Source organism: Pongo abelii, chromosome 1 (assembly GCF_028885655.2).
Source record: "Pongo abelii isolate AG06213 chromosome 1, NHGRI_mPonAbe1-v2.0_pri, whole genome shotgun sequence".
NCBI lineage: Eukaryota > Metazoa > Chordata > Mammalia > Primates > Hominidae > Pongo > Pongo abelii.
The window spans coordinates 211,040,886-211,185,064 of record NC_071985.2 but is presented as its reverse complement, the minus strand read 5'-3'; the positions used below and the strand labels follow the sequence as shown (position 1 = coordinate 211,185,064).

The window sequence follows — 144,179 nt, the reverse complement described above, 5'->3', positions numbered from 1 at the left end:
TGGCAGACTCATGAAAAGTAATGGGGCCTTGCCATTTACTGCCTTTTCACAAAGAAAATATATCAAGTGAGACATATTTTTCTTAGAGGCAACATAAATATTTATCAGTGTTGTGGCTTCCTGGGCCCCTGATTTATAGAGGACCTGGGCTATGGGGCAGGATTCCTCCCAGTGGCTGCTGAATCCCTAAGCCCAAGTGTTAACAGGTAGAGTTAGGTTTCTACCCCTCAGGACTTGGCAGGAGGTGCTGATGGAGCCAAAAGCAGAGATGGGAACTTCTACCAACTGGGAAGAAGGGAGACCCACCATCGGGTCTTGGTTCCTACCTCTGTATAAAAGTGTGGGGATTTGGAGCCAGGTGAATCTCAGTTTTAATCTCAGCTCTGGTACCTATAAATCAGTTACATTGTCTCCTTTAGCCTCAGTTTTCACACCTCTAGAAGTGGGACAATTCCTCCCTAATAGAGCTGTTGAGAGGATTTGTCCGACTCAAGGTCTGGCTTATAGAAAACACACAGGAAAGGTTTGCTGGCTCTTGTTTCTCAGTAGAGGTTGAGAGATCAGGCTCTGGAAGTCAGACAGACCTGGTTTACATCTTGGCTTTGTCACTCGTAATCTGGGGGGCCCTGAGCAAGTCACTTCACCTTTCTGAGCCTCAAATTCCTCAACTGTAAATGGGCCAAATAAGAGTATCTCCTATCTCATAGGGATGCATTGTTCAGAGTGAATGGTTGCAAGCAACAGAACCTGACTCTGTCTCTGACAAGTGCAAAAGGGAATTTAATGAAAGGATATCAGGAGCTCACAGAATCTATAAGAAACTGGAAGATCAGGCCTAGAAAGTAGATAGAATGCAAGGAGTGATGGAAGAATAGGCCAAAGAATGATTCATCAATCAAGGCAGCAGACTCTAGAGCAAGCGGGAGCAGCCCAGGGTGCAGGCTGCCACAGCCACAGTGATGGCCAGGACTGCAGAGGCCCCTGAGCCTCTGCATCATTTGCTCAATGTTCAAGGCCCAATCGAAGTTCTATGCTTATCTCCTGCCCATTTCTTTGGTCTCCAGGGTTGGGGTACCATGACCTCCCACCAGTCTATGTTCACTGAGGATGCCCCAGGAAAGACCAGGGTGCTCATGCAGTGGGGGTTTGGCACTCTCAACAAGGTCCATGACAGAGGTCTTTGAGAATGAAATAAGACCACACTCACTGATGCCCCTGTGCCTGGCACTGAGCGTCACTCCTCAAATGGCAGCCATTAGCTGTTGTGACGGCCTCCTCCAGTGCGAGCTGTGCCTGCAGTGGCCCCTGGACTAAAGGTGGCAGATATGGACAGAGTTGGAGATTGGCTCAGGAAGTGCCATCTGCTCATCAGGCAGCCTGACATGAGGGAGAGAGCACTGGACCAAGAGTCTGGCCCTGCTTCTTGTCCCATCTCCGCCACTAATTAGCAATGCCAGCCTGACAGCCCCTCCCTCCCCTCTGAGATTCCAGTTTCTCCGCTGGGAAACAGCATCAGTGCTACCTTCCCTGACTCTGTCACCAGAAGGCTGGGAGGTGCATATTTAATAACGCATAGGCCAGGTGCAGTGGCCATAACTATAATCCCAGCACTTTGAGAGGCCGAGGCAGGAGGATCACTTGACCCAGGAGTTTGAGACCAGCCTGGGCAACATGGTGAAGCTTCATCTTCAAAAAATACAGAAAACTAGCTGGGTGTGGTGGTGTCGTCCTGTAGTCCCAGCTACTCAGGAGGCTGAGGCGGTAGGGTCACCCGAGCATAGGAGGTCGAGGCGGCAATGAGCCATGATTGCACCACTGCACTCTAGCCTTGGTGACAGATACCCTATCTCAAATAATAATAATAATAACAACACATGGAAATATTATTTTTTCAATTTTTAATGTTTTTAATAACTTTAAAATCTTTCCAAAATAATTTATATTCCATACAGTTCACCCTTTTAAAGTATACAATCCAGTGATTTTTATTCACAACGTTGTGCAACCATCACTACTAATTCCAGAACATTTCATCATCTCCAAAAGAATCCTGTATCCTTTAGCAATCATCTCTCATTCTTTCCTCCCCTCAGCCCCTGGCAACCACTAATCTCCTTTCTGTCTCTATGGATTTGCCTGTTTTGACAAATGGAATCATGCAATGCGTGGTCTTTTGTGTCCGGTTTTTTTCACTTAGCATAGTGTTTGCAAGGTTCAGCCATGCTGAGGCATGTGTCAGTGCCTCATTACTTTTCACAGCTGTATACTATTTTGTTGCATGGGTATGCCACAGTTTGTTTACCCATTCATGTAGGATTTTTAGTTGACACAGGGCCAGGGCCGGGGCTTCAGGTGTTCTCACAGACAGAGAGGCTAGAGCAGAACCAAGAGAAAGGGCTGCATCTAAACAGGGGAGGTGTGTGCAGCCTGAATGGATCTGTCTCTGGCTCTGCTTACTCTCAAAGTGCCTGAAGGCATTTCAGAGAGTTCCTGGATTCTGAGAAACGGAAATTATTGCTACCTAGACTCTGAGCTTTCCATCACCTCTGCCTCAAACCCAAGGTGACTATGGGCATAGGGCCTTCTTGGAGGTTGGAGTCAGTGGACAGAGTTGAGCCAGGCACATAGAAGTGATTAATAAATACGTGGATGGATAAATGGATGGATTGAATAGACGGATGATTGCATGGAGGGATGCAAGGGTTCATGTGGAAAAATGGATGGATGGATGGATAGATGGATGGATGAATGGATGGATGGGAGGATGAATGGATGGATGGGTGGCTGAATGGCTGGGTGGATGCATGGATGGACAGAATGGATAGGTGGAAGATTGGATGAATAAATTGGCATACAGAGCTGGCAATACATTCTTGCCAAGACCCAATTTGTTTGTTTGTTCTGAGACGGTGTCTTGCTCTGTCACCTAGGCTGGAGTGCAGTGATGCAAACATGGCTCACTGCAGCCTCTACGTCCTGGGTTCAAGCAATCCTCCTGCCTCAGCCTACCATGTAGCTGAGACCACAGACATGCACCACCATGCCTGGCTAATTTTTTTGTTTGTTTGTTTGTTTTTAGAGATAGGGTCTCACCATGTTGACCAGGCTGGACTCAAACTCCTGGACTCAAGTGATCCTCCCACCTCAGCATCCCAAAGAGCTGGGGTTACAGGCATTAGCCATCGCACCTGGCCTGCCAAGGCCCACTTTATGCATGGGAGAAAGATAAATTTTTTACCTAGAGAGAAATCCTAGCACAAGGCATCCTTGAGTCAAAAGACCTATCATTTAAGTACTAACTCTTAAACAGGCGTAGGAAGGATCACATCTTAAATCTTTAGAGTTTCAAATCAAATGATCTAGCACACTGTGTTTAGCACACTGAAGGTGCTTACTACATAGTTGGAAGCGGATGGATGAATGAATGAATGCCTTGAACAAATGAACAAACCTACTTCACACCCAATTTGTGAATTAGGAAAGTGACGTCCATTTTAGAAATGAGGAGAGTGACACCTAAAGTCACCCAGCAGATCAGGGTCAGGCTGTGGTATGGAATCCAGGCCAACTGGAAGTCCAGCATTCTTTTCCCCATACCAGGCAGTTTCCCGGTTCCTGATCTCAGCGGGGACATGTCATGTAAACCAGACAAGTCATTTCCAGGCCTTGGATTTTGTATTCTCCTACCTAGGACAAGGAGGTCACTGAAGTGACCACATGTCTATTTGATGTTTGTTTGAGACTGGGGTGTGTGTGTGTGTGTGTGTGTGTGTGTGTGTGTGTCTTTGAATGAGAGAGAAAAAGAGAGAGAGAAAAAAAGAGACAGAGAGAGAGAGAATGCATACATTCTCATGAATGGAAAGGCAAATACATCTTGTCAGCAGCTTCCACCTTCCCGTGGTGCAGCTGTAACATGTCAGGTGTATTGGGGCACCCGAGATAAGCTGGTTTTGACATGCTGCAGATGCCTTCCTACCTCCCAGGGAGGCTGTGACCACCCCATGTGACAGAGACAATGACATTCAACATCTGGGTAGCAGCTTATGTGAGGTCATGACTCAGTGCCCGGCACATGGCAAGTACCCAGTGAGTGGTGGCTGCTTTCATTACTTAATAGCAATCTCCCTGGCCCAGACCTTCTTACCAGGCTCATACTTTCTAGCACACTGAACTGGGATCAGGAGGTCTAATTCTACTCCCAGCTCTGACATCCACTTTCTGTGGGACCCTGGATGTCTAACCTCCCCGGGCCTCCATCTCCTCATCTGTAGAATGGAGAAAATCATACCCTCCTCACAAGGCTGCTGGGAAGACAACCAGAGAGACAGGCTATGGGGGCACTTTGCATGCTATACACAAGGGGGAGCAAACTACCGGGGGCCAAATCCAGCATGCCACTTTGTAAATAAAGTTTTATTGGAACGCGTCCACCCTCATCCATGTACGTATTGTCTGTGGCTGCTTTCACACGACAGTAACAAAGCCATATAGTTGCAACAGAGACTAAAAGTCTGCAGCGTCTAAAATATTTACTATCTAGCCCTTTAAGGAAAAATTTAGCTGCTCCTGCTATTGAGCGATTATTCCCAGGTGTTAGCAGCCTTCCTCCTTCCTCTTCCCTGGGAGATGCTCACTCTCAGGCCCTCCCCAAAGGCTGGTGCAAGGCCTGGGTATCTCCTCTTTGACAAGGTTTCCTGGTGACTCTGATGAAGAAAGGCCCTTGGTCCAGACTGCAAAACACACCAGGGTAGTGGAATCAGACAGACCTGAGATCAAATCCCTGTTCTATCACTTCCCACCTGTGTGACTGCAGACAAGTTGCTTAACCTCTCTGAGCCTCAATGTACTTATCTACAAAATGGGGACAACAATGCCTATCCCTTAGAGCTCCTGGGAAAATTAAATGAGACAATGTCTATAAAGGGCTCAGCCAGGCCTGACGCAGGATGGGTGCCTGGTAATTGACAGGTTTTTCTTCCTGCATCCCTAAACTAATTTAGTCCCTGGGTATGCTGCATCTTCTCAGTTCTTCCAGAACCTTCCTAGCTTCTCCCTTTCTGCCCCACTGTGGCCTCTTAGGGGGACTCTGCCCCCCATCTTTGTTGAAGGTCCTTCTTCCCCAGCAGGGAGAGGTACATTTGCTGAGAGGCAGCGCTGGGGAGCTGGTCTGATAAAGCCTGGAGTCCTCAGCCCATTTCTGACACTGAAACACCAGCTCCATGTTTACACAAGGACTCTCATAATATTTGCTTTCCGTGGCCATTATTTGTCCAGGGGCTGACGTCAGATGAAGACAAGCAACTCCCCACTAGCACTTTCAAAGCACAAGGTCAGCACCTCCCTGTCCCCGCTCCACTGTCCCATCCCCTGGCTCCTTGTCTGAGTTTTCTAAACTAACCACACTCCAGGCTTTGGGTGACTTAGCAAATGTGTTGGCGTGGGACCAGCAGAAAGGCAGATTCTGGTCCCAGCCTGTCGCCAACTAGCTGGGCGACCTTGGGAGGGTCTGGTCCTCTCCTTGGGCCTCAGTTGCCTCCTCTGTGCCCTGGGAGGGTTGCTTCCAGCACCACAATTCCATGACTCTGGAACTTCAAGAACCCCCCAGGCTGGGAGATTCCAGCACCCGCTGTCACTCTCCTTCCCCACCCCTCCACCCTTCTCAAGCTGCCTAAGAGTGGGAGGAAAGTGAACAGAAATTGTGAAAACAAAGCCACACTTCGACTTAACTACAACCCTGCCGACGGCACAATCTTTCATCAAGATAGAAAATAAGAAGTGAAAAAAGCTACAAGCCTTCAACTGGGCATTTTAACATGGAGGTATGTCCTCCAGCACAGCAAATACCCCGCACCCTGACCAGGGTGGGGAGCCTGTGAATGGACATAAGTCCAGCTTCTTCCACCCATCTGCCACTCATATGAGAAGGTTGCCAGGTGCCATGGCTCACGCCTGTAATCCTAGCAATTTAGGAGGCCAAGGCGGCCAGATCGCCTGACAGAGGTCAGGAGTTCGAGACCAGCCTGGCCAACATGGTGAAACCCCATCTCTACTAAAAACACAAAAATTAGCCAGGTGTGGTGGTGTGCGCCTGTAGTCCCAGCTACTGGGAAGGCTGAGGCAGGAGAATCACTTGAACCTAGGAGGCAGAGGTTGCAGTGACCCGAGATCGTGCCACTGCACTCCGGCCTGGGCGACAGAGTGAGACTCCATCTCAAAAAAAAAAAAAAGAGGTAAAGAGGTCAAGTTGCAGGTAAAGCCACTTATGTCACAGGGCCAGCTCTGCTTCCCAGGGAGGAGGAAGAATCATGCGTATAAGTGTAAGGGGAGAAAAAAAAAAGGCAAAACCAATCCAGGGAGTTACTGACCCCATTGAAATGTGGATCCATACCAAAGACATACGGGTCCACACCTGCAAAGGACTAAATAAAGGACACTCATCTGAAACCTCAGCCCGAGGGACTTTAGTAGGTCACATCAAACCGTTTCCTGACTTGGCATGGGCCAGTGCAGGACAGTCCAGTAGTTTAAGCAAGTCTATGGAGCCGAACCGAACAGACCTGGGTCTGAATTCCGGTAAGGCCACCCAGTGGCTGGGTGACCCAGGGGGAGCTATGGCACCTCTCTGAGCCTGGGTTTTCCCAGCTATGAAATGGAGATGATAATAATTCATACCTCTTGGGGCTGTTGTGAGAATGTAAGGAACAGTTCAGTGCCTATGCCAGTTTGAAGGTCACACGGGGCCCTAGCCAAATGATCTTCTCCTTGGGTTACTGGATGATTCTTCAAGGGTGATAACCATCAAGACCCACTCTGGTGGATCAGGCACGGTGGCTCATGCCTGTAATCCCAGCACTTTGGGAAGCTGAGGTGGGCAGATCATTTGGGGTCAGGAGTTCGAAACCAGCCTGGTCAACATGGTGAAACCCTGTCTCTACTAACAATATAAAAATTAGCCAGGTGAGATAGCTCATGCCTGTAATTCCAGCACTTTTTGAGGCCTAGGCAGGTGGATCATTTGAGTTTAGGAGTTTGAGACCAGCCTGGCCAACATGGTGAAACCCCATCTTTACTAAAAATACAAAAATTAGCTGGGTGTGGTGGTGTGCCCCTGTAATCCCAGCTACTCGGCAAGGCTGAGGCAGGAGAATTGCTTGAACCCAGGAGGCGGAGGTTGCAGTGAGCTAAGATTGCACCACTGCACACTCCAGCCTGGGCAACAGAGTGAGACTCCATCAAAAAACAAATAAATAAATAAAACCCACTCTGGCATGGAAAACATCTGAGTTCTTTGAAGCACTCACATGTGCATTCTCATTTGCAGCACTTCTCACAACAGTGCCATAAGGTGGATCACTCTCCACAGTCTATAGATACAAAAACTGAGGATCGAACAGACAAAGCCATTTGTCCAGAGCTCACCACAAGCCCTCGCCCTGAAGCCCAGGGCTTTGACTCCTAGTCATTGCTCTGGCACCTCCTTCCACAGGCTCAGATCCTACTGGCCCCATGTGGCCTCGGTGGGTCCAGCTGTGTCCAGAGGCCTCCCAGACACTGGCTCCAGGCCTCTCAATTTCTCTCCAGCCTCAAAAGGAGGTTCAGACATCGGAGGCGAACTCAGCCAGAAGTGTGAGGAGACAGCGCCCTCCAGTGGCCTCTGCGCAGCAGCGGGGGAAGCCGAAGGAGGGGGTGGGGCACTTCGATGTCACAAGGGCTGCAGCCCCGAGGAGAGGGACAGAGATCAGGGGCACATTCGACTCCTGTCCTCACCGGTCCAGCCCCTTGACACCTCCAATACTCCTTCTGTCCCAGGACTCTTAGAATCACACCATTCCGATCTGGAAAGAAACTGAAACGCCATCTAAATGAACATTCTCTTTGCACAAAGATTATTGAATCCAGGGTGGAGACAGATCATCCAAGGTCACGTGAGGAGTCAGGGTGGGATGCATTCAGAGCTCAGGTCCCCCACCTGCCCCTTCAGCCCCAGCAGGAAGTTCGTGGAGGTTGGATTCACCAGCCCTGCACCTCCCCGCTCCCCATTTTTCTCCTCTGCCTTCGGGGCTGCCAGGCACACCTGGTAGAGTGGGAGGGGCTGAGGCAGAAGAGTGATGGTGATGGGCTCTCCAACTCTTGATGGCTGTGTGACCTTGTGCAGGTTACTTAACCTCTCTGTGCCCCAGTTTCCCCCTCTGTGAAATGAAATTGAATCCTCAATGCCACAGGATTACAGTAAGGACTAAATAATGCATAAAGTAAAAAGGGCCTGGTAGATGGTAAGCAGCCCCCAAACATGGCAGCCCCCGCTACTGCTTTTATTACTATTCATTTGGTGCCTCTAATTCATTGGTTCACTTCTGAGGGGCCACAAGCTCTCCCATGCACCTTTCTCTCCTCCCCTTCTCTCACTTCATTTCTTCTCACCAAACCCCAAAGTGGCAAATTAATCCCCAGTACCTGTATCTCTTGTCTGTCACATTCGAGGATCTGCAAGACGGTGTGGCCTGGCCAGGGACTGGGGAATCGGTGCCACGCACACAGCCCCTCTGTGGGTCAGCCTGCCACTCTGGCCCAGGGTAAGCTTAGCTAAGGCTGAGTCTCAGAGAAGGGCTGAAACTCCAAAGGGTTTTTCTGGGGCCAAGAGCAGACCAGGTTGAAGGGCGCGGTCAGTACATTCCTGGGATGATTCTAAGTGCCCAGCTCTAACAGCTGAACATCACCAGGCTCGAGTTTCAGGATGGGAACCTCGAAAACCCCTCTGTGATTTTCCTTTTCACACCAGGCTTGGGGCCAGGCAGACGTGGGTTCAAATCCTTCCTCTGCCACTCATGAGTTATGCGGTCTTGGGAAGAGACTGAATGTCTCTGGACCTCAGTTGCCTCATCTGTAAAGTGGGAGTGGTTACAGGAGTGTACGGAACTGTTGGGTTTGGATTAAGGTGTCTAGCCCACTGCCTGGAATGCAGCACTTTGACTTGCTTATTGACCATCAAAATTAATTTACCTCCTTTTTCCCTCAAATCCTGTTCTTCCTCTGGAATTCCCTGTCCTGGTAGGTGTCTATAATACTTACATCTAGGATGTCTATAATACTTACACATCCAAGGAGGGGTGGCCCATGTTCTCACACTTTCTATCAACTCCATCATAGCTGTCTTGCACGGGGGTGAATCCATCACAGCTGCCTTGTATGGCCATTCCTCTCCACTCACTTTGGCCATGGCTCTCCATCCAGGACAAGGTTATAGCAAATCCTTCATCACTGGTTTCCTCCTTCCAGCCTCCTTACTCCTGCTGGGGTGGTTACATCAGACCCTCTCCACGCCTCACTCTGAAACACATGTTCAGAGCACAAAGTCCGAACTGCTCAACCAAGCCAGGACGCCGAGGTCCCTTATGATCTGGGCCCCTCACTCCCACCTCCCCAGCATCATCTACTCCCACTCTGCCTCCCACACAAAACAACTCTCCCTCCCAAAGCTCTCGGTGTTCCCTGAGGATGAGGCTCCCTGCCGCTCTGTGCCTCTAAGCCTCTGCCCTCTGCCCCAACCACCCAGAACGCCCCTCTCTGACAACCTCCTCTGCAAGCCGTCTGTGACTGCCCCCACCTCCCCAGTTCTTCCCACGTGGAGCCAAGCACTCTCTCCTTCAGGCCCCACCAGTCTCTCTCAGACCCCCATGACGGCCCTTCCTACCTGTATGCGTCAGGTTTACCTGACTAGGCAATCCAGGAGGGAGGCGAGAGCACTGCCTCTGGGGTCCTGTCTCCTGGGATTTACTGAGAGGACGTGTGGAGTCCTAGCACCATGTCTGCTGCATATAGATGCTCCGCAAATGAAAGTGATTCTTTTTATTGCTATCTCCCCATGAGGCTGCAAATTCCTAGAGCAAGACTCATGTCTTAATTATCTTTGCATCCCCAGCAACTAGCCCTGTGATCTGGCCCACAGTAGAAGTTTAACAGATGTTTTCACATAGATGAATGGATGGATGGATACATGGATGGACGGATGGATAAATAGATGGATGGTGTGGCTGAAAGAGGAGGAAGAAATACGTAAGAGCTGCCATTTAGCTGGTAACTAGGCAGTGACAGAAACGTGCATAACACTTTACAAAGCAATGTCAGCCAAGCCCAACCACGGAGAGTGATTCTATTTTTATCCGTGTTTCATGGTGGGGAGAAACTGGCTCAGAGAGGTGAAGACACCTGCCAGAGTTCCATAGTGATGACATTGGTGACAGCCGATATTCAAAGTCACTTCTGCCTGGTTACAAACCCCATGCAATTTCCATTTCTCCACGCTGCTTCCTAAAAGGAAGCAGTTGGAATAGCAGCCGCATCTGAAGGAAATATGAACTAGAATTTATGTCGAGATTGCTAAAGTTCCAGCCTGGCCAACATGATGAAATCCTGTCTCCACTAAAAATACAAAAATCAGCTGGGAGTGATGGCGCTGCCTGTAATCTCAGGTACTTGGGAGGCTGAGGCAGGAAAATCACTTGAACCAGGGAAGCAGAGGTTGCAGTGAGCTGAGATCTTGCCATTGCACTCCAGCCTGAGGGACAGAGCGAGACTCTGTCTAAAAAAAAAAAAAAAAAAAAAAAGAAAGAAAAAGAAAAAAGATTGCTGAAGTTACCAGGTGCTTCACACTTATTTTATTTAATCTCATGAGAAGGGAGGCTGCTATCTACCATCCCCACTAAAGAAATGAGGAAACTGAGGCCCAGGGAGTTTAGGGAAGGGCCGGCAGATCCAGAGCCCTTTACTGCTGCCTGAGCCATTCTGGTTTCCAGATGCTGGAAGTATCTACAGCACAGAAGGGCTGGCCTGGAAGGAGGGTTTTGGGTCTAAAAGTTAGAGACAAACAGTGGAGGGAGGGAGGGAGGAAGGTATTGGCGTCTCCGGGTCATTGGTCAGAGCTGGGGTCTTAGGTGCCCAGGAAGTATCACTGTTATGACTGTTATGAATGATAAACTGCATTATTAGAGATGCTATGTAACCATATACGATAACATTACTTATGTTGTTAGGGAACTTTAGGGTGTCCAGAGCACTTTTGCATGTACCACCAATTTTTCCCCACAATTCCTTCAAGATGTGCAAGCTGGGGACTATCACAATCTTACAAAGAAATGGCTGCAGAGGAGTCCCATGGATTCCCCCAAGGGCATATAGTTAGCAAATAGTTTCCCTAGTCTCAACATAAACGTTTCCGATTCCTGGTTTGGTGCTGTTTCTCACACACCTGCAGCCTCTCCGAGCCCCTGGTGTGTTACGGGTGCTATTTAGTAAGCCGATACGAGCATCGATAGAGAGCAAGAGAAAACACAGATGGGTGGGAAAAGGAAAGCTGAACAATGGCCGGGAAATGGGGAAGGAAGCTCTGGGGGGTCCAGCAAGTGGACTGCAATCCAGGCTTCTCTGGGCCCCTCCTCAGGTCCTAGCCTTTGCTGGAGCCACACATACAGCTGGCAACCCTGATGCTGGCACGAGATGGCGCCCTTGGATGGGGAACAGACTGGAGTCAGCCTGGACAGACTGGTGATTGGCTGTGAGCACAGCTGAGTGGGCTGTCTGCAGTTTTTACACTGTCCCTGGACAGTGGGCACATCGGCTTGTGCTTCAGAAAGGCCCTTTCAAGACTCCTTTACTGAAATCCTAGGCCTGTCCACTCAAATGCACAGTCGCAGGATGAATCAGGGGTGTTCACAGTTATCCCCAGCCGGGTGAGTCCAAACAGGTGGATACAGATTTTTTTTTTTTTTTTTTGAGACGGCGTCTCGCTCTGTCACCAGGCTGCAGTGCAGTGGCACAATCTCAGCACATTGCAGCCTCCACCTCCCAGGTTCAAGTGCCTGCCTCAGCCTCCCAAGTAGCTGGGACTCCAAGCGCGCGCCACCACGCCCAGCTAATTTTTGTATTTTTAGAGACAGAGTTTCAGCATGTTGGCCAGGATGGTCTCGATCTCTTGACCTTGTGATCCACCAGCCTCGGCCTTCCAAAGTTCTGGGATTACAGGCATAAGCCACCACGCCCGGCTGTGAATGCAGATTTTACCCAGAGTCCAGGCCTCCCAACTGAGTCCCACGAAATCAAACTGTTGGGTTTCAACAGAGATCTTTCTAAAGTGTACTGATCCCTTCCAATGGGACAGGCATCACACTAAGTGCTTCCTCTGCATGTAAGGCTGTCAGATAAAATACAGGATGCCCAGTTACATTGGAACTACAGATCAACACGGAATAATTTACTAGCATGAGTATGTCTCAAATATTGCGTAGGACATACTTATGCTAAAAAGTTATTCCTTGATCTGGAATTCAAGGTTAACTGAGCACCCTGTATTTCTATTTGCTAAATCTGGCAACTCTATCTGTATTATTTCATCTTCACAGCCATAGAGGGAGAAGATCCCATCTCCACTTTACAGGCATTGTAGCTAAAGCTCCAAGAGGTAAAGGAATTGGTCTGTGTTTTACATGCGGGTGAGTGGTGGGGCTGCGATGCCAATCCAGGCCTGCCCAGTTCCCAAGTCTGCACCCTCACTGATTTCCTCTCTAACCAACACAAAGGGCAGAGGAAAAAAAAATGCTGAATGCCTCTGGCCTTTCAGGGAGATGGTCAGCTAAAAATAGGCTCTGAGGGCATCAGATGTAAATATCTTCAAAGTGAGAATAATAAAGGTTCTGTTGTAAAACAGGAACGAGTCTTACACATCATCCAACCAAGAGACTTTGGGGTTAACAGGTGGGCTCTGAAAACAGATTGTTGAGTAAAAGCCCCAACTCCATCCATGACTAGCTGTGTGACTTTGGGCAAGTTAATCAACCGTTCTGTGCCTCAGTTTCCCCATTAAGAAGATGGGGATAATAACAATACCCGTGTCATAAGGTTTTTGTAAGGATTAAATGAAGTACACATGTAAAATATTTAGAATGGTGCCTGGCACTTGTAAGCACCCCAAATTATGTATTCTAGCTCACGTCTGTAGACCAACTGCTTCGCTCCATGGAGAAGAACACTGAAGCCCAGAAGCCTCGCTCAGGGCCACACAGCAATAGGGTGGCTGAGCAGAGTCTCAATGCCAGGTCTCCAGGCTGATGTCTGTGATGCTGTCTTAAAAGAGCAAGAGAGAGGAATCGGCATCAGATGGCAGCAGGCACCCGGTTCCTGGTGTTCCCATCCTGATTTGTCTCATGCCTTTCAGTACAAAGGAGTCCTACCACTTCTGAGGTCATTAGCAGAATTTAAATCCTCCAGTTCTTTTGCACCAGTACAATGTTGTACATTTATTCCACTCCCTCCACAAACCATTATGGGGGCTAGCCACATGCCAAGCACTGTGTTAGGCACACAGGATATAAAGAACCTTGGCACACGGCCCCTGTCTCCGCCCTGTTGAGAGAGGGAGAAAAGCAAGTAGATGCCAAAAGACAGGCTAGGTGTGGTGGCTCACACCTGTAATCCCAGCACTTTGGGAGGCCCAGGTGGGAGAATCACTTGAGGTCAGGAGTTCGAGACCAGCCTGGCCAACATGATGAAACCCCATCTCGACTAAAAATACACAAAAAAAAATTAGCTGGGAGTGATGGCACATGCCTGTAATCCCAGCTACTTGGGATGCTGAGGCTGGAGAATCGCTTGAACTTGGGAGGTGGAGGTTGCAGTGAACTGAGATTGCACCACTGCACTCCAGCCTAGGTGACAGAGTGAGACTCCCATCTAAAAAAAAAAAAATGGCTGGGCATGGTGACTGATACCTGTAATCCCAGCACTTTGGGAGACAGAGGCGGGTGGATCACTTGAGGTCAGGAATTCAAAACCAGCCTGACCAACGTGGTGAAACCTCATCTCTACTAAAAATACAAAAAAAAAAAAAAAAATTAGCAGGGTGTAGTGGTACATGCCTGTAATCCCAGCTACTCGGGAAGCTGAGACAGGAGAATTGCTTGAACCCAGGAGGCAGAGGCTGCAGTGAGCCAAGATCGCACCATTGCACTCCAGCCTGAGCAACAAGAGAGAAACTCCATCTCAAAAAAATAAAAAAAGATACCAAAAGATAGCATGATTCGCACCAGGAGTAGGGAGCGCAGGGCCTGTGGGAGCCAGAAGACGGGCAGCTGGCAGAAGCGGGAATGATGGAGAGGCACTGCTAGGGGAAGTGATCTCATGGATCTGAGCCCATCAGGACAAAGAGGGTTGGCCAGGGAATGAAGGGGCAGGAAAGGCCTTCCAGGCTGAAGGAACAGCATGTGCTGAAGCCACAGCATGTGCTGAAGCCTAGAGGCCAGACAAGAAAGGACAGAGCATCCTCTGCTGGGCCCACCACAAGGAGACCAGGGTTCTATCCTAGTGAACCAAATGCTCCCCAAGATGCCCTTGACCTGTGTAGGGGAGCAAGCCCCCTCCAGTGTGATGGCTGTTGCCATGGTTAACAAGCAGTTGAGGAAAGAAGCTCTTTTGTCATAAAGAAACCACTGCTCACCAAAACTGCCAAGCAAGACCCAAATCAATCGCACATAAAGAAAGATTCTGTCTTAGAGACTGGCTTGGGTTTGGGCTGTATGCTGTTGTGGATATGAATTCCACCATTGGAGAACCGAACCTGGAATGTGGAAGCATCACATTGCACCCTGAAAGTCATCCGAATAAAAGCTGGTGTGCTGGCTGAAGGTAGATCTTCGGCAAATCTCCACCTGTTTCATCTTGGTATGCTTGATGCAGAAGAATTCTAATTGCTATCAGGCCAGAGAGGCAGGCAGTTGTGCCCTTTGAAATCTGTGGGGCTATGGCTCCTGGGTTGGAGAGTTTTCTCCAAACAGCTGTGTGCTTGCTTGGATTTTCTTCTGAAGGTTATTACCACCAAGGTCACTGGTGGTACTGCATCTCTGGGAGGCCAGGGGTATTTGCTGGTTATTGGATGATATTTCTTCCAGGGTCCTAAGGGAGCCTCAATTGTGCAAATGCCAGGAAGTCTGAAATGCCTGCATTGCTGAAACCATTGATATCATCTATGCCCAGCAGCCCCTCCCACCCCTGCCACAGCAGGTGCTCCCTACTTCTCCGATGGGGAGCCATTTCCCCCATGCTTTGCTTCCTAGGAAAAGATGGAGGTGAATTTAAAGGGGGCATGGGCCCTTAGTCCATGTCTTCTGGAGTCACCCAGTATGTTAGTCTGTTCTCATGCTGCCAATAAACACATACCCGAGACTGGGTAATTTATAAAGGAAAGAGATTTAATGGACTCACAGTTCCACATGGCTGGGGAGGTCTCACAATCATGGAGGAAGGCAAAGGAGAAGCCAAGTCACATCTTACATGACAGCAGGCAAGAGTGCACGTGCAGGGGAACTGCCCTTTATAAAACCATCAGATCTCGTGAGACTTATTCACTATCACAAGAACAGTATAGGGGAAACCACCTCCGTGATTCAATTATGTCCACCTTGGCCCGCCGTTGACACGAGGGGATGATCACAATTCAGAGTGAGATTTGGGTGGGGACACAGAACCAAACCATATCACCAGGCAATCCCAACATCATTCTCATGGGCTTCAGGTTTCATCTCTGGCTACAAGCAGGTCACAGTCACAAGCTGTCAATGGGACCCCAAGTGCCCAGTTGTCCAAGTCAAAACTATGGAGACCATCTTGGACTCCTGCTTCACCCCCAGTCACCAAGTCCTGGAGCTATTGCCCTCCCAAGCCTCTCTCAGCCACTTATTGACCATGAGTAAGTTTCTTAACCTCTCCAACCTTCCATTTCCTTGTCTCTAAAGTGTCTCCAAAGTCCTTTCTCATGAAGGAATAGTTCTATGTCATGAAAAAGGTGACAATATATAAACATGTTTGGTATCACACACAAATGTGTTTTAAATCCCTCATGGGCCGGGCATGGTGGCTCATGCCTGTAATCCCAGCACTTTGGGAGGCCACGGTGGGTGGATCACCTGAGATCAGGAGTTTGAAACCAGCCTGGCCAACCTTGTGAAACACTGTCTCTACTAAAAATACAAAAATTAGCCAGACATGGCAGCGGGTGCCTGTAATCCTGGCTACTTGGGAGGCTGAAGTATGAGAATCACTTGAACCTGGGAGGTGGAGGTTGCAGTGAGCTGACATCGCACCACGACACTCCACCTTGGGCAATGGAGTAAGACTCTGTCTCAAAAAAAAAAAAGGCCCTCATGACTGTGTGCGCCTGCATTTCTTCTGGATAAAAGCCTTGAGTGAGAAAATGGTCACTAAACAGATCTGTGAAGTTGAAGGCAAAGGTGTGTTTGGGGTGCAGAACATCAAATGCGCCTGGGGAGCAGGTGGAGTGGGGTGAAGGATCTTTGCAGGGGGCCTGCACCTGTTCACATGGCCGTGCCCTATATTCCTCTCTAGAAGCCTCTATCCAGTTTTGACAAGTCACGGGCTGAATTCTAAGAGATAATCCTGTTGTTTTATTTATTGCCAATAAACTGCATGCTTATAGGAAAGCATTTTGAGACACTCTAATAGCAACTTTATAGGATTGCTGTGAGGTTTGAAAAAGATAATGAATGGAATGAGATTGCCTCTGTGCTTGCTTGGCACAGAGAAAACTTATTAATAAGTATGTGCTGATTTTAGAAACGTGAGGTCACTGTCGTTGTTGACAGCAAAAACTAAAATTATGAAGCACGGCTTGTCTCATTTGTCCCAGAATCCCCCAGCACCTAGTACAATGTTGGCACATACCAGAAACTCAATAAATATTAGATGACTAAATATATAGACAGGGTGGGAAATTAACAGTGAAAGGGGGAAATGTCTATTGGGTTAATTATTAGAATGATGCTAACCTGAATAGGTGTATAATGAAGAGGTTTTCACAAAACTCTTCAAACAATGCATGATTTGTTCGGTCAACAGATATTTAGTGGGCTGGATGCAGTGGCTCATGCCTGTCATTCCAGCACTTTGGGAGGCCAAGGCAGGAAGATCATCTGAGGTCAGGAGTTCTGGACCAGCCTGGCCAATATGGTGAAACCCCGTCTCTACTAAAAATACAAAAATTAGCCAGGCGTGGTGGTGCATGCCTGTAATCCCAGCTACTCGGGAGGCTGAGGCAGAAGAATCACCTGACCTCGGGAGGTGGAGGTTGCAGTGAGTAGAGAGTGCGCCACTTCACTCCAGTCTGGGCAACAGAGCAAGACTTTGTCTCAAAAAAAAAAAGATATTTAGTGAGCACTTTCTCTGTTCCAGGCACTGTTCCTGACATGGGGACAGAACGGTGAACAAAGTAGACAAGGTCTGGTCTCATGCAGCTCACACAGCAGTGTAGGGAGACAGATAATAAACGAATAAACATATAATATTATATAAGAAGTGCCATGAAGAAAGATAAAGCACGGTAAAGGGGCAAAGGAGGCATGGATATGCTATTATAGACAGTGAAAAGCCTCTCTAAAAGATGACATTTGAGCAGAGACATGAAGGAAGCCATGTGGATATCTGAGGGAAGAGATTTCCACACTTGGAAACAGTTGAAAAGAGAACCAATGCATTTCATCTGGTACGAGGCCTCATTTTCAATCCACTGAAACAAAATACTCTTTGTAGCACAGCACCTGAAAGTTGAACAGAAATATACTCAATGTGAAAGGCAAGCCTTTAGTTAATCTGTTTTCGTTGTTATTGAAATCTTAAGTACCTCCTTTATCGCAGATGGCTCAAAACCTGCAGGGAAGGAGATGCTTTAGAAACATAATTCCAAATGAAAAAAAAAAAAACAACCACCACCACCCAGTGATGATAATGGCCTCACAAGAAATAACTTGAAATTGTATGTGCGATGCTTGATGAGATTAAGCCATTGGAGGCAAATGATGGAAGCCCCAAAGAGGAAAGTATTCTTATAAATCATTACACAAATCCTGTGCTATAGCACATCAGACTCAGCAATACTCAGTTTGGGGAGTAGTCATTCATTCACTCATGAAATATTATCAAGCACCCAATTATTTGTAAAGCTGGGTGCTTTGTGACTTGAATGAGATGAATTCAATCTGAGGTGAATTAAACTCAGATCTACCCTTAAGGAGCTTCAGTCTGGCCACAGGTTTATTACTTATTTTATTTTATTTCATTTCATTTCATTTCATTTTTTGAGATGGAGTCTCGCTCTGTCACTCAAGCTGGAGTACAGTGGCGCGATCTCGGCTCACTGCAACCTCCGCCTCCCGGGGTTCAAGCGATTCTTCTGCCTCAGCCTCCAGAGTAGCTGGGACTACAGGCGTGCGCCACCACGCCCAGCTAATTTCTGTATTTTTAGTAGAGACAGGGTTTCACCATACTAGCCAGGTGGCTCTTGAACTCCTGACCTCGTGATCGCCTGGCCTTGGCCTCCCAAAGTGCTGGGATTACAGGTGTGAGCCACTGTGCCTGGCCTACTTTATTTTTTAATTTAATTTTTTTCTTTTTATCTTCTATATCCAGTCCCATTCTCCTTGCCTCATAGACACTGTCCCAAGGTTCTCTGTCCATTTTATTTACATTTATAACTGTATTTGCATTTTAAATGCATACATGTGCATTTATATAAACAACATATGACATTGTTATGTGTGTATGTTTAATGTATATAGTGATACATGGCTAATAGCTCATTCTGCTTCTTTGACATCTATTGATCTTGATTAATATAGATTTAGTACTTTTTTACTGTTGTATTATATTCCACCATTTATACATATTGTATTTAATAATTATTTATTGAAGAACATCTAAGTTACTTCAAATTGTGTTATTATAAACCATGCTGTGCGCCTCTGCCCGGCTGCCCCATCTGGGAAGTGAGGAGCGCCTCTGCCCGGCCGCCACCCCATATGGGAAGTGAGGAGCGCCTCTGCCTGGCCACCCCGTCTGGGAGGAAGTGAGGAGCGCCTCTGCCCGGCCGCCCCGTCTGGGAGGAGGTGAGGAGCACCTCTGCCCGGCCGCCCTGTCTGGGAAGTGAGGAGCGCTTCTGCCCAGCCACCCGGTCTGGGAAGTGAGGAGCGCCTCTACCTGGCCGCCCATCGTCTGGGATGTGAGGAGCGCCTCTGCCCGGCCGCCCCATCTGGGAAGTGAGGAGCGCCTCTGCCCGGCCGCCCTGTCTGGGAGGTGAGGAGCGCCTCTGCCCGGCCGCCCTGTCTGGGAGGTGTACCCAACAGCTCCGAAGAGACAGCGACCATCGGGAGTGGGCCATGAGGACGATGGCGGTTTTGTTGAAAAGAAGGGGAGGAAGTGTGGGAAAAAGAAAGGGGAGATTAGATTGTTGCTGTGTCTGTGTAGAAAGAGGTGGGCATAGGAGACTCCATTTTGTTCTGACTAGGAGAAATTCTTCTGCCTTGGGATGCTGTTGATCTATGGCCTTGCCCCCAGCCCCGTGCTCTCTGAAATATGTGCTGTGTCAACTCAGGGTTAAATGGATTAAGGGCGGTGCAAGATGTGCTTTGTTAAACAGAAGCTTGAAGGCAGCATGCTCTTTAAGAGTCATCACCACTCCCTAATCTCAAGTACCCAGAGGCACAAACACTGCAGAAGGCCGCAGGGTCCTCTGCCTAGGAAAACCAGAGACCTTTGTTCATGTGTTTATCTGCTGACCTTCTCTCCACTATTATCCTATGACCCTGCCATATCCCCCTCTCCGAGAAACACCCAAGAGTGATCAATAAATACTTCATAAAAAAAAACCATGCTGCAGTAAACATCCCTGAATATATCTCTTTGTGTACTTAAGCAAGAATTTCTCTGGGGTTTATAGACAGGACAGGATTTACATTATAAAGTGATATGCACTTTGTCCATATCACTAAATACCTCCAAATTGCTCTCCAAAGTGGCTACATCAATTTTCACTCCCAAGGAGAGAGGGAGGGTCACAAAGGTTGAAAAATGACCTATTGGATACTGTGTTCACAGTCTGGGTAATGGGTTCACTAGAAGCCCAAACCACAGCATTACCCAATATAAGCATATAGCAAACCTGCACAGGTACCCACTGAATCTATAGTTTTTAAAAAGTGGAAAAAAAATTTTTTGCTCACCCCCGCAGTGCATAAGGGTTGCACTTTCCCCACATCCCTGGCTGTTTGATATTATCCTATATTTTATCATTGGATGTAAAATAGTAGCCATTTCTCACTTTATTTTGCATTTCTCTGATTATTAATAAGATGAAACATCTCTTCTTCTGTTTATTAGCCATTCTGGTCTCCTCGTCTATGAATTGCTTGCTCATATTCTTTCCACGTTTTTACATAGAGTTATCTCCCTACTTTTTTTGTTGTTTCTGATTTGCTGTTCATTTCAGATATTAATGTCAGTCATGTATATTGAAAATATATTCTCTCAGTCGAATTGGCATGAACTCCGTCTATGGTATTTCTTTGTTGTATAGCTACTAGCCAGTTCCAACAACTGCCCTCCCTTTATTTCCTAGTTAAAACAAATACAAACTCTGATTTGTAACTGGATCCAAGGCTTCCGGGTATAAAGACTACATTTCCCAGCATACCTTGCAGATGTTGCCATGTGACTGAGTTCTGGCCAATAGGATATAAGAGAAAATAGGTGGGAAATTTGTCGGCAATGTTCTTGAAAAGAAAGAGTTCCTTTCTTTCCAGTTTCCTCCTTCTTGCAGGTTGGAATACTGGATTGAAAGGTCAGAGCCATGTGCTGAGGTTGGGGAAACATCCCAGATGCCAGCCCCGGACTGCTAGTAAGCCTAAATCTAACTGATACAAGCAAAAGTCTTTCATTTTGAAGTAGTCAAATCCAGCTGTTTTCTTCTTTAAGAAATTCTTACTGATCGCAAAGTCACAAAGGCATTTGCCTACATTTTTTTTTCTAATAGTTTTATAACTTTGCTTTTTCACATTAGGTCCTTAATCCAGCTAGAAGTATGTTGACTTTCTTCCTCACCTTACCATCCAATTCTCCCATCAGCATTATTAAGTAATTCATTTTTCCTCCCTGAACTGTGATGTCACTATTATATACCGGGTTCCCAGTACCACATTAAACAGTAGTGGTATTGGAAAGTATACTGGGCTGGTTTCCATATTCATGGGAAATCTACATTTTTTTTCCACTAAGTGTGATGTCTGCTGGCCGGACGTGATGGCTCACGCCTGTAATCCCAGCACTTTGGGAGGCCGAGGCAGGTGGATCACCTAAGGTTGGGAGTTCGAGACCAGTCTGACCAACATGGTGAAGCCCCATCCCTACTAAAAATACAAAAAATTAGCTGGGCATGGTGGCGCACACCTGTAATCCCAGCTACTCAGGAGGCTGAGGCAGGAGAATTGCTTGAACCCCGGGAGGCGGAGGTTGCGGTGAGCTGAGATTGCGCCATTGCACTCCAGCCTGGGCAACAAGAGTGAAACTCCGTCTCAAAAAAATAAAAAAGTATGATGTCTGCTGTAAGTTTTTGATAAAGTACTTTTATCTAAGTATCTTTTATTTAAGAAAGCTACTATAATCACTAATAAGTGTTTTCTTGTATCTATTAAAACATTGTAATTTTTTCTTTAATCTGAAATACCTCAACAGATTTATCTGACTCTAAATCATCTGTACATTTCTAAAATAAATGCTACTTTGGTTTTTTAAGTTGGGAATTTTGCATCTGTAGTTATAAGTAAAACTGGCCTATAATAAACTTATCTCATACTGTCCATATCTGGTTATAATATCAATATTTAGGCCAGGTGTGGTCACTCACACCTGTAATACCAGCACTTTGGGAGGCTGAGGGCGCAGATCACTTGAGTTCAGGAGTTGGAGACCAGCCTAGGCAACATAGCAAGACCCTGTCTTTACAAAAAATTTTTAAAAATTAGCTGGGTGTGGTGGCACACGCCTGTAGTTTCAGCTACACTAGAGGCTGAAGTGGGAGGATTGCTTGAGCCTGGGAGGCCAAGGCTGCAGCAATCACGACTCACTGCAGCCTCAACCTCCCTGGCTTAGTCGATCCTCCCACTTTGGCCTCCCATGTGGCTGGAACTACAGGTGCATGCCACCACACCTGACTAATTTTTTTTGTGTGTGTATTTTTTGTAGCGACAGGGTCTCACTATGTTGCCCAGGCTGGTCTTGAACTCTTAGGCTGAAGCAATTTGCCCATCCCAGCCTCCGTGGTTGGCTCACCTGGGCTGTGAGCCACCACACCCAGCCAGTTTTTCTTATTATATATTGTCCTTACCCCAATGGGTTAATCAGAGATATAGTTTTTAGTTTTCAGACATATGAGCTTTTTTGTTATTAGTTCCCACTTCTACTGCATTTGATTTAGATAACTAGCCGATATGTTGCCAATTCTTAGTAATTTATTAATAATTCTTTTGTAGCTTAGCACATAATTCATTTGTACATGTTATATATGATTTTGAGACTAATTTGTATTCTGGGTTTGTGGATGAAGTTATATATATATTAACTTAAGCTCATTAATTGTTCAAATGTTCTATGTCCTTGCTTTTGTTCTCTCTTCTTTATCAGTTTCTGAGAGGGTTATGTTTATATCTTCAACTGCCATTGTAAATTCACCTGCTTTGCCTTGTAAAGACGGTAAAGTCTTTCAGTAGATTGTAAAGTCTATCAGCAGATTAATGTATGTATTTCTAAGTTATTAGGAGCATTTATATATAGTATGCATATATAATATTAGTATATATATTGAATATATACAATATATAGTATACATTTATATTGTATATATTATATATAGTGTATATATATATAGTGTGTGTGTGTGTGTGTGTGTATATATATATGTAGTAATTGTTATATGTCCTCAGTGTAAAGATCTTTTACTGGCCAGGTGCGGTGACCCACGCCTGTAATCCCAGCACTTTGGGAGGCCAAGTGGGGGTGGATCACCTAAGGTCAGGAGTTCGAAACCAGCCTCACCAATATGGTGAAACCCCTCTACTAAAAATACAAAAACTAGTTGGGCATGGTGGCAGGCACCTGTAATCCCAGCTACTCGGGAGGCTGAGGCAGGAGAATCTCTTGAACCCTGGAGGCAGAGGTTGCAGTGAGCTGAGATTGTGCCACTGCACTCCAGCCTGGGCGACAAGAGTGAAACGCCATCTCAAAAAAAAAAAAAAAATTTTTACTGATAAATGTGGCCCTTTTTCTTTGTATGGATGCTTTGTTGTCTTAGGTTTTTTCAAATTTGTATTTGATGGTTTTTTTATCTTCTTGTTTTTAATTTTGGGGTAAGTAATATGTTTACATGATTCAAACTCAAAATAATATGAAATGGTATACAATGAAAAGTTTTGCTCCCACCTGGTTTCCATTTGCCCTGTGCCAGTTTTCAATTTCTTGCTTTTCAGCTAAAAAAAAATATTGAAACAACAGATATTTATTCTTGCATAGTTCTGGAGTAAATTCACTCTTCTTTATGCTGCTTTGTGACTCTGGGGGTAGACTGAACATTTCTCCCATTTTGCAGATGGGAAAATGCTAGACTTTATATAGAGGGTACTGAGGGAAACTGCAAGAGGACGGGCTTCTCTTCCTGGTTCTGGGTGCTTTTCTTCTGGCTTGTATAGTGCAGCTACCAGTGGATGGCTTGTCTGCAAAAGGTGTGTAGGAAATACAGAGATATACACATTCCAGGATCTTGTGGGCTATAGCCACACACTCCCCAGTGAGGTCTGCATCTCAACCTTGGGGTGGGTTGAGGAAAGGACTCTCCTAACCTTGTCCCTTCCTTGGGTACACTCAGCCTTAGAGGCAGCAGCTACTCCCAACATCTGCTCTGTCTGTATTCTTTGGAGCTGCTCTATCTAATGTGGCGACCACTTGCCAAATGTGTCACTTCTATTTAAATATAAGTTAACATGAAGTAAAATTAAAAATTCAGTTTCTTAGTTGCACTAGCTACATTTCAAGTGTTTCATAGCCATACAAGTACATTGGATAGTAAAGTTATAGAACATGTCCTTCATTGCAGAAAGTCCTTTTGGAAAGTGTTGCTTTCGAGGTCTCTATTCAGATTCCGTGTTCAGATTTCCTGGTTTTTGTCTCCTGACTGATACATACTCCAGTTTTCTTATATTGTTCCAATGTTTTCAAACAAATACAAATGTATATTCTTATATCTGCCCCCCATCACCAGCATTAGCACAAAAATAGCAACTGTAATGTAAGTGCGGCAGTTTGACAAACTACTTCCAGTAGGACAAATCCAGAGCCAATTCTGGTCACATTCATTTGTTGAATGTATTGTCTAAGTGCTTTCATGCTACAATGGAAAAGCAAGTCATGTAGTTGCAACAGAGATTATATAGCAGACAAAGTTGAAAATATGTACTATCTAGCCCTTTACAGAAAAGGTTTGTTGATCCCTGTTCTATATCTTTGTAAAGTTAACCATGCAGTCAGCCTTCTGTATCCTTGGGTTCCACATCTATGGATTCAACCAACACCAGATCGAAAATATTTAGGGAAAAAATACAAAAGAACAACACAATCATAGAAAATAAGACAGCTAGGCTGGGTATGGTGGTTCACACCTGTAATCCCAGCACTTTGGGAGGCTGAGGCAGGCGGATCACGAGGTCAGGAGATCGAGACCATTCTGGCTAACACAGTGAAACCCCGTCTCTACTAAAAATACAAAAAATTAGCTAGGTGTGGTGGCAGGCGCCTTAGTCCCAGCTACTCGGGAGGCTGAGGCAGGAGAATGGCGTGAACCCAGGAGGCAGAGCTTGCAGTGAGCCAATATCGCGCCACTGCACTCCAGCCTGGGCGACAGAGCGAGACTCCCTCAAAAAAAAAAAAAAAAAAAAAAGACAGCTAAAAATACGGTATAACAACCATTTACCTAGCATTTACATTTTATTAAGTAGTATAAGTAATCTAGAGATGACTTAAAGTATACAGGAGGATGTGTGTAGGTTATATGCAAATATTAAGCCATTATAGATATCAGGGACTTGAGCATCCATGGATTTTGATATGCAGTGGGGGAGGGGTAGTCCTAGAACTAACCCTCCACAGATACGGACTGATTTTATGTATTGAAGTTATTTCCCTATAAAGATGCTTAGAGCTTCTTCACTTCTTTAAAACTACATAATACAGCCTGGGTGACAGAGTGAGACTCTGTCTCAAAAATTAATTCATTAATTATTTAATTAAACTGCATAATATGCCATTATATGGATGCATCACAATGTATTTAAGCTAGTTGTTTTTTTGTTTGAATTTTACTTTTCTCCTATTTCAGGAATCCTTTCAGTGAATAACTTTGTATATACATTCTTTAGTACACATGCAGGTATGTATAAAATCCCAGAAGTGCAATTATTGGGTCACTGGGAAAATGCATTTTAAAATGTTAGTATTATTAATCTGCATAGGGATCGTAGAGTGGAGTTCCATTTCAACCAGCAATGGATGGGAATGCCTGTTTACCATCACATTGTCAAACTTCCAGAATTTTTCCCAATGTGTAGGTGAAGAAAAGATATTTCAGGGTAGTTTTCATTTGCATAACAATACTATGAATTAATCGAGCATCTTTTTGAGTATTTATAAGTCATTTTTGTGCCTTTCGTATGTATTAACTGCTTCTTCGTGTCTCTGCTCATTTTTCTAAGATTTTGAAGATTTTTGGTCTTGTTCTTGTGAATTTCTAGAAGCTCTTCATATATTAGGAAAAGGAATCCTTTGTCTGTAATATGAGTTTCAAATGTATTTTCCCAGGTTGTTATTTGCATTTAGACTTTATTTACGGATTTTATAAAATGTGATAGAATTTATCAATCTTTTCTTTTATGGTTTTGGGAATTTGACTCAATTAGGTCTTTGCCACCTCAGGGTTATAAAGAAATTGCCCATTTTTTCCTAGTACTTTAATGTCTACAATTTTTTAGCTTTAAGTCTTTGATCTTTTTATAGTTTATCCTAGCATAAGATGTGAGGTATGGATAAAACTTCTTTTTCAAATTATTACCCAGTTATCCCCAACTTTTAATTATAAAGTTTATCTTTACTTCACATCTTTAGCATAAACTAAATTTCTGTATGTATCTTGGTGTATTTCTGGGCTTTATTTTTGCTCTATTGGTTTGTCTGTTGATGTGCTAATTATTCACTATTTTAACTGTTGAAGCTTTAAAGTATAGTTTAATATCTGGCAGGGCTGGCTCTCCATATTCTTTGTTGCTTGTTTTTCCATTTGAACTTGATAGTCAGCTTCTCCAGTTTCAGAAAAAAACTTGTTGGTATGTTTGCTGGGAGTTAACATTTTTATGATGTTTACCTTTCTTGCTTCAAGAAATGGTGTGTTTCCATTTGCTTGAGTTTTTTGTTTTATCTTTCATTAATTTTTTTTTTTTTTTTTTAGACAGCATCTCACTCTGTACAGTGGTGTGATGTCAGCTCACTGCAACCTCTACCTCCCAGGCTCAACTGATCCTCCCACCTTGGCCTCCTGAATAGCTGGGACTACAGGCACCCACCACCATGCCCAGCTAATTTTTGTATTTTTTATAGAGATTGGGTCTCGCTATATTGCCCAGGCTGGTTTTGAACTCCTGAGCTCAAGTGATCCTCCTGCCTTGGCCTCCCAAAGTGCTGGGATTACAGGCATGAGCCATTGTGTCCAGCTTATCCTTCACTAATATTTTGAAGCATATACATTGGTATTTTATCTTTCCTTGCTATTGTAAATGCAGTCTTTTATTCCATTTTTCTCTTCTAACTGGTTTCTGTATATTTGTTTAATATTCCATCTCCACCTTATCTTAGCACCTTTTACTCCTTTTTCCTTCCCCCACATCTCTCTCTCTCTCTTAATATATTAGGTTCTTCAGCTGATTCTTTAGGGCTTTCTAGTTATATAATCCTGTTATCTCTCATTTTTCTTGGATTGTACACAATAATACCTTCAATTTAATGTTCAAGAACAGTGGTGAGAGTGGGCATCCATGTGTTGCTCCTAATTTTAGGAGAAATGCACCAGGGTTTCCCAATGAAGCAGATATACTGTGACAATAATTTTCTTCCTAAAAGAAAAAAAGTGATAAATTAGATTTCATCACAGTTAAAAACTTCTGCTTTTGAATGATACCTTATGAAGATGAAAATATTCATAATACAGACTGAAATATTCATAATACATACATATGACAAAGGACTTGAATCCAAAATATATTTTGGATATCACCTGAGGTCAGGAGTTAGAGACGAGCCTGGCCAACATAGTGAAACCGCATCTTTACTAAAAAAAAAAAAAATACAAAATTAGCAGGGCGTGGTGGTGGGTGCCTATAATCCCAGCTACTTAGGAGGCTGAGGCAGGAGAATCATAACTGACAACACCAACTGTTGATGAGGATGTAGAGTAACTAGAACGCTCGCATATTGACGGTGGAAGTATAAATGATACAACCACTTTGGAAAACTGGTAATTTCTTATAAAGGTGCATAAACACCTCTGCCTCCTGGGTTCACATGACCTAGTCTTCACATTCCTAAGTGTTTAAACAAGAGAAATGAAAACATATGTTCACACAAAGACTTGCACATAGATAAATACTCATGCTGGGCATGGTGGCTCATGCCTGTAATCCAGCACTTTGGGAGGGCGAGGCAGGCAGATCACGAGGTCAGGAGATCGAGACCATCCTGGCTAACATGATGAAACCCCATCTCTACCAAAAATACAAAAAAATTAGCCGGATATGGTGGCACATGCCTGTAATCCCACCTACTCAGGAGGCTGAGGCAGGAGAATTGCTTGAACCCGAGAGGCGGAGGTTGCGGTGAGCCGAGATCATGCCATTGCACTCCAGCATGGGCAACAAGAGTGAAACTCCATCTCAAAAAAATAAAAAATAAAAAAATAAAAATAAATACTCATAAACTTTATTCATAATACCTGAAGCTGGAAATACACAAATTCATACTTTCACACAGGTGAATGAATACACAAATTGTGGTATATCCATATCAGTGGACCCAGTAATTAAAAGAAACAAAACTGATAAATGTAACAATATGAATACATCTCAACTACATTATGCTGAGTGAGAGAAGCCAGGCACAAAACATTACATATTATATAATTTCACTGATATGAAATTCTAGGATATGTTAGGATTCCATATATATTACATATATAATATGTAGTGTTATATAACATGTAACATATGTTAACATATTCTAAAATTTCATGTCTAGAAATTCTCAATATGAAATTCTAGCAAGTCATCTATAGGGACAGAAAGCAAATCAGTGGTTGTTGGGAGATGAGGATTGGAGTGATGGGAAGATAGGCAAGTCTAGAGGGGGAGGGAGTGTGTTGAACTGGGAAAGAGTACAAGGGAACGTTTGCAGGTGATGAAAATGTTCTAGGATGTCTAGTTTCCAAGCTGGCATGTAAGAAACTTGGAAGTTGCCACTCCATCCTAACAATAAGTAAAAGCTAGACAAACTAAACATCAACAACTCTTAGATTTGCAGAGAAGTGAAGTCATAGGGCAAACTGCTGCCCCAGAATTGGAGAAACAGACAGGTGGATACAGAAATCATAATTTACCAGAGTGTAATAAACCTCCATGGAAACTAGTGCTGGGTAAGGAAACCTGAACTGTGATTGATGAATTGCTAGAGGCTTGGTGTGGACAAGTTTGAGAGATAAAAACTCCAGGGGACCCAGTCATGTTGGAGGAGTGCACATACTTTTTTTTCAATTTTTTTATTATGGCAAAATAAAATACCATAAAATTTACCGTCTTTTTTTTTTTTTTTTTTTTTTTTGAGATGGAGTCTCACTCTGTTGCCCAGGCTGGAGTGCAGTGGCACAATCTCAGCTCACTGCAACCTCTGTCTCCCAAGTTCAAACAATTCTCCAGTCTCAGCCTCCCAAGTAGCTGAACTACAGGTGTACACCACTATGCCCGGCTAATTTTTTGTATTTTTAATAGAAACGGGGTTTTACCCGACTGGTCAGGCTGGTCTCGAACTCCTGACCTCAGGTGATTCGCCCATCTCAGCCTCCCAAAGTGCTGGGATTACAGGCGTGAGCCACTGTGTGCAGCCAAAATTTACCATCTTAACTACTTTTAAGCGTACAGTTAGTGTTATGAAATACAATCATAATGTTGTGCAACTATCGCCACCGTCCATCTCCACAACTCTTTTCGTCTTGTGAAACCAAAACTCTGGTCGGGTGTGGTGGCTCACGCCTGTAATCCCAGCACTTTGGGAGGCCGAGGCAGGCTGATCACCTGAGGTCGGGAGTTCAAGACCAGACTGACAAACATGGAGAAACCCTGTCTCTACTAAAAATACAAAATTAGTCGGGCATGGTGGTACATTCCTATAATCCCAGCTACTTGGGAGACTGAGGCAGGAGAATCGCTTGCACCCAGGAGGCGGAGGTTGTGGTGAGCTGAGATCACACCACTGGACTCCAGCCTGGGCAACAAGAGTGAAACTCCGTCTCAAAAAAAAAAAAAAGAAAATCCAAAAAACTCCGTACCCATTAAACAATAACTCCCCGTGTCCCTCTCCCTCCAGCCACTGGCAACCACCATTCCACCTTCTGTCTCTGTAAGTTTGACTATTCTAGGTATTTTATATTAGTAGAATCATATTTGTTTCTTTGTGATTGGCTTATTTCACTTAACATAATGTCTTCAAGGTTCATCCCCATTGTAGCATATTGCAGAATTTATTTCCTTTTTAATATTGAATATAGTCCATTGTATCTATATATGACATTTTGCTATCTATTCATCAGTCAATGGACAGAGTTGCTTTGATGCTTTATGTATTGTGAATAATGCTGTTATGAACATGGGTGTACAAATATCTCTTTGAGACCCTGCTTTAAATTTTGGAGTATACACCCAGAAGTGGAATTGCTGGATCATATGGTAATCCTATTTTTAACTTTTTGAGGAACCACCATACTGTTTTCCACAGCAAGTGTACTGTTTTACACTACCAACAACAGTGCACAAGGATTCCAGTTTCTCTACATCCTTGCCAACACTTACTAGATTCTGGTTTTTTGTTTTTTGCAGCTGTCCTAATGAGTGTTGACAGGGTATCTCATAGAAGTTTCGATTTGCATTTTCCTAATGATTATTAACGTTGAGCATCTTTTCAAAATGTGCTTATTGGCCATTTGTATATCTTCTTTAGAGAAATATTCAAGTCTTTTGCCCATTTTTATTTTATTTTATTTATTTATTTATTTTTTGAGACGAAGTCTTGCTCTGTCGCCCAAGCTGGAGTGCAGTGGCACGATCTTGGCTCGCTGCAACCTCTGCCTCCCAGGTTCAAGTGCTTCTCCTGCCTCAGCCTCCCGATTAGCTGGGACCACAGGTGCCCGCCACCATGTCCAGCTAATTTTTGTATTTTTAGTAGAGACAGGGTTTCACCATATTGGCCAGGCTGGTCTTGAACTCCTGACCTTGTGATCCACCTGCCTTGGCCTCCCAAAGTGTTGGGATTACAGGCGTGAGCCACCATGCCCGGCCTGTGTCTTTTGCCCATTTTTAAATTGGGACTTATTTTTGTTGTTGAGTTTTAAGAACTCTCTATATATTATAGATATTAAGCCTTTATCTGATATATGATTTATAAATGTTTTCTTTCGTTCCATGGATTTCCCTATTACTATGTTTATTTTTTTCATGCACAAAATTTTTAACATTTTGTGAAGTCCAATTTGTCTATTTTTTCTTTTATTGTCTGTGCCTTTGCCATCATATTCAAGAAACCATTACCAAAGCAATGTTGCAAAGCTTTTGCTTCATGTTTTCTTCTAAGAATCTTATAGTTTAGGTCTTACATTTATGTCTTCAATTCGTTTTGAATTAGTTTTTGTATGGTGTTAAATAAGGGTACAACTTTACTCTTTCGTATGTAGTTTTCCCAGCACCATTTGCTGAAAAGAAACTATTCTTTCCTCATTGAATGGCCTTGGTGTCTTTGTCAAAAACTATTTGACCATATATGGGGAACATTTATTTCTAAGCTCTTTATTCTACTCCATTAGTGTTTGTGTCTTTCTTTATGCCAGTACCACACTGTTTTGATTACTGTAGCTCTGTAGTAAGTTTTGAAATGAGGAAGCATGAGTCCTCCAGCATTGTTCTTTTTTAAGATTGTTTTAGCTATTTGGAGACCATTAATATTCCATATAAATGTTAGAATGTGTTTTTTTTCTATTTTTGCAAAAAATGTCATTGGAGTTTTGTATTGAATCCATAGACAGCTTTTGGTAATATTAACATCTTAGCAATACTAAGTCTTCCAATCCATGAACATGGGATGTGTTTCCATTTATTTGTGTCTTCTTTAATTTCTTTCAGTAATGTTTTATAGTATCCATTGTAAAGTCTTTCACCTCCTTGGTTAATTCCAAATTATTTTATTCTTTTTGACACTATTGTAAATGGAACTGTCTTTGTAATTTCCCTTTCAGATGTTCATTGTTAATATATAGAAATACAACTGATTTTTGTGTGTTGACTTTGTATCCTGCCACTTTGTTAAATTCATTTATTAGCTCTAACAGGTTTTTTTGGTGGAATCTTTATGGTTTTCTATATGTAAGATCATATCATCTGCAAATAGAGATAATTTTACTTCTTCCTTTCCAATTTGAATGCCTTTTTTTTTTTCTTCTTGCCTAATTGCTCTGGCTAAAACTTCTAATACTAAGCTGGATGAGGTGGCATGCCTGTAGTCCCAGCTATGTGGGAGGCTGAGGCAAGTGAATTGCTTGAGCCCAGGAGTTTGAGTCCAGCCTGGGAAAAATAGCAAGATCCTGGTCTCCAAAACACAAACAAAACAAGTAAAACTTCTAATACTATGTTGAACAAAAGTGGTAAAAGTGGAGATCCTTGTCTTGTTCCTGATCCTAAGGAAAAGCTTTCAGTCTTTCACCACTGAGTATGAGGTTTGCTGTGCATTTTTTATACATGGCTTTTATTGTGTTGAGGTAGTTCCTTTCATTCCTAGCTTGTTGTTTTTTTTTTTAATCATGAAAGGGTGTTATGTTTTGTCAAATGCTTTTTTAGATGATCAACTGAGATGATCATGCGGTTTTCTTTCCTTCATTCTATTAATGTGGTATATTACATTGAGCTTTGTATGTTGAACCGTCCTTGCATTCCAGGAGTAAATCTCACTTGGTCATTGTGTATAATCCTTTTACTATGCTGCTGAATTTGGTTTGCTAGTATTTTGAGAAATATTTTTATATTAATGTTCATAATGGATATTGGTCTATAGTTTTCTTTTTCTTGTAGTGCTCTTGTCTGGCTTTGGTATCAGGGTAATGCCAGCTTCATCGAATGAGTTGGGAAGTGTTTCCTCCTCCTCAATTTTTTGGAAAATTTTGAAAAGAATTGGTATTAGTTGTTCTTTTAATGTTTGGTAAATTCAACTGTAAAGCCATTTGGTCTAGGGCTTTTCTTTGTCAGGATATTTTTGATTACTGATTCAATCTCCTTACTGATTATAGGTGTGTTCAGATTTTCTATTTCTTTATGATTTCATCTTGGTAGGTTTCATGTTTCTGGGAATTTATACATTTCATCTAGGTTATCCAATTTGTTGGTATACAATTGTTTGTAGTACTCTCTTATACTCCATTTTATTTCTCTAGAATTGGTAGTAATGTCCCTATCTTCATTTCTGATTTTAGTAATTTGAGTCTCCTCTTTTATTCTTAGTCTGTCTAGCTAAAGATTTGTCAATTTTGTTCTTTTCAAAGAACCAAGTTTTGGTTTATTTTTTCCTATTGTTTTTCTGTTCTCTCTTGTTTATCTCTGCTTCAGTCTTTATTATTTGCTTTCTCTTTTTTTTGAGACAGAGTCTCCCTCTGTCACCCAGGCTGGAGTGCAGTGCAGTAGCATGATCTCAGCTCACTGCAACCTCCACCTCCTGGGTTCAAATGATTCTCCTACCTCAGCCTCCCAAGTAGCTGGGATTACAGGCCTAAACCACTGCACCTGGCTAGTTTTTATATTTTTGGTAGAGACAGGGTTTCACCATGTTGGCCAGGCTGGTCTGAAACTCCTGACCTCAGATGATCTACCCACCTCAGCCTCCCAAAATGCTGGCATTACAGACATGAGCCACTGTGCCTGGCCATTATTATTTGCTTTCTTTGCTAGCTTTGAGTTTAGTTTGTTCTTCTTTTTCTAGTTCCTAAAGTTGTGAAGGTAAGTTGTTGATTTTAGATCTTTCTTGTTTTTTAATGTAAGCATTTATACCCATAAATACCCATAAATCTACCTCTTACAACTGCTTTTTCTACATTACACAAGTTTGGATATATTGTGTTTTCATTTTCATTCTTCTCTAAGTATTTTCTAATTTCTCTTGTAATTTTTTCTTTGATTCATTGGTTATTCAAGAATGTGTTGTTTAATCTCCACAAATTTGTGCATTTTCCACTTTTATTTCTATTAGTGACTTCTAATTTCATTCCATTATGGTAGGAGAAGATACTTTGTATGATCTCTATCTTTTTAAGTCTATTGAGACTTTTTGGCCTAACATATAATCTATCCTGGAAAATGTCTCATGTGCACATGAGAAGAATGTGTGTGCAGTGGTGTGTAGACTGTTCTGTATATTTCTGTTAGATCTGTAAGGTTAGCTGAGAGAAAGGACGAGAGAGAGAGAGACCCAAGGTCAGGCGAGAAAGTTTATTAACCTGCTGGGCTGCTCCACCACAGTCAGAGGAGGCAGCCCTGAGCTTACAAAATGATGGGTTTATATGGGGGAGAGAAACCCTGGGGTTGTTTGTCAGTTTAACTTTACCACATATCATCTCGAGAACTGCTTACAATATAGGAATTTACAAGACGGTGTAACTTAGGTTTATCCGTGTTTCTTGTGACCTCTCCCATGCCACCCGGAGGGCTGTAAGCAAGTCTGGTGACCTTGCTGTAGTGCCTAGATAATAATACAGCTGCAGAGTATTCAGGGTAAGGGTCAGCTGCATTGGGTGGAGGTGGGGAGTCCTGGGGCAGCTTGTCCCTAACAAGATCTAGTTGGTTTATTGTGTTCTTATCTCCTATATGGTTGTTCTATCCATTGTTGAGAGTGGGGTAGTAAAGTCTCCAACTGTATTGAAGAACCATATCGTTCCCCCTTCAATTCTGTCCATTTTTGCTTTATATATTTTGATGGTGTGTAATTGGGTGCATAAATATTTATAATTACTACATCTTCCAGTTGTATTTAATCTGGAAGCTCCCACACTTTTGTGAGTTTTACCTGCTGGAGCTCTAGCCAGGTTCTCAGAGTGAATATCTGAGAAAAATCTCCTGATGCTTCCAACAGGGGAAGAAGAAAAAATAATCATTTCAAAATACTCCAGAATGTTATGTTCTCTCTCGAACAAAGTCTCAACGAAAATTATTTAAACAGAATCTAACCTGCTGAGGTTTGTTGATTAAAAAAGCCAAATACTATAAAATATATAAAGAGGTTTTTCTGAGCCAAATGTGAGGGACCATGGCCCACGGTAGTCTCAAAAGGTCCTAAGAACATGTGCCCAAGGTGACTGGATTACAGTTTGGTTTATTCATTTTAGGGAGACAGAAGCCACAGGCAAAGACATAAATCAATATATGTAAGATATACATTATTTCAGCCCAGAAAGGCGGAACATCTCAAAGCAGGGGCAAGGGCCTTATAGGTGATAGGTGGATTCAAAGAGTTTCTGGTTAGCAACTGGCTGAAAGAGTTAAGCTTTATCTAAAGAGTTGAAGTCAGCAGAAAGAAATGCTTGAGTTAAGATAAGGGTAGTTGTTCTTGTTATGCAGACGAACCCCCTAAGTAGCAGGCTTCAGAGAGAATAGATGGTAAATGTCTCTTTTCGGATCTTAAAAGGTGTCAGACTCTTACTTAAATCTCTCCTGGATCCGGAAAAGACCTAGAAAGAGAAGGAGATTCTCTATAGAATGCAAATTTCCCCCGCAACAGACGGCTTTGCAAGGCCATTTCAAAATATGTCAAAGAAATATATTTTGGGGTAAAATACTTTGATTTCCTTCAGGGCCTGCTATCTGTCAGGTGATGTTAGGTTGGAATTCGGTATCTTATTGCTACAGTCTGTTTTGTCAGTCTTATGATCTCTATTTTAATGTTAATGAGGATTAGTAGTGTATAAACTCCAAAGGTAGGGTGTATAACTAGGCATGTCGAACCTCCTTTCTCATCATGGCTTGAACTAGTTTTTCAGGCTTCTTTGGGATTCCCTTGGCCAAGAATGGGGGTCCCTTTGTTCCAGTAGGTAGTCAGACATAAGCAGGGCAGGAGAGGGACTCCTCCTCCAGGAATGTCAGGTGACCACCAGGTAATGGTCAGGTGGTTGTTACACTGTCTCTCTAAAATAATAGTTAGTTGCTGGGTGCGGTGGCTCATGCCTGTAATCCCAGCACTTTGGGAGGCCGCAGCAAGTGGATCACTTGAGATCAGGAGTTCGAGACCAGCCTCAGGAGTTCGAGACCAGCCTGGCAAACATGCGAAAACTCATCCTTACTAAAAAATATATATATATAAAAATTAGGTGGGCATGGTGGTGGGCACCCGTAGTCCTAGCTACTTGGGAGGCTGAGCCAGGAGAATCACTTGATCCCAGGAGTTGGCGGTTGCAGTGAACTGAGATCATGCCACTCCAGCCTGGGCAACAGAGAGAGACTCTGTCTCAAAATAAAATAAAATAATAATTGGTCAAAGTGTTACCAAGGAAAGGCAGTCTCCCAATAAATAGAAAAAGCCTGAAACTGGTGATCAGCAGCTTCCCAATAAGATCTCAGGAGTTGGGCGAGTGGGTTCAAGCATGTGCACTAAGAGGCAAAATGGTGGAGTTTAACTGGTGTTAGTAGATGACCTTCTAGGTACACCGACTGGTAAGGGAAGAATGCCTCAAGTGAGCATGCGTACGACTTCAGTAAACTCACTGTGCATGCTCCCCTCCCAAGTGCTGGCAGGCCACTGCTCATGGAGACAGCCCACCCCAATGGAAGAATGAAAGGAGAAGAAACACAACCCCCCAAGAGCATGCTGGTCTATAAAATTCCAAGTCAAAGGTCAAACCACGTATTTGAATCTCTCAAGTCACCCACTTGGTCCTCTTCCAAGTATACTTTACTTCCTTTCCTTCCTGCTCTAAAACTTTTTAGTAAACTTCCACTCCTGCTCTAAAACTTGCTTTGGTCTCTCACTCTGCCTTATGCCCTTTGGTCAAATTCTTTCTTCTGAGGAGGCAAGAATTGAGGTTGCTGCAGACCCATACAGATTCACAGCTGCTAACATACTTTGGTGCCATGTGATTTAGGTATGTTCCTTAGTGCTAACATACTTTGGTGCTGTGTGACTTGGATACATTTCCTATGGCTAACATACTTGCCCAACATTCCCGGCTGGGGAGACCATCTCCTGCCCTGCTCATGTCTGACTAACTACCTACCGTAACACATTCAGCCAATTTTGGGGGGTTAGAATTTTATTTTTGATTTACAGGTTTTACCAAAGACTAGCCTATCTGGGAAGAGGGACAAACCCAACTCTAACCCCTTCTGGCTTTCCGTGTGGAAGAAGGGAAATATCCAATTCCAGCCCACTGAGGCCATCCTGCCCCACCTAAATCGCGGGAAAAACTGAGAGGCACTTGTAAAGTTCACAGTCCAGGGGCACAGGCTCACCAAAAGACTGAGCCCTAATCAGGACTGGAGAACACTTCCCATATCCTCTCACCTTACCACCACATCACTAAAGGCCTATTTACGAAGATCTTATTTACCCAGTACATCATGTCTGGCTATCTCAAGAAAAAAATACAAGGCATACCAAAAGGCAATAAACAAAAAACTGGCCAGGCACGATGGTTCACGCCTGTAATCCCAGCACTTTGGGAGGCCAAGGCGGGCAGATCATGAGGTCAGGAGTTCAAGACCAGCCTGGCCAACATGGTGAAACCCCATCTCTACTAAAAATACAAAATTAGCTGGGCATGGTGGTGCACACCTGTAGTCTCAGCTACTTGGGAGGCTGAGGCAGCAGAATTGCTCGAACCTGGGAGGTGGAAGTTGCAGTGAGCTGAGATCACACCACTGCACTCCAGCCTGGGCAATAGTGCAAGACTCCATCTCAAAAAAAAAAGAAAAAAAATGAAAAACAAAAAACCAAAACAACTACAACACAACAACATATGATTTAAAGAGACAAAGCAAGCATCAGAACCAGCCCTATTGGGTAGGGATGTTGGAATTATCAGACCAGGGATTTTAAGCAACTATGAATTAACATGCTAAGAGCTCTAATAGATAAAGGAGACGGCATGCAAGAACAGATGGACAATGTAAATAAAGAGATGGAAATTCTAAGAAAGAACCAACAAGAAATGCTAGAGATGAAAACACTGTGACAGAAATGGAGAATGCCCCTGATACACTTATTATAATGCACTGAACATGGCCGAGGAAAGAATCTCTGAGCTTAAGGATATGTCAGTAGAAGCCTCCAAAACTGAAAAAAAAAAAAAAAAAGAGAAAAAAAGACTGAGAAAAACAAAACAGAATGTCCTAGAACTGTGAGACAACTGCAAAAGGTGCAACATATGTAATGGGAATGTCAGAAGAAGAAAGAAAGGAACAGAATAAATATTTGAAACAAGAATAACTGATTATTTCGCAAATGAATGTCAGACATCGAACCACAGATCATTTCGCAAATGAATGTCAGACATCGAACCACAGATCACAGAAGCTCAGAGAACACCAAGTATGATAAATGCAAAAGAACAAAAACTCTACCTAACCATATCATTTTCAAAGTTTAGAAAAACCAAAGATGAAGAAATCTTGTAAGAAGCCACAGAAAAATAAAACCTTACCTACAGAAGAGCAAAGACAAGAATTACATCTAACTTCTCCATGAAGGTTCTCCAGAAACCATGCAAGCAGAAGAAAATGAAGAGAAATATTGTAAGTGTTGAGGGAAAACTCCACCGAACTAGAATTCTGTACCCTGTGGAATTATCCTTCAAAAGTAAAGGAAAAATAAAGACTTTCTCAGATGAACACAAATTGAGGGAATTTGTTGCCAGGAGACCTAACTTGCAAGAAAGGTGAAAAGAAGTTCTTTAGAGAGAAGGAAAATTATATAGGTTAGAGGCTGGTCGCAGGGGCTCACGCCTGTAACCCCAGTACTTTGTGAGGCTGAGGCAGGCAGACCCCTTGAGTTCAGGAGTTTGAGACCAGCCTGGGCAACATGGCAAAATCCCATCTCTACAAAAAATACAAAAATTAGCTGGGCATGGTGGCATGCACCTGTAATCCCAGCTACTCAGGGAGATGAGGCAGGAGGATGACTTGTGCCCAGGAGGTCGAGGCTGCAGTGAGCCATGATAGTGTCACTGCACTCCAGCCTGGGCGACAGAGCAAGACCTTATCTCAAAAAAAAAAAAAAAACAAAAGAGTTCTAAATCTTGATATGGTTGGTAATGGTTACACAGGTGCATATATTTGCCAAAATTCCATTTTTAATGAGTACATTTTTATATGCAAATTATACCTTGGTAAAGTTGATTCTAAAGGAAATGAAAGATCATGCTGCCTTGCTGTCTGCAGAACACTGTAAAGGATACGAAAAGTGGTTGCGGGGGAGGGTAGTAGAGTAGTTAAGAGGTAAAGGTCATTTGGACTTTGGCTGTGGACCTGGACAGAGTGTATCAGAGGTGAAATCAAGACTTGGTGAGTGGTTGAGGGTTAGAGAGAGAAATGTCTGTGACAATTCCCAGGTGTCTGACCTGAGCAAGCGGGCAGAGAATGGCAGGTGGGCTATCATCTCGGAGCCAGAAACCCTGAGGGGAGAAACAGGCTTGGCTGGGAAATCATCACTCCAGTTTTGGATCAGGTAAATATGATGGGCCTGTGAGCCATCTCAGTGGAAACGATTCCATCCTTCTAAATGTGAGTGCCTTTTGCCTTAGGGGCAACCAAGGCGAGGGATTCACTGGGTCAGGCCCGCAGCCTCACTGGAGGCTGGGCAGCCTCACTGGAGCAAGGCAGTCTCCCTCCTCCTCGGCGTTTGTCATCTGGGATGGATAAGCAGGCAGGCAGTTGACCTTTCTGAGTCATTTGGCAGACTCCAACAGCAGCCTCATCTGAGACTGTCTGGTATCCACTGGGCAAGAGCTGAAGACTGAGCTTCATTTGGACTGGAGAAAAGGTACTGAAATTCTAACACTCAGAAACCCAGGAAAGAGAAGGCCAAGGCCCAGACACCTATTCGAACAAATAAAAAGCATATGTCGAGCCTCCAGCAAACTTCACTTCCACAAATAACACCACTGCCTTGGGGAACAGCAGAGACATTTGACCGGACAGCAGCTGTGCAGAGGGTGCTATTTAAAGACTCAGCTTTTGCAGCCCAAGGACTCTGGGCATAGAATTTGATTGGAATGTGGACAGAAGACAGCAAAACTGAGGAAAGAACCAGCTTTGGGGAAAACCATCACCAGGTGGTTGGCTGCTGATGTGAACCCTGAATATGTCAAATGAGTTCATTTTAATAAAATTATGTCGATCTATCTCTCTTGGAATAAATTAAATGTGTTAATTCATGGAAAGTGCTTAGGACAATGTCCAGCACATAGGGCTTATTGCGTGGAAGCTGTCATTATTATCATTATTATCTCCCCATCAACCCATATAAATATGCCCAGAGTTGGGAGAAATTCTCATCTATAATGATATGTTGCTGCTAAGTGCTAGGATTTACAGCGATTGTTTTACTCTTTCTTTTGTGTTTTTCTGTAATCCTTGAATTCTTTATAATAAACACATTTATTTTGTAAAACCCAAAAGTTATTACTACATGTTGAAAAAAAGTGCAGACTCTGGAGTCAGACCTCCTAGGTTTAAACCCTAACTCTACTATTTAGTAGCTGTGTTTCTTTGAGCAAATTATTTACCCCCTCTATGTTTGTTTCCTCCTGTATAAAATGGGGGTAAAAATGTTACCTACTTCATTAGGTGGTTACAAGAATTAAATGAGATAATTTAATTAAAGGGCTTGGCATGGTACCTGGCAGAAAGAGTGAGATAAATAATTGCTGTTATTAGCAGGAGAAGTCGTGGTGGTTGTGTTACTTCTTTTTTTCTTTTTTAAATGTTTTTTTTTTGAGACAGAGTCTTGCCCTGTCATCCAGACTGGAGTGCAGTGGCACGATTTTGGCTCACTGCAACCTCCACCTCCCAGGTTCAAGCAATTCTCTTGCCTCAGCCTCCCGAGTAGCTGGGAGTACAAGCCTGCACCACCATGCCCAACTAATTTTTTTTTGTATTTTTAGTAGAGACGGGGTTTCACCATGTTGGCCAGGCTGGTCTTGAACTCCTGACCTCATGATCCGCCTGCCTCGGCCTCCCAAAGTGCTGGGATTACAGGTGTGAGCCACCGCGGCCGGCCAGTTGTTATTTCTTACTACGGCCAGGAACATGTTTTGTTGACCTCAGTGTTCTTGGCATATAGTAGTCACTCTGGAAACAGCTGGCAGTTTAGTAGAGGCACCTCAGGCGTCTTACACTGGGTGGTGGCATGGGAACACTCTTTTCTAAAGTAGAAAAAAGTTGAAAAGTTCTCAACCCTCCCCCTCAAAGTCAAGGTTTGGGTCCTTCCGGTGATTGGGAAGCACAGGTTATTTCTCCGCAGCTGTCGAAGCTCTGTGGGGAGATGAGGCCCTTAGAAGGTCTAGAAGGTCTAGCCGTTGTCTTCTTATTCTTCTATATCATGACCAGCCAGAAGCCAGAACCATTGCTCTCCATGACCATATGTCGTTGTTCATGAACTGTAGGCAAGTCAGCCCCATGAGAATTTCTGTTAATGCAAAACCTTAAGTAAATGGTGATGGGGAAACTGCAGCCACTGATCTACTGAGTGTGCATACGTGTGTGGGGTGTGTTGGGGGATGTCTAAAACAATCCCCCAGGGAAAGATTCCTTTCCATATTTTCTAAATATTTTATAATAAACATGTATTCCTTTAAAAAAAAAAAGTTATAGAAAGCCTCTTCTTTGTCACTGCTGTCCCAATAACTGAGTACACTTGGTGGCCACTTTTCTTTTGCTCTCTTCGCTTAGTCCCTATAGGATTTGAAGTCTTGTTAAGTGGAACAGGAGGGACAGATGGTGCCTGAAAACTTATTCCTATTGAGACTCCTGAGCTTCAAGCCATCTGCATTCACATACAGCACATTGGCAATGATACTGTTTTTTTTTAAATCCATTAATTTGATAAATATTTCTCCCTTTTTTTTGAGATGGAGTCTTGCTCTTGCCCAGGCTGGAGTGCAGTGGCGCGATCTCAGCTCACTCCAACCTCCGCCTCCTGGGTTCAAACGATTCTCCTGCCTCAGCATCCTGAGTAACTGGGATTACAGGCACCTGCCACCATGCCCAGGTAATTTTTCTATTTTTAGTAGAGACGGGGTTTTGCCATGTTGGCCAGGCTGGTCTCGAACTCCTGACCTCAGGCGATCCCCCCGCCTCGGCCTCCCAAAATGCTGAGCCACGGGCTCACACCTGTAATCCCATTAACTCGATAAATATTTCTAGAGCACCTAGTATGTGCCAAGCACCCTTCTAGGTGTTTGTTTGCTAAATCTGGCAACCCTACGTTCCCACTAATAGAGAATGTGAGGCTGGTGGAAATGAGGGCTTAGGAGACACAACAGCTGTAGGCGTGGTTCCAGTGACTACAAAAGTTACTGAATATCAGCTACAGTAAATCCGACCCTGAATGTAACAGTGACATGAGTATAATAGTGAAACTGACTAACTGGGCACAAGGGTATGAGGACAACCGTGTACCCTGAAGGGGCCTGTTAAATACTGGCTTGACTGTGTGGCAGCGAAAGTGGCTGCATGACGATGACAGTGAAAACAACAGAAAGGGCAACAGCTGGGCAAACAGAGTGCTATTTTGAACGGAACCGTTTGAAGTTTATGGTCATTGACAGTAGCTGCATGTCAGACAGTGACAGTAAATATGATCGACCGGGAGACAGCAGCAATGCAAGTGACAGTTCTGCCCAGTAGATTGAATTTGTGATGTAAAACGGTGATGGGGTGAGTCAGTCTGCCAGAGACAGCTCTCGGAACAGCTGAATATTGACATTGCAGATGGAACAGCTATAACCACAGAGGAAGCTGGACATTGCACTAAGATGGCTGGATTTGGTCGCGTAACTGTCAGGGACAGAAAAAGTGGCTGCATGCCAGTGACAGGGTGTCTGTGTTCAGTGGGCCAGCGCGGAGGTGACTCAGTTTGATACTGCTGGATCTGATTTAAATGTTTGTGTAAGGAAGGGTGGCAAGGGGACGCTTCAACGGGGAATGCATAGTGTGTGAGAAGGAAAATGAGCAAAAGAAAAGCTAGGACTAAATCCCAAAGCCCCTAAATCCCAAAATTGGGAGGTGTGAGAGGCAGGATCAAGATGCCTCCAGGATGCCTTCAGCCCACTGCGCCCCACCAGCGCCAAGCCTCTCCTACAAAGAGTGCGGGCTGAGGACGCCGCTCAGGTCGCCTCTCCACCTGGCACGTCAATGTGTTGTTTTGGAAAAATGAAGCCTTTTGTGTTCACTTCCTTGCCATCGTTTGAAACAAAATCCTAACCCTAAGGTTGCCCGAGCGAGAGACGGCAGAGCTCCATTAGAACTTTCCTTAGGGCCAGGCACGGCTCACGCCTGTAATCCCAGCACTTTGGGAGGCCAAGGCAGATGGATCATCTGAGCTCAGGAGTTCGAGACCAGCCTGGCCAACATGGTGACATCCTGTCTCTACTAAAAGTAGAAGAGAAAAAAAAATTAGCCGGGCGTGGTGGCGCGTGCCTGTAAGCCCAGCTACTCGGGAGGCTGAGGCAGGAGAATCGCTTGAACCTGGGAGGCGGAGGCTGCAGTGAGGCGAGATCGCGCCACTACACTCCAGCCTGGGAAACAAGAGTGAAACTCCCATCTCAAAAAAAAAAAAAGAAAAAAACTTTACTTAGGACGTGTGGGGAGAAAGGAGGTAGCGGCCAAGGTCAGAGGTCAGAGAAGAGCCTAGCAACCGGCCTGCCCCGCCGTTCTAGCATTGGTGGAGAGCGAGCGCGTGACGTAGGCCCCGCCCCCAGCACGTGACCGCGACGCGCGGGGCAGGTCGGGCCGCCCCCTCCCCTCTGATACCCATTGCGCGCCGGCCTCAAGATGGCCGCCTTCTGGCGTCTCCGGCGCTGTTGAATGGCGAAAGCTTTATTGTTCCCTTCGGGCAGGAGTGTTCGTGTCCTCTATGGCGCTGTCAATAAAGAACGGCAGTTTGAATCGGTGCTGAACAGGTAACCATAGAAACGGGGCTGGGACTCTGCGTGGAGACCCTTTTTGCAGCGGAGGGCCGGGTGCGCCTTAAATGAGGGGTGTATACAGACCTTTCCGCGTGGCGAACTCCGCGGGACTCGGCCGAATCACGGCCGCTTAACCTACACCCGGGACGTGCCCCCTCCAGGGGCGGTTCGCACCCCTAGCGCCGGCTGTGCTGTAGACTGCGGAGGGGAGAGACCGCGGGGACCCACTCAGGGCGCCAGGCCCGACCTGACACCGCCTGGGGCCTGCTGTCGCCCCGCACCTCCCTCTCGGCCCGTCCTAAGGCCTCTTGTCGCTGTCTCACTCCCCCTCCCTTCAGGTCCCTTGGCCGGGCGTCAGCGGACTATGGCCTTGGGTCTAATCCATGCCCCCCTTCTCTCTTCCCCTCTCGGTCTTTGTTTACATTTTCAAATGGTTAGGGGGAAGAATATTTCATGTAATTTGCGAAAGTTCCATGAAATCACGTCCATAAATGAAGTTTTATTGGAACACGGCCCTGTTCATTGTTGATGTATTGTCTATGGCTGCTTTCCTGCCAAGAGGGCAGAGTTGAGTAGTTGCGCAGCTGTTGCTTGGCTTTGATCGGCTGGCTCACAAAGCCAAAAATATTTCTGTCTGGTCCCTTACAGCAAACGTCTACTGACCCCTGCCCTAAACACAAGTAGATTGGATCAGTGTTGTCATCCAGCTATTCCTCTCGTCCCTTCTCCTGGAGTGGGAAACGAGTTAAAACTGCCCGATGCACCGAGAGCACTTTAGTTGACAGAACACTCTGGCTTCCCTTCTGGTCTTACTGACTATTCAGTTTCTCCTGCTTTGAATAGCGTTGATACCATGCAGCCAGTGCTACAATGAACCAGGTGCTTTATTTATATTCATACAAGTGTTGTTCTACTTTATGACAACGCTTTATAAGTAAGCATGGTATTTCCATTTTACAAAAGAGGGAGAAATTGGTTCTGAGTGGTTAAGATATTTATAGGTGTACTAGGTTATAGGGCTGCCAAATTGAGCCCGTCCCTGGGAGCCGCCCGCCTGATGGCACCGGTCAAACTGCTTTGGATTTTATTCTTTCAAGTCTTTTCTACCTGGAATTGTTTGTTCTTCTCTGGAATTGTATCCAGATCTTTGTATGGTTAATGGAGATTTAATTACAATCTCAAAATGAAATTTTTTTCTACTTAGCTAAATCATCAAACTTCTGCCCCTCCTTTCTAATATAAACACTTTTCTTCTATGTCAGTAGTCCCCAAACTTAACTGTTCATCAGTGGTTTAACAAATGGTTTCAGAACACCCTATGCATGTACGCATGCATTCATTAATCATTTAGTGTTTGTTGAACACTTACTGTGTACCAGAGACGTTTCAAATTCCTGGAAATACAGTGGTGAACAAGACAAACATGATTTCTGCCCTTCTATGGAATTTAAATTCTATATGGGGCTTAGACAAGTGGTATACAGGTAGACAAAGATAATTTCAAATACAGCTGTAATAGCATCATCATAATAAAATTATTAGTTGCTATTTATTCGGTGATTATTTTGTGCCAGGTACCGTGCTAAGTGCTTTATTTATATGGACTATCATTTAATCCTCACACCAATACTATGACATAAGTAGTATTAATATTACCATTTTACGCATAGAGGAAACAAACTCATGGCGGAGAGATGTTCGAGGTTACATAGCTAATGCATTCAGCTGAGAGCTGAAGCTAATCTGATCACACTCGCCACCCTGTATTGTTCCATCTGTTTATTGTCTTTCCTACTAGCTTAGGAGGTCCTTAGGGGCAGGGACCACACCTTACTGTTGTATCCTCAGCTGCTAGCCAGTACCCACAACCTGGTGTTTGCAGGTAAATACTAAGTAAACAAATCCAGGTCATTAATTGAACAAATTTTTATTTTATTTTATTTTATTTTTGAGATGGAGTCTCGCTCTGTTGCCCAGGCTGGAGTGCAGTGGTGCAATCTCGGCTCACTGCAACCTCCGCCTCCCAGGTTCAAGTGATTCTCTTGCCTCAACCTCCTGAATAGCTGGGACTACAGGCATATGCCACCACACCCGGCTAATTTTTTTTGTATTTTTAGTAGAGACAGAGTTTCACCATGTTGTTTAGGGTGGTCTTGAACTCTTAACCTTAAATGATCTGCCCGCCTCCGCCTCCCAAAGTGCTGGGATTATAGGCGTGAGCCACTGTGCCGGCCTCGAACAAATATTTTAGTGTCTCCATGAACCAAGCACCACTGTTTAGGTCCTGTGATTACCAGGGTGAGCAACATGGACCTGGGGCTCTGTTCTGGAAGCTAAAGCCTAGTGTCAAGACAGTAAAGAAATAACAAAGTTATTCCAAATTGTGGCAACTGCTCTAAAGGAAATAAAACCACGTGGAGAGAGACACTAACCTGGGAGACTCACTTTTTATCTGGGTGATCAGGGAAAACCTCTCTTAAGAAAGGTAGTTTAAGCTGAAACTTGTTGAGTGACAAGGAACCAGTCTAGCAAGAAGGGGAAAGGGAGAGACGAAGCTGGGAGGAAGAACTTTTCAACAGGTTCAGAGACTAAGGTGGGTAACAACTTGAGATGTTGGAGAACTCAAAGGGAGTCACTGTGCTGTGGTTCACTCCTGTGCTCAGTCCCTGGCCCTGAAGCCAGCTACTACTGAGAGAACTGCATGTCCAAGGGCAAGTTACAGATTAGTTATCTGATCTGGAAAATGTGGATAATGGTGCCTCCTCAAAGGGTTGTGCAAATTAAATAAGAGAAACTGTATTCATAGCTATGGTATTTTCTTTTTGTTGTTGTTACACATGTTGCTGAATAACTAACCAAATTTAGCTCCAAATGGAAACTTTATAAAGTGCTAACTAGTAACAAAAATCCAGAAATACATTACAGACAAAATTAAGAATGGGGGAGTCCAATTAAAAATAGAAGCCCTCTACTTTTTATCTCCAGAAAGAGGAGAGCAGATCTTGTTTTTTCTTAGTGTTTCTGCTTGGAGAGGAACTTTTCCAAATGGCATCTAATTTTTTTTAAAGCCAAGTTGTACAGCTGTCTATGCAGAACACTTTTCAGCATTTTAGTGTTTTAAGTTGGAAACTACTTGTGTTCCTCCATCGAAGGTGTATGTATTCTCTTAAGGCATTCTAAACAAATGTTAGACTTTGGTGGAGATTTAAAAATTTGTTTGCACATAATTTCAAGTTTCCTCTAAAAGTTTTCAAAATAATGTCACATACCCTAAAACAGTATTGAATGCTTTGAAGCAAATGGCAGGCTTTTTGAATAAGTAAAAATAGGATAATGTTCGGGTTCATAAACGTAAGAAATTAGAAGCAATAATAAATCAAGGGAACTATGTAAGAAGAACAGCATGGCAGGTTTCGCTTTAAAATCTCCCCAGTAACCATATTGCACATGTCATCAGAAGACACATTCCAACCCTGCAAATGGAGCAAAGCACTGGACAGAGAGTGTCATTTAATGCAATGTTAAACAACAAGCCCTGAATTAAATTGCTATTTTAGGTTTGGGAGGGACCTTTGCATCTAAAGTATTGCAGTTTTACTCTGTGATTTGGGTCTGTTGGGTTCCAATAAAGAGCAGGTGCTAACACTAGCGTTGAAGGATAATATGAAACTGCAAGAAGAGCCAGGCATACCAATTTGTTTTTCAATCTATTTTATTTCAGTTCAAAGCATCATTGCAGACAGGCAGCCTGGAAAACGAGCCACACTTTGGCAACACTCACCTGCTTTTGGAGATTGAGGAAGACTGAGTATAACCCAAGTGTGGCTTGTTTTCTTGGACTATCTGTCTGCAATGATGCTTTGAACTGAAATAAAATAGATTGAAAAACAAATTGGTATGCCCTGTTGCCTCATACTGAGTATTTACATTACCCTTCTCGAGTACTGCCTGAACCAGCACCCTGAGGGAAGGCAGTGACCCCTCAGCCTCTTTCAGCTCTTCAACAGAGTGAGCGCTTTGATTTTCACAAGGAAATTGAATTGGGATATATGGTTTTCTGGATCTCCAATAGTCTGCCTTCCAAAGCCATCATCTGGATAATGTGGAGAAAGCAAGCTACTAATCACATAGAGGAAAGAATTAAATATTAAGGGCATTTAAATTGAGACATGAGATTGTCACTTTCTGTAAGTCTAGCAGAGTGCAGTATTTCATTTGCAGAGAGCATGAAGTTTTGAGACTCTGGCAGCCCTCAAGAGAGAGAAGGATAAGGAAAGAAGCCAGCTTTCCTTACATTTCCCTAATGTTGTTATTTAACTCCAAATCCTAAAAATTATGACGCCACGTATTTCATTTCCTCACATAAATGTATTATGCTGATTCATGTAAGTCAGAGATTGTTCATCTCAGGGTCAATGGTTGAATTTCCAGAGACCCATGAATCCTTTGAAGTTGCCTGCAAATTTGTGTCAATGTCATTTTTTCTGGGGAGAGAGCCAGTTACTTTAATCTGATCTCAGAAAGGCCCTTGACCCTTTAAAAGGTGCAGAGGCAACATTGAAACATCACATGTAACACCACCTAACTGAAGGTGTGATGAGAATCTCCCCTGAAACCAGGTACTGTTTCACTGCTCTGTAACCTTAACCTCAGATTTTAGGTCTTTTCAGGCTTTGTTTTCTGTCTAAAGTGGTCAAGCATAGTTGAATGTGTAACATAGGTATCTACCCATTGAACTGCTTCATAAATGCCTTAGAGATGGTTGTTGTTAATTTACATGAGACTGGTGAGATGTGGACCTATTGTCTAGGCAACCTCGTTAGCGGATATCGTAACTGTTTCTACTGATAGAGGAAAGGAAGAGGTAGTGGAAGCCCACTACTTTGTTTCTAGGCATCAGCTTCTTGCAGATGGAGTCAGTTCCTGAGACTTATGAAGGCTAGGTTAAAAGGGAAAGAAGGCTGGGCACAGTGGCTCATGCCTGTGATCCCAGCACTTTGGGAGGCTGAGGCAGGAGGATCACTTATGCAAACCCAGGAGTTGAGGCTGCAGTGAGCTATGATCAGACCACTGCATTCCAGTTGAGACCCTGTCTCTATTTTTTTTTTTAAAGGAAAGAAGAAGAGGGGAGGGGATAGACTTGAGGAAGCAGAGGATTAAAGAAAGATAGGCTGTTTCCCTGCATTTGTCCAGAAAGTCCCCTCTCTTTATGTCTGTGAAAAGAAAGAGCTTCTATATTGAGGCAAAACCTATCTCAGAATTTAACTAATACTTGGACCTCTGAAAAAGTCAATTCATAAATGTAATTTCTGGTTTTGTTAGTACCCAAAGGGAAACAAAAACAAGGAAATATCTTTATCTTAGTATATTCTGTAAAACTGGGACCTCAATAGAAAACTCCTATAGGCCAGAGTTTGGCTCATAGAGTGTTTAAAAAGTGGTTTCTTCCATTTAAACATTAGAGATTTTTCCATCTGTCTGACTCCTGGAGGCGTTTGGATGAGCGACCTCTGCTGCAGGCGCTAGCATGGTTCTGGAACAGGACCAAACAGTAGAGGATGCTTTATGCAAGAAAGAGGCCAAGAAGGATGAGGAAATTAGAAACAAAGGGTTATAACTGTAAATAATAGCTTTTGAGGCTCCAAATATTGGTTATTTGTTGGTTAATATTTGTTAGCTAGTGTCAGCTATAGTGGGGTTATTTTTAGCGTAAAAACAAAGGTGAACAGTAGGTGATTCTATTTCTTATTTTGAGAAAATACTGTAAGAGGTAATCTAACCTGCTAATTTCATCCTATTTCTCAGCTTTCTAGGACTGGGCCCTGGCCATTGAGTCTTCCCGAGTTTTCCTTCTTGACTCCTTTTGCTCCTTGTCCCCATTAGCTCCAGAAGATGGTCTCCAGGGCATTGGCAGCAGTGAATTTGCCATCTTTCTTCCACCTGATACTTCTCCCTGGTTCTTAGGCTCAGTGGATGGCACCACAGAGTTGCCAAAGGCAGAAACCTGGGAATGGTGCCATGATCTTCTCTTTCAGCACATATTTAGTTAGGCTACAAGACTGTTGATTTCTTCTATCCTTTCTCTTCCTTTGGTTAGAGTTGCTATAATCTCTTGTCCTGGATTATGAAACAGCCTTCTAGCTGGTCAGCAGCTTTCAGTTTCATTGCTCTCCAATCTATTTGGTACACTGTTACCAGTGGTCTTTATAAAGCACAGATCGGAATATGTGATTCCCTTGCTTTGAAACTCTTGGATGGCTTGCCTGCCCTTAGGATGGTCCAGCAAGTGCTACCCTCCAACTGTGGCTGTGCCTGTCTCTCAAGCCTCTGAGCAGCCCCTCCTCCCACAATTCACCTTATATTGAGCACCAGTTGAAATCTCTCAGTGGCCACAGGACTTCATCCTTTCTGGGGCCAGTGGGCCACATTCCAAGGCTTCAAGGCTGCTCCCTCTCCCTGGACTTCCCTGCTGCTGGTATCAACCAGGCCAGTAGCAATGCCATTATCTACACTGACCTTTATATTACTGAGTGCTGTTTGGGTTTTCTGTTATTCCTTTTTCCTTAGAATATATGCTACTTGAGATGTGTAGTCAGATATTGTCTTAAAGTCACTTGATGTAATTATCTTCTGTGTAGTTATATCACCAACTTCATAAACAGGCTCTTTTTCTTGAATACTTTTTTAAAAAATTAATTTATTTTGAGAATGGATTAGGAAATTGGCAAATTTTTATAATTTTTGGTAGAGATGGGGTTTCACGATGTTGCCCAGGCTGGTCTTGAACTCCTGGCCTCAAGCAATCCACCTGCCCCAGCCTCCCAAAGTTCTGGGATTACAAGTGTGAGCCACTGCACCAGGCTGTGACTTGTTTTAAACTTTAAGGATTGCTATTGAAAATTAAATTCCTTTTTACCAAGAAGTTTTTATTTCATACCTAAACCCTTCTTCTCTGTTTCTCCTGTCTTGCTAACAAAGTATGCTGTTAAAGTTTTGGGGTTTTGCCAATCTGTCAGGTAAGAAATAATATTTCAGTATAGCTTAAATTTGTTTTTTCTTTTTATGAGATAAAGGATATATCATGTCTGTGATACAGATTGCAAATATATTTTTCCAGTTGTCATATGCTTGACTTTGTATGTATTGTTTTATTTCTATCCAAGTTTTATATCTTTATATAGTCATGTTTCTCAACCTTACCGTGTACTGCGTTGGATTTGCAGTCATAGTTAGGATATTTGCCCCACTCTCAATTTATGGAGCATCCATTTATATTTTCTTCTAATACATGTATGGCTTATCGTTTCACTTTTTAAAAAACATTTAAGACTCTGATTCATTTGAAATTTATCTTAGTATTTGGTTTGAGGAAGGATCTGATTTTATCTTTATCCTAATGGCCAGTCAGTTGTCTCAAGAGTACTTATTAAAAACTTTTTTCTTCACTGATTTGAGATGCTGTCTTTATTGAATACTAAGCCTTTGTATGCATTTAGATTTCTTACTGGATTTTCTGTTTTGTTCCATTGGTTTGATTGCCAATTCATATGCTGTTACAAAATCATCTTAATTTTAGAGGCTTTATCATTTAACATCTGGAAGGGCCAATTTTTAAAATATTGCTCTTTTTCAGGGTTTCCCTGGCTGTTTTTGCTTGTTTATTCTGGCATATGAACTTAATAATCAATTTGTCTGGTTTCAAGAGGAGATGACTTGATGGTATTTTTATTAGGATTGTGTTACATTATATAAATTAGCTTAGGGAGAACTAGCATCTTTACAATATTGACTCTTCTATCCAAGATTATGGTCTGTCTTTTCATTTGCTCAAAGCTACTTTGGTGATTTTTCAGGAGTGTTACATGTTTTTCCTTATATAAAATCTGTATGCTTCTTTTTCAGTTTATTAGACCTTTATTCTTAACATTTAAAAAATAATAATTCTGTTTAGAATCCCTCCAGAAGATCCTAGAGAAGTTCTACACACCCACATATTCCAAACATTTTGCATGTGACTTCAGATGATTCCTAGATACCTCCCCCCTTAAAGCTCATCCTACTATATTGTTCCCTAAATCTCCTTCTTTTGTCCACCTTCGTCTCTTTCTCACTCTCACCTCTTAGCACTGTGTCCCGCGTACAGTTCAGTCAGAACATATTTGCTGAATGGATGAATAAAGTAGTGAGGGGAGAATGAAGGTGGGTCAAAGAGTGAGAGCCCGTCAGACTCTATTTGGAAAGGTCATCCTTGTTGTATTTCTAAGTCTGCAGCCATTGATTCACTGGGTCATAGTGCTTGGTTCTCCTCTTTCCTCCATTCCAAAACTTTTTTAAAAGTTCTGATGAACTTTAAAATTTTCATAATATTAAAATATAATAATTAATGTCTTAACATTATATGACATTTCACATCATGTTGATAATAATAGTTACCATTTATTGAACACATACAAAATACCAGGCAGTGTACTAGGTATTCTACAGTATTGTTTCATGTAACCCTCACAACAACTAAGCAATAGGTATTATTACTGCCGTTTCTAAAAACTAAGAAAATTTTCAAATATAAAAGTGAGAGTAGCATTATGAGCTCCCATATACTTGTTGACTTCATTTTACGCTTGAGAAAACAGGTTTTGAAAGGTTAAGTAACTCAAGGTTACAAAGCTAAGTCAGATTTAGAACCCAACTCTTTATAGCTCCTTATTAAAAATTGTTTTTCAAATTTTAGGCTCTAGCTGGCCAGGGAAGAGCAGAAGGAAAGGAGAGAGTCAAGAGCCACTCTTCAAACTAGTATAGTATTATAGAAGACTCTAATAGTAATCTTCCCATCTACGAATTCACACCCAGATACTTCCTTCTCTACTCACTGCAGACAGTAAACCCTCCCATCTTTCCCCCTTTACTGCTTCTCATGTGCTCTGCTCACTCTGTCTTCTATTTCTCTAGTTGTATTACTACAATCTGATATTGGTTGGTTTTCAAAGGCTTGCCACTGTTTTGAATACTTACCTCCTAGTATGATGTCATGAACATAGTAGGAACCAATACATTTAAATTAAATAACAGTGAAACTTGCTCTTAATCATTTAGCCTATAAGTTTGGCGTGGTACTTGTTACTTTTAAATGTTGCTTTGAAGGCTTGAAGTCATTCAGTTTGACCACTCTAGACACAAGCTGCTCATTCAGTTGGTACCCTGCTGTCAGCTCTCCTCAGTTGTAGTCAGGTTAAAACCAGAGGGAGACTTGCTAAGGTCAAAGTCCAAGACAGCAGAATAATTGGCCCCTAGAGTTCCATTTTTTTTTTTTTTTTTTTTCTGGACAGTAAAATGCTGAGGATGAAATTTCCATATATTCCTTTGAACATTTTTGAGCAAATACTATGGAATCCCATAGGCTCTTTCCCAACATTAACAGCAATAGAGAAGTTATCCTCTTTTACATTTTTTTGTTAGCTCCTTAAGTTAACCCTCTTGTCATACTCCCTGGTGATGGAGGGAAATAGAGAGATGAAAATAATTCCCACTTCTTCAAAGACAAAAGAAAAAGCTTACAACGCTAGGAGGAGACGAGAAAGGAGTTGATCTGTGAAATGTACACAGAGGAGTACTGAAGGCTGAGTGATCTGAGTAGTGTGATAGGACAGTGTTGCTGGAAGTTGGGGGTCTGTAGTCTCTTCAGTGCTCTGGTACTTAACTACAAAAGTGTGAGAAAAGAAGGATTTAAGCTGAAAGTGGTCTCTTCTTCCCAGCTGTGCCATAAGCTCCTTGAGAGCAGGGATTATGCTGAATTTCTTCTCTGTGTAGTACCAAGCCTCAGTTAAGGGCATTCGGCTGAGCTCAGTGACAATCTGCTGGATTGACAAGCACATCTTGTTCGCTGATAGGGCTGGGACACAGCCTTGGGGCCACACTGGGGCCACATGGGCTCCCACATCCTTCAGCTGCCCTGTTACCAAGGTGCACAGCCTTGAACAAGTAGGAAGTGGCAGGGAGGGTTGAGGAATGTGTGTGCGGCGTCTCACCTGCACAGAATAAGTAGGCTCTACATCTCCATTATCTGTTCTTATTTAAAAACCACTTCATTTACAGGGTATCCTTGTAATGCTTCTGAACAGAGAAGTTATCAAAAAAGTAGGAGAAAGAGTCTAAGGTTAAGAACTTCACCGCTTTTTAAATTTTAAAGTTTGGGCAGTATCACTCAGTGGTCAAAGTTTCGGCTCTAGAGTCAGACAGCATGAGTTCACTGACTGACTCTACCACTCACTGGCTTTGTGATTTGGGGCAGGTCATTTAATCTCTCTAGGCCTCCACTTCCTCAGTTGAAAGTGGGGTTAATAATAGTAACTATCTCACTGGTTTTGCAAAAATTATTTAAGGCCGCCAGTGTAAAGTGCTTCGCACAATACCTGAGATATAATAAATGCTCGATAAATGTTAGCTCTTATTGTTAACATCTCAAATGCATTCTTCCCTTTTCCAAAATGTCGTCTTCTTTGCGTTCCACTTAGAATCTGTATCTAAGCCATAGGTAACAGGAAGAGTCTCATTTCTGTCATTAATGATCTGGAAGATCTTAAAACACTTTACATTTCAAGGCTGTGGTTTCCTCATCTATGCAATGTGGGAATTGAGCCAGGTGATGTCAAAGTCCTTTGCATCTTCTAATTTTTAATGAGTTCAAGGTTTTGTATGAAATCTTTGATTATAGCCCAGCCCTGTTGTTATGAGAAGTCGGACTCTCCCCACTTTCTCTCTTTCCTGGCTTAGTCTCATTCCAGTCCAGCTGTATGAAATGAGCAATGTAGTTGTCTGTGAATTCTTTTCTTTTAAAAAGATTATGTGACATTTGACATATATAGAAGATACATATGTAACTTGAAAGTGATGAAGCAGAATAATAAAAAGCAAATACTTTGATAGGTGTATTTTTATGCTTCCTTTTCCAAAGGTAGTAACACCTAACATTTAGTGACTGTTAACAGTGTTACAGGAACTGCTCTTTATGTGTATTGACTCATTTACATGTAGTAGCTCATTCATACAACTACCTCATGAAATAAGCACTAATATTATCCCCATTTTACATATGAGAAGACTGAGGCCAAGAGAGTTAAGCAACTTCACTAAAATTTAGCTGGTAAGAGGGGCAGAGCTGGGATTCATGCTCCTGGTTCTCTCTAGAGCCTGCACTCCAAACCTTTACTGTGGAGCACATAGCCGCTGGCATCACAGTGCCTGGTGTATTATTCTTTAGTTGCCAGGGCCCCTTAATTTTTACATTAGATGGGTATCTGTGAATTCTGGAATTTGGTACTGTATTTATGTGTGACCCAGATTTATTCCCTGATGAAGAAAAGTGTGTTATAATCAAGTTGATGAAAACTCAGGTATCATCCGTGTTTTCAGGGCAGAGCAAAATGTCTGTCAGTACCATTGACAAAGCCAAGGGTCTTTTTGATACCTAAGAGGTTGGATTTGAAAGCATTGGAATGGTAATTGCTTATTGAGACTCCTGACTGCAGGATGGAAAAGTTGGCCTTAAGTATAATGTGGTCACAATCCGTAATCACTCATTAGATACATGTGTCGCTCAGGAGATTTTGCAGTTTGGTCTGTAAAGAGTTATCTTGGATGAACTACTGGATCAGAGCAGCATGGCCTAGAAAGGCACCTAAATCTCTCAAAGCCTCCTTCTGTTACAACAGTATTGAAAATTGCTTGTTTCTATGAATTAGTCAGAAGATAAGAGGACATAAGCAGTTTGTTATGCTGAACATTTTGATATTTTGCCTCATTGTATTTTGAAGGATACCTCAAAAGAAGTTTCATTAGAAATGGAGAGAATCTGTAAAAAGAAATTAATTGAAAAGAATGGTTATTATAGGCACGTCAGGAATCAGATGCTACCTACCAGTTTTGAGAACAAACCTTTCTAGTGGTCCTTAATCTTCTCCATGTCTCTGTCTCCTTGACAGTCTGTGAGATGATAGTGGTGGGGCAATGATCATGATCATGGCAGCTAGCAGCTAATTATTGAGCACTTGCTACGTCCCTGGCCTATAGTGCCAGTGCTTTAGGTGTAACTCATTTAATCTTCCAGCAGCCCAATGAGAAAGGTACTAGTACTATCCCCATTTTGTAGATGAGGAAACTGAGCTCCTAATAGGTTAGGTAATTTGCCCAGGATCACACACTTTGTAATTGAACATTCAAGATTCGCACCCAGGTAGTCTGGCTCCAGCTCTGGCTTTTAACCACTAAGCTACATTGCTCATGAAAGCTGTGGGCCCTCTCCCCCAGAAAGTGTGTAGTTGGGCAACATTACATGTGCAGTAATTTAAAGAGCTTCTGGACCCTTCTTCCCCTATCCAGTCCATTGATTTGAGTTCAAACCCTACCCTAGACTTATGTCAATTCCTTTCAGGCAGAGATTATGTCTTATATCTGTGTTTGATTCATAGTAGGAGCTAAATAAATGTTTAATGAATGAATGGTATGTTGGAAATGACACTAGCTTTAAAGCCAGCCGCACCTGTCTGGGTTTTTATTCTTAAATTTCCTGTTATAAGGTTTATGCATGTTTACTATAGAAAATTTTGTAACATATGAAGAAGAAAATAAGTCTGCCATAATGACAGTACCTAGGATAACCACTCTTAGCATTTTTCTATATTTTCTATATTTTTAAATGCAAATGTGTATATGCATGCACACATGTTTTTCAACCAAATTGGAATTATACATGTATTCAGTTGCATGCTGGTTGTTTTCTTTTTAGTATATTGAGAGCATTTTCCTACGTCATTAAAAACCTTCAAGTGCCTTTTTTCCCCCAAAAAAGTATTTATATGTAATTTACATACCATACAATTTACCATTTTAAAGTGTACAATTCAGACATCTGTGTAACTGTTATGGGATCTTTAGGGTGTTGATTTTCTTCCTGGAAACCTCTGTTGGCTGTTGGCGCCTTTGCCCAACCTCTTGTCCTGCATCCAGGTATGCAGACAAGTGAAGGGTGAAGAAAACAAAGAAGAACTTTATTTAGTGTTAGAACAGTTCAGAGGAGACCCGCGATGGTTAGTTCCCCTCTGTAGGCAGGCAGGTTGTCTGTTGAGTGTTCAGCTCTCAGTAGGGAGGAAGCCCTGGAGAGGGTAGCTCCTCTCTGCTTGCTGGTTGACTAGACGTTTGCTGCTCTCAGCAGAGAGGAGGCCCTGGAGAGGGTAACTCCTCTCTGCGGGCAGGTCATTTGGTGGTTTCTGCAGGTCTCTGAAGTTCTCAGCAGAGAGGGTAGCTCCTCTCTGCAGCTAGTCACCCCATGTCTGCTCAGCTATGGCTGAGTCCAGGGCTTTTATGGGCCTCAGAGGGGAGGTAGTGCAGTATGTGCCGATTGGCCCATGGGTGGCCATGGGCAGGCCTGGAAAAGGCACCAGTTCCCACTCTGGTCAGTGGGACTGGCAGCCAGGCCCCCAGCCTTCAGGCCCCTCCCTGGCCTGAAGAAGGGACCTTACTGGGACCTACCGCCTTTTACTTGGGACTCTGTCTGCCTACTGTTGTTCATGGTGCTTGGGCTCTGCCCAACTTTGCTCCCAGATTGAGATCAGAGTGGGTGCTGATAGCAGGGAGAAGCCGAACAGTGGGGACAGGCGCTTCTGAGCCTGTGAGGGTGGGGCCTTCCCAGACCCCCAAGAGTGCAGGGATGCCTGAGTCTGCAGCCATGGTTTAGGGGGGTTTTAGCTGCCCCATGGGAGGCAGGGCTTCTGCCTGCTTCTGGCTCCCCAAGAGCACAAGGAGGCTCATATCTGCAGCCACAACTTGGGCTGTGCGCCTTCCTGCTCCATGGAACATGTAGCCCTGCCCAGGCCTCCTTGCTTCAGCCAGGATGATGGCAGGCCGACTGGATCAGCTGCCACCATCATAACCATCACCACTTTCCAATTCCAGAACGTGTTTTATCACTCTGAAACCCTCCCTGTACCTGTTAGTAGTCACTCCCCATTTACTCTTCCCCAAAGGGTCTGGTAACCACTAATCCACTTTCTGTCTCTATGGATTTGCTTATTCTGGACATTTCATATGAATGGAATCATATACAGCAATAAGTGGCCTTTTATGTCTGGCTAAACTGGCTTTTACTTAGCGTAATGTTTTCAAGATTCATCCATGTTATAGCATGTATCAGTACCTCCTTTTTATGGATGAATAATATTCCATTGTTTACATATACAATATTTTGTTTGTCCATTCATAAGTTGATGGACATTTAGGTTGTTTGCATTTTTTGGCCATTAGGCTTAATGCTCCAGTGAACATTAATGTACAAGTTTTTGAGTGGATCCATGTTTTCATTTCTCCCAGATGTATACTAGGAGTGGAACTGCTGGGTCATATGGTGTCTCTGTGCTTAACTCTTTGAGAAAGTGCCAGACTGTTTTCCACAGGGGTGGTGCCATCTTATGTTCCCACCAGCAATTCCGTCAGGGTTCCAGTTTCTCCATATTCTCAGCAACACTTGTGTTTTCTGTTTTATTTTATTATATCCATCCTAGTGTTATGTGACGTTATATCACACTACAGTTTTGATCTGCATTTACTAATGACTGATGATGAACATCTGTTCATGTACTTATCGGCCATTTTGCCTGTCTTTGGAGAGATGTGTATTCAAATCCTTTGCTCATTTTAAAATTGGCTTATTTGTCCTTTTATTGTTGAGTTGTAAGAGTTCTGGATACTAGATTCTGGTACACTATATGTATTCTGAATACTAGACCTTTATCAGATATGTGATTTGAAAATATTTGTTCCCATTCTGTGCAGTGTCTCTTTACTTTCATGATTATGTCCTTTGATAAACAGACATTGAAAAATGTGATGAAATTCGATTTATTTATTTATTGGGGGATTACATGTTCTTTTAGTGTCATATAGAGAGCCTAATTTTATGGCTGCATAATATTCCATAATATGGCTGTATGCCATATTTACTTTAAAACCTCATATGTTTATCTCCAGGTTTTTTTTAACCATTAATACTGTTGTTGTGAATATAGTGTACATAAATATTTCATTGCATATCTAATTAATTATTTCTGATAGATTCCTAGAAGTGATTCTAAAAGGCATAAACATTAACATTTTTTTCCTGCTACTATCATGAATTTCTCATTCTTTTTTATCTGGAATTATACAGCTTGTATATAAAGTAACTCTGGTAAAACATTCAAGCAGTGCAAGTAAAGTGTACTTTTCCCCACCCTGCAAATTCTCGTGTCTCTAAGGACATTTTTATAGCTTTAGATGAGCAGATTACTCCCAGATTATTTACCAGCCTTGTTTCCTAAAAAGTTTTACCAGATTATACTTCCATCAGCATTGTGTGGGTACCTAGCTCATTGCTCCCTCTCCTATGTTGTTAGTGCAAGTAGTTTTATTTTTGTTTTTTGAGACAGAGTCTCACTGTGTCGCCCAGGCTGTAGTGCAGTGGCGCAGTCTCTGCTGACTGCAATCTCTGCCTCCCTGGTTCAAGCAATTCTCCCACCTCAGCCTCCCGAGTAGCTGGGATCACAGGTGGGCACCCCTACGCCTGGCTAATTTTTGTATTTTTAGTAGAGACAGGGTTTCACCATGTTGGCCAGGCTGGTCTTGAACTCCTGACCTCAAGTGATCCTCCCGCCTCAGCCTCCCGAAGTGCTGGGATTACAGACATGAGCCACTGTGTCAGGCCTGTTTTTTTTTTTTTTCTTTTCCTGATAATAATAGCAGGCTGGGCACAGTAGCTTATGCCTGTAATCCCAGCACCTTGGGAGGCCAAGGCAGGAAGATCCCTTGAACTCAGGAATTCGAGAGCATCCTGGGCAACATAGGGAGACCCTGTCTACAAATCAAAAAATTAGTCAGGTGTAGTGGCTCATGCCTGTAGTCCTAGCTACCTGGGAGGCTGATGCAGGAGGATTGCTTCAGCCCAGGTGGTCAAGGCTGCAGTGAGCCAAGATCGCACCACTGTACTTCAACCTGAGTGACAGAGCAAGACCCCATCTCAAAAAAAAAAAAAAAAAAAAAAAAAAGAAAAGAAGGTAATACTTATTGAGCATTTACTGTTGACAGTCACTTTGCTAAAGCAATTCAGGCGCATTCTCTCATTTCATCTTCACACCAAAACTATAAAGATGTTAAGGCTCACAGTGATTAAAGTGATATGCCCAAGGTCACCAAGTAAGCGTTCAAGTTAGTTCTGCCAAATCCGAGTCCACGGTCTAAAATGCTATTTCCCAATTAAATACTGTCACTGAAAAACTTTTCTGATTCCATGTTTTGATTTGCGTTTCTTTAATTATTATTCACCAGGCTGAATTTTTAATCAGTTTATTGACTTTTAATTTTTTGTGAATTATCTATATTTTTCTTTTTAAAATTTAAAATGTTAATGTTTCCTTTTTTTTTTTTTTTGGAGACAGGGTGTCGCTCTGTTGCGTATGCTGGAGTGCAGTGACACAATCATGGCTCACTGCAGCTTCAAACTCCTGGGCTCAAGTGACCCTCCTCCCTCAGCCTCCCAACTAGCTGGGAGTATAGGCATGTGCCACCATGCCTGGCTTTTTTTTTTTTTTTTTTTAGTTTTTGTAGAAATGAGGTCTCGCTCTGTTGCCTAAGCTGATCTTGAACTCCTGGGCTCAAGTAATCCTCCTGCCTTAGCCTCCCAAAATGTTGGGATTATAGGCATGGGCTGCCATGCTTGGCGTTTCCTTATTGATTTGTATAATCTTTCTTTTTTGGTTTGTTTAGTAGGGACACGGTCTTGCTCTATCACTCAGGCTGGAATACAGTGGCACAATCATAGCTCACTATAGCCTTGACTGCCTAGGCTCGAGTAACCTTCCCACCTCAGCCACCTGAACAGCGAGGACTGCAGGTGTACTCCACCACACTTGGCTAATTTTTTTGTATTTTTTTTAGAGATGGAGTGTCACTATGTTGCCCAGGCTAGTCTTGAATTCCTTGTCTCAAGGGATCCTCCTGCCTTGGCCTCCCAGAGTGCTGGGATTATAGGCATTGAACCACTGTGCCTGGTTGTCACTTCTTATATGTCATGAAGTGTTCACTGGTTTATCATTTATGTTTTAATTTTGTTGATGGTGTTTTGTTTTAAAGCTTACATTTTTATGTAGTCAAATCTATTGATCATTTGTGAATTTCTTCTGTTTCCTTTATGTGTAGAAAAGCCTCCTCCAGTAATGTTTTCATTAATGTATTACTTCCTTTTTTTTAAGAGACACAATCTCACTGTATTGCCCAGGATAGAGTGTGGTGTCTGTTTGCAGGTGTGATCAAAGAGCACTACAGCCTTGGCCTCCTGGCCTCAAGCCATTCTCTTGCGCCAGCCTCCTAAGGAGCTGGGACTACAGGTACATGCCATTGCAGCCGGCTATATTATGTTAATAGTCACCTAAATGTTTTTGAGGTCGAGTCACAAACCCACCTGATAGTTTTTTTTTTTTTTTTTTTAATGAGATGGAGTCTTACTCTGTCACCCAGGCTGGAGTGCAGTGGCGCAATCTTGGGTCACTGAAACCTCCGCTTCCTGGCTTCAGGCAATTTTCCTGCCTCAGCCTCCTGAGTAGCTACCACGCCCGACTAATTTTTGTATTTTTAGTAGAGACGGGGTTTCACCATGTTGGCCAGGCTGGCTTTGAACTCCTGAACTTAAGTGATCTGCCCTCCTTGGCCTCCCAAAGTGCTGCTATTACAGGTGTGAGCCAGTGTGCCCGGCCCCACCTTATAGTTCTAATGGCATTGGATTGGGAAATTTGCAATCATATGTTTGCGTATATTTTGGGCAGTTTTATGACTTAAAGATAGTTATTTTTTTTCTGAAAGAGCCATCGGTGGTTGAATTTTAATCAACATTCGAAGAAAAAAATGATAAACAGGCTGTATAACCAGCCTAGTGCTTCAGCAGCATGTGAGATGCATGGAAGCCCTCCCCACTGAAGCCCTGTTATGTGTACTTAGGAGTTTGGTATCTTGGTTCAAATACTGGCTTAAAAGCTCAGAAACCTGGATCCTGGTTCTGGCCCTGCTGTTGCCTGTTATAGATTTATGACTTGAGCAGGTCACTTGATTTCTATCAATTCTTTCATCTGTAAAATAATAGGGCCGAATTACATAATCTCTAAGGATAATTCTAGTTGCATAATTCTGACTGTTATCCTTCTGATAAGGAATCATTTCATGTACATTTGGTATCGATAAGTTTTTTATAAAGTTTTAAGTGGCATGAAGGAAGGGAGAGTAGTAACAAGTGAATGAAGTGTGTGGGAGAAAGGAGTGGGTGAGGGAACAGAGAAGGGGAACGAGGAATGAGTCTGCCACAGCCAGTGTATGGCAGGTGGCCCAGAAGGAAGCTAGAAGGGGGATAAATCTGAAGTGAGCTGGGAGCTTCACTGGGCTTCGGCTTCTTGAAGGAGGAATAGTTCTGATCTGGTATAGATAGATGTCCCGAGCGTCAAAAGAAAAGCCTGTGGTCAGGGCCAGTAGGAGGGTACTCTGAGAGGAAGACACTGAAAAATTAGCACATGGTCATGATTATTAGATACCTGCCAAAGGTTATCTGAAAGACAAAGCAATGTGACTGTATCAACAGAAACTGGAGCCACAGAAGAGTCTAGGAACCCCGTGATGGACGAGACATCACAGAATGTCACTTGGCAGTGCCAGTGTGGTGTAGTTGGCCCTCAGACTCCACCTGCTGGGTTGTGGGGCCAGGCGTTTACTTTCATGGTAAAGACAGAGGCACCAGGCTTCCACTAAATGTTGGTTGCATACAGCTAACTTCCTTTGCTGTCTTCTATGATCCTGAAGAGACTTTCTGGTGATATTTGACCTTGCCATTTGAATTTTTTCACAGATAACTGCAAAGAATAGGTATATTTCTCCTTGTGAATTAATGAATTGCCTTTCTGATTTGTGCTTCTGTGTCTAGATAGTGTTATCCAACCTCCTCAAGTCCAGTTAACTTTAAGACTTTGACAGGTTAAGGTTTCTGTATCAGCAAGGTTGACAACCAAACTAGACCTTTTGGTAAATTAAGTTGAAGCCATCTTGGAAAGTCTTCAGGCAGCCAGCCAGCTGGCCTATTCCAATAGCACTCTTTCCCAGATAACATATCACCATCCATCCTTTAGCAGAGACCAGCAGAAAAAACAAGGAGCCTCAAATGCAGGCATTCCTGCCAGGCCACCCAGCAGTCCATCTCTGCCTGTGAGGGATTGGGGAATGATGGCAGTGAGCCCAGAAATACTGTCAGCCAGAGAGATTAAGGTAGTAGTTAAGAACACGGAGCCAGGCACATCTGCATTTGAGCTCTGCTCAAACTTATTAGCTGTGTGGTCTTGTGGGTTATATAACCTTGCTGGACATTAGTTTCCTCATCTATAAAATAGGGATATAATGGTATCTACCTCATTGGGATGTTAGGGGAATTAAATGAGAAAGTGTGTGGAAAGTGCTTAGCACAATGCCAGACATTATTACCATGATAGAGCAGTTGATGACCTTGCCAAAGGCATTTGAGAGCCTCAAGGATATGAAAAAGGGCAGAGACCAGTGGATTGGGCCAAAAAGATGTTTTAATCACTTCCTATTCACCCTGTCCAAAGAGAGAGGGATTCCCACCGTAGGGTTATGGGGATGCTGAACACATGACACCTGACAGTGGACAGATGAGCTTGACAGCTGTAGTCACATATACTCACAGCCTGGAAGCTGGGATACCACACACCACGTAGGCCCACACGGGAGCTGCACTCAGTAGCAGAGTAAGCCACCGGCGAGGGACTGTGGGAAGCAGACTTTGTAGTGTCAAGAGTGGATGGTGCCCCCTGGTTCTGGCCAGAGGATATGATTGGCTTGTTTGAATAATTCAAGGGGCTGGCTGGGAACTGTAACCCACTCAGTTCTCAAGAATAAGCAAGAGCTGTACCTGGTCCCTTTAGTAAGGAGGATTGTTTGGCCAGGGGACCTTATCCATGGAGCACAATGGGGAGGGGTGCTTGTGGTAGGCCATTTGACGCCCTCGAGATTGTACTAGATGTCAAGTAAGCATGTAACTGAGCTGCTTTTTTTTCTTCCCCCCCAGTCTTGCTCTGTTGCCCAGGCTGGAGTCTGGAGTCTGGAGTACACTGGTACAAACACGGGTCACTGAAGCCTCAACTTCCTAGGCTCAAGTGATCCTTCCACCTCAGCCTCCCAAGTAGCTGGGCCTATAGGTGCACGCCACCACACCTGGCTAATTTTTTGTGTTTCTTGTAGAGACGGGGGTCTTGCCATGTTGCCCAGGCTGTTCTTGAACTCCTGGACTCAAGTGATCCTCCTGCCTCGGCCTCCCAAAGTGTTGGGATTACAGGTGTGAGCTACTGTGTCCAGCCTCATATTGAGCTTTAATTTTAGACTTTATACCACAAAAGAGAATACTAACCTTGAAATGCTGTTGAATACAGCTTTCGGGGGATCTGAGTAGGAGGCTATGGAAGAGAAATAGAGAAGTAGAGTTGTTTGATTTTGTGAGAGACGACAGATGGCATAGTGGCTAGAAAGGAAATGTCACAGTAGGTCATATATTGTGTCATGAGCCAAGATCTCTTCACTGTGTTCAGTTCAGCATATATTTATTGGCTGGCTGTACCATTCTAGGTCCATCGAGGCTTAACTAGGTCTGGTTGACCACTTCCTAGATCAGGAGCAGTGTGTCCTGGCACAGGATCCTGTTAGGTCTAGTTACTTTGGCAGCAACTGGCCAAAGCCTGGGGCCCTAGAAGATAGGCTGCTGGAATGCATTCCAAAAGAGTCTGGGTTGGTACCAGGAGGCCACAGAGCTGTTTGCCTAAGGCCTGGTTGTTAGGATCCTCCATGTCATATGGATTTATTCCCAGAGCTACTTTGGACACTGTTTTTCTTTCTGGAGCCAAGGGCAGGTGCAAAAGAGGGATTTGAGGGTGACTTGTGACTTTCTAGAGGTGAAATGTTGCTTAAAACATATTTGATAATAATTAGATGTGATTTGAGATTAGGCATTGTTATACGGCACTTTGCTACTCAGAGATGGTTCCTTGGACCAACAACAGCTGGGTCACCCGGAGCATATTAAAAACAGAGTCTGAGGTCCCACCCAGAACTTCTGAATCAGAATCTTTTCAGTAGCAAGATCCGCAGGTGATTGTTATGCACATTAAAGTGTGAGAAACTGTTCTAGTGGATAAAGGGCATGAGCTTTTGGGTCAGACTGACTGTATGAAAATTTCTGTTCCTCTACTGATTTGCTATATGTCCTCAGGTCTGTTACTTAACTTCGCTATCAGGGGCTTATTTGTAAATTGGGTTTAACTGTCCTGCTGGCTTGTTAGTATTAAAGGAGGTGATATGGAGAAAGAGCTTAGAAACATAGTAAGGTACTTAAATATCAGTAGCTATTAGTGGTTATTTGATAAATCATATCCTAGTATTATTTAGAATATGAAAAGAGAATGCAGGATATCATTAGGGCTGAACCAGCCATGAGGTATGAATTGGTGATTGAGAAAAACATGGTCTCCTGAGTGGATGGGGCAGTGGATGTGTTTGGCTCACTGACCAGTTCCCTCAGGATGAGAATGTAACTGCTCATTTTAAGTAACCAAGCGTTGACAGCTATACTCGTAATGGCTTGTAAGCTCTTAGAAGGGAGAAATTATCTGCAAAAGTGGTAGCTAAGTCTTAGCGTTCAGTGAGGCCTTGGCATTACAGAGGAAAGAACCATGTCTTAGGAAATGAAACCTGAGTTCAAGTATGGATTTTGCCATTTATTAGCTCTGTGGCCCTTAACAAGGCAGTTAACATCTCTGAGCCTTAGTCCTCATCTGTAAAATGAGGATAAGTGGGATTATGAGCTGTAAATCCCAGTATATAAGCAAAGTGTTATTAGCATCATCCCTACTTGATATCTACAACAGAGCTCACTAGACAGCCTCCCAAATCCCCAAAGGTGAATTTTATGCCTGATTCACACCCTTTAGAATCTTCAGTGCTGGCATTCTTCCGAGCTGTTCTGGCTGCCTGGATTTACCAATGACTAGAATAGAATGTACCTTAGGAAGGCATACAGGCCATTCGAGTATTGCTCCAAATCTTGGGGAGTGGAACCGAAGCACACTAGCATTTGGGAAGGAATCATGATGACAGTGAAAGCATTTGAAACAATGATGATACATGTGAGAGACACTATCATGAACCCAGGAGTGTGAAATACAGAAATCTGCATCTCTTACACTCCACATTGTTGCCTTTCAGGCCCCTGGTACAAGAGAACAGACCAAATTATAGCAGCTTTTGAACTTGAGAAATCTGGGCCTACTAAAAGCTACAGTCACCCTTTCCTAACCTTGCCAATCCTCCTTGCATTCTCAGAAATAATTGCTAGGGGTTCTCTTTTAACTTAGCTGATCCCTTAGATACCTTACATTTTAAGTCATCTTTTTGTGTGTAGCAAACCCCCCATTTCTTGTTTCTGACTGTGTGATCTTTGCTCTAATTATGTTGAGAGTGCCTGTTATTTCACCTGACTCCGGTTGTTTGTGAGCTACTAAGTAGCCATGAGGTTAAAACAGACTAGGATCAGAGAGCATCTCAGCCTCTCAGGACCTTAGTTTCCTCCTTTAAAAAGGAAGGAGATTGGACTAAGGTCATTTGGTCATGCGACAAGAGTACGTGATAGATAAAGTAATGAACTTCTGTTCGGTGAAAGCAATGAATAGGGCTCTCCAACGTCCCTTTCCGCTTTCTGGTTCCAGCAGAGCCCAGGCCTCAAAATAGAAGTCAAGATTTTATTCAGAGGATAGGGATTACCAGTACCAACAATAAAAAAAACAAACAGGTAAGGTTGCATCAAGCTGGAACACCCAAAAAGATGTCTCAGACCACGGGATAGGTCTGCCCATAGGAGGGTGCAGAATTGTTAGGGGAGACAGAATTGAAGACCTTGATCAAGAATTAGAATGACCTTTCTCTCTTGGATATTGAAATATGGAAATCCAGGCAGAGGTGTGTCTAGCTTTTGCTTCATGAACCTCCAATTGTTTATTGGGAGGCAATATATATAGGAAGCCTGTTCTCCTTCCTAGTGCTAATGTGTTTCCTTTATTAGTCCATTCTGCTGGTCACTAGCAAAGCTCTGCTTTAATTATGCTGTTCCTAGTTCAGTGTGCCTTTCTCAGAAAGCAGGCATTTAAGTTCCTCTGCCATTGTCTGGACTCATGCTCCATACTTCCTCTTACATGGGTGTTTTTGGAGGTCTACTCTGGCCAGCCCAGTGTCCATAAGAGCGATAGCAGTTACTTATCAGGTGCCTTTCCAAAGCCAGGTGCGGTGCCAGTTGCCTGGAAGCATATGTTATTTCCAGCATATGTGCCAAGCATGTCTCTTTAGGTCTGGGTTCGTGTTTCTTCCTTTGTCTGTAATTCTTTTTCTTTTCACCTTGTTTGTTGAAATTGAACCTTGAAATTACCAGCCCTAGTCCTTCCCTTGCCACTCACTGGGATTAATCTGTTTTTTTCTTCTCTCCTTTTCTTCCTTTCCCTCTTCTTGTCTCTTGAGGATTGAGTTCTTTTAAGAGTTCTCTTTTCAGTCATTCCAGTGTTGGATTCAGTATTGGATTACCATCTCCCTGTGGACAAAGATCTTGTTTTACTTACCTTTCCTTTTGCTCCCACACAGCACCTAGCAAGGTACTGAGTAAATGGTGGGCAGTTGACCCACAAATAGTTAATTATTTATGTATGTTACCACTGACTGGTGTGAGGACATGTGTGTATTGCTGGCTGAAGACTTAGGGGAAAATTAGTACAATAAATTGGAGAATATCAGGTCCAGTTCCCTGAGGCACAGAAGAGAGCCCCTTACCCTCTAGTAGTAGCAGCAAAGGCTTTTGTCTTGTTAGGGAACTTGCCAGCAATTGCGGATTACAGAACATCTACTTTATTGATTTAAGCAATGTAGATTGAGACTGTAAATATTTAGTATTATTTTCCTCCCTATTCATTAAAGGGATACCATGTTTTGTACAAACTATGACTTACTTCTCACTTGTACTTTTTCTGTTTTTTCTCATGTGTATGACTGTTGTTTCCTTATAACTTAGAGGATCCTCAAACTTTCTTTTGAGACAGTCTTACTCTGTCAGCCTGGAGTGCAATGGCGTGATCTCAGCTCACTACAACCTCTGCCTCCCAGATTCAAGTGATCCCCCACCTCAGCCTCCCGAGTAGCTGGGACTACAGTCACGTGCCATCACACGTGGCTAGTTTTTTTGTGTTCTTTAGAGATGGGGTTTTGCCGTGTTGCCCAAGCTGGTCTTAAACTCCTGGGCTCAAGTGATCCGCCCACCACAGCCTCCCAAAGTGCTGGGATTACAGGCGTGAGCCACCACACCCAGCCCGCAAACTTTCAAATCCTTTTTGGAAGTAGACAGAATAAAAATTTAAATGAATAAATATTCTTTGTGCTCCTTTTAGAAAGCTGGCCTAGTTTCTACTTTGTGTTGAATTCCCATTTGTGTTTTGGGTCATTATGCGGCACTTGGTTCAGCCAATTAAGTTTCCTCTTTCTAAGTATCTTTATTCTATATCAGTATAGTCTTTTCTTGAGGCTTTAATATTGTTCCTTTGAGGAACATTCATCTTTCTGGTACTCTTCTGTTGCTTAAACGTTCTTCCCATGAGACCTTTGACAATTTTCTCGAGCCTAGCAATTCAGTAAGTACTTAATAACATAATTTAGGTTCCTTCTATACCTAAGTCTACAGGACTTCGAGATTCCAACATGCAGTGTTCCACTATGCTTTCTTACCTCCGGAAAGCACCCTTTCACCACATGACATCTAGTGCTATATTCTGTCTCCTCCATTTACTTCCTTGCAAAGAAAGTTAGGCAGAAACAGTAAAACATATATTAGAGACTTTTACATTTCAGTTGTGACATGAGCAAAATATAGTTTAGCCTCTATAGTGTATTTCCATAGCCCCCAAATCACTAATGTATCCCTCATGATTATATATATTTATTTAATAACAGAATTGTGTTCCTGAAAGTGGTATGTACAAATTCTAGTTTAATTGTTTATTTACAGATAAATACTTAAGCTATCAAGTCAGATGGCTAGTTTCAAAACTGTTTAATGAAGATGATTTCATAGCCTTTCTCAGTACCAATAATAAGAGCTAACACATACAGTGCTTACAATATGCTAGGCACTGTTTTAAGTGTAAATACACCCACACACTAATAAGCAACATAGAGCTGGCTTTTAAGAAATACAGTCTTGGGAGGCCAAGGCAGGCAGATAACGAGGTCAAGAGATCGAGACCATCCTGGCCAACATGGTGAAACCCCATCTCTACTAAAGATACAAAAGATTAGCTGGGCATGGTGGCACGCGCCTGTAGTCCCAGCTACTCGGGAAGCTGAGGCAGGAAGACAGCTTGAACCCGGGAAGCGGAGGTTGCAGTGAGCTGAGATCGCGCCACTGCACTCCAGCCTGGTGACAGAGCGAGACTCCGTCCCAAAAAAAAAAAAAAAAAAAAAAGAAATACAAACAGAGGATCTCTGCCTTTTAACAAGAGACTTTAATATTTATTTATTGTGGTGAGTAATATATTTGGACTTATTTCTACCATCTTAATTAGCTTTCTTTCTTTTCTTTTTTTTTGAGACGGAATCTTGCTCTGTCGCCCAGGTTGGAGTGCAGTGGCATGATCTTGGCTCACTGCAACCTCCGCCTCCCAGGTTCAAGCGATTCTCCTGCCTCAGCCTCCCGAGTAGCTGGGACTAGAGGTGCCTGCCACCACGCCCAACTAATTTTTATATTTTTAGTAGAGATGGGGTTTCACCATGTTGGCCAGGCTGGTCTCAAACTTCTGATCTCAAGTGATCCTCCTGCCTCAGCCTCCCAAAGTGCTGGGATTACAGGCGTGAGCCACCGTGCCCAGCCATCTTAATTTGTTTTCTGTTTACCATACTTTTCTTGCCTTCCTTCTTCCCCTTTCCCACCTACTACTGGATTAATCACATTTTGTTTATTCTCTTTTATACCTCCTGTTTGTAAATATTCAGCTTCTATTCCCTTATATCCTTGTACATAAACGTACATTGTTTACTTAACAGAGGCTAAAGGTGTTATTTTGTCGTCCTTGACTCTTAGAACACCCTAACTTTAGTTTCTCTCACTTTTTGTGTTGTTGTTGATTTTTAATTTCAGAGAGACAGTGGATTACAGTGTTTAACAGTACAGAACTCTGTGTCAGACTGCCCAATTTTGAACCCCACACTGCCACATACTAGCTGTGTGGCCCTGAGTGAGTTATGTAACCTCTCTGTGCTATAATTTTCTTTTTTTTTTTTTTTTGAGACGGAGTCTCGCTCTGTCGCTCAGGCTGGAGTGCAGTGGCGTGATCTTGGTTCACTGCAAGCTCCACCTCCCGGGTTCACGCCTTTCTCCTGTCTCAGCCTCCTGAGTAGCTGGGACTACAGGCGCTCGTCCCCACGCCCGGCTAATTTTTTATATTTTTAGTAGAGACAGGGTTTCACCATGTTAGCCAGGATGGTCTTGATCTCCTGACCTCGTTTCCGCCCAACTCGGCCTCCCAAAGTGCTGGGATTAAGGCGTGAGCCACCGTGCCCGGCTCTGTGCTATAATTTTCTTACCTATTAAATGGAGATGATGAGTACCCACTACATAGGGTTGTTGGAAGGATTAAATGAGTTAATATACGCAAAACATTTAGAACAGTGCCCGGCACATAGTAAGCACTCAGTATGTGGTAGCTACTATAATTGTCATTATTCTACTTTGTTTTTAATCTCCCCTTCCCATACTCATTTTTAGATGTTGGTGCATTTAAAATATATTAACATATTAAGTAATTTTTAAATTGAGATATAATTAACATACAATAATCTTAAGTGTTCTATTTGAAGAGTTTTGACAAATATCTATTCTTGTAACCATGACCCAAAATAAGATGTAGAACATTTTTCCATTCTCCTGGAAAGTTTCTTGGTGTCTCTTTACATTTAATGTTTTTACTACTCACATCACCTCTAGAACCACTGTCTGATTTTTATCATGGTAGATTAGTTTTGCCTGTATTTCTACTTTCTATAAGTTGGATCATATAGTATGTACTCTTTTGTTTCTGGCTTCTTTGACATAACATATTTTTAAAATTTTATCCATGTTCTTGGATGTATAACAGTCCAGTCTTCATTATAAGAAATTGCCAATCTGTTCTTCAAGTAGGTGTACCATTTTACACTTCCACCAACAGTGTATGAAAGTTCTGGTCACTCAACGTTCTCACCAACATTTGGTGTTATCAGTCTTTCTGATTTTAATTATTTTAGTGGAGATGATGTTTAATAATTCTTTTGCTTGCTGCTTGCTGTCTTTTTCTTAGCATATTTATCCCTTCTTTCTGGTTCAGTTTCCTTCTTATAGTAATTCTTTCAGTGACAGTCTCTGAGTCTTTTATGTTTGTTTATAAAGTCAGCCTGACCTGATAGTTTATCATATAGATACTTGGTTGATTGGTGTTTTCCTTAATATTTGAAAACTGTTGCTCCATTTTCTTTTTACATCTATTACTATTAATGAGAAGTCTGTATCAGCCTAGTTGTCATTCTTTTGTAAGTGATGCATTTTCTCTTGGTTTGCTTAAATTTCTTTTTCTGTGTTGATATTTTGAAGCTTTTATTCTTAAAACTCATTCTTTAATTCTAGAAAATTCCTAGATATGTCTTCAAATTGCTTCTCCCACATGTTCTCCATTGTCTCCAGCTGGAACACCTATTAGATACATGTTTGGCTCTCATTTATCTTCTATGTCCCTTAACCTCTTTTTCATATTTTCTTTTTAACTACTACCTTCTAAGCAGTTTTCTCAGACTTTTCTTCCTAATCACACATTTTTTCTTTAGCTTCGTCTAATCTATTCATCCATTGATGGATTTCAGTGACTTAATTTTGTAGTCCTGTAAGTTCTTTGTTTTTTTTTTGGGACAGAGTCTCACTCTGTCGCTGAGGCTGGAGTGCAGTAGCACCGTGTCAGCTCACTGCAACCTCCGTCTCCTGGGTTCAAGCAATTCTCCTGCCTCAGCCTCCTGAGTAGCTGGGATTACAGGCACCCCCCACCACACCGACTAGTTTTTATATTTTTAGTAGAGACGGGGTTTCACCATGTTGGCTGGCTGGTCTCGAACTCCTGACCTCGAGTGATCCACCTGCCTCGGCCTCCCAAAGTGCTGGGATTACAGGCGTGAGTCACTGCACCCAGCCAGGAATTTCTTATATATTCTAGATATCAATTCCTTGTTGCCTTTAAACTTTGCAAATATCTGCCATTTCTGTCATTTGTCCATCTGTCTCTAGTATCCTTTGACAGAAACCTTTAATACCTATACGGTCAAATTTATTTTCTTTTTTCAGCTTTTGGGGCATTATTTCAGAAGTCTTTGCCTTACCTGTTTCAAAGGTCCCCTCTGACATTTTCTACTGTTAGCTTTTATAGATTTACTTTTCACGTCCAGGTCTTCCTCATGTGGTTTGTAATTATGAGCTTCTTTTCTGTGTGGTTGTTTTTTTTTTTTTTTTTTTTTTTTGGTATTTTTAGCAGAGACGGGGTTTCATCATGTTAGCCAGGATGGTCTCGATCTCCTAACCTCGTGATCTGCCCTCCTTGGCCTCCCAAAGTGCTGGGATTACAGGCGTGAGCCACTGCGCCCTGCCCTTTTCTGTGTTTTTCTTTTTCTCTATGTGAGTCCCTGTGTTCTTTCTGCTGCATGCTAGAGACCAGTTTTTATGTGAATTTCTTGACTTGAGATTCCTGTATGATACAGAGTATAAATTTGGATGCTGTACCTCTGTATGGCATAGGCATGCATTTTACCTTTTTTCCTGCTGATGGCCTAGATAATAAGCAACTTTTATTGCTGTTTCCCTGAGCCACTGAGCAGATTTTTGAGACTGCATATCAAGGAAGGATCGGCATTTGAGGCTCAGGGCTTTATGCAAGGGTCTCAGTGCTAACTCCCCACCTTCTACCTGCCTGAAGCTACATTTGCAGTCTCCACGTGAGTATTAATGCTTCTTCCTCGCAGTTTAGGGCCTGTACAGGAGTTTGAAACCCCTGTGGCCCACCATGGTCTCAATTCCCACTTACTGTTCTAGCTTTGATTTTGATGTTTCTTTCATCTCAGGTACCTAGGGATTTCTTTTCTTTAATTTTTTTTCAAGCCTATGTATTTTAAAAGCATTTTTATGTTTTATCCAGCATTTCTGTGTGTTTATAGTGGGAGAAAAAGAGCCATTTACTTCAGCTCAGTGTGCCGTTTTGCCAGAAGTCTGTTTTTTAATTATTATTGCATTAATCTCAGTAAATTTTCAATTTTAGACATTGCCAACTTAGATTCATTATGTAGCCATTGACCACCCTTGAATGTTTTAGGCCTTAACGGTTCCCATTTTCCTTTCATTGCTCAAGCTTATAATCATCTTTTTAGTATCTATATATTGGTAAGCCAGATAATTAGGTTCAGTTTTCTTTTTAACCTTGCCCAGTTGCTCATTCTGCTGAAGTTTTTCTTTTTCTCTTCTTATTTAGTTGTTCACAAAAACATTAAATAGCTCTGACCACATAATGCTCGAAATATCTCCCTCTGCATCTTGGGTGAATCTTCTCTTGTTTAATCTGATGTGGGTACCCTCCCCAGAAACTTAAAAGCAACCTTTTAAGTTTGAGTCTATCCCGAAAATATAATTCCAGTCACTTGTTTCTTACTAATAAGAATGTTTAAAAAGATCTAATGTATGTCCAGGTAAGTCTTTTGGTTTACAGTAATCCATAAGACTTATGTCTTGTTTTGCCCAAAAAAAAAAAAAAAATCACATTACATTGGTGTAATTTTTTTCTTAGAAAAACCTCATCAGTGCCTGTTTGTGGTCTTTTGTTATTTGCAAATTGAATTCTTGTTCAGATTTTCTCAAATATTAATTTAAAATTTTAAAAAATGTTTTTCTAGTTTTAAATCTTAGGGAATTTTCCCCCCTCTTTCCATAAAACACCAAGAGATAAAAATTCCAGTCTCCTACTAGAGCTACTTCTATTAGATAAAAGCCACTTACCTCCTAGGACTGTTCTTCATTTGTTTAAAAATATATGTGCATTTTTATAATATAGATTAAAACAGACTATATTCAAAAAGTAGGGGTAGACATTCTTAAAGATTTTCTTTGAGCAAGCTGAAAACAATCATATGAATTCATGAATGCCCAACAATATTAGGTACATGGTATAGAAGGGGCTTGGGGTAGTTAGAACTGAAACATTTATATTTATTTCAGCAAATCTTTATTTTAATTAATAAACTATTTTTTAGAGCAGTTTGAGGTACATGCAAAATTAAGCGGAAATTACAGAGGGTTTGCAGATCCCTCCCCACTCCCATTCTTCACACATGCACAACCTGTCCCACCATCCATGTCTCACACCATATTGGTACATTTCTTATAATTGATGAACCTACATTGACACATCATGCTTACCCGGAGTCCATAGTTTACATCAGGGTTCACTGTTGGTGTTGTGCATTCTGTGGGTTTTGACAAATGTATAATGACCTATATTTGCCATTGTAGATTCATGAAGAATAATTTCACTGCCCTAAAAATCCTCTGTGCTTTGCTTATTCATCCCTCCCTCTCCTCTAACCCCTGGCAATCACTGGTCTTTTTTACTATCTATATATTTACCTTTTCCAGAACGTCATATATTTGGAATTATAAAGTATGTAGCATTTTCAGACTGACTTCTTTCACTTAGAAATATGCATTTAAGGCCGGGCGCGGTGGCTCACGCCTGTAATCTGTAATCCCAGCACTTTGGGAGGCCAAGGCAGGTGGATCACGAGGTCAGGAGATCAAGACCATCCTGGCTAACACAGTGAAACCCCGTCTCTACTAAAAATACAAAAAAATTAGGCGGGCATGGTGGCGGGCGCCTGTAGTCCTAGCTACTCGGGAGGCTGAGGCAGGAGAATGGTGTGAACCCGGGAGGCGGAGCTTGCAGTGAGCCGAGATCACGCCACTGCACTCCAGCCCGGGCGACAGAGCGGGACTCCGTCTCAAAAAAAAAAAAAGAAATATGCATTTAAGTTTCCTCCCTGTCTTTTCATGGCTTTATATCTCATATCTTTTTAGCACTGAATAATAGTCCATTGTCTGGATGTACCACAGTTTATTCATTATATCTACTTCTTGGTTGCTTCCAAATTTTGGCAATTATGAATAAAGCTGCTTTATAAGCATCGTGTGTAGGCTTTTGTGTGGCCATAAGTCTTCAACCCCTTTGGGTAATTACCAAGAAATGTGATTACTGGATCATGTGGCAAGAGTATGTTTGGTTTTGTAAGAAACTGTTAACTGTAGAATGTCTGTACTATTTTGCATTCCTACCAGCATTGAATGAAAGTTCCTGTTTCTCTACATCCTCGTCAGCATTTAGTATTGCCAGTGTTTTGGATTTTGGTCATTCTGATAGGTGTGTGATGGTATCTTGTTGTTTTAATTTGCAATTCTCTAAAGACATACCATGTACAACATCTTTTCGTATGCTTATTTGTCATCTGCATATCTTCTTTGATGAGGTGTCTGTTCAGGTCTTTTGCTATTTTTTAATTGGGTTGTTTGTTTTCTTATTGTTGAGTTTTGAGAGTTCTTTGTGTATTTTGGATAGTAGTCTTTTATCAGATGTGTCTTTTGCAAATATTTTCTCCCAGTCTGTGGCTTGTCTTTTCATTCTTTTGACATTGTCTTTCATGGAGCAAAATTTATTTCTGTCATGGATTGTGCCTTTGGTGTTGTACCTAAAAAGACTGCCATAGCCGAAGTCAACTAAGTTTTCTCCTATGTTAACTTCTAGGAATTATAATTTTGTATTTTACATATAGGTCTCTGATGTATTTTAAATTAATTTTTGTGAAGGGTGTAAGGTCTATGTCTAGATTCATTTTTTTGTATGTGAATGTCCAGTTGGTTCCAGCATCACTTGTTGAAAAGATACTCTTTGCTTCATTTTAGTGCCTTTGCTCCTTTGTCAAAGATGAATTGACTATATTTGTGTGTGTCTGTTTCTGGGCTTTCTGTTCTGTTCCACTGATCTACTTGTCTATTCTTTCACCAATACCACATTGTCTTCATTATTGTAGCTTTAAAATAGTAAATGTTGAAGTCAGTATCAGTCCTCCAACTTCAGTCTTCTCCTTCAATATTGAGTTAGCTATTTTGGTCATGGTGAAGATCTGAGTCTCTGAAAATACTGAATATTTCTATCTAACAACATGGGATATCTCTCCATTTTTTAAGTTCTTTGATATCTTTCATCAGAGTTTTGTTGTTTTCTTCATATAGATCTTGTACATATTTTGTTAGATTTATACCTAAGTATTTCTCTTTTTGGGGTGCTAGTGTAAATGGTAAAGTTTTTAATTTCAAATTCTACCTTATTGCTGGTATATAGGAAAACAATTGGCTTTTGTATGTTAACCTTATGTCTTACAACTTTGCTACAATCTCTTATTAGTTCCAGGAGGTTTTTTGTCATTTCTCTCTAATTTTCTGTAAAGACAATCATGTAGTCTGCAAACAAAGACAGTTTTAACTTCCTTCCCAATCAGTATACCTTATATTTCCTTTTCTTGTCTTGTTGCATTAGCTAGGACTTCCAGTACAGTGTTTAAGATCAGTGGTGAACTGGGATATCCCAGCCTTGTTTATAATCCCAGACTTTGACTTTCTCACCATTATGAATGATGTCAGCTGTAGGTTTTTTGTAGACGTTCTTTATGAAGTTGCGGCAGTTCCCCTCTATTTCTAGTTTGTTGGAGTTTTTATCATGAATGGGCATTGGATTTCTGCCAGATGCTTTTTCTGCATCTTTCTGTTGACATGTTCACGTGGTTTTTCTTCTTTAGCCTGTTGATGCGATGGATTACATTAATTGATTTTGAATGTTGAACCAGCCTTGCATACCTGTGAGAAGTCCCATTTGGCTATGATGTATAATTCTCTTTAGGCATTGTTAGAGTCAAGTTGCTAATATTTTGTTGAGGATTTTTGCATCTATCTTCACGAGAGATACTGGTCTGTGGTTTTCTTTTCTTGTAATGTCTCTGTGTGGTTTTGGTAGAAGGTTAATGTTGGCCTCAAAGAATGAGTTGGGAAATATTCCCTCTGCTTCTGTCTTCTGGAAGAGTTTGTAGAGAATTGGTATAATTTCTTTCTTAAATATTGGGTGGAACTCATTAGTGAACACATCTGGGCCTGCTGCTTCCACTTTGGGGAGGTTATTATTGATTCACCTTCTTTAATAGATATAGGCCTATTCAGATAGTCTGTTGCTGTGTGTGTGAGTTTTGACAGATGGCATCGTTCAAGGAATTGGATCATTTTATTTAGGTTATATTTGTGGACATTCATAAATTACCTTATATTTTTAATGTATATGGGGTACACAGTGATACTGATAATAATAAATTGTATTGTCTATTTTTTTTCTTTGTTACCATGGCCATCTTTGATTTTCTGACATTTGAAAACTATATGCCTAGGCTTAATGTCCTGAGTTTCCTGGATCTGCGATGTGGTGTCTGTCATTAATTTGGGGAAATTCTCAGTCATTATTGCATCAAATATTGCTGCTTTTCTCTCTTCCCCTTCTGGTGTCCCCATTTTGCATTAGTTATTTCTTTTCTAGTCTTCCCACTGTTAGATATTCTGTTCTGTTTTTTCTTTTTTACTTTGCTTTTTTGTTTTGGATTGTTACATCTTCAAGCTAAGAGATTCTTTCCTCAGTCGTGTCCAGTCTACTAATGAGCTCATCAAAGGCAGTCTTCATTTCTGTTATGGTGTTTTTTATCTCTAGCATTTCTTTTTGATTCTTTCTTAGAATTTCCATTTCTCTGCTTACATTATCCATCTATTCTTACATGTTTTGTACTTTTTTCCATTAAAGCCCCTGGCTATTTAATCATAGTCTTAAAAAAAAAAAAATCCTGGTGTGCTAATTCGGACATTCTTGCTATATCTGAGTCTGGTTTTGAAGTTTGCTCTGTCTCTCCAAACTGTTTTTGGGTTTTGTCTGTTTGTTTGCCTTTTAGTATGCCTTGTAATTTTTTTGTTGAAAGGTGGACATGATGTACTGCATAAAAGGAACTGCTATAGCTAGGCCTTTAGTGATGGTGCAGGGGAGGAGAAGATTTCTGTAGTCCTGGGATTCGGTCTCAATCTTTTGGTGAGCTTGTGCCCCTGGGCTGTGAACTTCCCACGTACTCTCAGGGTTTTTTGCTCCTTAGATGGTACAGGATAGCTGGAGGGAGCTGGAGTTGGGTATTTGTTTTTCTCCAGGTAGGTTAGGCTCTGAGAAAACTAGCCAGTTAGGCTCTTGTGAAATAGTTTTCTTGAAGGCAGACCTTGTTAAAAACAGAGTGCTCTGGCAGATTTCAAAATGGCTCCTTTTCCCTCTCCTGCTGCTGGAAGCAAGAGGGGATTTTTCTTCACTATTCATTGTGAGGACTTGTTAGAGCTCTAGGAGGTAAAGCTCACAGAAGTGTTGGGGGGCCCCTGTGACTGAGTCCTCCCCCAGAATTTTTAACTCTCAGAGTTGTGAACACTGAGCCTCCAGTGATTCGATTGTGGTTCAAGTTTTCTTAACCTGGCACTTGTTCCTACAGAGGCTTTTGTTCATACGTTGTTTTTGTTTTGTTTTGTTTTTTGAGAGAGACTCCCTCTATTGCCCAGGCTGGAGTACAGTGGCGTGATCTGGGTTCACTGCAGCCTCTGCCTCCTAGGTTCAAGTTACTCTCCTGCCTCAGCCTCCTGAATAGCTGGGGTTCCAGGTGCCCGCCACCGTGCCTGGCTAATTTGTGTATTTTTAGTAGAGACGAGGTTTTGCCATGTTGACCAAGCTGGTCTCCAACTCCTGACCTCAAGTGATCCGCCCACCTCAGCCTCCCAAAGTGCTGGGATTACAAGCATGAGCCACTGTGCCTGGCTTGTGTTTTTTGTTCATTAAGTTGTGATTCTCTGTGTCTGCCTGTCTGTCTCTAATTTTAGGGACAGTGATTTGCCCTGTGACCTTTCTTTTCTGACGAATTAAAGAAGAGTTATTGATTTTTCAGTTTGTTTAGTTTGTTTGCTTTTAGGACGTGGTGACTTCTAAGCTCCTGACATGCCAGAATGGAAACTGGAACTCTGAAATATTTTTATTTATATTTTTATCTGTCAATTTCAGTGTCAGTAAATGTAGAAATGGTGGAGTGGAAAGAGAATCATCCGTAATCCTCCAACAAAAGCAATTACTGGTTTTTAGACATATATCTTTCCGCCCTTTTCTTAGCGTACTTTTTTCTTTTACAAGTGAGATTATATAATTTCCTCAAAGATCCTCAAAGATAAGATCCTCAAACCCAAAACTGAACTAGATGTCTCTTCCCCTAAACTGTCTGTTCTTGTATTATCTGGATCATCTTATCATCCACCCACTCACCAAGCCAGGAACCTGGGAATTGTTTCTCTCCGTCCTTCACATCCATTCAGTCCCTAAGTCATGACAGCTATACTTTCACAATGTTTTTTGGCTCTCTCCTATTACCAGTTCTCCTGCTTGAAGCCCTCATTTATTTTCTCCTGATCTCCTGCAATAATAGAGCCCATCTCCAGCATTATCCCCCTCAAATTCTGTACACATGTTACTTAGGCGGTATATTTAAAATGCATATCTGACCACATGACTTTGCTGCTTAAAGCCTTTCAAACGCCTCAATGGCTGCTCATTGCTTTTAGGATAACCTCCAAGCTCGTAAGCATGGCCTCTATATCCCTCTGTGACCAACACCCCTGCCTGCCTCTCCAGATTCATCTCTTAACACTCCTATTCCCTGCTTTCTGTTCCAGTAAAAATCTCAGTTCCTAATCCTCCTGCCTGCTACCACGGGATGTTTTCTTATCTGCATGCCTCATGCAGGCGTCCCTGCCAGGATTGCCTTTTCCTCCCATTCTTTTTACCTCATCTGTGCGTCCGTATCTTTTAAGACACAGGTCAGCTGTTATTCCCTCAAAGCTTTACTCTAACTCCTGGACTCTCCTATCCCCCAAACTGTGTTTGTGTGTACAAATCCATCATTATGTTGCCTTTTAGTTATTTATTCATTCTACCAAGTAATCAACAGTATTTGTGTTAAGCAGAATTTTAAGCACTGGGATACAGCAGGTGATAAAATTAAGTTCTTACCCTAATGGAGCTTACATTCTAGTGAAGGAAGATAGATAATAACAAATAAAAATATAGTATGTCAGTAGGCGATAAGTGCTATGCTGAAAAACAAAGCAGACTAAGGAGTGGGAGGTTCTGAGATTGGAGGGGAGGTTGCTTGTTGAAAAAACATGGTCGGGAAAGGCCTTACTGCTAACATGGCCTCTGAGCAAAGGGCTGGTAGAAATGAGCCAGCCAGCCAGGCACAGATATACTAAGCATGCTCAGCCCTGAGGCAGAGAATGCAGAGCATGCTTAGTATATTCCCAGGTCAGCAAGGAAGGCAGAGTTCTCAGAGCAGAACGGTGAGGGGAGAGTGAGTGGTAGAAGATGAGGTTAGGAGCCGATGACAGCCAGATCATGATTAAAGGCTTGCTAGGCCATTGTAAGAACTTTGACTTTTACTCTAAGACTGGAAGCCATTTAAGGCTTTTTGTGCAAAGAAGCAGCAAGATCTGGCTGTGTGTTAAGTAGACTGCTCCGCCTACTGGGTCGAAGATAGGATGAGGTAGGGGTAGCAGTAGGGGAGGATGGAGGCATGGAGGCTAATTAGGAGGTTGCTGCGGTAATCTAGGTAAGAGATGATGGCAGTTTGGACTGACTAGAGAGGAGCCAGTGAAGGAAATTAGCGGTTGGATTTTGGATATATTTTGAAGGGAGAGCCAACAGGATTTATAAAGGATTGGATATAGCGTATGAGAAAAAGCAAAAGTCAAGGATGACTTGGTTTTAGTCTGAAGAACTAGAAGGACAGAATTGCTGTGAGGTGGGAAAGTGGCAGGAGAGTTTTGGATATGTACGTTTCAGAAACCAGGTTCCAGTTGGAGATGTTGGGTACGTAGTTAGAAGTCTACATCAGGAGTTCAGAGGAACAGGCTGAGCCAGAGACATAAATCTGAAAGCTGTCAGCATTTAGATGATATTTCAAAGCTATGGAATCAGAAGAGAGGGAAGGTGAGAGGTGGGATGACTGGGTCCTCGAGCACTCCAAGCTTTAAAGGCTGCACTGACGCAGAGGACCCAACCAAGGCGACTGGGAAGGCATGGCCAGTGAGTGAGAAGGAGAACCAAGTGGAAAATGTATTTTCAGAGGAAGAGAATGATGACCTCCATCCATTGTTAGGGCTAGACTGAATAAGCCAAGGACATTGTACTGTAAGTCTCCGTCTACATATTTATCTCCTCTAGGTGGCTGAGAGCTCTTTGGGAGCAGGAATGGTAGCGTAGTTAGAGCTTTGAAGTCAGTGAGATGGCTGTTTTTCCTTAGGGTGATTCTCTTGGTCCTTCAAAGCTCCAATCTCATCTGTAAAATGGGGAGGAAATAATATCTTTTCCACTGAATCATTGTGAGAATCAAATGAGATCATCCATACGAAGCATTATGCACAGTCTCTTTCATATATTTAAACACATAATGATAATGATCATTATTGATTTAGTATACCTGGCATACTGTTCCTCCCTATTAAGCAACATTTGTTGGATGAATATGTGAAATGCCTTTCTGTTCATTCAGCATTTCATTCAAGGCCTTTCCCTGTGGTTTTTTGAAGTTTTAACCTGGTATTTTGTGGGTTTCTCTAGGGCCTGTCCTCCCAAAGCCGACTCTAGGAGAGGAGAGGAAGAGCAGTTCTTGGGGCAGAGTTGACGCAATGGAGCTCCCCAACTACAGCCAGCAGCTGTTGCAGCAGCTCTACACTCTGTGCAAGGAGCAGCAGTTCTGTGATTGCACCATCTCCATTGGTACCATTTACTTCAGGGCTCACAAGCTTGTCCTGGCTGCTGCCAGCCTCCTGTTCAAAACCCTGCTGGATAACACAGATACCATCTCCATCGATGCATCTGTGGTGAGCCCCGAGGAGTTTGCGCTCTTGTTGGAAGTGATGTACACGGGCAAACTACCTGTGGGCAAGCACAACTTCTCCAAAATCATCTCCTTAGCAGACAGTCTACAGATGTTTGATGTAGCTGTTAGCTGCAAAAGTCTTCTGACCAGCCTTGTAAACTGCTCTGTTCAGGGTCAGGTGGTAAGGGATGTCTCTGCGCCATCCTCAGAGACATTCAGAAAGGAACCAGAGAAGCCTCAAGTAGAAATCCTTTCATCTGAAGGTGCTGGAGAGCCTCATTCTTCCCCAGAACTTTCTGCCACTCCAGGGGGCCCTGTGAAAGCTGAGACTGAGGAAGCAGCCCATTCAGTTTCACAAGAGATGAGTGTGAATTCTCCCACAGCCCAGGAGAGCCAGAGGAATGCAGAAACCCCAGAGGAGACTCCTACTACAGCTGAAGCTTGTTCCCCCTCCCCTGCTGTGCAAACCTTTAGTGAGGCAAAGGAGACAAGTACAGAACCAGGTAACAGTCATTGTTTTATAATCCATCCTTCTGTTTTCAATGATCTTTATCAGTTTTAATGCTTGATTAATAAATTTATCAAAGACCACTGTTAGGTAGAAAACCAAAATTCAGTGCAGTACCGTACTGGGCCATTCTTCTTTCAAAAGTGCGTTTTTGAACGTTGAAAGTCCAAACATGAACTACAGAGCAGAAAAGCAGTATTGGAATAATGATATACCATTTCGATAATTATCTGTTTTGTTTTGTTTTGTTTTGTTTCTCTCGAGACGGAGTCTTGCTCTGTTGCCCAGGCTGAAGTGCAGTGGCATGATCTCAGCTCACTGCAACCTCCACCTCCTGGGTTCGAGCGATTCTCCTGCCTCAGCCTCCTGAGTAGCTGGGATTACAGGCATGCGCCACCACGCCCAGCTAATTTTTTGTATTTGTAGTGGAGATGGGATTTCACCATGTTGGCCAGGCTGGTCTCAAATTCCTGACCTCGTGATCCACCCGCCTCAGCCTCCCGAAGTGCTGGGATTACAGGCGTGAGCCACCGCACCCTGCTGATTATCTGCTATTTTAACCAGGCTGAGGACAGCACAAAGGAGGAAGCTGTGAGAGATACTGTTGTCTGTTATTCATAACTAATGTGCTAGACAGAGATCAGTTAAGTGCAGTATATGACCTGAAGGTGCTCAGACAGCTTAAACTTGTAAAAATTTATTTCAAGTAATGAATTTCTGATTTGTTTTATTTTGTTCTACATTTAGTATGTGAACGGAAACACTACCAGCTGAATTTTCTTCTAGAAAATGAAGGTATCTTCTCAGATGCACTCATGGTTACCCAGGATGTTTTAAAAAAACTAGAAGTGTGTTCAGAAATTAAAGGTCCACAGAAGGAGGTAGGCACCTCTGACTTTTGTACTTGTTTGCTAGTTTAGTGTTCTCAGGATACCTTACTAACTTTTTATATGGGGCGGAAATAGCCCAGGGTTTCAATGTTTTGAAACTTTAATTTTTTTTTTTTTTTGACATTTATTCCCTAAAGGGCAGTCTTGCAAAAGTCCTTAGGCAGGATGCTTTCAAAATGACGTTACATCTTGATCACGAGGAGAATCCTAGCTTCTAACCAGTTTTGATCCAGGATACTTAACTGATCATACCATTTCCTCCTGATTAATCACAGATAAGATTAAGAAGGTAGCCATGTATAACCTCAAACCTGAGACTTAAACCATTAAAATTAAAACAAAACAACAGATACTCAAAACATGAACAAAAAGGACTTTATATGAACTTATAAATTATTGGTAAAATGCATCCAATATTTAGGAATAACGGCCATTTTCAGACATAAAAACAGTAATAGTAAACATTCAATGAACATTTCCTGTATTAAGCTTGGCATATGTGTTATCGCATTTAATTTTCACAAAAATCATCAGTGTGGGTATTATTGTTAAGTCCTGTTTTATGCATGAGAAAACTGTCTCAAAGAGGTGGTGTAATTTGGCGAAGGTCTCAGAGCTCATATGACCCTGAGCCAGAATTGAAACCTCAGCATTCTGACTTTAGAGCTGCTCCCTTACACACTGAGTTTATACTGCCTCCCAACAGGGTAAAAGTGATGCATATATGTATAAGTGTTTAGGAATCGCCTGACAGGAAACTGCCAAATGGCTATCATGCTTTCTTAGCTGACCTCTTTTTTTAAGTAACTCAGTTGAGACGCATTCCCACCTGTGTGATCTCTCAGTACTTGATTCTTCACACCTGACCCTGCAGGATTCGACTCCACAACCAATTTAGAATTCCATTTATTTCCCTTTTCTCCCAGCCCTGCTTCCCCTTTCTGAGAGGCTGCTGGCAGAGCAAGAGGGCACTGCCCCAGCAGGTTTGCTCCTCTGATTGGTAGTGGGTAGTGTGGGTCGGTCCTCCCATGTTGCTATAGGCAATTTTGTATTAATCCAAGTAATACATGCCTTCTAATAATTAAATGTTTTCCTGATTCATAGCAACTTTTTTAAAAAACAAATTCAAGGTCTAGTATTTATTTTAGCTGTGTTAACTGACAGTTGGCTATACATTATTTTCTTGGGAGACAAGCTATTTACAAGGCTAGGCTAACCCTGATGGCTCTCTTTGGGAGGTTTCAAGTCATAAATCCTTGGTACTCTTTGTACTGATTATGCTGAAGGACATTATGGTTTTATATTTTTGCACTTGCCTGTTCTCTTAACTGTTCAATCCATCATTTTTGTCATTAGTTTGTTACCTTGATAGCTTCTAGACACACCTCTTCATTTTCTCTTAAGGCTTCCTCTCCACTTTGGCTACAGAGGAGTAACGTTATTCCTTAGATCAGCAATACTCAAGTTATTAGTGTCACCTTTATACTTAGTTGAACTGTGTCTTATGCATTTTTTTTAACATTCGTACCTAAAAGTATGTGGCGTGTAACAGGTGATGAAGGAATGTCTGTTATACATGCATTTGTTCAACATTTCTTTCTTTTTTTCCATTTCTTGTTCTAATCTTTTGATGGCAATATCATTAATAGTACTTTAAAAGAACACTGATTTGCTGTTGGTGATCATTATAGGCTTATGTTATTTCTTCCTCAGTTTTAGAGGTCAGAGTAGGAGCTCTGCAAATCACTTGTTGGCTGTTTTTAAAGCCAATCCGGTTACAGTCCATAATAAATCTTTGAACTTCAGAAAGAAAAAGAGAACAGATACTTTAAGAACATAAGATTAAATAGAGAGTTAGGGAGATGCTGCTTTGTACTTGGGCCTCTGCTTCTGTCTCTCTCTGTCTGTCTCTTGTACTTTGTTTCAGACAGCCTTATTGAGCTATGACTGACATGTAGTAACCTGTACATAGGTATGGTGTACAGTGTGATTAGTTTTGATGTATGCCCTGAAACCATCACCACAGTCAAGATGGTAAACATCTCCATCACCCCCAAAAGTTTCTTCTTGTCCCTGTGTACTACCCCTCTCTCCTACCCCTTCCACTTACCCATGCCCCGGGTGACCGCTGGTCTGCTTTTGGTCACTGTACATAAGTTTGTATTTTCTAGAGTATTGTATAAATGGAATCATATGGTATGTATTTTTTGTCTGGCTTTCATTCAGCATAAGTATCTTGAGATTCATCCTTTTTTTTTTTTTTTCCTTTTTTCTTTTTCTGTGAATTCTACAGAGGTACGCCCCTACTGTTGTGTGTTCATTCCTTCTTATTGCTGAGTTGTGTGCATTGTGTGGATATACAATTCATTTATCCACCTCTACTATTTACTAGCATTGTGACTTTAGGCAGTTTCATCTTTATAAGCCTCAGTGTCCTCGTTTGTAAAATGGGGATACTATCACCTACATCATGGGGTCATTGTGAATTAAGATTATTTATATAAAACTCATAGTAAAATGCCAGGCACTCAGTAGGAGATCAGTAGGTAACAATTGCTATTGTTTGTTTTTACATTAACTCAGTATTTTTAGACCTAATAGACCTTGAAACCCCCTTTTCACTGAATGTCTTATAATATCCTGGTGCCATGGTCATTTACTCTGACACATGAGATGGTTTGCTGTTACTTTAAGCTTAATTTGTAAGGCATGCTTTCAGATAGGTACCACCATCCACTTGAAAGTAGCTTCCTAAACTTCAAGGGCAGTGTCTAGTCTGAAGCAATCACTTTCTAGAACAGTCTCTAGAGGAAGTAGCTTCCTGTACTGCAGGGGTAGTGTCTAGTATGAAGCAATCAGTCTCTAGCAATGTATAGAAAAATCATCTGAGGTGCTTGTTAAAATGTATACCTCCAGAACTCCTTTCCATGGTGTCTGATTCTTAGGCTGCGTTAGAACTTGAGAATCTACATATTTAACAGGCTCCCCATGGGTTGCTGTTTTGGAACCTGTAGACTACATTTTGAGAAGCATAGTTGGAGAAGTGAATGGCTTACAAAACTCTTAGTGTGTGATGGCAGATGTCATAATGTCTGTGCTGGCACCTTTCAGTGGCGTGAGAGGCCACCGAATACCCATTTTCCTCATTTGCTTACCCTTTGATTTAGCAGATGTTTACTGAGCAACTGATATGTGCCAGACTGAGCCGCTTGCTAGGCAGAGAAACTTCAATAAGACTTGATCCCTGTCCTTAAAGAGTATCTTGACAGCAGAGAAATCCTGCCACATGTGTGATTATTTTGGGGGAAGTATGCACAGGAGTCGCCAAATTACAGATTTCACCATAAGGCTTCAGCAATGAGCGCATTTAAGAGCTGTTCACTTAGAACAACATTGTTTCACATTTCCGTACAATTTTACAGTTTGTTTGGGGTATTTTGTTTTTCTGTTTATACATTTTTAGCTCCCCAAGAGCTTTGAGTGGTGTCCTGTGATTGGTTGTTATTTGGTTAATCATAACTTGAGAACAGCTTAACATTAAAAATAGTCTACTCCTAGATGTGTCATTCCATTTCTGAAACACAGCTGTGAGGTGTGCACCTGGGCAGGATTGAGTTTAGGGAGGACACCGTGAACTAGTGTCCTGATTATTTTATTTCCTGAGATCAATGATGAAAGGTGGCAAAGCCATTCCCTGAGCAGCGATGGCAGCAACATGAGAAGAAGCTGGGCTACTTGAATTGTGAGAAACCAAAGCCAAAACTTATTAAAGAGAAATCTCTTGGGTGCTGGGATGGGAACATGTCTTCTGCCTGTCTTTATATCAGTGTAATATCCCTTATCCATTAGAAAAGCAGGTAGTGACCTAAGAGGTCACTTCTGACCTCTGGCTAAGCTGAGTAAAACTTTTATTTAGAGCCAGACTCATATTTTTTTTTCAGTTTCTGTGCTAGGTGTTTTCTTTGTTTTGTTTTTTTTTTTGAGACAGAATCTTGCTCTGTTGCCCAGGCTGGAGTGCAGTGGTGCAATCTTGGCTCACTGCAACCTTGGCCTCCTGGGTTTAAGCAATTCTCCTGCCTCAGCCTCCTGAGTAGCTGGGACTACAGGCACATGCCACCATGCCTGGCTAATTTTTGTATTTTTAGTAGAGACGGGGTTTCACCATATTGTTCAAGCTGATCTCAAACTCCTGACCTCAGGTGATCCATCCACCCGCCTTGGCCTCCCAAAGTGCTGGGATTACAGGCATGAGCCACCGCACCCAGCCTTTTTTACGTTTTAGGAATCATTTAACTCTTCTGGACGTTAGCACTAACAAGTTTTGACACTGCCATTTATTTGCTCTGTGGCTTTAGGCAAGTTGTTTTGCCTCTTTGTGCCAGTTTTCATGTGGGTAAAAACAAATAAAGGCAAGGTAGGGGTTGGACAGGACGCTGGCACTGGCATTTTCCAGTTCTCTCATCTGTATTTTCTGACATGTGTCTGCCTCCCGACGTGCAGGCAGCAGAGATGCTATAGATCGAGAACAGCATGGAGCTAACAAGACCTGCATACAATGAGACACAGTGGATGATTTTGTGAGTGGCTGGGATACTTTCTGGAGGTTGAAAATTGTTTTTATTTAGCTGGCATCACGTGTCCATTAACAGCACTCAGCATCCCCAGGGATTGAGCATGGCTTTCAACTCAGTGACAGACAAGCCCCACTGGGACTGTGAGGCTCAGGGAATTTCACTGGGGATTCAGACACCACCCATGGTCCCTGCAGACCAGGCGATGCTCAGAAGCATGGAGGCATCAGAGATCGTGTTCTCATCCAGGACACTACGTTGCCTGGGAGGCACCACGTTGATACTAAAACAACTAAGTTAGGGTAGACATGGGAATATCAGAGACAGTTGTAGGGGGACGCTGTAAACACATTCACGTACCGCAAGGAACACCAGACCAGCTGAATTGTGGAGCCCTTTCCAGCGCTGGGCTTCTGGGATTCCTTTGAGCGCCTTCTGTGTGCAATCTACTGGTCCAAACTGGCTTATGCAAAAAGTTGACTTGTTGGCTCCTGTGACTTCATAGTGTAGAATGAGAGATAGCTCTGGCCATGACTGGCTACAGGTATGGCAACACCATCATCAGGACCTGGGTTCTTTCTCCCTGTCTCAGCAATGCTTCCTCTCTGTGGCCTCCACTTTCAGAAAGGCTTGCCCTCATGGTGACAGAAATGGCAGCAGCTGCTCTAACTTCAGGTGTAATCCAACAGAAAGTGGCCAAAGCCGTGGTAGGTGGCACACAGTCACAAGGTAAAGTCCCACGATAGGCCGTCTGTACCTTGAGGAGCAAGGAAGCCAGTGGTGGATCAGTCCAAGTCCCAAAACCTCAAAAGTAGGGAAACTGGCAGTGCAGCCTTCAGTCTTTTGCCAAAGGCGGGAGAGCCCTTGGCAAACCACTGGTGTAAGTCCAAGAATGCAAATGCTGAAGAACTTGGAGCCTGATGTTCGAGGGCAGGAAGCATCCAGCATGAGAGAAAGATGAAGGCTGAAATTGTCTTCCTTCTTTATTCCTAGCCATGTCTCTGCTTTTAATTCATTGTGTATACAGCAAAGTGGGTCTTTAACTAGAATAAGGAGATAACTTTTTCTACTATTGATTTCTGTGCTTTTTGGTCCACTCTTCACCTAAAAATCTAGAAGACTCCCAAAGCTGAAGACCTAGTAGCGTTCTTTTCTCCTTCAGCTTTATTTCAAAGGCAAACACATCTCTTCTCCTATGTGAATCTGATGTTTTCAGCCGTGTCGCTGCTTTGGAGGTTTGTCAAGTGCAGATCTGTGTTTGGAGGGCTCTGTTCACTGACAGGGTTGGGTAGCCCTCTTGAGAGTGAGTTAATGAGATTCATTTTACAGGTCTATGAAAGGTGTAAATAAGTTGTTGTTTTTCCAAATCTCCTTTCTGTTAATGATTAAGCCTAAGATATGCAGCCGTAGATAGAAGAGCTAATGGTTTTATGGCAAGGGAATTTTATTCAATTAAACATTTATTGAGCACCTACTATGTACCAGTCTTTATATTCATTGAGACCAAGAAAAGTGATGCAGATTGTCTACATACTACCCAGTATTCAAACTGGTATTGATTCTGGTTAGTCTAATAGAACCCAGTGTAAATAGATTTGATTATGCTTAAATCTGGGAGGTAGAACTAGGTGAAAGGAGTGGCAGCTACTCCACTTACTAGACCTGTGACCTTAAGCAAGTTACTTAACCTCTTTGAAGTTCATCTAAAGTAGTAGTAGTAACACCTCCCAAGGCCTGGTGTGAGGAAGAAGGTAGATGGCACGGTGTCCAGGATGATATGGAGCGATTGTAGTCTCTATCATTATTGCCATCACCCAGCCCTCAGCAGTCAAGGGAGGCCTGAGTGAACAAGAATATAGTGTAACTCAAACAGATCTGAAGGCAGTAGGCGAACAATTGGGGTAAATAAGTCAACTCAGTTAAAAGGCTTGAGTTAAGAGAAAGATTAAATGGTTTTTCACTTATAGAGGGAAAAGAAATGGTCTCATCTCGAAATATATTTACCTGTATTTCACTCATAGGTAAAGTATTTAGATTACTTCTGTGACTATATTAACATGAATTTATTGAAGTACCTTTACCCCTGAGAATTAAGAGTTAGTTCCAAATGTACGGTTAAAGAACTTAGCCCTTTCAACAGAACTCTGTTTTGGTTCAGCTTTTGGAGTTCTGTTACATGATAGTAATTGATGAACCCCTGCCTGTCCTAATATCCTAATACCCTTCTGTTTAGGCAGAGAAACTGTTGCAGAAAAGGGCCTGCTTGCTTATTCCACTGTGGAGCCCTAGGCAGCTTTAGGGGGCTGATGGAGTAACTGCTGTAGTGCTGGCACTGGTGTAGGTCCCCAGTAGGTTCTGAAAGAAAGAGCAGAGAGAGCAGGGCTGTCCATGCAGCTAACTGCCCTCTCCTGGCCCTTTCATCAGCCCACCCCTGCTTCTCTTCCCAGATGGCCACCCTAGCATCACTGTTGAGCAATGAAGTGAACAAATGTTTTAATTTCACTGCTGAGTAGTTCTGCAGAGAGGGAGACAGCAGAGAGGATAATGAGAAGCATATCAGATGCCACCATTGATGAAAGCTTCCCTTCCCCACTGGCTCAAATGATAATGCCAGACAAATTGGATACTGAGAGATGTGGATTTGGGATATTCGGAGAGTTTCAGGTGGAAAAAAAAAAAGCCTGGCCTAGGCTAGAATGAGATAGCTATATGCTGTATCAATTGAGATGCACAAAAGGCAGGCAGGAAGGAAAGGGAAAATAAAAAGGAAGAAACATGTTTACTGAGGGTATTAGCAGCAAGTGGCTCTGTATTAGTTATCCAGTGCTGTATCACAAATTGCTCTAAAATCTAGCAACTTCAAACAACAAACATTTATTCCCACAGTTCCTGTGGGTCGGGAATCCAGGTAGAGCTCAGCTGAATCCTCTGGCTCAGCCGCTTACAGGCTGCAGTCAAGGTGTCAGCCAGGGCTGCATCTCAAGGCTCAACCGGGGGAGTATCTTTTTCTAAGCCCACTCTCATGGCTGTTGGCAGGCTTCAGAAGATCCACTTCCAAGCTTACTCCCTGACTGTTGGCTGGGGACATCAGTTCTTTGCCACATCTGTGTCTCTGTAGGGCAGCTCACAACATGGCAGCTTGCATCTCACAGAGCAAGGGCAGAGAGAGAAAACACAGGCAAGATGGAAGTCAAACTAGCCTGACCTCAAAAGTAGCATCCTGTAACTTTTACCATATTCTCCTTCTTAGAAGCAAGTCACGAGGTTCAATCCAACAGCATGAATACCCAGAGTCAGGTATTAGGATCCATTTTAGATGCTGCCTGCCTTGGGTTCCCTACTGCTGTCAGTGAAAAGGCATTTTAAAGAGATTTCAAGCCAGCTAACAAAAGCATGAAAAGTTGATTTAATTTAGCATTCAACTGACGTCTTCATTTCTTGTTTATTATTTTTTAAGTACAAGATGAGTTACCTTAGGTTCTCAGAAGTTTCTTACACTAGTGATATGTTGATGTGGATTATTAAACTGTTTTGTGTATGTGTACTTTTGGAGATGACCAAAAAACACAGGAAACTTTTAAAGTTTAATTTAGCTTTATACAGACATCCTGTGCTTAGGAAGCAAGCTAAAGCAAAGCCAAGAAACACAAGGTCTAACTCGTTTATAATTTCTATTTGGGAGGAGAGGAGAAGGATAAAATCTCTCTAAATAAAAATCTTAAACATATGCTTACTACCAGAATTTGTAATAACAGCTGTCTAGCTAAATTTTGCTGTGTTGATACAGTATTCATGAGCTCCTTTAGTGTGGTGGGGAGACGTGTGTGTGTAGAAAACTAACCTTTTGCTCTCTAAAGACTCTGGTGAGAAAATTTTTCTATTTTATAATCTTGACACTAAAAAACATCAAAGGTAGATTGTAGTTTTGTCAAGTAGAAACATAAAGTCTATACATATGACTGTACACATGAAATTCAGTTTTAGTTACCAGATTTTTTCAAGTAAATTCATTATTGCTAAAATAGAAATATGAGCCTTACCTTCCAATTGACCTTCCTTGCATTTGCGTGAGAGATGTTCTGTCAGACCAAAGAAAGGAATGCTAATTTTGTTTATTTTACCACTGGGGTTGTTGATGTCTTAGAAGGGTCTAGAAGAGTCAAGATGATGAGTTTGGTTTTATATGCGCCCTGGGACCTCTGGAGGACAAGGTGTGTCCAGCAGAATCTGTGTGGCAGCTCTGGATTGAAACAGTGCAGGGTTAGAGCTGCTTTTCAGAGAAGTTTGCATAAAGGTGATAGTTAAAGCTATACATGTGAGAGCTTTTCAAAAGGGAGCATATAAAAGGAGAAAAAAATCAAAGATTGAGGCCAGTCTTAGGTGCTGTGAATGCTTATGGATCTGGAAGAAGAACCAGTGGGAAAGGCTGAAAACGAGTGGTCAGGAAGGCAAGTGCTTATCCCACATACTTCAGTGCTGCTGAAATCAGAAGAGAATTGTGATACAGAGGCACTGCCAAATGCCACCAAAAGGTCAAGTGGCACAAAGCCAGAGGCAAGGCTTGTTATATAAACGTTGGTTAGGGGAAGAAGCTGTGAAGCCCCTTCAGGCTGAAAGCAGTCATTCACACGGGGTAATTAACATGTGAGTCATATGTTCTTACAGCTGGCAACTACAAGCCAACACATTGTTAGCCTTAATTGTTACAGACTATGTCTAAAATTAATAAGGCCCATGTCTTTTTAAATAGTCTGTCATTTATAATGTAAATGATTTAAGGTATTCTTTTTTCCTAAATTGTGAGATTTTAATTGCATTCTCAAATAATAAAATGACAGTTCATTAAATTTAAATTCAGACACCTTGCCCATGAAATACTTAAAATGCCAGATTCAGAAAGGTATAATTAGGTAAGAAGTGCATTAAGTTTATTAAAAATTCACTGAGCCCCTACTGTGTGCCAGGCTATGCTATTTGCTGCGGATACAGAGCCCTAGAAAGCATAATTCCTGTCTTCAAGAAGTCTAGTAGGAGAAAAAAAAATAATTATAATATAGTGTGACAAATGTCAAATTAAAAGCAGTGAAGAGGAGGTAGGGCCTGTGGCCAGGAAAGGCCTCCCAGCAGAGGTAACCCCTGAGCAAGGTTAGAGAATGGAGTCGTGGAATTGGAGTCCTCCAGAAGACAGGGGTAGGAGCATGGGACTACAGGGCTTGTTGGAACTGCTGCTGGGGAAGAAAGTGCAGTGGGTGAGGAGCTTCAGGAGAAGCTGGCAGGAATCAAACTGTTGAGGGCCTTGTTTGCCAAATGCAAGGAGCGGATGGTCTTGTGGTTCGCTAATCTATCCTTCTGGGTACTTCTGTTCCATAGATGATAGTGAAATGTTTTGAGGGTGAAGGAGGACATTCAGCATTCCAGAGAATCCTGGGTAAAGTAAGAGAAGAGAGCCTGGATGTTGAGACTGTTGTGTCCCTGTTGAGGCTGTACCAATATTCGAATCCTGCAGTGAAAACAGCACTATTAGACAGGCAGCCAGAAGATGCAGACACAGTGCAGCCAAAAGGTAGGAGAAGATCCTATGCATTGGAATGGCAGAGTTTTATTTTGGGATGATGCTATAAAGTTTGTTCCAATGATATGTTTCTTTGGTGGCTTAGTTATTAAGTGGTTTTCACATAAGTTTCACATGTAAATTCCAGAAGCTGCATGTTAAATATACACCAACTAAATTTGAGTCTCCATTTCTATCCCATAGTTAACTAGTCTGACACCTTGAAGTTGGAGAATATCATCAATGTTCTCCTGCCCTTCAAAAAGCCACACATCCAAATCAATGACTTGAGTACCCAGGTTGGACTGGTTCGCTGACAGCACTTTAAGGCTGAAGTTTCTCTCATTTGGGTTAGGTACAAAGCAGTGGCCTTGCCAACCAGAAGTTAACCTCTGGCTGGCTCTGCAGCTTTGTGTTTCGACAGATAAATGAAACATTTTTCCTTTCATAGAGTTTAAACAGAATAATAAAGTATTTTCCTCTGTAAAAGAGATTCTGCATTCAGGTGCTCAGAATAAGCTGAAAATCACTTTACTATTCTGTTAGATCTCTCTTGACAAACCATGCTGTCATTTTCTTCAAATTGACTAGCTTCTCTTGTGTGTCTCTAACTCTTTCTCCCCCAGGGAGCACAGAGGAGGGAAAGACCTTGTCTGTTCTGTTACTAGAACACAAAGAGGACCTGATACAGTGTGTAACACAGCTGAGACCTATTATGGAGTTCCTGGAAACAGCCAAGGAGGAATTCCTGACTGGCACTGAAAAAAGGGTAACTGTGTCAAGTGTCTCCTCCCTCCTCCTGAATTCATATAGCACTTTAAAAAAATTCTTTTGTGGCACATAGCACTTTGTACTTTGCAGTATTTTAATACACACTGCATAGTAAGCATCTCGAAGTCAATGTGCTTGTTTCATATCCTGTTGCATTCCTCGCGGTAGCTTGCTGAGGGCCTTGCACATGGAGCCATAAGGAAAATGGATGGATGGATGGATGTGTGGGTGGGTGGATGGATGGATGGGTGGACAGATGGACAGGTGGATGGATGGACGGACGGATGGATGGACAGACGGACAGATGGATATATGCTATTCCTGCTCTGACTCAATTTTTACTGTAAACAACTGTATCAAGAATTAAAATGTTAAGGAAATTTTGTAATTATTATGACACCTTTCCTCTTTAGAGAAATGTACTGTACATTTGGAATATGTAGAAAATGGGGAAAGCAATCAAAAAGAAAAAAATTCAGATTTCACCACTCAGAGATGACACTGCTAACATGCTGAAGCATGTGTTCCCCTCTTTCTCATTTGAGTCATCCCAGGATGAGGTTATATAGAACATATGGTTTTCTAACTTGACTTTTTACCTAATATCTTAATACATGTCTATACCTATAATATGGATTTCATTTCTTTATCATTGGGCATTAGTATCCTTTTTTTTTTTTTTTTTTTTTTGCTATTAAAAATGATGTTGTGAAGAACATTCTTGCACATAAATCTTTCCATACCTCTGAAATTATTCCCTTACTATAATTTCTAAGAAGTGGAATTTTGAAATCAAGAGTATAAAAATTTTCAAGTGTTTGGTACATATTGCCAAATTGCCCTTCAGGAAGGTTGTACCAACTTACTCTCCCACCAGCTAGCTACTAAAATCCTCATAAAACTGCTGGCATGACTTCTCAAGGCAACTAGATAACTATGTTTGTTGGTGTTATTGATTTCAACTTTGTGCTAAAAATACTTTTATATCTGGAAGGAAGGAGTAGGGATAGAGTACTTTTGTGGCATCAATTCCTAAAACTGTGGGAAGTGACTTAAGTGTTCAGGAGAGAAAACGTTTAGAAGCCACTGGTATAATGGCTAAGCCCTGAATTTACAGTGAGGACTAGGTCCTCGATTTTATTTTTCTCAGTGATTTTATGTTGCACATGTGCGCATGCACACACACACACACACACAATAGGAACAACCTTTAATCTCAGAATTACATTTTGTGATTTAATTGTTTTTAAATTTTTAAGTCCTTTGAACTTCTTAGAGAAAGAAAATATACAAAGATTAAACTGTTTTTTTCTCCTTAGTCTTCAAATTAAGTGTAATTTCAGGCACTCAATTTAAGTAAGTTGCTTATAGCTCTAAAAGTTCCTGATTCCCTCTTTAGTGATTTCATTCGATTACTCATTCAAACCTTTTTCTTATTAGCTAGACTGAATGTGTCCTTTGAACTGTTTCATTATCTTGGTAAAACAGCATTTATAGATAGAGTCCAAACTCAGCTTCATTCTCTGCAGCAAGATAGACCACACTGTCATTTTCTTCTGTCACTTTCAGTTTACTTGACAGAGAAAGCTGAAGCAGAAGAGCTTAAATTAGTTATAAATCACAAAAACACTTCTTAAGATTGGGGTTCCACCAGAGCTTCTTTAAGTGATTCCTTCTCATGAAAGTTTAAGCGGACTAAGAAAGTGGGAGTGGAGAGGTGAATGTTGATTGAATAGCCACAGTATTTTGACATCGTGTGGAATGTGTACCCAGACCTTTTCGAACTTTTTTTCTGGTTAGAAACTATGCTAATAATGGATGCCATGGCCTTTATAAATATGTTGGGTTTTGTAAGAAGCAGTAACCAGGAACATATTTACATGAGGACTGGAAACAGAAAAAAAGGTAATTACTATAGCTGTCATTTATTTATTGCTTACTGTGTGCCAGGCAATGTGCTGAGGACTTTTTAAACATTATTGAGTTTTGCCCTCATAGCAACTTTATGACATCATGGATATTACCCTTATTTTAAAGATGAAGAAACAGAGCATAGGGAGGTGAAGCAGCTCACCCAAAGACACAGCTGTTTGGGGCTGGTAATAAGAACTAGACTTCTAATCCAAGCACATTCTCTTAACCCCTGTGAGTACTTCTCCCTAATCATATCAATAACATAGTCATTTCTTAAAGATCACATATGTCCTAGGAGTTAGGTATGGCCCTACAAACAGCACCTTCATTTTACAGTAACAACTGTGCAAGAGTTGGTATTATCTTCTTTTGCAAGTGAGGAAAATAAGGCTTGAAGAATTAAATAACTTGCCCAAGGTCACACAGGCAATAAATATTAGAACTGCAATTTGAACTAGGTCTGTCTGGCTTTAAAGCCTATGCTTACTCTTACCAGTATCTGGCTGCCTCTTTATGTATCAGATTATTGCTTAGGAACCAAGATTTAGCTCTGAAATCAGTATGGTGTTTAGATACAAGCTCTTAATTTTTAAATTATGATTTATTTAGTAGAAATCTATATATTAGACCTTAAAGAGAATGACTATGTTCTGTACTGACAAAGAATATGACAGCTTGGTTTATTATGTATATATATTCCTTTCATATATATAAAACCAGTTTGGTTTTAAAGCTAAATTCATTATTTTAAAATGGAAGTTAATTTGATAATGGCAGCCTCTGGCATACTACCATGACTAGGAGCTGGCATTTTCCCAAAGGAAAGCTCAAAATTCAGTTCCTGTGAATCTGTAGATTACATGTATTGAAATAATCCCCTGCTTTATCAGTTCCATAAGAGCTAAGCTATGCATATTATGCTGTAGTCCATTAAGAAATAGTTCTATTGTAATATAAAAATATCTGTAAAATATCTGTCACGTGTTTTATTTTCATCCTTTTGCTAGAGTTCTGTGCCCTTTTGACTCAAAATCCTCTAGCACACCAAGGAAGGACAAAGGAGTGGAATTGCTGAATTATGACTGGAGCTGATGTATGTGGCTGTTGAGAATGAGAGGAATGGATAATAAGGAATCTACAAGAAAAATAATCCAGAAAGGCACTTTAAATCTAATATTTTGGAGTCCACAGACTAATTATACAAATTATCTGAGTATTCAGATTACTATGCAAGTAAAGTAAAACAATGGAATTATAACCTATGAAATTATAACCTATGCTAATATTATGAACTTTACTGAAAAAAGACCAAAAAACATTAAACTATATTAATTATCAATCTGTGTTTCTCAATCTTAGTGTCCAAACAAGCCACATCTAAAGAACCAGGTTAGAGGTAGGCTACTTGCTGTATCATATAGGCCTAGTTTAGGAATGTTTTCACAAAATGCAAGCTGTTGGAGGCAGAGCAGATACACAGACCTGCAATTGAGAAAGAAAGATTTTCACAGTTATTTGTTTGGAAAATATTTTAGATTTTCATTGAAACAGAATAAGGAAGAAACTATGAAAAAAATAATGCTGCAGACCAACAGAAGAGGACTTGGAGATCAGGCATCTTGTGATGCTATCTTGCTAGGTTCTCCAGTAGTGTGTCAGATAAATGTTGAATTGCCAGTAACTGGTTTCTGGTTGATTGCTTGCCACTGCAGGTGATTCTGAATTGCTGTAAGGGCAGAACACCCAAGGAGACAATAGAAGATTTGTTGCACAAAATGACTGAAGAGAAGACACTGACTGCTGAGAGTTTAGTAAAACTCCTCCAGGCTGTGAAGACGACTTTCCCAAACCTGGGCCTTCTGCTAGAGAAGTTGCAGAAATTAGCCACTTTGCCAAGCACCACAGGTATTAGTTAATTGTTGACTCTCTGGACTGGAACCACTCTTCCAGAAAATTATAGCTTGAAACACCCTTTTGGCTCCATGTTGAAGAGATAAGATAATGTTAAGAAATGTCATTGCAGAATAGAAACTAGCTGTCATAAATCAATAATTCTCGATCTCTCTGGAGTTAAGATCTGAAATCTGAGAGTGACTCTTCTCGGTTAAGCTCCCTCATGGTGTTCCTGTGGCTCAGGATTTATTAACATGTGGCTTTCCCAGGGCTGTCCAGGATCACCTGTGAAAGCCAGAGGAGCAAATGTGCTCATAAGGCTCAGCACTCTGTCAACCATATTCACAAATAGGAGCAGCAGAGCCTCAAATCTTGATCGCCCCATTTCCACTAGAGTGCTGTTTGCTTCCAGCAGTCCCCAGAACTCATTATTCTGGTGTCCGTTCAGCTTGGGGAAATGAGTCCATATCCTGTTCCATAGAAAGACAATCCAACTCAAGCCAACTCTTCCCTGTCCCAGAACATTTAGGACTCAGATGGTTTTCAGAAAAAGGATATTTGTTCCTAGCCTATAAAAGTAGTATGTACTTATACAAGCTTGGACAATTCCAAATATAAGGAAGAAAACCATTTAAAATCCTACCACTCAAGCATGCCAGTATTAACACCTTGACATGTTTTATCTATCATTTTTATAATATTGAGATACTATCATATTGTATAATTTTATGGTTTCCCCATGTAACATTACAGCAGCCTCCTTCTCCACAGTTCAGAAAAACTCCCCACAATCCTAGTTTTTGAAGGCTGTGTAGTTTTCCATCATAAGGTTGTATATGGTGTATTATTCATGCCTTTATTTCAGAGCGGATGTAGCGTAATGGTTAGGACTGTAGGCGTTGGTGTCAAGACTACCTGGGGCTGCACCCTCACCGCACCATTCTGTAGCTGTAATACCCTGAGCAAGTGACTTAACCTTTCTGAACCTCATTTGCTGTGTGAAATGGAGTAAGAGTGGTACCTATCACATTCGTTTTTGTGTGGCTAGTATAATACATGTAAAACATTTAGCACTGTGCCCGGCACATGGGCACTCAGTAAATATTAGTTGTTATCTTCACTGTCATCATCAGCAAAGATTATGCTTTGACAATTGTCTTTGTACATAGACAAAGACCTTCAGATAATTTCTTAAGGTTGGATTTCCAGAAGTGGAGTTACGGAGCTAAAGAAAAGAGTACATTTTTAAATATCTGCAAAGCTAAGAGAAATGCCTGATAGTTTCAATTTTTCTTAACTTTCAAGTAAATATGACCTCTTAAAAGAGAGAACCTAACAAATTGGCCCAAAGGGCACATAAATAGAAAAACCACGGGTCAGCTTCACATGCACAGCTTCACACGCACAGCCTTGATTGGTGCTCATCTTTAGGATCGCCACACGGATCCTCTACCTCAGGCTTGACAAACACCCCCCCTTGAACCTGCACATCTGAGTCTCTTACAAGTACAGCCTTCTAATTACCCCCCTGGTGAGCAATTGCTAGCTCCTACCACCAGGTACTGACTTTCAAAGTGTTAATGGCTTTAAGACCCTGAAGCGCCAAGCGATTAAGTGTAGGCAGAGGAGCTCTGAACATATGTGTATGAGGCCCCAAGCCAGGGCTCTGCAGAGGACACTGAGCTCTTGTGCTGATTGCTCTCTTCCTCTCTGGTTGGTAATATCCTGGAGTCTTCTGTAGGAGGTTTTGTTGCATCAAACATTGTTTTGCTAATATCCTTGCAGTCCAACCAAGCCCTGATGATTATGGGACTGAGCTATTGAGACGCTATCATGAAAACCTCTCTGAGATTTTCACAGACAACCAGATGTTATTAAAGATGATCTCACACATGACAAGTTTAGCCCCTGGAGAAAGAGAGGTAAGACAGGGAGAGAAACAGAGGGAGGGGAGGGTAAAATGAGAAAGAAGGAAAAAATATGAATACACACACACATATTTATATTTTCTGTAAATATACATATGTAGCCATGTTGAGAATTGCTAAGTAGAGGAGAAATAGAAGGTATCTCAGTTTCTAAGATGGAATAACAAATAGAATAGTTCTAATTTCTGTGGTAATAAGGAAAGGCATTCAAAAGGAGAAATGAAGAACTTTGTCATGTATAAGAAATCTCTCAGACTGAGAGAGGTGAGGATGTTGAAAAACTCCTTCCCCAAACATATTCACTGTAACCCAATACCTAGACTTGCAGCTCTGCAGCTGGGCTAGTGGCTGGAGAGTCTCTTACATGAGTGTTTGTGTTACATCTTGAAGGTCATGGAGAAGCTTGTGAAACGTGACTCTGGTTCAGGTGGTTTCAATTCCCTGATATCAGCAGTTCTAGAAAAGCAGACTCTCTCTGCCACAGCCGTTTGGCAACTGCTGCTGGTGGTTCAGGAGACAAAGACCTGCCCATTGGACCTGCTCATGGAGGAAATACGAAGGGAGCCTGGTGCCGATGCTTTCTTCCAGGCAGGTAAGTTACCTGACCTCTGGGGGGGGTTTTGCCCCCACTAGAGATGACTGTCAGTCTTCCTAGAAAATAGGAAGAGCTCTCTTAACGGTAGTCACCTACATCCCTACTATTAGAAGTAAGGACTGGCAGTTTTGTTCAAGGACACAAGAGTTTGTAAACCTTTTAAAAAATAGATTCAGTAATTATCTTAAGCTTACATTCATTATTATACTCTGATTACAGTGCTATTTGCCGTTTTCCCCACTGCCAACCTCAGATAGGAAGATAGGAGATAGGGGAAATGCATTTTCATTATGAAGAGTTGAGTGGAGGAAGGGTGAAGGAAAAAATGGTGCTCATTGTTTGCCTAATGAGTTTTTGATCCCCCTTTTTTTCAGTGACTACCCCAGAACGTGCCACTTTAGAAACAATCCTGAGGCATAACCAATTGATCTTGGAGGCCATCCAACAGAAGATTGAGTGCAAGCTCTTTACCTCGGAGGAGGAGCACCTGGCAGAGACTGTGAAAGAGGTGTGGTGGGAATAAAAAGCGAAATGCCAGTTTTACAGTTGTTGCCTGGGACTGTCTTCATTCCTAAGGGAGGAACCAATATTTGGTTGGGTTGTTTTTCCTTCTTTTTTTTTCCTTTTTCTCTTTTGAGACAGAGTCTCGCTCTGTTGCCCAGGCTGCCGTGCAGTGGCACGATCTTGGCTCATGGCAACCTCTGCCTTCCGGGTTCAAGCGATTCTCCTGCCTCAGCCTCCCAAGTAACTGGGATTACAGGTGCACACCACCGTGCCCTGCTAATTTTTTGTGTTTTTAGTGGAGATGGGGTTTCGCCATGTTGGCCAGGCTCGTCTCGAACTCCTGGCCTCAAGTGATTCACCCATCTCAGCTTCCCCAGAGTGCTGGGATTACAGGTGTGAGCCACTGTGCCTGGCCGGAACCAATATCTGTACCCCATGCTAGGCTAATGCTTCCTAACACGTTTGCTCTTTTAATCCTTCCAGCTCTACATGGCAGGTGATGTTACCACATTTTATAGACAAGGGTTCTCAGGCCCCAGAGGGTTAAGTTACCTGTCTAAAATGCTCCGGCAGGGAGGAGATGATGTCAGGATTTGAACCCAGGTTCCTATGACTCAAACCAATTTATTCCATTTGTCTAAACCTGGTATCCCCTGGAGCCATGATACTGTTCTCTTACCTGTTCTAAGAAGCAGCTTCTCTCAAATGAAGGAAAGTAAAACTGGTCTTATTACATGTTCTATTCTGGCTTCTAGAAAGAGCCAAGATAAACATAGATAAAACAAAGCTTTTGCCCATATGGGGTAGCAAATAGTGCCAGCTCATTTTCTGTAAGGCTTCACACACTGTGGCCAGCATCCCAGGAATACCAGGTGGGGACTGGGGGAACTCATGGGTGTCCAGCCCAGGATCATTTGCATCCTGAGTGGGGAAGAACAAGAAAGGAACATGAAATTAAACTACAGATTCAAATGTAGTGCCCTTTTGATTCAGGTAGGTGTGGAAGGTGTGCAGAAGGGCGGGTTTCTAACTCTCTCTATGCAGGTGACAGCCACATGTTGGTCTGACTCAGATGGGAAGAAGATGGCACACATTTCTGTGGGGCTTCAGAGGAAAGACTCATCTGTTAGAGTCTCCAGCATGCCGTAACTTCAGAGATGGGGCTTCTGCAGTTGATCAGTTTTAGCCTCACTAATTAGTCTCATGCCTGCCTCCAGGGACATCAGGTTTATTTAGATAGACTTGAAAAGAGCAGAAATAAAATATCTTCCAAAATGAAAATTCCATTTGGCCATCTGTGAATGGTTTAGCTTTATTTTCTCAGTGTACCGACTCTTTCTGCTGATAGCTCTAACATTCTGAAAGAGGATGACGGCTTTGAAATAATATTCTTGGCCTCTTTAAAGCTTCTATTTGAACCTTCTTTAAAACGCTGAGTTTCTTTGTGAAAGAAAATGATGTTTAAACGGGTACATCTAAGTATCTAAAAATATGAAGCCACTGATCATGCAGAATTACTTCCAGACATTGAGACAATTATATATTATGAAAACTTATTCTGATTTTCAGGACAGACACACCGATGACCAAATCCTTTTCAAGCTTTTAGTATTAAGATCCAGAAAAGGTCTTTGGGAGACTCCTAGTTTCTGATAAGCTATTTCTTATAGAAAATGCTTTATGCTTCCCTGCATGTATCTTCTTTGTATTTGCACATTTATCTGGATACATGCTTCTATTTTTCTGTTTTGTTAGTTTTCCTGTTCTTTGGCAAACAGAGCTGTCCACTACATTTATCACAAAGCAATGTATAAACTGCTTATAAATGGAGCAGTGCCTTCCTGGGATTAGCTTTTTTTTTTTTTTTTTTAGGTTGAAAACCATGGAGAAAATCTGCTGAGATTAACCCCACACCTTTGTCTCCTGGTATTCATTTAGATTCTGAGTATTTCCTCTGAGACAGCCAGCCCTGAAGCTTCCCTGAGAGCAGTGCTGAGCAGAGCCATGGAAAAATCAGTCGCGGCCATTGAAATATGCCACCTCCTGTGCAGTGTCCACAAATCTTTTCCAGGCCTGCAGCCTGTCATGCAGGAGTTAGCATACATTGGTAAGGAATGGGCCGGGTGGGAAGGGGGTTCCTGTCAGCACCCCACGTTGTTTCTTGAAGAAAGAGGCAGCATTGTATATCATAGTTTACCACAACCTTAAGTTACGTATTCATTTTATATGCTCTCAATACCTAAAAAAGTTGTGAGACATAGGGGGAAAATGTTCTTTGTGTTTATTGGAAAGTAAAGAGGACAATGATATTGCTTCAGAGTGTTTTTGAGGATCTCAAGTAGTCTCTAGTCTCCTGTAAGAAGTGTGTTAGAAACGTTATAAAGCAAAATAGAAACAGAGTTCGCAGAGCCACGAGATGTCTCTTTTATGCAGGTGTCCTTACTAAGGAAGATGGAGAGAAGGAAACGTGGAAGGTGAGTAATAAATTTCACCTTGAAGCCAACAACAAAGAAGATGAAAAGGCAACCAAAGAAGACAGCCAGCCTGGGGAACAGAACGATCAAGGAGAGACTGGTTCCTTGCCAGGACAGCAAGAGAAAGAGGCTTCAGCCTCCCCAGACCCTGCCAAGAAGAGCTTCATCTGTAAGGCCTGCGACAAAAGCTTCCATTTCTACTGCCGCCTAAAGGTGCACATGAAGCGCTGCCGGGTGGCCAAGAGCAAACAGGTGCAGTGTAAGGAGTGCAGTGAGACCAAGGATTCAAAGAAAGAGCTGGACAAACATCAGCTGGAGGCCCATGGTGCAGGTGGAGAGCCCGATGCCCCCAAGAAGAAGAAGAAGAGGCTTCCAGTGACATGTGACCTCTGTGGCAGAGAATTTGCCCATGCCTCAGGTACGTTCAAGAAGGCAAAGGAACAGAGGATGATAATTGTGGGTTTTATAGCTTGGATTTCAGGCCTTTCCCTTAGTTATGTGCAGTGAGGGCTGTGGGTGGGCTTGGAAAATAAAGCCGGTTCCTACAGAGGCAGGGTAATATTTTGAGAAGAGCATGGGCTTTGGAATCAGCCTCCTGAGCTTTGATTTCCCCAAATCTATTAAAGCAGCACCCTGATACCACTTACTCTGTTGGATTGTTATGAAGACTTAAGGTAACAGAGCTAAACACCAGTGCACTGCCTGTAATAGAGTGAGCACACAATAACTTACAGCTCTTACTGTTTACAGTGATACAGCTAGTTAATACCTGGCTCATGTTTTCTTGCACCACTTGTTTCTTGGTAACAAACAAGAGTCGTGGAAATCATGGGATGTACAGTCAGAATGGTTTTCCCTTGTCCTAGAATTTGGATAAACCTAATGAAATATAAAAGCAAGTTGAGTTTCCCTAGTTCTGGGTGGCAGGGTCCTATTTAAGAGAGAGAAGGGAATGGGGAAGATAAGCCCAGCATTACTTTCCACCGGCTCCGTCCAGGAGTGAGGCCAGGTGACTTTGGGGATGCCAGTTGGTGGGCAGAGAGCAGCGTGGCTGTGTGCAGTGGGCACCAGCGTGGCCTGGCACCCTGTGCTTTGTGCTGTGCTTCCTCTGGAGGCCTGGCCTGAGACAGTGCTCTTGGCATCCTGTGCTAGATTCCTAACACTGATTAGTAGCATCTCTTCTGGCCTCTGGTATGCGTGGCTTCCCTAGGCATGCAGTACCATAAGCTGACAGAGCACTTTGACGAGAAGCCTTTCTCCTGTGAAGAGTGTGGGGCGAAGTTTGCAGCCAATTCCACCCTGAAGAACCACCTTCGCCTTCACACCGGAGACCGCCCGTTCATGTGCAAGCACTGCCTCATGACCTTCACCCAGGCCTCCGCCCTGGCCTATCACACCAAGAAGAAGCACTCGGAAGGTAAGGCGGGGCACAGTTCATTTCTCCTGCAGACTTTCACTGCGAACTGCCTAAACCCCATTTGGATTAGGTGTGATATATTTCTCAAAAACAAAACAATTTGATAGCACAACAGGGTGACTAAAGTCAATAATAACTTAATTTACATTTTAAATAGAGTGTAATTTGGATTATTTATTACACAGAGGATAAATGCTGGAGGGGATGGATCTCTCATTCTCCATGATGCAATTATTTCATATTGCATGCCTGTAGCACAACATCGCATGTACCTCATGAATATATACACCTACTGTGTACCCACAAAAGTTAAGTATCAAAAAAAAAAAAAATAAGGCTGAGGCAGGCGGATCACGAGGTCAGGAGATCGAGACCATCCTGGCTAACATGGTGAAACCCCATCTCTACTAAAAAATACAAAAAATTAGCCGGATGTGGTGGCGGGCGCCTGTAGTCCCAGCTACTCGGGAGGCTGAGGCAGGAGAATGGTGTGAACCTGGGAGGCAGAACTTGCAGTGAGCCAAGATTGCGCCACTGTACTCCAGCCTGGGCAACAGAGCGAGACTCCATCTCAAAAAAAAAAGAAAAAAATAATAAATAAAATAAATTAAAAAAACAATGCACAACCTCTAGGCAAACAGACGACTGGGAACAGCTCTGTGCACAGACATGTAAACTGCTTACTGGGAGAGCTTCTGAAAGAGACTGGCTAACCTCCTATGACTTTATATTAGGTCTTGTGGAAAAGTCATTGTGGTTTTTGCCACTAAAAGTTATAGAGAATTTACGTAAAATTCTTTGAGCTTTGAGGTTGAATTCAAGCATGAGAAGGACCCTGACTAAGCACCTACTGTGGATCAGACAGCGGCAGATGCTGAGTGGCTGAGCTGGGATTCCTGTGTGCCCATAGCTTGTGGCCTGAAGGGGGCAGGGGGAGGGGATTGTAGCGCCCGTTACAATGCAGATTGTCAGCGGTATGATGTGGAATAACACCAGCGTGATGAGGAAGGATGGAGAAGGGGTCTCTAGTCCAGTTGGAGGGGAGGAGGAGGTACATTGTCAGGGAAGGCTTTTTGGAGCAGTCTATGTATTGTTTAGAGCATTTCTTTATAAATTATAATGTAACCATTGTTTGACCTGGACTGTCACAGTAGCCTCAAACCTGGTCTTGCTCTCACCATTTCTCTTGATACTTAAAAAATAAATAAACCCTATCAGGTCACTTCTCTGCTCCAAACTCTTCAATGGCTTTTTGTCCCACTCAGTTGTGAAATGCAGAGTCCTTAAGATAGCCTCCCCGGCCCTCTGTGATTAAGGTTCCTGATTCCTCTCTGACTTCATCTCTTAGGCCTGCACATTTTAGCTTTCTGACCAGGTCTCAGGCCTGCAGGCACCTGCTCCAGGAGCTTTATTCTTACCCTTCCCTTTGCTGGGGATGCTTCCCGTCAGACACCTCATGCTTCACTTCCTCACCTCCTTTGAGACCTTACTCACACTTACCTTCTCTGTGAGTCCCTTCCTGGGCCACCCTCTGTAAGGTCTCAGCACCCCACCCCTGGTTTCCATGCAGTATTTTTCTCCCATAGTGCTTCTCATATGATGTAGTATCTACTTTAGTAATTTATTTCTGCGTAGTCTTCCCTGTTAGAATGCAAGTGTCATGAGTGGCCAGCTGTTAGTCTTTCTTTTCCCACTGCTGTATCCACGGGACTTAGACTAGTACTTGGCAATAGTAGGCCCTCAATCGATATTTCCTGAGTGAATGAATTTCACAAGCACTGTTTCAGGCATGGGGTATTGTAAATATATGCACCCCTGTCATGGGACTTACATCCCACTTGGTAAAACTGACAATAAACAGATAAATATATAGTATAAATTTAGATAGCAGTTATTGCTATGAAGAAGCATAAAGCAGGGTACACAGTGAGAGGACAGGGCTTGGGGGACACTATTTGTATCATCAGAGAAGGCTTCTGTGAGATGGCATTTATGGAGAAACCTAAACAAAGTGAGAGATGGAGCCAGTGGAAGACCTAGAAGGAGAGCATCCCAAGTGCAGAGCCGCCTCCCCGGTGGAAACGAGCTTTACCTGCATGAGAGACCACAGAAAACTAGAAGGGGCTAAAGCAGAGTCAACGAGGAAGAGCATTAAGAGATAAGGCCAGAGATGCTAGCAAAGGCTGGACCTTGGAGGGTCTTATAAGCCAAGGTGAGGACTTTTGGTTTTTATGTGAAGTGTGTTAGTTTATCCTGCTGCTGTAACAAATTACCACAAATGCTGGCCTAAAACAACCCAAATGTATTCTTTTACCATTCTGGAGGATAGCAATCCAAGATGGGTCTTGTGAGGCTAAATTCAAGCTTTCAGCAGAGTTCCCTGGAGGCTCTAGGGGAGATCTCATTCCTTGCCTTTCCAGCCCCTAGATGTTGCCCACATTCCCTGGCTCTTGGCCACATCACCCCCACCTCTGCCTCCATCGCCATACCTCCTTCTCTGACTCTTCTTCCTCCCTTGCGATTACATTGGGCCCACCTGGATAATCCAAGACAACCCCCCATCACAAGATCTTTAATCCAGTCACATTCACAAAGTCCTTTTGCCATGTATGGTAACATACACACAGGTTTGAGGAATTAGGACATGGACATCTTCGGGGGCCATTATCCCGCCTACCACATGAAGCCATAGAAGGGTTTTGAGCAGAGAATGAGTGGTAGGATCTAATTTACATTTTCAGAAGTTAATTCTGGCCACTCCAGACAATGAGCTATAGTAGGGCAAGAGGGAAACAGAAGGCTGTTAGAACCGTTCAGTGTAGAGGTGATATAGTTTTCAACTAGAGTTGTGTTAGTGGGGGTTGTAAAGAACGTTCAAGTTTTAGGATATATTTTTGAAAATGGAAGTTAACAGGACTCATGGTGGATTGGATATGGGATGTGAAGGAAAGAAAGGAACTAAAGGAACTGAAGGCTTTGGGGCTTTGCCATGAGCAACTGAGTGAATGATGCTGCCATTTACTGAGATGGGGGAGGGTGTGGATGGTGGCTGTGGGGGTGATGGGGATAGAGCATTGGAAGCTCTGTTTTGAGCTCCCAAAACAGATGAGGACTTTGGGTTTTTATGTGAAGTATGTTAGGTTATCCTGCTGCTGTAACAAATTACCACAAATAGTGGCCTATTTGATGCATTGTAGATACCTACTAGACATCTAGGTGGAGAGCAGAGCAGTGGGGAGTTGGACATACGGGTCTGGAGTTCTGGGGAAAGGTGGGAGCTGGAGCTATACTACAGGAGGCATCCATTACAGATGGTGTATGAGGCACTGAGAGATCATCTAATAACTGAGGATTGAGAACGTAAAGGACTAAGCCCCAGGCTCCTCAATAATTTCACCTCTCCATTCAAGGAACCGTTTTTTTCCTAACAGAGTCTTATTTTGCAGCCCAATAAATAAACACTGAAAATGAGGCTGCTTGCCCTAGTTGTGGTAGACCCTGGGATCCAGGGATCTGGAGCCTTGCCTCACCGATTGCCCTGTTTGCTCTCTTGGCCCATAAGGGAGCTTGGAGGTTCAGTTGGTCTAGCATTTCTTACAAATGCCAGTTCTCCAGACTTGTTCCTTACCCACATTTTCTAATAATCTTTGGCAGTCTGGTTATTATATCCTCATTATATGCATGTGAAAATAGAGAAACCAAGGGATACATACATAAGTTATTAAACTTTATAGCAAGCAACTGGAAGAAGGCTTTCATTCTTCTCTGAATCCACGACTCTCACCTTTGTGCACAGTTGCAGATCCACACTGTATATGTCGCAAGGGGATCCAAACCCACGTGTTTCTGGGCACAGGGATGTATCTGGTTGTGGGAGTAGAGTGCGCTCTTCCATACTTGTGGTAGCTGATGAACAGATGGGTTGTCTTGTGCAGTGAGAACTCCGTCCTTATTCCTTTGTCCAACCACACTCGCACCTTCTGTGTGATCGGCTGTGTTTGTGAGGTGCCATGTGATGAGATGGCTCAGATCTCACCCAGCGTATTGCAGACTGCCTGATGTTTTAATGTCATCTACCAGATGATATTTCCCTGATACGTGCTATAGAATTAGATTTTGTTTGTAGCAATGCCATAAATTTTTAGTGCTGACTCTAATAAGCTCCTGTGTATTTGCAGGGAAAATGTATGCATGCCAGTACTGTGATGCTGTGTTTGCCCAGTCCATTGAGCTGTCCCGCCACGTGAGGACCCACACCGGGGACAAGCCCTATGTCTGCAGGGACTGTGGCAAGGGCTTCCGGCAAGCCAATGGCCTCTCCATCCATCTGCACACCTTTCACAGTATGTAGAGACTGTGGATCTCAAGCCCTCAGTGCCAGCCTGGCACTGGGAAAGCATGTCAGTTGCAGCAGAGGTGTCAATCCACCAGACCCGAGCTCCATTCAGTGCCTTCCCCTTACCTGTTCCCCTACAAAACCCAGAGTCCCTCATTCCTAGTTCAGGAAGAATCTCATTTTAAGGTATCTCATATAACGCTTATTTCTCTCTGGCCAGGCTGTTTCCCTGTCTTCCTTTTTAGCCCACCTGGCACCATTTGTCCAACAGAGGCAAATTTTGTTTGAAGGAGAAAGCCTCTATAACTGATTGGCTCACAGAGCACTGGAATATTTCCATTAGTCCATCTTCCATGTGCTTTTTCCCATAGGAGCAGTCCAGACACTTTCTGAGTTAATGTCTACCATCGTAAGTGAGCCTTGGTTATGTTCCCTTAAAAACCTCCTGCCCAGCATTCTCTGCCAAATGCCATTGTATTTCACACAGTTAGTGGGGTCTGCACCTGTCTTTCTCCCCTTCTGTGAGAACTGACACAGACAGAAACATACTTTTATTTGGCACGCATGCGTGATTCCTCATTACACCATCGGGAAATCACCAGCGTGGCATTTGGCTAGCCACATCACATTTTCTTCAGCCTCTCTTGTTGCAGCAGGAGTGTAATCAGCACAGCACAGCAGGGGAGTTAAGAGCTTGGAGTCTGGAATCACACAGGCTCAGACTTGAATCTTGACCCTAACGCTTACTTTTCTTGAGGGCTTAAACAAATGTATTTACCATTCTAAGCCTCCTATGCCCCTTCTGTAAACTAGAGCAAATAATAATGCCACCACCTTGGATTGTAATTAGAATTAAATGAGATCATATGTAAAGCATGACACTCCATGCCTGACACGTAGAAAATGCTCAGTAATGCCAGATATTATTATTATTGGTGACAAGAGCAACCCTCTCAGATGCCATTTGTCACTATCAAAGCTTGTCTTTTTTGCATGCCATGCATCTCACATGCTCTTCTTCCCTCCCCACCCGTCTTCCCACACACTAGTTTCTAGCTGTTGGCAGATACAGTGTCTCACAAGTGCGCTTTGTGTAAACACATCCAAGTCTGTCGTCAGCCAGCCAGCAAGGACTTTGCCAAAGCTCCTATGTGCCCAGCATGTGGCTAGACATTGGGTGATGCAGGGGGAAAATAAAGTGTGGCCCTTTCCCTCCAAGCAGTTTACAAGGCTGTCCAAAAAAATCCAGTTACAGTAGGCTTCCAGATGAGAGATTTGGCTTGGATCCAGCGCCACAATTTTGATGTCCTCTTGACCTCTTTAATGACATTCTGCTTTAGTCTTCCTTTCCCAGTAGCATTACATGGGCATCAGGAAAGGGGAAGACGTTATTAACTTTCAGAAGGGAGAAGACCCAGAATACTTTGCCATGCCCTAAACTATATCATCCGTGGCAGGCCTAGCATCCAGGCCCCCCTCTCTCTCCCATTTCTTGCCTGTTTCATAGAACCACATCATTGCTTATGGAAAGCTGCATCAAAGTGTCTTAGAAGACAGTGTAAAACTGAGATTTCAAGAGCTCATGTCCGCAGGGAAACTAGTTAGTGATACCGAATGCTGCTGCCTGTCAGAATTCCTGAATTAATCTGAATCAATGCACATAAAAGATTGGCTTGTGAGCAAAGGATTTTATTAAAACATTTTGATTTCTGTTGCTTTAAGAAAAAGACCAAAGTTTCCTGCCATAGGATGGCAAATGTATTCTTCATCACTACTAGTTTTATTGTGGGGGTCTCACTGAAGAGTTGGCATATCCAACTATGCATGTAGCTCTCAGACAGCATGGATTTGGGAGTGAGAGATGGGATTGTTATTCAGTTCAGCCATTTCTTAATTGTGCCCATGGGCAAGATACTCCTTAGCACTCTTAAACCTTGATTTCCTAATCTGTAAAATAGGGATGATAATAGAACCTACTCAGAGAGTTATTGGAAGGATTAAGTGAGTTAATTTACATAAAGCACTTAGAATATGCCTGTCACAGAGCACTCATTATGCTAATGTTTTTATTGTTGAATCTAAAGTGGGGAGAAACGAAGCATCCCTCCACTTGTGCTGTTGATGACAAAGGAATTAGTATGCTCTGGGGAGTGTGCTGGAAATCCTCTACAGAGAATTAGAAAACTCCAGAATGCCCACTGCAAACAGGACGAGCCAGGGTGAAACTCCCTGGAAAGCGGTAAAGTGTAATTTAACTTGTAAGATGTAAAATGAGGAATGGAGATGAACTACATGATGCTGCGGAGATAGTTAATCTCGAAACCCTGGAGGAATCCCACCTCCTAGGAAGAAGGTGGGGGTAGTCAGGTGACTGCTACACTGATTTCTGATCCTTGGAGTCTATGACCCTGCCTGTTATGTAAGCAGAGTCTTCACATTTGTTGCTGTACACAACAACCAGTGTTTCACTGATGGCTGCCTATGGTGTTTTCTTTTCCTCTCCACCTCTTCCTCTCATGGATGTCCCGTGAAACTAGACATAGAAGATCCTTATGACTGCAAGAAGTGCAGGATGAGTTTCCCCACTCTTCAGGATCACCGGAAGCACATCCATGAGGTGCACTCCAAAGAGTACCACCCCTGCCCCACGTGTGGGAAGATCTTCAGTGCCCCATCCATGCTGGAGCGGCACATGGTGACCCATGTTGGAGGGAAGCCCTTCAGCTGCGGGATCTGCAACAAGGCCTACCAGGTGACCTCAGGTGCCACTGGGAGCTCTTCCCCTCACCCCTGACCTACTCTCCATTTGATCTTCCCTGATGCCTGGGTTGGTGGCTTGCAGATCATATCTTGTATCCAGGATGTGACAATTGGCTGATTCTCATGAAGGATGCAGCTTGTGATCCAGATTCTCTAAGGAGATCTGTTCAGAGTGCTGCAGTGGGGGAGCTCATTATTGGAGCAGAGAGTTCATACACTTCTTTTCTTAGACAGCAGACTTATCGTGAACTGAGTGCTGCTTTTCCCCTTGGATGCTCACCTTCCATAGAACCCATTGCTCCCATGTGTCAATGGGCATGACACGGCAATGGGGAGTGGAACACTACCTGGAATTACCTCGTTTGGCACAATTAGTGTGTGTTTGTTTAACTCCCAGGGAAGGGCTCAGCCTTTTTACCTTAGGATTTGATATGTAATTAAAGTGAAGCCCCATATAGAACTAAAAAGAAACTACATCTATCAGAAGCTTTAAAACTACAGAGAAAAGAATGGTCCTTGTGGCATCTATAAGATTTGGGTATAGACAAAGAAGCATAACTGCTAACTTTAGCTCAGCGAAAATTGAGAGCTAACTTTGTGCCAACGCTCATGTTGTGACATTAGCGTTCCAGAATGGAGACCGGGCTTGAGCCCTAGGATGGTGTGGAATGGTAGAGAAAGTATTCCCAGTGCTGCTCTGGAACCCGGGAAGGAGAGGGACTCTTGCTTATGGGGCAAGGGCAGTGTGCACTCCTCCAGCAGCTTGCTCTGCTGCGCCCCAGCTCCCTGGGAAGCTGTGAGATGCAGCTCACTGGTAAAGCACACAGGTGTTACAGTTGGAAGGCCTGGGCCTGAATCCTGGTCCTGCTATCTCCTGATGTTATGATTAGTCATTTAACCCCTCGGTGTCTCCGCTTCCAGCTCACTAGGAAGACTCTAACACCTCCCTCATAGGCTTGTTGTAAGGAATGAGCATGTGAAGGACTCCTGGGAGCCCTGCCCTGTAGTGGCTTCTCAATGAATATGTAGTTGCCTTATTCTCACAAACACCAGCCTCTCCTCACATCAGCACCCGGTGTGATGGGTAAGAGTGTGTGATACTAGAAATGTCAGCGTATCCAAAAATGTATTTCTTTCTCTCATGAGAGCCTCATGAGCTCTCCAGCTTGCTGGAACTTTCTAAGACCTAACACTTGCCAAATTCCTTGCAGCAATTGTCTGGTTTGTGGTACCACAATCGGACCCACCACCCTGACGTATTTGCTGCTCAGAACCACCGATCTTCCAAGTTCTCGTCACTCCAGTGCAGCTCCTGTGACAAAACCTTCCCCAACACCATCGAGCACAAGAAGCACATCAAAGCAGAACATGCAGGTGGAGTTTGGGCACCGCTGGCAGAGAGCGGGAGGGGCTTGATGCTGTAGCCTCCTGGGCTTCACCAGAAATCCTCACTTCTAATAGTCTAGTGTGATGTGCAGCGGTCATTGCCTTTGTTCTGTCCCAGCGCACCTGTCCGTAGCAGCAGCAGTCAGTAGCAGCAGCTTGAGTGGCAGTGGTTCTCAAACCTGGAAGCGTAGCGCAGTGTAAGCTCCCGCCAGCCCTGAGTGAGAACTTGTCGCGGCACCTGCAAAGGGTGTCAGCCTCAGTGGTAGGCAGGCCTGAGTGGAAATCCTGATTCCAGCACTTATCAGCCACATGACCTTGGCAAGTGACTGTTTTCTGAGCCTGTTTCCTTCTCTCCAGGATGGCAGTTATTAAAACCTACTTTGCAGGTAAATTTGGTGATAATCACAACAGCTGTCAGTTACAGAGTGTTTCCTATGTGCAAGACACCATGCTAAGCACCTTGTGTATATTTTCTCATTTCATTCTCACAACATCCCTCTGAGCATCCAGGCAGTCTGGATCCAGATTTCGTGCTATTTACCACTAGATTGTACAAATATACCATAGGTTATAAGATTCCTGGCACTTGGTAGATGCTTGCTAAGTATTGGCCATCGCCCCAACCCCAGCCCTGTTACTCTTCAGCCTTGGAGAGCCAACCATTTGTTCTTTCCCAGCACGTCTTTCTTTATGCACTTCACAGATATGAAGTTCCATGAATGTGACCAGTGTAAGGAGCTCTTCCCCACACCAGCCTTGCTGCAGGTTCATGTCAAGTGCCAGCATTCAGGTCAGTACCCCTGTCAGCATGCTTCTAGGCTAGACTGCAGGGCCTGAATCTCCCCTCCACCACTTAAAGCTTTGCAACCCAGGCTAAATCGCTTAACAAACTTGTGCCTCGGTTTCTTCATCTATAAAATGGGAACAGTTGTAGCACCTGCCTCATAGAGTAGTGTGAAAAACTGAAGGCCTTGGCATCAATAAGCATCCCTTAAGCCATAACTGTGATTGTCATTGTTATTGCTATATTCATCAAATCTAAAGTGCCAGTTAAAAATAAATAAATACAATTCCAGTTATAAGATATACCATTTTTATTTTTATTTTTTTTGAGACAGAGTCTCACTCTGTCACCCAGCCTGGAGTGCAGTGGTGCGATCTCGGCTCACTGCAACCTCCATCTCCTGGGTTCAAGCAATTCTCCCTGACTCAGCCTCCCAAGTAGCTGGAATCACAGGTGTCTGCCACCGTGCTCGACTAAATAAGATGTACCTTTTTTTTTTTTTTGAGATGGAGTCTCACTCTGTCGCCCAGGCTGGAGTGCAGTGGCGCGATCTCGGCTCACTGCAAGTTCTGTCTCCCAGGTTCACGCCATTCTCGTGCCTCAGCCTCCCGAGTAGCTGGGACTACAGGCGCCCACCACCACGCCCGACTAATTTTTTTTTTGTATTTTTAGTAGAGATGGGGTTTCATCGTGTTAGCCAGGTTGGTCTCGATCTCCTGACCTCATGATCCGCCCGCCTTGGCCTCCCAAAGTGCTGGGATTACAGGCGTGAGCCACTGCGCCCAGCCAAGATGTACCATTTTTAAGGAACTATTAAAAAAGAAAAACTACTGCCAGTTAAACTGTGCTTTCTTATCACTTAGAATTTCTGTGTTATTCTAAGTGCTATTTTGGACTAATTTGACATAGATTTTTATCATGTCACTCACTCTAGTGTGCATACATAAAAAGGAAAACATAAAAAATAAACTGATTAAGGGAAGAATCCAGCTTCTCAGAGTAACGTTCAATTCAGATTGTCAACAAGCATGTTTTTCCACACGGTGTTTACTCTGTCATCAAGAACATTGATGATAGAACACATAATATAAGATTCCATCAAAGAATTGAAGGCCATTGGTTTTGGTCTCTTGAGCGTTATGTAAAACTAGTCTACTTTTGATTCCTGCTTTGGGAATATAGCTAACCTTTCATCACTTACCTCCTCCCTTCTAAACCATTTGGTTTCCATGAGTTAAAAACGTGCACCATTCCTGTCTTAGGGAGTTTCTTCCAAGCCGTGGACGCCCATTCTGTAAGTCTTGATGCTGCCACTTTTGATGTTCGTGTGCGCATTGACAATTGCACCCGACTGCCTTAGCCCACAGAAGTTGTAAGGTGCCATCGATCCTATTTCAGAGATGTTAAAATGTATTTCTTAGAATTGATGAAATATAGTGTCATCAGCATCTTTATCTGCAGTTGAATGAATAATGGGCTTCTGCAGAGGCAGATTTGGCCTGAATCTAATACTAATGAAACTGTCGCCTCAGGGTCCCTTACTTGCATAGGACCCTTCCAAGGCTCTGTCTTTGTCATTTTGTATTATTTTTCTTAAGGCCTCCCAGATTTAACAACGTTCGGGTCCCACAAAACCTGGATCTGACTCCAAGCCTCGATCCTCATTGCTTCTTCCTCTCGTGTCTTCCTGCCCTCATTTCTCTCATTTTACCCAGAGAATTTTACCCACAGCCCTCCCCTTCTGTCTCCCTCTCTTCCAGGGTCTCAGCCATTCCGGTGCTTGTACTGTGCTGCTACTTTCCGTTTTCCTGGAGCATTGCAGCACCATGTCACCACAGAGCACTTCAAGCAGTCAGAGACCACCTTCCCCTGTGAGCTCTGTGGGGAACTCTTCACCTCCCAATCCCAGCTTGACAGTCACCTGGAATCTGAGCACCCAAAGGTGATGAGCACGGAAACCCAGGCCGCAGCCTCACAGATGGCACAGGTGATTCTGGGGCCATCAGCTACACGGAATGCTAACACGGGGTTCCTAAGGCTTCTCTAGAGGTGGCTGTGTCATAGTACCCAGCGATACTCTGGGGATCTTGTAGAGAGTCTCTCTGGACTTCTTACAAAACAGAACAGAAAATTCTAGTCTCCTGGTGGCCACATGGGAAGTGGCCCTTAGGTAGAGGGAGCCTGGAACAAGAATTTCCAAAAGAGGAACAGCTTGGTTCCTCCTCCCAGTGCATATGTCCCTGACTCCTGAGAAACACTGTGGGGTGTGGTGAGAACTGCGGGAAACGTCGGAGACAGAGGAACACTTTGTTGGGCAGGGACTGCCTGCAGTTGAAGCGTTTGGAGAGCGCCTCTGGGCAGGACGCAGTACACACTTGCACACACCTGGGCCTCTCACCTTTACCTGGGCCAAAAAACCACCTCTTCTTGATGTTTCAGGGCTAAGCTTGATCCAGCTTCTCTTTGCTTCTCTGATCCTTGTTTACTCTTCTTCCCATCTTCTCCAGAGAGGGTGGGCAGAAAAGGAAAATAAACTCAGGTCCATCCATCGTCAGTAATTTGTGGGTGGGTTGGAGAGGAACCATAAACTGATTGAGGTTTTGGTCTGTTAGACTGTCCCGCTGTCCAGTTCCATAGATCAGTCATTTATAAACCAGGTTCTTACAGGCCTCTGGGGAACAGAGGGGAAGTCAGGTAGGCAGGACTCCCGCCAACACTCTGCTGTCATATCAACCAAAGGTGCTCTGCTTTTATCTTTTTTGTATATTATGGTTCTTGATAATATGTCCTTTGGGGAAAAGGTGGGGCTGGGGGGTCCATTTCTAAAAGAAAAAGAAAAGCAGTTTGAAAACTACTATCCTAGATCATAGTTGATTGAACATCACAGTTGATCTTTTCTCTCCTGTAGCACAGAGAAGTAGCTGGGCTTGGCTTCCTTACTTGTTCCTGCTCTCTGCTCTTCACTGATTCTCAAGAGCAAGGTGGCTGTGGCCTCTACTTTAAAAATATCAAGGGCATCTAGCTCTTCTGGGATCTATGGGTCAGAAACATCAACTTGGAGGCTTAGGCGGGAATTGGATATGCCTAACCACAGACTCATTCTCTCTCAGTTGGAAAGGTGGTCTCTAACAGATTATGCAGATTTGGAAGGGACATAGGTGGGCTGTGGAGGAGAAAAGGGGACACTGGCCGGCCGCCAGGCTGGTGAGCTGAATGAATGCGTGCAGTCACGGTTCATCCAGTCTTCCTCCTAAGCTCGGTCACTGTGTGGCCTCCTGGGAAGGCTGTGAGCCCGCAAGAGGTCCAGAGACGCTGCCCCGGGCCCGCCTGGGCCTATGGTGGATCAATCCCATTCCCATGTTCCAGACATGAGACCAGCTGGCTTCAGTGGCATTCCTCTCAAGTGGCACTCACCTCTGCAGTGTCATCCCAAGACAGGAAAACCCAGTGTGAGAAACGGAGCCAGCGTTCACTGGTGTGTAATCATAGAGTCCGGGCGCCCCGACATGGCATACTGAGCGAAATTATAGCAATTTAGTGCACAGTTATTTAAATTGTTTGCTGGCCTTCTCTTTTGCATCGCCAGTGGGTTAGACTTGCCTCTTCCCATTAGGCACATGTAATTGCTCTCCTCAGGTGAAAACATAAATATCATCATTACAGCATGAGATGAAAACCATGTAAATCAGGGAGCCAACTGCGAACACTGCCCAGAGCAGCCTCACGGTCTTTCTCTTTCAGGTGATCCAAACCCCAGAGCCGGTGGCCCCGACAGAGCAGGTGATCACTTTGGAGGAGACCCAGCTTGCCGGGTCGCAGGTGTTTGTGACGTTGCCAGATTCTCAGGCATCTCAGGCCAGCTCTGAGCTTGTGGCAGTGACTGTGGAGGACTTGCTGGATGGCACAGTGACGTTGATCTGTGGTGAGGCCAAATGAGCAGCCGTTCATCTGGCAGAGCCTTCCTGCATTTGCAGCAGAGAGGAGGCCCCACAGCTTGTCCTTTGCCCTCCATCCCTGGCTGTCCTGAGTGGTGAGCATCTTAGCTTAGCACCAACCAACACAGTCTCACCTAGAAAACAGATGGAAGCTTCATTGTTCTCATAGAACCAACAGCATCTGAGCCCTCAACACCAACAGCACCATCCTCTGTAGCAGACAGGCCTCCTTCCCCACAGGCCTGCTGCTGCGGCCTCTGTGACACTGTCCATCCCCAAGTGACATGTGGCTTCAGAAGTAGAGTCTGAAAGAGCAGTGGGATGGGAGCTGGTGTCCAGGGTACCCCAGGAGGCGTGATGTGCCGACAGCGCTCAGTGGGCAGAATGGCAGTTAGATATGGGACTTGACCCATAGCGGGGGCTGCAAATCCTGCCAGTGCCTCTGGCCATTTAAAGTAAGGGGGCACCAACAGACAATTCAGGGACCTCAGGCGTAAGCACACTTGGCCCCTTCCTGGGTCCTATCATCCTACCCTCTGCTGGGGTTCCCCCTCCACCCAGTGGCCACGCCCAGCACCCTACTGATGGCTATAGGACAGGTAGCCCTCGTTTCCATGACTGGTAACCCCTTGTCAGTTGTCAGCCCTTCCCAAAACAAAGCTCTGGAGTTTCTGCTGGAAGTGTTTAATGTGAGGCATCAGCTGCTAGACAGTGTCTGCCTTTCCAGGACATTCTTCTTGGTATTCCTTACCTGAAGGGTGGTTCCCACAGCTCTTCCGTGTCATCTTCACCCCCTTCCTTTAATCAGAGGCTGAAATCTCTGCCTGACCTGGCAGCCTCGCTCCCTCTGGGTCATATGGTGCAGACCGTGACCAGCACCAGGCAGGCAGTCCTGTCTGCGTGTGGAGGAGCAGCCGTGACTGCCCGTGGCTCTGCTGCCTCCCGCTCCCTGCCTTGGGAGTGGCCTGCTGCCTCACCTCCCGCAGGCCGCCACACTTATTGCAGGTCAGTGATCCTTTGGAGTCTGAATTTCACAAAGCTTTTTTAACTTCAGTTCCTAAAATATAATCTGATAATTAATGGTTTGTGGAATCCATTATGAAGTGCAATTAGATAGATGTAGGTTCCTGCCGTTTGGAGAGAATGACTAGCATTTATCTTTTCCTTCCATGCCAAAGGTTGGAGTCTGCTGGTGCGGTGTTTACACACCAGGCAGGGCTCTCTGCCACCTTGTGTGGCTTGACCCCCTGTGGAGGGGAGTGCCTGGTTGGATCCCACACTGGCAGAGATGGGGCCACCGCTTCCTTCCAGGCACATCTCACATTGCCATGTACAGAGGCAGGGGTCACGTTTGGTCACCATGGAAGCTTTTATTGCTCCCACGTGGTCAGGTCTCACCCTGCTTGAAGTGCAGAAGGCACAGCCTTACTGACCAGCACGCCCACTGACTGGCATCTGCCGGCTTTGTGCAGGCAGCCCCGACGGTTTCCACAGCGAGCACCAGCTCCGGCCAGCCTGGGACAGCTCATCCCAGCCAACTACACCTGCCTCTGGTCCTGTCCACATTTTGATATGCAGATCACTTGAGCTTGTCAATTAGGGTTCTGCCATTCTGAAATAAATGAAGTTTCTAAAGGAGAGTCGGCCTCAGAAGCCAAAAACTGACCAGAAGATGGTGCTCAAACCTTTAAGACTTCATCTCCATGTGAAGGGCTCACTGTTTCTACCAAGGCTGTCTCTGTGTTAAGGCTTTTCCGTCCTGGGAACTGTCAGACTGGGAGAGCTCTTGATCTGCAGGTGGCAAAATGGCACTGAATATCCCCTTGGCACCAGAGAAAACCCACTGAAAGATGGTAGAGTGGCACATGCTTACAGGGCATTGGTGCCAAGTCCAGTGAATGAGAATCCAGCCCCTCACAAGCTGTGGGATGGGGCTTGGGAGCTGCAGTGAATGTCACTAAAATTTCTTCCAAAACAAAACAAGAAATAATTGCTGAGGGCTTATAGGGAAGTGATTTAAAAAGAAAAAAACAAACAAAAAACACCAAAACTCTTCGGAATAAAGAGAGCTGTAAGTTTTGAATTCAAGTGTCAGATCCTTTCAAGCACTGAGAAATTCTTTCTCAGTTTCTTTTTATGGGGGAGACAGGGTCTTGCTCTGTCACCCAGATTGGAATACAGTGGCATGATCTTGGCTCACTGCAACCTCTGCGGGCTCAAGCAATCCTCCTGCCACAGCTTCCCAAGTAGCTGGGACCACAGGCGTGAGCCACCACTCCTGGCCAGTTTTTGTTTTTTTTTTTTTTTTTTGTAGAGATGGGGTCTCGCCATGTTGCCCAGGCTGGTTTAAAACTCCTGCGCTCAAGCAGTTCTCCCACCTGGGCCTCCCAAAGTACTAGGATTACAGACATGAGCCACTACGCCTGGCCAGGTTTCTGTTGGAGACCCAGATTGTGACAAGACATTTGTTTTCTTCGGAATCACCAGATTTGCAGCTTACTGTGCCGAGAGTGGACTGACTGCCGGAGCCCATTGGATGCCCTCTGGCCCATGGCACACTCAGCAGAAGACACAAACCCAGTGCTGGTTCTCATCAAGAAAGAGGGGAAGGCCCTTCCTGAGTTTACTGTCTGCTCTGAGCGGGCTCCGCACTGGCTGACTGATTTTATAGTCTTGCTCTCCAGAGAAGCCCAGGCGTGGATCTTATAGGAAAACTTTCTGACTCTGCTTGGCCATTTTATCCTTTTCTCCTACTTCTACCCAAGAGACCTGAATTGCCGCCACAGAGGACAGTGTTCGTGTGGTCTCCTGAGTCCACATCGCTCGCTTCCATGGGGTCCCGGTGTTGTTTTTGCCTTGTTCCCCATAGGGTGCTGCCCTTATGGCCTCTGGACTGAACTCTGGGGCCTTTGGGGTGGTGTGAAGGAGTCTATGGGCTTCTTGGAACACATGGATCTGTTCGGTGGGTACCCAGACCTCTGCTCCCAGAGCTCATGGCCCAGCTGGTTGAGGAGGGAAAGGCAGTCAGATTCCAGGCCGGAGTGTGATTCTGTGAGAATACTGGGGTCAGTTATGGAACAGGACTTGACCATTGTAGGTAAGTGAGACAGCAAATAGATGATTCAAGAGCAAGGATTACTGCAGGAAGGTGAGACTCCTACTGTCCACGCGCATGAGCAGAACGTGGAACCAGAGGGGCAGGGAACAGGGGTCTTTACTCATTTATTTTATGGGTAAAGAAACATGAAGAGACAGCCTGTCTCTTCTGTCTCAGAAGCTCTGTGTTTGGGAAACTTTGAGCCCAGTGAGTAGCAGGGTCTGCAGTGTGAGTACCAGGTTTCCCTGGCAATCTGGGTCTCCTCTGAGGAAGCATTCTGACTTCCCACTGACCACGGGAGGCACGTCAGCTTCATCCCTCAGGCTAGAGTTCTGATAATCGGGGCTGAGGGGTGAGATGAAATCCAGTCAGACAGATAGTGGGGAGACAGGTCCCTGCCCTTTATTTGCAGGATCAGTCAGGGACTCCCAGAAAGGAAGGAGAATGGTGAGAGGGGCCCTAAGAGTTCCTCTCTCACCTGGGGGCTGGTGACGTGGTCACCACAAGCTGAAGACAGGCTAATGGGTTGGCGGGTGTGCGTTTAAACCTCACACGCCTGGAAGCTGCACATTGACCAAGGGAGGGAGGGAATTCCTAACCATGTACAGAGTGGGCAGGCGGTTCCAGGGAGACAAGCAGCATGTTATTAAATTGGGCCTAGGCAGTTGGACAATAATGGAGAGAATGCAGGGATGCTATAATGAGTCCTCCCCAAGGGCGAGTTCAGCACCCCAGCCCTGTTGTGCTTGTATCCCAGTGATACTTGGGAGGTAGGAAGAAAATGGCAGTAAGAGAACAATTTGGGGCTGAAGGGAGTGTCAGAGGCAAGTTCATCCTTGTTTTGTTGTCACGGAAACTTTGGGGCTGGTGGGACTTAGGCCAAAAGCTCAGAAGCACAGCCAAAATTTAGAAGCTTGCTACTCCTACGACTCGGCCTATAAGGAAGAGAGAAGCTGTCTGTACTTTGGGGACTACATTGCTGAAGGAAAAAAATCACTCCCTGGCTAATTAAGATTGCTTCCAAATTGGGGGAATGTGTGTCATTTCCTTTACCAAGGCCAGTCAGCCCTGCTTCCACCCATGGTCAGGACAGCCAGCCACTACGTGATGCTGTATAAATTGGATTACAAACCATATTCATGTTCAACTTGCACTAATCTATATAAATAAAATATGTACTTTGAAAAAAATAAGGCTACATGAGTTTCAAATGGACTGTGATGTTATAGACCTGCTTTCTGTTTGGTTCTGGGCCAGTGTCAGACAGGGACGGGGTGATAGGCCTGGTGTCCTAGGGGCCATTTGTGTACCTTGAGGCCGTGTTAACATGGCCTGGGGGAAAGAAAGCTCTCCTGTCACTTGGAGTCTCATTCCTAAACCCTCCTTCCCAGGGAGCAAGTGTGGGGCAGGGTTTCAGAGTACAGGCTTTGGTGTCCAGCCTGGGTACATCCAGCTGTCCCGCTGTCTGACTGACATTGTGTGAGATGCTTACTCTCTCTGAGCTCCCTCCTCCTGGCTCCCAACTTTATTATAAAATGGGAACAATGATTGTGCTTGCCCTACAGAATTGTAGTATGAATTAAAAGTCTGGATTTAATGTATTTAATGTAGAAAATTTTAGCTTTTATTAATAAAAGTTTTTGGCATACAAGTCAACTATTCCCTGCATTGTCTGGCACTAAAGAGAGTGTTCATTCCTGTATCTTTATGTAGTCTCTCTTTTTCCTCTCTGAAGCCTTAGGGGATCCTTATAACACCCACTTTTCATTTATCTCTTGAATCTCAACTGCCCCCAAAGTACAAAGTGCTGAGCAGATAGCTGTAAAATAAACTAAACCTTTCTTGGTGAACAGCTGAAAATGTCACATTGCTGGCAGCCAACAAGGAAACAAGAGCAGGAGACCCGGATGGGATGTACATGATTTCTACAGGAAGCACCCAGTGTTTAAGACGAGGGGAGGGGCATCAGATCCTGCAGCCCTGACGCTGTAGAGAGCAGGGGAGTTGGGGAGGTTCTGTGCTCACTCCTCCTGGGACAGTTCTGGAGGAGCACAGATGGACCCTTGTTCAGAGCCCGCAAGTGTGTTTAGGAAGGAATGCTCCCCTGCCTAAGTGCTGTCTTTGGAGAGCGGGGCTGGAGCTGCCCATGTCATATTTTGGGCAGTAGTCCTGAGAGTGTCCCAGCCAGCTGCAGTGGGTAATTGTAACATACAGTTGGGCCCCAGCCACAATTGAAGGTATGCAGAGGTGAAGTGCTGCTGCAGGTCGGGTGGGACTGAGCAGAGGTAGGTGGGCCGAGGGGTTCCCTCGGTGATCTTCTGGGCCAGGGTGGCTGGCTGGAAGGAGCTCAGCAGCACGTGGAAAAGACATGGGCTTGGGAGCTTCCTAGCTCCACATCTTACTAGACAGATGACCTTGGGTGAGTTTTTCCTGACAGTGACTGTGAGAAGAAAGTTAACGTGTAAAATCTCTGACAGAGTATAGACGCTTCGTAGATGATGGCTGTTCGTGTTTATAATATTTTAGAAGGGCCTGGAGGAAGAGCAGGGGCAGAGGAGAGCTGGAAAGGAGGTACTTAATGTATCCTAGATACAGGGTCTGGAACCCAGTGCAGGGGTCTCCAAAACCAGGATAAGAAGAGGCATAAACCCAGAGACCCTGGCCCAAGCCAGAGTGAACAGTGATACGAGGGGAACAGGATCTCCCCGGGTTGGAACAGGGGTTCTCAGCTCTTTGGCACTGCAGCAGAGGGGTCACATCTGAGTAAAGGCAGAAACCTGGGAATGTTGGGTGGGGACACATCCAGTGAGAGCAAAGGAAATGGAAAAACTAAGTCTGCAGTGATTTTTGGCCTCTCTGCCTCTTTAGTGTTCACTGTCTATCCTTTTCTCCATGGGCTTATGCTCAGGATATGTTTGGAGTGAAAGGGAAAAGGGCTCTGGCACCATGCAGAGGTGTCCTAGACCACTGTCTTTACTCTTCATTAAGAGATGAAGAGTTGGTAAGGACGTGGACATAGAAACCAAGTTCATGTTCTTGAGAATGTTCTGCAGGCTTTTCTTTGTGCATCTGTCCTGCCTTTTGGCCTTTCACCAGGGCAGGTGTAGGTCCCATGCCCACCAAGACCTCTGTATCTCCTCCGCGTACTCAGACTGGGCAGTACTCAGTGGATGCTTAGCAGATGCTGCCGATTGCTGGAGACAGGGACTCTGACCTTGGGCTCGCTCTTCTGAGGGATAGAGGAGCTGCTTCCTATTCTGCAGCTCTGCACCACATGTTCAGTATGAGCTGTTTCTAGCCAGTCGTGGAATACGCTATTATTCCATCCACTCTCCATCCACCTCATGTCTGCAACCTTGTGAGGCAGAGAGAGCCAGCACTTGGCGGGGTTGTGTGTGCTGCTAGAATCCTGAGCTCCATCTGGGAGAAAGAACTTCCCCCAGCTTTCCGTGTCACTCCCTAAATCTGTATTCTGCGATGTCCCAAATCCATCCACTACACAATTGAAACCCTAGGTATGCAGTTGTGTATTTGGTGCCTTAATCCTCACACAGCTTCATCTCATTTGAGATTCTAACCAGTATGAGGACAGGGACCACATCCTATTTACTGCCTTCGTTTCTCTGAGAGTTAAGAGTGCTGTGTTGGGCACACACAGGCTCTGCCAGAACCAAGTGGTACCCCTCTTGCTTACCTTCATTTCTCGGCTCAGGGAGAACCCAACTTACACATTTTACTCTGGTCATTGAGGCTGTACCCCAAGTTACCCATGGGCTGGTCTGTCAGAACATCCTCCTCTCTTTGTCCTCTGAGAAGAGATTAGCAGAAGGCTAAGAGCAGCCAGCCAGGCCTCACCACTCCCAGCTGCTCTGATCAAACACCATTCCTGCCGCTTCTTCTAGCTCTGGCTCCCCCAGCGCAGGCCAGAAACAGCTGATCAAACACATCAGGACAAGGTCAGTCCAGGGACCCACGGTCCCCTCCAGGGGAGATTTCACAGCCCTGCCATCAGGAGGGTCTGATAAAAATGGGCAGGGGGCAGGGAAGGGGGCCTGTGGGGCTGGCACAGGACCAAACAGCTTTTCATTTTGTTTAAGGTTGAAACCCCTGTGCTCCATGCAGTGTCCATACAAAGCCAGCATTTCCAGAAAGGCAGAGTTGGAGCTTGGAGCTGAGGAGACGGGAGCTGTGTGTGTATGTATGAGTATGTGGGGGTGAGAGAGATGTCAAGAGCACATGTGGGTTTGGGAGCATGGGATTATTAGATTGTCACAGGATGACTTAAGATCCTCCCTCGCTAAACTTCGACCCCTTCAAGGGCAAGGACTGTGCATTATCCTCATTCTCTCTCTTACATGCACACGTGTGTACCTAGCAGTTAGCCTGGCACATCAGGTGCCTGATTGCACAGGTGTGTCAGACCTGAAGTTCTGGGACTCGGTAAGGTCCTGTTACCAGGCTAAAATGGTGCCTGGCTCCCGCTCCTACAGGACTCATCAGCCAGGTAAGGATTATATATGAGAAACGGGTACCAAAACACCCATGCCTGTCCAGAGTCAAGACCTAAATATCCCAGTGCCTACAAATTCTGTGGGGGTTTTGGTTAGTTGGTTGATTGGTTGGTCTTTTTCATGGGTAGGGGAAGGAAGGGGAGGATTAATATTTTTTAGAAATAGGCCAGGCGTGATGGCTTATGCCTATAATCCCAGCACTTTGGGAAGCCGAGGCGGGTAGATCATCTGAAGTCAGGAGTTCGAGACCAGCCTGGCCAACATGGTGAAACCCCATCTCTATTAAAAATATAAAGTTAGCTGGACGTGATGTACATGCCTGTAGTCCTAGCTACTTGGGAGGCTGAGTCAGGAGAATCACTTGAACCCAGGAGGCGGAGGCTGCAGTGAGCTGAGATCACACCACTACACTCCAGCCTGGAAAAGACAGAGCGAGACTTCATCTCAAAACAACAAAAAAAGAAATATCCTAATTAATAATTGGTGTTATTACGTGCTTACCACACATTAGACACTGGACAAAGAGCTTTTTGTATTTTTTTTTTTTTTTTTTTTTTGAGACAGAATCTCACTCTGTTGCCCAGGCTGGAGTGCGGTGGCGCGATCTCGGCTCACTGCAACCTCCACCTCCCGGATTCAAACCATTCTCCTGCCTAAGCCTCCCAGGTCGCTGGGATTACAGGTGTGCACCACCACACCTGGCTAGTTTTTGTATTTTTAGTAGAAACAGTGTTTTACCTTGGTGGCCAGGCTGGTCTTGAATTCCTGACTTCAGGTGATCCACTCGCCTTGGCCTCCCGAAGTGCTGGGATTACAGGCATGAGCCACAGTGCCTGGCCTAGTAATTCTTATTTCTTAGAATTCTAGCACCAACTCCACAATGTAGGTGCTGCTATTATCCCTGTATTACAGATGAGGAAACCAACACCAGAGAGGTGAAGTCGCTACGTAGCTAGAGAGCAGCATAGCTGGGGTCCGAACCCAGCTGTCTGACTCCAGAGTCTGCTCTTAAATCCCTTGCTATTTTTAAGCATTTCTTGTTTAATACCTAATCAGCCAGAAAATGTGGCTTATCTCTACTTCCTATGCCTTAAGCAGCCTTGCTGTCACACCTGGACTGTCATTATAGGGCCGAGGACTCTCCACCTGCTCTCTCTCCTTTCCCACCCCCCGTCCATCCTGCCTGAGACAGTCAGGCAGGCCTAAAACTCTGCTTTTATCAGCCAGAAATGTATCCAGGAGCAAAGGGTCATGTCCTTTGCCTTGCGTGGGACCAGTGGCCTGGGTCCTGTCACGTTTTTGGACCCCTATGCTCTTCAGTTTTCACCAGTCCTCAGTTGACACTTGACAGCTCACTTGGGGCTCTTCCTTGAGATGCAGGACAGCCAGAGATCTTGGCGCTCAGGAGACAGGTCTCGTATAAGCAGGTAAGCAGCAGAATCGGGAGCAGGTCTGGGCTCTGCGGAGACCTGAGACCTGCGCTTCTCCCACTGCTGCAGTGGCACTGTGGAGCCTGCCTGGAACAAGCCCTTCCAGCCCAGGGGGCGCATAGTCAATGCAGGGGGCTTCCTGGACCCCATGCTCCCCAGTGGCTTGGGCCATGTGGCCCCAGTGGAGTTGGTGTCTTATTCTGGCATCAGCAGAATGGGTTGTCTTCTTTGTTTTTTAACTTTAAGTTCAGGGATCCAAGTGTAGGTTTGTTGTATAGGTAAACTCATGTCACAGGAATTGGTTGTACAGATTATTTCATCACCCAGGTATTAAGCCTAGTACCTATAAGTTATTTTTCCTGATCCTCTCCCTCCTTCCACCCTGCGCCCTCCAAAAGTCCCCAGTGTGTGTTGTTCCCCCTCTGTGTCCATGTGCTGTCATCATTTAGCCCCCACTAACAAGTGAGAACATGGGGTATTTATTTGGTTTTCTGTTCCTGTGTTAGTTTGCTAAAGATAATGGTCTCCAGCTCCATCCATGTCCCTGCAAACGACATGATCTCATTTTTTTTATGGCTGAGGAGTGGGTCATCTTACTCATATGGTGTCCACATTTCTGTCCCAAGCAGCAGTCAGTTGACTTGGAGGAGCAGAGGCCTCACCTGGTAGGAGTAGGGCTGTGGGGCAGGTGGAGCATGGGAAGAGAGGAGGCGGCAGATGCGTGACCCCCCTAGCCTGCCCTCCCTTTTGCATGGATAATGGTAGTCCCATAATGCCTTATTCTGGAATCACACTCTGCTATTTTTAGATACTTTCATATACATTATTTCTTTTGATCCTTACAGTCACATGAAAGTTAGGTATCTTTATTGTTACCTCTTTTTACAGTAAAGGGATTCAGACAGTACAAGACCTCAGCCTTAGACGCAAGGCTTCTCCGCTAGTGAGAGGTGGAATTGGAGTCCAGGTTTTTGACACCGAACGCAGGATTTTCTCCACCTCGCCATGTTGCCTGTTCCATCTCCCTGCGTTTCACAGCACTTTAGTCATTTACATGCTTGGTTCTGGCAGCAGTGCTCTGAGGCTGGAGGGGCGCGGATGATTATTTTACAGATGAAGAAATCGAGGTTTCAGGACAGTTGGTTGTTCGGTCACATGGTGAGTCAGTAGCAGAACTGCAGTGGGAACAGCTGGAGCCAGCATTACATCCACTTGGCAAGGAGAAGTGCCTCTTAGGCCAGGCAAGTGAGGAGACTCGGGCATAGCCCAAGTCCTAGCAGCAGGGATGGGTGAGAGCCACCATTTGTTGACCTCTGCCCTGGTCCACAGCGTGTGTACCTCATCCCCAACGCAGGTGCCACACCCACAGTCACTGGCCGGTAGAACTCTCTGTGATGGTGACAGTGGTCCATTCTGCACTGTCCGGTGTGGGAGCCACTAGTCATGTGTGTCTGTTGGGCACTTGAAATGTGTCTAGTGCACCTGAGGAACCATAGTTTTAATTTAAATAGTCCCATGTAGCTTCATGGCTGCTGTTATTGGACAGTGTAGAACTGGATGAAGGCTCAGGGAGGGGGTTGAGGGTCACACAGGAAGTGGCTGAGTCCAGATTCAAGTCCGGATCTGTGAGATTGCAAAGCCTGTGGCATTTCCACTGGCGCCCAGTGTCGGGAGGGAGATGCGCGCGAGTGGTGGACATTGGCTGCGAGGTTCAGAAGGCTTCATTTCATTTGTGAAGGCTGCCCCTTGCTCCCTGGCTGTGCGCTCGGACAGCCACATCACCGCTGTACCCTCCTGCGTCTTCATCCTCGTCAGTGTTGATGCTGTTATATTGACCACCCGTCACCCCCAGGCTGGGCGCCAGGGGCTCTACCTCCATCAGGACTGAGCCTGATACTGAATCTACAATAACACTACTGTGACCCCATTTCCTGGAGTCAATAGAGGCTCAAAAAGATTGAGAAACTTGCCCAAGGTCACCAGTTTTTACTGGAAGGGTCACATTGGCATAAATACAAAATACCTATTTTTGTTCGTTTCTCACCAGCTCCAGACCAGAGCTAAAGCGAAATTAGAAAGTGCCACGGAGGCAGCCAGGAAGCCCTCCCACTTCCCATCACACACTTCGCTGGCCCCCATCTTTGAGAAGACAGCATTGTACTGAGCGTGCTGTCTGGGCACAGCCACTGCTCCCAGAGATGGGCAGAGGGCCAGGCACGCCACTTCTGGGGGGGCAGACTCGCCTGTGTATTTGCAGCTTTCTCACAACTATTCTAGAAAGCACTTGCCTCAAGTAAACATTTTTTTTAAAAGCATACATAATCTTAAATACAATTTTTGTTTCATCATGGAACAAGATGTGTTAGTTTCAGCACACTTACAATGCAAGCCATGAGAAGACACAATTCATTGTCACTCACGAGCTGTGTGACCTTCGTTGAGTCTTTTCAGCCCCACCTCCGCAAGTGGATTAGATAACCTCCACGAGTCCTCCTCCAACGTTTCTGATTCCTTGGGTAGCATGGGAAGTGGAGAAACCAGGGTTCTGGCTCGGACTGCCACTTTCACGGTGTGCGACTTACCTCTGAGCCTTGCTTGGGCTCCTCATCTGTAAGGATGCCATTCCTGTGGAGTGGGAGTGCTGAGCAAGATCTGGCACAAGAAGAGCCTGGCACGGGGCTGCCATGGGGCGCATGCTCAGTGAAGGTCCTGATAACGCTTTTGTGCTGCATGCGCAAGACCCAGCGATACCCTATGGCCCCATCTCAAGGAACAAGGAAGAGATGTTGGAAGAAGTCTCTGTCCTCAACTGGGAGGAGAAACATGCCCTCTTCGGGCCAAGATGGTGGCACCAGTGCTGAGAACAGCACCAAAGAGCCTCCTGTGGCAGCTTTCACTGCAGGGCAGCCTTGCCCCCTCACCTTAGTGGGTATGGGCCTTGGAGGCTGTGCCCACCAGTGGCACAGCTGGGAGGATCTGGTAGGGACAGGTAACAGAAGCATTTAGTCCTGAAAGAGGGAGGTTTCCCAGAGCTGAGGGGAGGGCATGGCTCAAGAGAGGAGCAGGGCACGAGGACAGTGGCTCGGCCATCCCTGCCAGCCCTGGTTGATGAAACTCTGAAGCAAGCCTAGGGTCCAGGATAGCCCCCAGGCTGACAATCAGGGATATGGAATCAGATGGTCAAATGTCAACACTGTTGCTGCCCAGCACTGTGACTTCGAGCACGCCGTTTAAGCTCTCTGAGCCTTATTTGCCTCTTCTGTGAAATGGGGAGGGTAGGGAGTAGAATGTAATACCCATGAAGGCCCCTGTGTGATGCCAGCCAGAGTGGGCTCAGTAGTGGTTATTAGTTTCCTGGGGCCTGACCCAGCTGTTGCAGGAGAAGCCTGTGCTTGGTGCTCTGGCCTCTGGTGTCCATGAGGCAACAGAGAGAAGTGAGTCTGCTGGGAGCCCCACTGCTGACCCCGGGAAGGCTGTGACCTCGGTGCCAGCTGGGAGAACCAGGGCCTGAGGTCTGGGGATGCTGGGGTCCAAGTCTCTCGGGTTAGGCCTGGCTGGCCGAGTGAACAAGACCAGTACCCCAGGTTTCGGGACGGCTTCCTCATCTGACCACTCAGGAGCCCTGAGGATAGGATCCCCTGGACACCGTGGGTCACTCCCATCTTCTGGTCAGAACCTTTCTCACAGGCCTTCCTGGGAGCCCGGATCTAGACTGCCAGGGGGCAGGGGGCGCAGAGCCTCGAGGTTCCCAACATGGAACTGTGAGTACCCCCAGCCAAGCACACACACTCAGGGCCATCCTCCTCCCCATCCACCAACCCACACCCTCTGCCAGCCTTTCCCACCCAGCTTCCCCCATCCTGTAAGCTCAGCCCAAATGTCTCCCACTGCAGAAAGTGGCCTCTATGACATCAGCCAGGAATGCCTTCCCTGGACTCCTCCCATACTTTGTACAACCCATAGTATTGAGCATGTGGTCATGTGTGTTCATGTCTTTTTATTACTTTTTTTTGATTAAATATATGTAACAAAGTCTACCTTTTTAACCATTTTTAAGTGTCATGTTTAGTAGCATTAAGTACATGCTTACTGGTGCAACCACCATTACCACCTGTCTCCAGAACTTTTTCATCATTTCATACTGAAGCTCTGTATCCATCATTCTCTTTGCCCCAGAAAGAAGCCTCATATCTGTTGTCAGTCACTTCCTGTTCTCCTCTCCCCGAACCACCCCGACCCCCACCCCACCACAGCAACCACCATTCCACCCCCTGTCTCTATGAAATTGAGTGGTCTAGGTGTATCATAGAAGTAGAATCATACAGTATTTGTCTGTGTTCATGTCTTTTTTTTTTTTTTGAGACAGGGTCTCTGTCGCCCAAGCTGGAGTGCAGCGGCACCATCGTGGCTCACTGCAGCCCCAATCTCCCAGGCTCAAGTGATCCTTATACCTCAGCTTCCTGTGCGGCTGGGACCACAGGTGGAGCCACCACTCTCGGCTAATTTTTTTTTTAATTATTATTTTTAGTAGAGACGGGGTCGCACTATGTTGCCCAGACTGGTCTCGAACTGCTGAGCTCAAGTGATCCTCCTGCTTTGGCCTTCCAAAGTGCTGGGATTACAGATGTGAGCCACTGCACCCAGCATATGTTCACGTCTTAATCCTCCACAGGGCCTTGTCACTAGTGACTGAGCAAAAAGAGCAAATGAAGAGGCAAAGAATGCTACCACCATGCCTGAGACTTCCTGAGACAGGCACAGTCCCCTGCCTCACCCAGCTCCAAAACTCCTAGAATTCATTCCCTTATGATGGGCAGACAGCATTGTAGATGTGGAGACCCCACAGTGAACAGAACAGACTGCAGTCCCTGCCTTTATGGAGCTCACAGTTGAGTCGAGACAGTAAATACATACATAGTCTGCTAGATAATGGTGAGCCCCAGGGAGAAAAATTAAACCAGGGGGCAGGCAGCAGACAGGAAGTACCAGGCAATCTTGCAGTTCTAGGGTGGCCAGGAAAGTCCTCGCTGATTCAATGACTTGAGCAAAGACCTCCTGGCTTTGAGGGAGTGGCCGTGTGAATGTCTAGGGGAGGATGTTCCTGGCAGAGGGACAGCCAGTGCAAAGGCCTGGAGGCAGGAACATGCACGGCCTGCTTGAGGATGCCTGGGAGGTCAGGGTGGCTGGAGCAGAGTGGGCGTGGGATAGGGTAGTGAGAGATAAAGCGAGAAAGTGGTCAGGGCCCAGAGTACGCAGGGCCCTCTAAGTCATTTTAAGGCTGTGGTCAGTGAAGGGTTTTGAGCAGAGGTGCTACAGCTGCTGTGCAGAGAATAAATATAAGGTAGGGAGTTGGGGGGTGGTGCTGGGAGGTTACTTAAGGGGCCATTGCAATATCTCATCGCAGCAGAATTTCATAAAAATGAAAATGAAGCCACAGCCAGAAAATATTTCTGAGTGACTCCTTTGTTAGCCAAGCAAGGAAAAGGATGATGTGGACACGGGTGACGGCGAGGAGTGATCAAGTGGCGCCCTCTGGGTCCCCGGATGGACTAGATGTGGGATTTAGGAAGAAAGAGGTTCAAGGATGATTCCCAAGGTTTTTGGTCTGAAAGTGGAAGCATGAAGTTGCCAGGTGCTGTGCTGGGGACAACCTCAAGAAGGCAGGGAAGACAGGCAGAGCACACGGGGGATGCGGGCTGAGCTCGAGAGCCTACTGCACGTCCAGGTAGAGAGATGCGAGTCTGGACTCATGTGGTAAGGTCACCCTGTCTACTGTTCCTCTTTCGTTTTCTGGGTCCGGGCTGGCACCTGGCATCACCAGAGCTGCAGCTCAGACTCACTCCTTCCTCGGTGTGGGGCAGAGACCAGGTGTCACAATGTGCCCCTTCTTCGTCCATCCGTCCATCCACTCATCCAATGCGCCCTGCTCTTCCCACCTGTGTCGGGCACAGTACCAAATACAGGAAGGAGTAAGACGTGGCTTCTCCCCTCCACAGGCCCACAGTCTGGTTACAAATTCTCTACCCTCCTCCTCCAGCTTCTGCCCCTCATTCGTCCCTTGGCCTCAGTCCTTCTCCCCATCGGTAAAGCGTCTTTGGATCAGACAGTCTTTAAGTGCCCCCACCTACTTGGCCCTCCCATAACCTCAACTTGCCCATCCCCGCCCCCCTCTGGGCCAGGCCCCCACAGCCTGGGCAGAGCTGGGGGATGGATCTGTGTTGGCTTCTTGCTCCCAGAACACCCATCTGACCAACAAATGTGCCCTGACAACAGTTTTGCTGTTGTCATGTTCCACCGAGAGGTGATGAACTGGGTGAAGCAATTAAGTCAACCTAGCAAGTGAGGTTTGCAGTGCACAGGACTCGCGAGTAAGTGACTGGGCTCAAGGCATGGACTCTCAAGGGGGCTGGCTACTGGGGGAAGAAAAATCTTCCTCTTTTTATTTATAAAGTAGATACGTAGTACATACATAGATATATTGTATGTCTGTAGTATTAAAATGTTTAGGGGAGGCTGGGCGTGGTGGCTCACACCTGTAATCCCAGCACTTTGAGAGGCCGAGGCAGGCGGATCACTTGAGGTCAGGAGTTTGAGATCAGCCTGGGCAACATGGTGAAACCCCATCTGTACTAAAAATACAAAAATTAGCCGGGCATAGTGGTGCATGCCTGTAATCCCAGCTGCTCGGGAGGCTGAGGCAGGAGAATCACTTGAACCCGGGAGGTGGAGACTGCAGTGAGCCGAGATTGCACCACTGTACTCCAGTCAGGGCAACAGAGTGAGACTCCGTCTCAAAAAATAATAATAATAAATAAAAATAAAAATGTTTAGGGGAGAAGACGTCCTAAAAGGATCCCTGGGGAATAATACCGGGAAAAAATTGTGAGCAAACACCATGTTAAGGGAAGGAGAGGATGGTCAGGGCTGGGAGCCACACTCATTTGGTCACAGTCCTGGTACTAGGGACAGAGGGGTGACCAAGCTCAGAGACACTGCCCTTAAGAAGCTCACCATCTAGTGAGTAACAGTCAATAAAACAGGCAATCATTATACCCAATGACAGCCATGCCAGGGCCGGGGTAGGGAGTGCAGCGGGGCAGGGGAGGGGCTTCACATCAGGGAGGCTCCCGAGACTGGGCCAAGCAAGGTTGCAGCAAGTGAATTTAGATAGCTCGGGGAAAGCCAGCCCATTGACCCCAGTTCCCTGTCTAGACGCAATCCACAGGTGCCTCCATAGACTGATCCCCTTGGGCAGGGTGAGGCGCAGAGGGGGTTGAAGGAAGGCCTTCAAGTTCGGCTCAGTGTACCTTCTCACCAGTGCCTAGAAGACGCTGGAATCCCCCCATTAAAGCCTTGTCCCTCAACCTGAGAGATGTATCTTAATGGCAACCTGATAGAATGGAAAGAATTCTAGACCAGGTGCCAAAAGAACAGAGTCTCGGTCCCAGCTATGCCCCTGATGTGCGGAGTATTCTGGGAGAGGCCAGCTCCCTCTCAGTCTCGACTCCCTACCTCTAAAATCCCTTCTCCCCACGCCCCCTGCTCGACACTTCACATGGGGGTCAGGCAGGAGAGGCCCACAGATGCCATCAGCCACAGCCTGTAGATCTGTGAGCTCACTCACACCTACGATGAGAGGTTTCTGCCCCATTTTACAGATGAGGAGACTGAGGCATGGAGAAGTGAGTCACTTGCCCAAGATCACACCTGTTGTAAGAGGGAGCCAGGATCGTATCCCAGTGGCACTGATGGGGTGAGCAGGGAGAGGCAGGGGTGGTTCAGGGGAGGTGGATGCACTGGCCCCACAGGCCCTCTGCTCAGCTGTCTCATGGGTGGCCCTGGGCTGTCCGCCCGAGAGCCACGATCCATCACTCTTCCAGGGGGCTGTTTATAAGCAGAGCACATGCTGAGGAGATGGCTCAGTGGCAGCTGGGGGCCCTAGAGACCCTGAGCTGGGAAAGGGAAGGCCCACGGGGCCCTGGAGCTGTCTTCACAGGCCTTCAACTGTCAGAGGGATCTATTTAGGACACAGATCTGACCACGCCGTGGCCCACCCTCACCGCCCACAGCGCCTGAGATGAAAACCCTGGTAGCTTAGCCAGACAGTGCCCTCTGAGACCCGACCTCTCCAGCCTCGTCACTCACTCTCCCCTGCCTCGGACTTTACTCTCAGGTCAGCAGACTACCAGCAGCCTCCATCCTCCCACCAGCTCTGTCCAGCCCCATTTCTGGGGCAAGAAGGAAGCGTGGACCTTCTCTCACTGAGCCTCTGCATGTGCTGCACCTGTGCCAGAGGGCCCTTCCCTGGCCTCTTCCTGGCCAACACCTGCTGACACTTTGAGCCATGACTCAGATGTCACCTCCTCCAGGAAGACCTCCTGTGTGCTTCTCCTGCGCCCCATCCTTCTCCTGATCCTTGAACTTAGGCTCTACTGCAGTCATCTGTGTCTGCCTCAGCAGCACAGGCCGGGTCAGAGTCGGCATCTGGGTGTGGACTGCCCACGTGGCTGCCCTCACAGGAAGGCCAGAGCAGCCAAGGCAAGTGCTGTTTTCCCCATTCAACAAGTGAAGAGATGGAGTCTTGGAGAGTGACTGGCCCAAGGTCATACAGGTATTAGGAGGTGGAGCAGGGATCGAAGCCCTGAGTCTGGCATCAGAGCACTCATGGGGTGAGGTGAGTCTGAGGTCTGCAGTCTTTAGAGACCTTCACTGACACTGGGGTTCTCAGACGTCACTTTCTCCAACAGTGTGGACAGAGCCCTCACTGTCCACACTCCCCAGAAGAGTCCCATGCCACTCCCCATCCTCTCACCATCTTAGTTTTTTACAGAGCACTTAGCAGGATCGGAAGTTTTATAGGCCAGGTGCAGCGGCTCACGCCTGTAATCCCAGCACTTTGGGAGGCTGAGGCAGGTGGATCACTTGAAGTCAGGAGTTCGAGACCAGCATGGCCAACATGGCGAGACCCCCCATCTCTACTAAAAATACAAAAATTAGCCGGATATGATGGCATGTGTCTGTAATCCCAGCTACTTGGGAGGCTGAGGCATGAGAATCACTTGAACCCAAGAGGCAGAATTTGCAGTGAGCCGAGATCGCACCACTGCACTCCAGCCTGGGTGACGGAGACAGACTGTGTCTCAGAAAAAAAAAAAAAAGTTTTATAAATTTCTTTACTCATTGGCCTGTCTCTGAGAGCCCCACAGGGGCAGGGACCTGGCCAGTCTTGTTCACTGTTCATGGTTGGATTCCCAGTGCCTAGACCAGTGCAGTGCCCAATACATGTTTGCTGCACAAAAGAGCATTGAGCATGTGCCTGGCGGTGGTGAAGCACAGTCTGTCATCCTCTTGGTCGCCCCAGCCACACATGAGCTAGGCGTTCTGCACATTTTTTGGATGAGGAAGTGGCGCCCCAGAGAAGTTAAGGGCCTGGCTCAGGGTCACTGAGGAAGTGCCAGAGCCTGGTGGTCAAGTGTGTCTGATTCCAAAGCTCGCACCCTTAGACTCTGGGCCACAAATGAGGGTGCTGCACCCAGCAAGGCTCACAGACTGGCCCGAAGTCACCCAGCCAGCTTCTGCTCAGGTCAGTGGCTTCATTCTTCACACCGCTTTCCGCTGGGTCCCCCGAGGGCTTAGGCGTGGAGCAGGTCATATGTTCAGTACTTTCATTCTGCCTTTTATTAAGCCATGTAAGGGCTCTGCAGACTTCATAATTGTCCACAGTTCAGCTTCGCCTTTTTTTTCCCCCTTTGCAGCTTTTAAAATGAACACACTCCTTCAGCAGCTGCGGCGTCATTAATTCTCTGGCCCCATCCTTGGTGAGGCCTCGGGCCCGAGGTCGGGCTCCTCTGATGGCCCTGGCAGGAGGCTTTTCAAGCTCCTAATCCAGTTGGCAGTTGTTTGAACTCTCAGAAATTATGCCTTCTCATCTCGTCCTAATGAACTCGTAAGCCCGGTTAACGCCAGAGGAGACGGTGCTTGTTCTTCCCGGCTGTGTCCGAGACAGAAGCTCAAGCCTTCCGAACACTCCTTTCCCTTTCTCTTCTGGGCCTCAGTCTCCCCGCCTGTGCAGTGGAGGCTCGGAGTCTCTGGCATGGAAGGGCTCTTCCAGCTCAGACATTCCAGAACAGGGACAGTGCCATCCCCTAGAAATAGAAGGTGAGCCACGTGTGTCATTTTAAATTGCCTAATAGCCGTATTAAAAGAGTAAAAGGAAGCAAGATAAATTAATTTCAATAATGTATTTTATCTAGACTACCTATATTTCAAGCGCTCAGTGGCCACATGTGGCTGGTGGCTACCGTGCTGGAGAATGCTGTTCTAGAATTCTTGTCTTATTCTGCCCCCAGCCTTTCCTTTCACCCTTCCTGGGGCTGTGGGCTGCCCTCGTTCTCCCAGTCCATACCCACCTAATTGAGTGCCAGCCTGGATGGCAGTTACAAAGCCTGTGACACCAAGAGCTGGGCTCTGAGGGTGAGGGGTCTTGGCCGTGAAGGTACACGTAGCCTCCAGAAGTCTCACCGTGCCCTGTGTGGGAGGAGGAGACGGAAGGGGAGAAGGGCACTGCCTCCCTCTTCCCCCAGGAAAGGCAACATCATTGGGAAAATAGATCTCAGAACCTGGGTTCCATTTTTGGTCAGGAGGTGTCCCTTCAGCTCAGAATCCATTGAACCAGGTGCTGGGCTAAGTCCTTGGCACGAATCATCTCACTTTACCCTCCCAAGAGTCCTGTGAAATTTGTAATATTCGGGGCTGAGCATGGTGGTTCACACCTGTAGTCCCAGCTACTCAGGAAGCTGAGTCGGGAGGATCACTTGGGCCCAGGAGTTCGAGGCTGCAGTGAGCTGTGAATTCACCGCTGCACTCCAGCCTGGGCAACAGAGCAAGACCCTGTCTCAAAAAAAAAAAAAAAAAAAATCCAATTTGGGAGGAGGAGGAGGAGAGAAAATAATAAATAAATAAATGTGCACTATTCAGATCCTGATTTTTACAGAGGAGGAAACTGAGGCTCAGAAAAAGAAGTGGCTCTTTTCCTTGTTCCTAGATCCCTCTTTCATTCAGTCGCTCCCTTTCTTCCCTTCTTCCCAGGGGGTGTGTGTGTGTGTGTGTGTGTGTGTGTGTGTGTGTGTGTGTGTGTGTGTGTGTGTGTGTGTGTGTGTGTGTGTGTGTGTGTGTGTGTGTGTGTGTGTGTGTGTGTGTGTGTGTGTGTGTGTGTGTGTGTGTGTGTGTGTGTGTGTAGGGTGGAGCGGGAGGGCTACCTGGGAAATAAACTCCCTTCCCGCATACAGCCTTGGTTTCGGGCATTAGAACTCCTGCCTGCAAACTGCCTGATTCTGGGGGGTCAGGGTGGCGGGGAGACCTGTGCTGAGCAGGACTCTGCAACAGCTGAAGTGGGAGTGGGGCTGTGGGAGGGAACAGGGGCTGGAAGGCGGAACTTTCTTCTCTCACTGGATGCCCTGAGCCCAGGCCCCCTCACGGCCCTCTGGATCTTGCCTGTCTGGTTCCTGCTGGGACCCCAGGCCCCGCACCCACAGGGCTGGCACTGAGCAGGTGCTCCTGCTGTCCTCAGCCTGCCTCTCTGCCTCTCTCCCCTCCTGGTCCTTCTACTGCTCCCCACGGCCTTCCTCGAATCCCTGTCTCTGCCTCTGCCCTCCAGCTCCTTGCAGGTCCCTGTCTTTCTGGGTCTCTCTTGCCCTTTCCCTCAGTCTAGCTTGACTGGTCAGTCTCTTCTGGCCTCTCTCTAGCTGACTGTCTCTCTCTTTATCTCTCTCTCCACACATCTCTTGCCTTTTCTCCTCTGGCTCTTCTTCTCTTCCCATCTCCTTTCTCTGTTGCTGTCTCTCCCCAAGGCCCCCAACCTCACCCTCATCCTCTGACTCTCTCCTGGCCTTCTCTCTCTTCATCTCTCTGTCTCCATCTCTCTCTCCATCTCTTTCTCTCTTTCCATCTCTCCCTCTCTCCATTTCTCTCTCTCTCTCCCCACCTGTCTCTCTCTTCCTCTCCATCTCTCTCCCCCCTCTCTCTCTCTCCCTCTATCTCCCTCTATCTCCATCTCTCTCTCCCCCTCTCTCTATCTCTCTCCCCCGCCTCCATCTATCTCTCCCCTTCCCTCTCCATCTCTCTCCCCTGCCTCCATCTCTCTCTCCCCCTTCTCCCTCTCTCCGTCTCTCTCTCCATCTCTCTGTCCCTCTGCATCTTCTCCCATGTCCCTCTCTCTCTCCATCTATCTCCATCTCTCTGTCCCTCTCTCTCCCCCTCCCTCTGCATCTTCTCCCATGTCCCTCTCTCTCTCCATCTATCTCCATCTCTCTGTCCCTCTCTCTCCCCCTCCCTCTCTCACTCCATTTCTCTCTCCTCTCTCTCTCCATCTCTCTCTTCCCCCTCTCCCCCTTTCTCCCTCCCTCTCTCTCCATCTCTCTCTTTTCCCCTCCCTCTCTCTCTGCCTCTCTGTCTCCATCTCTCTCTCTTTCTCTCTCTCCCTCTCTCTGCCCACTCCATCTCTTCTCTCTCCCCCATCTCTCTCTCTCTCCCTCTCTCTCTCCCTCTCTCTCTCCATCTCTCTCCCTCTCTCCCCCTCTCTCCATCTCTCTTTCTCTCTCTCCCCTGCTCTCTTTCCATCTCTCTCTCCCTCTCTCTTTCCATCCCTCTCTCTTTCTCTCTCCCTCTCTCCCTCTCTCTCTTCCCCTGCTCTCTCTCCCTCTCTCTCCATCTCTCTCTCTCTCCCTCTTTCTTGTCCCTCTGCCTCTGCTCCCATGTTCCTCTCCCTTCCACACCCCTCTCTCCCTGTCACTTATTTGCGCCTCTCCTCCCCAGCTTCAGTGGCGCCCCGCTCCTCTCAGCCTCCCGCCTTTCCTCCTTGGGAAGGCAGGCGCTGCGGCAGCCAGCAAGAAGCCCCACTGGATGACAGCCGAGCCCAAGCATCCCTCGGAGCTGTCACCGAGGAAATCACACACCAGCGCCTGAAATTCAAATTAGAGTTTTGCTGAAGCTGCTAAAACTCATCAAATACTATCTTTGAAGTCCGCTAGCAAGCTGGTCATTGCTCTTAAAAGAGTCCCTGTTGGAAATGAGATGGTAGAAGGAGGTTTAAGGCAGGGCATCTATCCTGGGGCCTGGAAGTGGGGGCCCCTCCTCCCAACCACCCTCCCAGACATGCCCAGCGCTGATGGTTACTATCTGGGGGCTCCCTCACAGCAGGATCTCTGGGTCGGCCCCAGCCTTGCCAGACCAAGATTCCACCGCCGCACAGAGAAAGGAGCCCTGGGGTAGAGGTCTGACTGTGGGTTCTGGGGTCAAACACCAGCTTCCAGGTCCCCATCCCTCTGCTGCTGCCTGGCCGTGTGACCCAGGGCAACTGACCTCATCCTTCTAGGCCTCCTCTGCAAACCGGGATATGAGTATTTATCCCTAGGGTGTAGTAAGGTATTGCATGAAAAGCACCCAGCACATCCTTGCTGCTCAATAAATGACCATTGTTCGTATAATAGTAACAGCTGCAACAACACATGCAGTCATTAATAATAACAGGCACAGCAAATACGTGTCAGGCATTGTTTTTGTTTGTTTGGTTGGTTTTGTTTGTTTGTTTTGTGACAGAGATTTGTGACAGAGTTTTGCTCTGTCGCCCAGGCTGGGGTACAGTGGTGCGATCTCGGCTCACTGCAACCTCCGCCTCCCGGCTTCAAGTGATTCTGCTGCCTCACCCTCCCAAGTATTTGGGACTACAGGCGCGCGCCACCACGCCTGGCTAATTTTTGTATTTTTTGGTAGAGACGGGGCTTCACCATGTTGGCCAGGCTGGTCTCAAACTCCTGACCTCAAGTGATCTGCCTGCCTCAGCCTCCCAAAGTGCTGGGATTACAGTTGTGAGCCACCGTGCCCGGCCAGGCATTGTTTTAAGAGGTGTATTTATGTTAACTCATTCCATTCTCAGAACAACCCTATGAGGAAACTACTCTTTATTTTTTGTAGAGACAAGGTTTTGCTATGTCGGCCAGGCTGGTCTTGAACTCCTGGCCTCAAGTGATCCACCTCCCTCGGCCTCCCAAAGTGCTAGGATTACAGGCATGAGCCACCATGCCCAGCTGGAAGCTACACTTATTATCTCCATTTTACAGATGAGAAAATGGAGCCCAAGAAGCTAAGTAACTGGCTCGCAGTTCTTCCCCCAACTACCGTCTCCCCAGCCTCTTTTCCAGTCTCTCCTCTTGGGTCCCCAACCCCAGGCCTGGAGGTCTGTGCTGAGCCTGCCCTTTGCCAATTGCCTGCACTTAAATCTTTTCTGGTCACCTCTGCCTGCCCCTTCCAGGACCCTGACCCTATAGTCAGTCCCTTCCAAGGGGGCGGCCTGCCAGACGGGGCTGTCACCACATGGCTGGCCTGCCTGGAGTCTCCATCCCTTCCAGCCGGACCTGCCTGCTTTTCCCCCATCACCCATCACCCACCCTAGTCTGACATTTTCCATCACAGATCATCCGTTGGGGGTTCGGTCTTACTACAGGCTACCACTGGGCAGGGACAGGCAGTTTTCTACTCAGGAACTTAAACATAAAAGTCCTTGACACCCTGCCTCCTGTTATCTATGACTGATGACCCCTGGAGAGGGCAAAGTTAACCCACACTGAGATGGAAGGATTGAGCCCTGCAGCCCTTGGGGACGTGAAGGAAAGGCCCGCTGTGTGTGGAAAAGGCACCCAGGAGGGATTGGCTGGCATGGGTCCCACCCGACCCTGTGCCTGGCGTCTTAGAAGGATGGCCCCCGAGCAAGCATGCCTGTGGCACAGTCAGTGGAGCACACCGTGAGAGCAGCTGCCCCACAGAGCAGCCCCGGCCCCAGAAATGACCACACGTGTCAGGCATTGGGTGGCTGCAGAGCCAGTGGAAAGCCACCCAGCCACCACTCGGTTTCAGACAGCCATCCACAGGATGCTGCTATGACCAGGGCCTGTGCCAGAGCCTGCCAACTTTGAGCTGCCCTGGAGTCTTTCATTCACTCAGCAAGCCTGTGTGGACCCCCACCATGTGCCAGGCCAAGCCTTGAAGAAGTCACCACCCGGCCCCCCCTCAAGTCCCCAGGGCCTGGAGAAGAGACACCACCCAGCATGGCTGTGCCACTGTGATGGAGGAGTCATCACCCAGCCCCCTCAAGTCCCCAGGGCCTGGAGAAGAGAGACACCATGCAGCATGGCTGTGCCGCTGTGATGAGTTCTGTGATGTGGACATTCAGGAGGCTGAGGCAGCTCTAAGGACACACCTGACCCAGATAGGGGAAGCAGGGAAGGCTGTGGAGACCTGAAGTTGGGGTCGTTTGAAGTGGAGTTCACAGGCAAAGGGCCAGGGCAAGCAGGAGAGGAGTGCGCCAGCTGGGGCAGCAGCTGAGGGGAGCAGAAAGGTCTTGGTGGACAGGAGTGGGAAGTTCAGAGTGGTTCTTCCCTGGAGCTGGGGAGGTGGGAGTGGTGAGACCCTCAGCTGGAGAGAGAAGCAAGAACTGGGCCACGGTACTCTCTTGGTGGGGAATGGCCCAGAAGGGATTCCTGAATGTTTCCTGAAGATTCACTCTAACAGGATTTGGTGGCTAAGTTCAGGCCTAAGAAACCTTCCCTGAGTCTCTATCATATGCCTCGAGCCCGGCACTGTCTGAGCAAAAACGACTGCCCATAGAGGAAGTACCCCGTTCCCACAGGGCCTCCTCAGCCCTGAGTTCACCCCAGGCTCTGGGGTCCCACAGCTGCCAGGCCACCATCTCTGCCCAGGCTGCAGGGACCACAGGCTGCCCACACCCACCACTTGGTTCCAGCCAGCCATCCACAGGATGCTTCTATGACCAGGGCAGGACAGGTACTTTTCAGTTAAGGAAACCGAGGCCCAAAGACAGGGAGGCCTTGGTCACACAGAAGTTAGCAGCAAGGCCAGGACCCGGAGCCCGGGCTTCCCATCCAGGGCTTTCAACACGACCACGTGGAACTCAGATGAAGCCTGAGGGTCTGGTTTAGGGATTTTCACTGATGGCCAAGGCAACAGGATGTACCAGGGCAGCAAGCCATGGCCCCGTGCCTGCTGTGTGCCAGGTGTGTGTTGCGTCCTCGGGGGCTATGCCAAGGAACAAGAGGAAAGTGGATATTAAATAGCATCCGACCGACATCAAAACCTTTTTGTAAGGATGCAGGGAATGAGCGAGTGCTATGCAAATATAAAGTGTAACGTGGAAGTGGGGAGGCCACGAGGGACAGACTATGGAAGGAGGTCTGCTCTCCACCCCCAGTATCCCATTCCTAAGCCAAGGGGGCTGCGGCACCACCTCCCGGGCTTTCCCGTCCTACCCTCTGTGCCGCTCGCTGAGCCTGTGTAGGCACCCACGCGTGTGCACGGCCCGCATGTGCACATGTGATGAGCAGGAGCCGCTGACAAGCGCCCCAGGTGTATTTTGGGGGCTGTTAAAGCTCCATGTTTAATGGCTGGAGCCACAGTGGTCACGGCTGTCACCGGGGATTTCACGGGCTCCTTTACATCTTTAGCTTCCTTTTTCCCAGACGACTTTATCATCCCCAGCGCCCCCAGCCCCTAGGCAGTGATGGGGAGAGGAGGTGGGGCCAGAGCGCTGAGCTCCCGCGTTTGAGTTCACAAGCTCTGGTAGGGGGTCAGGCCCACAGAAGGAGCCCAGGTGCAGACTGAGGGCAGGGTGGGGCCTCGGGCAGGGTCCAAGATCAGAAACCCTTCTCTGAAACCACTCCACAGAGCCAGTGAGCTGGAGGCCGGGTGGGCCAAGAGGCTGCTTCCAAAGTGTGGATGGCGATCCAGGACCAGCAGGAGGTGACATCTGAAAGCCAGGAGGTCGTGATTGGGGAAGGCCAGTAACTTTAGGGGCCAGCAGAGGGACTGGGAAGTGGAGGGGGGAGAACCAGAGAGGAGAGGGCTGTGAATCCTGGCTGCATTCCTTGGGAAGTGGCTCAGATCTGGGGCCTGGAGGAGCTGCTGGGAGAGCTGGTCTCAGGCTAAAATCTGAACAGAGCTGGCATCCCCAGAACCTGGGAACAGTCCCCAGGAAGCCAAGATATCCAGGGTGGGGTGTGAGGGTGGGGTGCTGGCTAAGTCGGGATCCTTGAACTCAGCCACAGCAGCCACTTGCCTGCCTTTGAGTGCATCCCTCCCCAACTCCCTCCTTCATTGAGGGGTGATCATCAGGCACTCCCACTTTGGTGGGTGAGATGAACAATCGCATTTTCCACACTGCAGTCAGTGCCAGGATGGAATTAGGCAGTGTGGGCAAAACGCCTGGCACAGCCCACTCCCCCTGAGA

General features: G+C 44.6%; 1 protein-coding gene and 2 long non-coding RNA genes across 4 annotated transcripts; 2 read left to right on the top strand and 1 right to left on the bottom strand.

Annotated features, from left to right (window-relative positions):
• Nucleotides 1-1,883: 1,883 nt before the first annotated feature.
• On the bottom strand, nucleotides 1,884-9,919 carry LOC103888906 (uncharacterized). 2 transcript variants are annotated; one of them, XR_653273.4, is made up of 3 exons: nucleotides 9,711-9,919; nucleotides 9,094-9,327; nucleotides 1,884-7,846 (listed from the first exon to the last, which is right to left on the bottom strand). It is a non-coding gene; the product is annotated as an uncharacterized LOC103888906 (long non-coding RNA). The 2 variants fall into 2 exon arrangements; XR_010136598.1 differs by having other exon boundaries at nucleotides 9,692-9,846.
• Nucleotides 9,920-43,207: 33,288 nt separating this feature from the next.
• ZBTB40 (zinc finger and BTB domain containing 40) lies at nucleotides 43,208-122,593 on the top strand. The gene is made up of 18 exons (XM_002811325.5): nucleotides 43,208-43,384; nucleotides 81,367-82,131; nucleotides 82,884-83,017; nucleotides 92,968-93,160; nucleotides 93,775-93,917; nucleotides 97,546-97,738; nucleotides 99,512-99,648; nucleotides 100,045-100,246; nucleotides 100,624-100,757; nucleotides 102,692-102,860; nucleotides 103,187-103,645; nucleotides 104,438-104,644; nucleotides 108,823-108,987; nucleotides 111,518-111,732; nucleotides 112,952-113,114; nucleotides 113,830-113,916; nucleotides 115,671-115,897; nucleotides 117,652-122,593. Exons 2-18 carry the CDS (start codon nucleotides 81,435-81,437, stop codon nucleotides 117,844-117,846), a joined length of 3,720 nt encoding a protein of 1,239 aa, XP_002811371.3. The 5' UTR covers nucleotides 43,208-43,384; nucleotides 81,367-81,434; the 3' UTR covers nucleotides 117,847-122,593.
• Nucleotides 94,616-97,381, top strand: LOC134759800 (uncharacterized). The gene is made up of 2 exons (XR_010136597.1): nucleotides 94,616-96,064; nucleotides 96,841-97,381. It is a non-coding gene; the product is annotated as an uncharacterized LOC134759800 (long non-coding RNA).
• Nucleotides 122,594-144,179: the final 21,586 nt, after the last annotated feature.

Bases quoted from the DNA above. Each gene is read 5' to 3' on its own strand.
- ZBTB40 (XM_002811325.5), top strand. From the start codon at position 81,435: ATGGAGCTCCCCAACTACAGCCAGCAGCTGTTGCAGCAGCTCTACACT. The intron at 103,646-104,437 runs GTACGTTCAAGA...TGGCTTCCCTAG, and splicing joins AGAATTTGCCCATGCCTCAG to GCATGCAGTACCATAAGCTG. The intron at 104,645-108,822 runs GTAAGGCGGGGC...GTGTATTTGCAG, and splicing joins CAAGAAGAAGCACTCGGAAG to GGAAAATGTATGCATGCCAG.